The following is a 144,179-nucleotide window of genomic DNA, read 5'->3' as shown; positions in this document are numbered from 1 at the left end:
AGCAAAACAGACCCCCTTCTCTCACGGAGGTTAGTGTCTAACGGGTACCATTGCCAGTTTTGTACCATAACCTTTTCTTTTTCTTTCTTTTTTTTTGTGCATTTTTATTGGAGTATAATTGCTTTACAATGGTGTGTTCATTTCCGCTCTATAACAAAGTGAATCAGCTATACATACACATATGTTCCCATATCTCTTCCCTCTTGCATCTCCCTGCCTCCCACCCTCCCTATACCACCCTCTAGGTGGTCACAAAGCACCCAGTTGATCTCCCTGTGCTATGCGACTGCTTCCCACTAGCTATCTATTTTACATTTGGTAGTGTATATATGTCCATGCCACTCTCTCACTTTGTCACAGCTTACCCTTCCCCCTCCCCATATCCACAAGTCCATTCTCTAGTAGGTCTGTGTCTTTATTTCTGTCTTACCCTTAGGTTCTTCATGACATATTTTTTTCTTAGATTCCACATACATGTGTTAGCATATGGTATTTGTCTTTCTCTTTCTGACTTACTTCACTCTGTATGACAGACGCTAGGTCCATCCACCTCACTACAAATAACTCAATTTCGTTTCCTTTTATGGCTGAGTAATATTCCATTGTATACATGTGCCACATCTTCTTTATCCATTCATTCGATGATGGACATTTATTTTGTTTCCATCTCTGGGCTATTGTAAATAGGGCTGCAATGAACATTTTGGTACATGACTCTTTGAATTATGGTTTTCTCAGGGTATATGCCCAGTAGTGGGATTGCTGGGTCATATGGTAGTTCTATTTATAGTTTTTTAAGGAACCTCCATACTGTTCTCCATAGTGGCTGTACCAATTCACATTCCCACCAGCAGTGCAAGAGTGTTCCCTTTTCTCCACACCCTCTCCAGCATTTATTGTTTCTAGATTTTTTGATGATGGCCATTCTGACTGGTGTGAGATGATATCTCATTGTAGTTTTGATTTGCATTTCTCTAATGATTAATGATGTTGAGCATTCTTTCATGTGTTTGTTGGCAATCTGTATATCTTCTTTGGAGAAATGTCTATTTAGGTCTTCTGCCCATTTTTGGATTGGGTTTTTGTTTTTTTGTTATTGAGCTGCATGAGCTGCTTGTAAATTTTGGAGATTAATCCTTTGCCAGTTGCTTCATTTGCAAATATTTTCTCCCATTCTGAGGGTTGTCTTTTGGTCTTGTTTATGGTTTCCTTTGCTGTACAAAAGCTTTGAAGTTTCATTAGGTCTCATTTGTTTATTTTTGTTTTTATTTCCATTTCTCCAGGAGGTGGGTCAAAAAGGATCTTGCTGTGATTTATGTCATAGAGTGTTCTGCCTATGTTTTCCTCTAAGAGTTTGATAGTTTCTGGCCTTACATTTAGGTCTTTAATCCATTTTGAGCTTATTTTTGTGTATGGTGTTAGGGAGTGTTCTAATCTCATACTTCTACATGTACCTGTCCAGTTTTCCCAGCACCACTTATTGAAGAGGCTGTCCTTTCTCCACTGTACATTCCTGCCTCCTTTATAAAAGATAAGGTGACCATATGTGCGTGGGTTTATCTCTGGGCTTTCTATACTGCTCCATTGATCTATATTTCTGTTTCTGTGCCAGTACCATACTGTCTTGATTACTGTAGCTTTGTAGTATAGTCTGAAGTCAGGGAGCCTGATTCCTCCAGCTCCGCTTTTCATTCTCAAGATTGCTTTAGCTATTCTGGGTCTTTTGTGTTTCCATACAAATTGTGAACTTTTTTGTTCTAGTTCTGTGAAAAATGTGAAAAAAAACCCTTTTCTCATTTGATTCTTGAAAAAGCCCTGGGACCAGTCAGGGTAGGATTAGTTTGGTTTTATCACCTTTTATAGTTGAGAAAACTGGCACTCAGAGAAGCCAATCAAGCTGTTTAAGGCGGCAGCGACAAAGCCTGGACTGAATCCCTCAGGGGCTGTTTCCAGATGCCTAGTTCTTTCCCTAATGCCACCAGGCCTCCCAGTGATGGCCATAGGGGCCGTCCAGACAGCTAAGGAGCAGCTGTAGTCTGCGCAGGCTGCTGTCTGAGGCTTCTGGCTTTGGGACTGACTCTGGGGCTGAGCCCGATGACACCCTGCACACGCGAGAGGGCTTGTCCAGCAGCGGCGAGGTGGCTGCGTGCCCGCCGCGCTGCTCCGCGCGCTCTCTGAGCTTCCGATGCTATTTGGAACCAATCAGCCATTTATTTCAGCCAATTCATTATGTTCTCTTTGAACCACATTTCCTTTTCCCGGAGAAAAGCTGCCTTGAACTTTGAATGTTGCGGGCAAAATGTGCTCGCGGGCTTTCATTCCGGAGCCAGCTCCGCACGTCTCCACGCTGTTGCTGCGCCCTCGGCCGGGATGGATGGGCTCAGCCCCGGCTCCGTCCCCCGATGCACCGGTCCTGCCGCTCCGGTTTTCCAAGGCGCTAAATCACCCCTGCGCCCCCGCCCCCGGGGCCGCGGCCGGCTATCTCCTGCATCGAAGTGTCCCCCGTGCTCCATCAGGCTCTGCAGCAAATCCTTCGTCTCTGGCTTCAATCCCTCCCGAGCCGCTCTCAGCGCCCGGCGTAGCGCTGCTCTAGCCCTCCCCGTGGGCTCTTTCACCCGCCCTCACCCTGCCCTGATCATGCCATCTGCTCCACCAGCCCCCCCTCTCCCACCGCAGCCATCCCAGGGGAACATCGACTGCCTGCTGTCACTCCCGCTGGTCTCTTTCCCCACCCGCCCGCTCTCACATCAGATTTTGCCACCCAGCGTGATTGGCTGGCCCATCCTAGCCACTTTCTGACTCTGGGTGAGGACAGGACGTCAGGGTTGTGGGAAGGTGGGAGGGATGGGCGGGGGGGCTTTCTTCCTTTCAGCTCCAGACTCTCCTCAGGTGCTGGTCACGGTGAGGTCAACTCAGCAAAGCAAGCTGGGAAAATCCCCAGGAGCCTTGGGTCACCGTGGCCTGCCGCTCCTCCCAGCTTCTCCCCAGCCTCAAACAGTCAAAACCCCAAAGAGTATGGTTTCACTCTAGGACACTGTCTCCTGGTGAATGCGATAGTCTCACCTTGGGGCTGTGCCACCTGGCCTTGGGAGAAACAGAGCCATCTTGAGAACGTATGTCGTCAGCAGCTCCCCAAGATCACCGCTGGGGGCCCCCATGTGCCCTGCCAGGGAATCTGGTTGCTATGGCAACAGGAAGGCAGCCCCCACAGGTGCAGAGGGTAGGGGCCTGCAGAGTGCAGGGGGACATAACACTTGACCACTGTGGCTGTCTGTGCTGTGCTTTCCTCCCCCATCTCAAGGGAAGTGGCCCTCCAGGAGCACAAGTGGGCAAGTGTCCTGCGGGGGCTGGGAGTGGGGGGCGAAGGATGCTGCCTTGTGGCAGAACTGGCAAGGGAGCAGTAGAGGGGTGCCACTGCAAATTCAGCCTGTCGTCCTGGTGGATACGGGGGACCCATGGGATGTGGAGCACAGAAATAGAAGAATTATCCTCTAAGTCCAAACCCGTGATACATCTGTCTGGCCAGAGCTCGCCTGTGACAGTTTTTCCCAGACCACTTCACGGGAAAGGCTTTATCCTAGAAGCTATCAACATCAGAGTCATGTCCCAACACCTGCCACTTCCCTAACAGCCCGTTGAGAGCTAGCGTTCATGAGTGTCCTAAACCCTTCCCTAACCTATTTGTATTTTCATACTGTGACACTTCTTAGGGAACTGAGCTCCCTGAATTTATTCCCAGCTGGTCTGAGGAGCGTTCCCCTCTGATCTGCCCTGTAACCATCTGACGTAGGCGTCAAAGGGATCTCCCAGGTTCAGGATTTGGAGATTTGGTGAATTACTCTTCATCCCACCCTTCCAACCCTCATGATATTATATACTTTAATTTCAAAGATGAATATTTCGGAGTGCCTGCCGTGTTCCAGGTGACTTTAAAATATTACCTCATTTATCCCTCAAGACCTTATGAGGTAGGAATTATAATCCTCATTTCAAAGATGAGAAAACCAACGCAGAGACAAGAGTCGACTTGTCCACCAGTTAGCACAAGGCAGAGGTGGATTGGAACAGGTCTGACGACGCGCTCAGCGTTTTTCCCATGAGGACCCAGCTACTTTTGAGCCCATTGGTCCCGGAAGGGTGAATATAAATTAAACTAAGAGATTTAATCCTCTTAAGGGAATTAAGGGAGGAGAGAGACATCCTTCCCCCTCCTTTTAATTTCAGAATTTTTTTCTCTGTCCTTTTCAAATGTACATAAACCTTTATAGTGGTTAAGTAAGTTTCTAACCAGTCTCACAATGCAGGTATTTCCCCAAGGACCCAAGACCATCTTTTTGAAATGCAAACAACCAGAGAGATAGCGCCCGCTGTCCCAGTTCCCATGGGAGGGTAGGCACCTAACTTTGGTGGGAGCCTTTCTCCCATTGGCAAAGCTTCCTCCTGTCATAGTTATGAGTTTGTTTTTCCTCTAGATAAAGCCAGTAAGCTAAAGCAGATGTCACCCCAGTTGCCAGGTAAAGGCAGGATGAACTATGTGTGACAAATGGTGCTGACAAGATCTCTCAGGCAGGGACTAGTTCTTGCTTATCTTGATGTACAAACAATGGCTATGCCTGTAATGGATTATATCCGCTTGGCTATCAAGGGCGGGGTCAGAATATGTCACCCCAAAATATGCCTTTTTGGCATACGGATCATTTTTGAGCTGAAAGCCTTCGAGGAACAACAGATGCAGGAAAAGCTCTAAAAACAGGGCATAGGTTTCCCTTTTGTCAAGGCAATCTCCATTTGTAAAAGTGTCTCCCTCCAGTAGCAAGGGAGACTCTTGACAGCTCTTATCAAAGGAGAAGGCGCTGCCTTAAATCTGCATAACAAATCTTACTAAACAACCCTAGTTTACCCTACTTTCTTGTCACCTTCCCATAACTTTCACCTCCACGCCCCCAACCCCAAACCCCTTTTCCTTTTTCTGGCCTCAGATAATATATAAGCCCCTAAATTCTGGCTGCCTCTTTAAGCCACACTTTCTTGGTGAGTTTCTGTGCGTGTGTATGTCATTAAAGCTTTTTTCTCTTGTTAATCTGTCTCTTATCAGTTTGATTCTCAGGCCCCAGCCATTGAATCTAGGAGGGTAGAGGGAAGGAGGGTTATCTCCCGTCCTCTGTGTAAGGGGGTGAGATTTCATTCTGTCTGTGCCATCTCTTAGCGGATTGCCTATGATGCTCGTCGCATTCTGGTTTAATGCTCATCCAATGAGAAAACTGTTTTCTGTCTCCACTACCTTTGTGGAGAGGTTTTCTGGGTTGGGAGAAGATCCCTTTCTCTAATTCTATTTTCTCAACAGTCCCCTTGCCTTGCCTGGTCTTTCTAATCATAGATTTCTGCCTTTTGACTCCATTCTTCTCACCCCTGACTTCTCCAAGACTCCAGACTCCCGCTGACCCCCACTTTCCCATTCTGTGCGGTATGAACTCTGATTTGCATAAAGCCTTGCTGGTGTGTTAATAGATGTCAGACCACAGCTAAAGGTGATCCCACTGGGCCTTCTTAGGGAACCGTTAGGCCAGTCCACATTTAAGGGAGGTTTCAGCAGCTATAGCTTTAGCCCCCAGAGCTGCCCCCACTGATGGTACTTAAAAACATTTGAGGTCTAGGAGGTAAAGTCACAGCTTAGTTATGTAGGGACCCCAGAGGCCGACTCAAGCCTACCTTTCCTGCCATACCTTCTGCTGCTCTTCCAGTTTTATCTCTCGGATCCTCTGCCCCGCAACCCCCATAGTCCACTCAACAATGCGTTCACTAAACTGACCTCGTTCCCTCTGGCCTGAAATGTTTCCTCTCTACTTTCCACCCAGGCAAAGTCTCTCTATTCTTCAAGGACCTCTACTGCACACCTCCCACTGCACCAAGCCCAGGGCCATACCTGGCTGCATGAATGAACTTCCAGGCCTCCCCAGCCTTGGTGGGTCCTACAATCTCAGGCCTTGGGCTGCACGTTGCAGGGTTTCCAAAGGGGAGTTGTTAAGGGAGTTACACTTGTTCCTCTGCAGTCTGAGGGTCACTGACTCTTTCTCAGCTAATCAGCGGGTGGCAATGTAGCCATCCCACCTGGGCCACCCAGCGCACAAGACCTTCTTGCTCCCCTTCTCTCTCCAGAGTAATAAACAGAGTCGTTACCAGGTGCCTCTTGCAGCCTCCTGTGTTGGCAGGTTATTTATATGTAAATTTGCCTGTCTGTGGTTGTGACGGTTCAGAAACACGATAACAGAAGCCTCTGTAGGAGCTGGGATGTGAGGGAGCGGGGGGAGAGGCCCTGTAGCTTCTTCAGGGAGAGTTAATATGAGATTAGCTACAACCAATTAGATGGTATCAAACCCAAAAGGATATAGCTGTTTAGCTAAACTGAAGATCCGCTGAAGGAGGGGGCTGTGGCTCTCAGGAAGGCACCCGGCATTGGCAGAGCCATCCCCCAGGAAGCCAGGCTTTGGGGCAGAGCCCAGGCCTCTTGGGAAGGGGCTAGGGGCGGAAGGGCATCACCTTGACCTTACACTGGTCCTGGCATCCACAGGTTGGGGGCGGGGTGTGGGAGGGGAAGCATCCCTGCCCAGGAGGTGCAAAGGCATTCATTCAGCCCATTCAGGCTGCATGCTGTCACGCTCAGGTACCTTCATACCCACTGACCCCTACTCTGCCTGGTAGACTGCAACTCATCCTCTGGGACCCCCTGGGATGTCACTTCTCCTGGAAAGCCTTGCTCAGCCTGTCCCTGCTCTGAGGTCCTGTGAGACTTTGTACATGACTGGAGTACCACTCATCTCACTGTTCAGTTTATGTGTCTGTCTCCTGTCCATCCTGCAGGTGCTTGAAGTGCACACATAGCTTCATTGTCTTTGACTCCCCAGGGACAGAACAGTGTTTGGCACAAAGTAGATGGTCAATAAATAGATTTTGAGAGACTGGAAGGGAAATACAAAGAAAGCCAAGGATATTTGGGCTTAAATGCTGACTTGTGGTTGAATATACCACCTCCTAATATGCCTCTTTGGCATAGGGTTTATTAAAGAGTTAAGATCCATTAAGAATCAGCAGACGCAGGAAAAACTCTAGAAACAGGGAACAAGTTTTCCTTTTGGAAAGGAAATTTCCACTTGTGAAAATGTCTCCCTCTCCTATAGCAGGAAGAGGAGACTTAACAGCTCTTATTATTCAGCGGAGAAGGCACTGACTTACTGCATCACTAACGTCACTAAACAACTCTGCTTACCATATTGTTGCTGGCCACCTTCCCATAACTTGCCTCCTCCCACTTCCCCTGAAGCCCCCTTTTCCTTTGTGTAACCTAAGATGGTACAGAAGCCCAAGTTCTAATCACCCCTGAGGGTTACTCATCATTGGATGCTCCCATGTATGCATGCATATCGTACATATTAATTCACTTGTTTGTTTTTCTCTTGTCAATCTGTCTTTGACCAGTCTAATTACGGGGACCCAGCAGCTGGAGAACTAATGGGTAGAGAAAAGTATTTTTTTTCTTTCCTACGTACTGCTTTTGTGATCTTGGGCAAGTTATTTCACTCTTTGAGACTCAGTTTCCTCATCTGTAAAATGGGGATAACAGTCCCTCATATGCTATCCTATGTATGGAGATTGTAAAGCCTGGCCCTTGAGAGTTTGCTCAAAAGTTAGTTACATTTCTCTTGCCATTAACTTCTTCCCTTCCCATCCCTCCAGGGCGTCAGACCACAGGTCAAATAGTCTCTTTTCTCTCAGGGGAGTTCAGTCCCTGGGGAAGGTAATCAGAAAAGAATTCAGCAATCAGGAAAGCAAAGACTTGTGGATAATAGAGCAGGGAGGGAGAGGAGAATTGGTTGGGAAAGGGAACGGAAAATGAGCCACAGCCTCTGAAAGTGTCTTTTTATTGTAAGGGTATCCCTGAGAAGTGGCGGGAAGCATGGAAGAAGCTGTGGGCTCAGAGTAAGGGGTATTAACACTGGTCTGCTTTCTGGGCCAGTCAGCGAGCAGGAACTAGAGCTTGCCCCATGACAGGCAGCCCTCCTACACCCAGCAGAGGAGATGAAGGAGGCAGTGGAGAGAACGGAGGCTGCCCTCAATTTACTTACAATCCAGGGACCCATGGCCAGGCTTCAAGCTCGCTCTCTAAGAATCCTTCTCTGCTGACCCTGGGAGCCGGGGGTGGGGGTGGGGGGTGTCTGGCCACGTCCCCAGGCAGCTCCGTGCATTCTGCTCCGTGACGATGCATTCTGCTCCATCTGGCACTGGAGCATCCACACAGCCTCACAGAATGTGCTGGCCAGAAGGAGTTGCGTGGAACATCAGGTCCAAAGCACTTGTCTTACCAACGAGGAGAAGGAGGCCTGAGAGTCCATGGGATGCGCTCCATCTCACACTGTACCTGAGTCCCAGGTCAGAGCTCTCTCGGCTGTTTCCCATTGGTGCAAGGAGGGGTCAGCTCCCTTCAGCACTGGCCTTGGAGATCCTCTTACTGGTCAATGCCCTGCCCAGGCAGGAGAAAACAACAGGGCCGTGGAAGCAGGGCAGCCACGAGATTTCCTCCCTCCCCAGGGTTGTCAGCTCCCAGTTGAAGTGGGAGTCTAGGCTCTGTGCTTGTCACCAAACGCAAGTTCATGGGTCCAATGCACAGTGCGGCCAAACAAAATGAAATGTTGGAGTTTGGAGCAGAGAAAGGTTGATTGCAGGGCCAAGCAAGGAGAATGGGTGGCTTGTGCTCCAAAAATGCGAACTCCCTGATGGTTTTCAGGGAAAAGTTTTTACAGGCAAAATTTGGGATGAGGGCTGCAGAGTGTGTTACTTTCTTCTGATTGGTTGGTAGTGAGGTCACAGGGTGGTGCCCCAGGAATCTTGTGCTTAGCCTAAAGTTACCATCCTCCACCTGGGGGGGACCTAAGTTCCTGTAGAAGAACTCAAAGATATAGTTACGTATATCCCTTGATGAGGTACCAAGATCCTGCTTTTATTCCCTGCACTGTAGTTTATGGATTGCTCCTTCTTTGTTTCTGCATTCCCTTATTTCCCTGAGTAGCAACTGTTTGAATCTGCTCTTTGGGACTCAGAGAGGTCTAGGAAGCTGAAGATTTTATCCTGCAAATAAGAACCAGGGGACACAGAAAGGCTTTTGTTCCCAGGAGGGCCCCACAGGGTCCTGCTTGGTTACATGCTTATAGCTGTTTGCTGCCCAGATCTTTGGGGATACCTTCCTCTCCACTCAGTGACTAGTCCCACCATCCATCTTCCTATTAGTCCTGCTGGAATCCTGGGAGACTGTCGTGGTTCCATCCTCTCCTAGCCCCCATACCCAAGGGCTAGAGACCTGGGCTTCTCTGGAAGACCCCACACATCCCATAACTTCTCTGAATCTAGTCATTTCCCTCCTTAACTCTCAGCACAACCTCGACATTCCCTGGCTTGACCAAAGCCTTCTAAAACAAACAGGCAGATTGGCCTGGCAACCTGGTTTTTTTGCCATAAAACACACAGATATTGTCAGTTCTCCCTGTGCGTATGAAAAGCCCAGGCCTCAGAGGTACGATGGCTTGGCTTCCCTGCTGGGGTGGGAGTGAGGAGGAAGAGGGGTGGAAATACCTTTCATTCTTTACCAAGGAGCCTACAATGGAGAAAACAAGACACAGCTAGTCTCTCAATAGGCTATTCTGCCACATTACATTCTTAACAAACCACCCTGCTACATTTCCAAGACAAATCTGATCATGTCTCCTCTCTGCTTAAAATCTTTCAGTGGCTCCCCACTGCCCTCTGGATAAAACCCAAGCCTCCCCCACCACAGAAGAACATCACGATCTTGGCTAGATCTTACTTCTCCAGCTGGTACTACCGCTCTCCTCCCCACTCCGCTGTGGCCAGACTAATCTAAAATTTGACTGCGTGTTTAACCCTGCTGGCCTGGCCTAGAATGCTCTCTCTCACTTGGTTCCTTGGACCTGCTGCTCCTTCAGCCTGGAACACCTTCCCCATCTTCCTTTATTCCTCTTCATCCTCCAAGATTCAGCGGGTGGGCCTGGTGCAGAGTGGAGGCTCACTAAGGGTTAAGTGAATCCCACCCTCTGAGATGCCCCCAAAATTCAGGATAGGCCACACAAGTGTATCCAAGGCATCATATGGCTAGTTTATACTTGGTGATTTGGCTTAAATATCAGGACCTGCTCAACTCCTTTTTATGAGATTCATAGTTTCCTATTTTATCTTTAAAATGATTTGATGGCAGATGTGTCAATTCAGAGGCAGCTGGGTCTGTAGCCTTTGTTCCTGGTGAGGAGGTGGGTGGATGCCCCCGTTACTGTCTCTAGTGAGAAACATCATGGAAGCCCAGGGGCTCTCTTAACCCCCAAGGGAGGCCTCCCCAGCATCCAGAGTCCACTGCAGTCCCTGGCTCTGGAGAGCACCGGGTCCAGCCTGAGGCCAGGCCCAGATTTGCTGGGAACATGGTGTTCCTGCCTCCTGGCGCCCAGATTCATCCAGGTCCGAGGGAACAGTTTCCCAAATTCTTTTCATCATCTTTGTCTTGCAATCCAACCCCATCCAACCCATGAGGACCCTGAGAGAGAAGCAGACATGGAGCATCTGCAGGGAGGGCGCTGAGGGGCAGTCCTGTTTCACATAGGCAATAAGCCAAGTGGACCAGAATCCTGCAGGGAGGCCCTTGGGGGTAGGGCACAGTGGAGGGTCATTATTTAGTTACACTGTTGCCGTTGAGATCAGCATCCTCCTTCTTCAAGTGCTTAAAGAAATCCACTACATTCTCTTTCTTTGTCACATTTCTTGATGCTGGGAGGTGGGCAAGAGATGAAGGCCATGTCCGTGGCTGAGTATGGTTCCAGCAAATGCTGACTGTCAGCCGTGTGTGGTTGCCTTGGAGATGAGCTGCACTGTGGCCCTGCTGTGTCCTGCTTCAATGCCAGTTGATAGAACCTTTGCTGCTGGCCACATCACAGAGCTGACCCTGCATGGGAAGGAGCAGTTCATTTTGCCCTCAGCGACAACCTCATAGCCCCCGTGCACCAGATTAAAGTTGGTTTGGCTGGTCCGAGGGTCTTTAGGACACCATCCATCCAGTCATGAACACATCCTTGGCACTGCGGGGAAGGGGGGTGTGGCACTATGAACTTGAGAGCTCATATGCCTAGGTGTGTGGGAGGAGCCTGGGATAGAAGACCAGGCACTTTGGGATTGCTATTCTCACAGCACCTTCTCCAGAAAGCATTCCTGAACAACCCCACCAGACACACTTTACCCATCAGAACCTCACCAAACAGTGGTCTTAATAGCACTTCCCTTCTCCCAGCTTCCAGGGCCCAAAACCTTGGAGTCAGTTTTCTCTTCTTTTCCATGTCTCCATATTGAGTTGGTCACTAGGTCATTTCCATTTCTCCTAAGCAATGTGTTTGAGGCCATTCTTACTCTGGTCAACCTGGTCTGGGTTTACATCCTAGCAGGCCTTCAGACTTCAGGCTCTGGTCCCTCTAATCCACTTTACATACAAATGTCCAAACGAATCTTCTTTGCATTCAGCTGTCATCCGTGCCTCCCCTCTTATTAATCTTTCATGGCTCCCTCTTTTCTAGTACATAGAAGCCAGTGTATTATCTAATTTTCTTCTCTCTCAGCTGATTACCAATGACCTTCCCATATACAAATCAATGGTTCCTTTTCAGTCCTTACATTTGCTGAAACTCTCTTCACCCCAGACTTCCTTAAGACTACTCTATCCCATTTCTCCTCCTACCTCCCCTCAATTCCTGCCCAGTTTCTCAGATCGTTCCTGCTTATTTCTTTCCGTCCAACTCTTAAATATTGATGTTTCCCAATTTTCCATCCTTGGCGCTTTCTTCTCTCTCCACGTCCATACTCTCCTCATGTGATTTTATCCAACTGCAGAGCTTCAGCCACTACCTATTTGCTGTTGATTTATAAACCTAGACCTTTAGTCTAGACTGGTGGCCTGCAAGAAGCTATGTGCTACATGATCTCTTGAGGTATAAGAAGAAAATATTGTTTTAATTTTTATCTAAAAAGTAAGAAAGAGGGCTTCCCTGGTGGCGCAATGGTTGAGAGTCCGCCTGCCGATGCAGGGGACATGGGTTCGTGCCCCGGTCCGGGAGGATCCCACATGCCACGGAGCGGCTGGGCCCGTGAGCCATGGCTGCTGAGCCTGTGCGTCCGGAACCTGTGCTCCACAATGGGAGAGGTCACATCAGTGAGAGGTCCACGTACCGCAAAAAAAATAATAAATAAAAAAATAAAAAGTAAGAAAGAAAATAAGCTTTATAAGTATATAATATACATATTGACATACATGCTAATTATATATGTTACTACATAATTTTCAAAAAAAATTATGTACAAATACACATATATTGGGGGGTATGTGCTCAAAAATGTTTTACTAATGGGGTATGTGGCAGAGATTCCTAGCCATCCAAGAATATATGTTTTTCCCTTCTTCCGTAGTAACAATAAACTGTGCACACGGCTGCCTGGAAGAATATGTTGCCCAGCCTCCCTTTAACCCTGACGTGGGACCAGTTTCTGGGATGTGAGCAGAGTCGTGTGTGCATCTCTCAGGGTTATGTCCCTAGAAGGAAGGGGCTTGCCCTCCCCTTGCCCAGTGCCCCTTTTCCGCTGGCTGGAATGCAGATGGTAGTGAGTCGTCTTGGACCATGCACATACAACAAGACAGGGGGAGCCGGGTCCCTGACCCCTTCGAGCTCCACATCAGCCCTGGATTGCTTATGCTTATGAGAGAGAGTGAAACCTCATCCTCTTTAAGCCACTTTTATCTTGGGTTTTGTAACAGTAGTTGAATCTGTATCCTATCAAATATAAGATATATGGTCTAGATTTCTCTTCTGAGCTCCAAACCTGTACATGCACCTGGTATCTAGGGCATGGTGAGCTCAAGAAGTCTGAGCCAGAACACATTAGATCCCCCTCTTACCACCATCTACTCCTCCCCTTCCCTGTTTGGGTCCATGCACCTCTGTGACCTGGAGCAGGGCTCCCAGGCCACTCCAGGCTAGGTGCAGAGCTCAGCTACTTAGATGTTTGGAGGACTGGGGCCCCTGGCGATATTAATTCTCCCTAAGCTTTTTGCTTTTATGCTAATAGAGGATGAGAGAAGTTCTTTTTAAAAATGAGTCTTCAGGGAGGTTGAGGGGACAAGTGGAAGGAGGTGATTGGGACAATTGTGGGGAGGATGGGTTAGTGGGAGTGGGAACTGGGATGGCGAGAGGGTTGAGGCCTGAGGCTGAGGGAGCTGCTTCCATAAGCACAATGGTTTTTGAAGGAGCAAACCCTGCTCCGGTGTCTCAAAGGTGGACGGTGGGGAGCATCAGGAGATTGATTGACTGATGATGGGGACCACTGGTAGGGCCAACTAGGAAGGGGCCTATGGCAGAAACGATGCTATAAGGGCACCCAGTGGGACTACATGTCCCAGCCCCCTAACAGGTGATACCATTTTTCTAAGAATGTGGACAGAGTGATGTGCTCCACTCCTAGGCCTCGCCTCCCTCTCATTAAATTTAGTTTCTACACTCTCTTTCCTCTGCTGACTGGACGATGCTGGGGTGACTGTGAAGCCACAGAATGGTGGCAGCATACGGCCACAGCACCACTAAGAGGAGAACCTCCCAGGAGAGCTGCCCAGTCGGGAACGTCCCAAATGCGTGTGGTGACCAGAAAGTAATTTTTATTATGTAAAGACACTGGGATTTGGAAGTTGTTTTGTTCTAGCAGCAACCATTAATTATCCTAGCTAACAGAGTTCTCTAGTGGCTTTGTGAGTGAAGGACACTGACAAAGGGCAAGTGAAGACCAAGAGAGGAAACAGGGACATTGTATAGGACTGGAGGTGGCAGACAGATGTCCAAGTGTGCGCGTGATGCCCTTTACAGGGACATCAGGGAGGTGAGAGTTTATTAACCCCTAAGTCCAGACAATCTTTCCCATAATCCTTTTCTACTTTCCGTCACTTTGGAACTTGCAGAAACCCATGCATACTTCTGTCTTTGTGTATGCGTGTGTGTGTGTGTATAACTATAGACATTATATATATATATATATATATATACACACACACATATACAGATAATTTACAGTTTTTAAAAAGCCCATATAATCTTTGGAGTTTGCACTATGAAATTATAAACAGCATGGGATTTAAAAAATTAAATTTTTTATTCTGAGATAATTGTACATTCACATGCAGTAATAAGAAATAACACAGAGAGATCCTATGTACACTTGTCCCTTTTACCTGGGTTCCCCTGATGGTAACATCTTATGAAACTGTAGTACAGTGTCATACCCAGAACGCTGGTACTGATTCCATCACCACAAATATCCCTCATGTTGTCACTCAGCATAATTCTCCAGGTTGTCACGTGAACCCAGCTTGTTCTGTTTAGTGTTGAGTAGAGTTCCATGGTGTGGATATGACATAGCTTATTTAACCTTTCACTGGTTGAAGGACATTTGCAGTGTCCAGTTTTGGACTATGGTGAATAAAGCTGCTATAACATCCATATACAAGGTTTTGTGTGGGCTTAAATCTTTATTCTCTAAGATAAATGCCCAGGAATGCAACTGTTGGGTCATGTGGTAATTAATTGCACATTTAATTTTTTTGTTTTTTTTACAAAACTGACAAACTGTTTTGCAGAATGGCAATACCATTTTCAATCCCACCAGAAATATATAAGTGATCCAGTTTCCCTGTATTCTTGTAAACATCTGGTATTGTCACTATTTTTTATTTTAGCCATTCTGATAAGTGTGTAGTAAGTCGTATCTTATTGTACCGGCTCTAATTTGCATTGTCCTAAGGGCTAATGATGTTGAGCATCTTTTCATGTGCTTATGTGTCAGGTGCTTACATGTCAACTGTAGATCTTCTTTGGTGAAATGTCTCTTCATGTCTTTGTCCATGTTCTAGCTGGATTGTTTGCTTTTTCACTGTTGAGTTTTGAGAGTTCTTTATGTAGCCTAGAAACCAGTCCTCCGTCAGATATGTGGTATATCTAATAGTAAATATTTGCAAATATTTTCTCCCACTCTGTAGCTTGTCTTTTCATCCTCTTAACAGTATCTTTCATGGAACAAAATTTCCTAATTTTTTTTTTTTTTTTTTTTTTTTTTGCAGTACACGGGCCTCTCACCGCTGTGGCCTCTCCCATTGCGGAGCACAGGCTCCGGACGCGCAGGCTCAGCGGCCATGGCTCACGGGCCTAGCCGCTCCGCGGCATGTGGGATCTTCCCGGACCAGGGCACGAACCCGTGTCCCCTGCATCGGCAGGCGGACTCTCAACCACTACGTCACCAGGGAAGCCCCCAAAATTCCTAATTTTGATGAAGATCAGTTTATCAATTTTTTTTAATGGGTTGTACTTCTGGTATCAAGTCTTCAACCTCTCCTTAGGCATAGATCCTAAAGATTTCTGTCTATGATATTTTCTAAAAGGTTTATATTTTTACATTTTATATTTCGGTCCATGATACATTTTGAGTTGATTTTTGTATAAGGTGTGAGACTTAGGTCAATGTTCGGTTTTTTGCCTATGGATGTCATTTGCTCTAGTACCACTTGTTGAAAGGTTATTCTTTCTCCATTTATTTGCTCTCACATTTTTGTCAAAATCAGTTGGAGATAATTGTGTAGGTCTAATTCTGGCTTCTCTATTCTGTTCCATTGATCTATGTGTCTATCCCTTTGCTAGTATCGCAAAGTCTTAATTATTATAGCTATATAGTAAGTCTTGATATTGGGTACATTGATTCTTTCCACTTTATTTTTTCTGAAAATTGTTTTTGGGGAGAACTGACATCTTTATTATGTTGAGTCTTCCAACTCATGTATATAGTACATCTTTCCATTTAGTTGGATCTTTGATTTCTTTCATCAGTGTTGTGTAGTTTTCAGCATACAAGTCCTGTACATGTTTTGTTAGCTTTACAGGTAAGTAATTTTTTTTGAGTTATTGTAAGTAGTATCGTATTTAAAATTTTGATGTCTACATGTGCATTGCTAGTATACAGAAATACAGTTGATTTTTTGGTATGTTTTTCTTGTATCCTGCAATATTTCTAAATTCATTTATTAGTTCTAGGAGGTGTTGTTGGTAGATTCCTTGGGACTTTCTACATAGACAGGTCACCTGCCAATGGGGATAGTTTTATTTCTTTCTTTCTGATCTTATTCTTTTCATTTACTCATCTCATTGCACTGGCTAGCTCATCCAGCGCTGTGTTGAGCAAGAGTGGTGAGAAACCACAAGCTTGCCTTGTTCCCAATTCTAGGGAGAAAGCATTCAGTCTGCTATGGTTAACTATAATGTCTGCTGTAGGTTTTTTTTTTTTTTTTTGGCTGTGTGGGTCTTTGTTGCTGCTCGCGGGCTTTCTCTAGTTGTGGTGAGCGGGGGCTATTCTTCATTGCAGTGCGCAGGCTTCTCATTGCGGTGGCTTCTCTTGTTGCGGAGCACAGGCTCTAGGTGTGTGGGCTTCAGTAGTTGCAGCACGTGGGCTCAGTAGTTGCGGCACACGGGCTTAGTTGCTCTGCAGCATGTGGGATCTTCCTGGACAAGGGATCGAACCCATGTCCCATGCATTGACAGACAGATTCTTAACCACTGCACCACCAGGGAAGTCCCAGCTGTAGGTTTTTTGTAGATGCTCTTTATCAAGTTGATTAATATATCACCTGATTTTTCTTCTTTATTCTGTTAATATGGTCGATCATATTAATTTTCAAACATTGAACCAGCTTTGCTCCCTCTAAAATATCCCCAATTAGATCAGCTCGGTGCTTTGTGACCACCTAGAGGGGTGGGATAGGGAGGGTGGGAGGGAGACGCAAGAGGGAGGAGATATGGGGATATATGGATATGTATGGCTGATTCACTTTGTTATAAAGCAGAAACTAACACACCATTGTAGAGCAATTATACTCCAATAAAGATGTTAAAATAAATAAATAAAATATCCCCAATTTATGGCAATTCCTTTTATTTATTGCTGAATTCTATTTGCTAATATTTTGTTAAGGATTTTTATGTCTGCACTCATGATTGATATTGGTCTATAGTTTTCTTTCTTTCTTTCTTTCTTTCTTTCTTTCTTTCTTTCTTTTTTTTGGTATGGTTTTTGCCTGATATCAGGATAATACTAGCTTCAAAAAATAAATTGGAAAGTATTTTCTCCTCATCTATTTTCTGGAAGAGATTCTATAAAATTCATATTAATTCTTCTTTAAGTATTTGGTAGAATTCTCCCACGAAGCCATCTAGACCTAGAGATTTCTTTTTTTGGAGTTTTAAAATTATGAATTCAGTTTTCTTAGTAGTTACAGGGCTATTCAGTGAAATTCTACTTCATATTGGGTAAATAGTGGTAGTTTGTCCTTTTCAGAGAATTGGTCCATTCTGCTTAAGTTGTCAAATTTATGTGTGTAGAGTTGTTCATAATATTCCCTTATTATCTTTTTGAGGTCTGTAGGATCTTCAATGATATTGCCTGTTGCATTCCTGATGTTGGTAATTTGTGATTTCTCTCTCTCTCTCTCTCTCTCTCTCTCTCTCTTTTTTAATATGACAGTCTTACTAGAGGTCTGTCAATTTTATTGATCTTTCCAAAATACTTTTTGTTTCATTGACTTTGTCTATTATTTTTCTCTTTTCAGTGTTATTGACTTCTGCTCTTATCTGCGTTATTTCCTCTCTTCTTGTTTACAGTTTATTTTGCTTTCCTTTTTCTAGATTCATGAGGTGGGGGCTTAGACTGATTGAGCTTTTTCCTCTTTTCTAATGTATGCATTTTAGTGGTATAAATTTCCCTCTCATCTTTAGCTGCATCTCATAATTTTTTCTATGTTGTATTTACAGTTTTCATACAGCTCAATATACTTTTAAAATTAGCTTTGAGACTTCCTTTATTGCTTAGAAGTGTGTTGTTTAGTTTCCATCTGTTTGGTGATGTTCCTGCTCTCTTTCTGTTGTTGATTTCTATTTTGATTCCAGTGTTGTTGGAGAACACATTGTATGATTTCAATTCTCTTAAATTATGTTTAAGAGAATTGAAATCATATTCTGTTAACTTTGTCTTATGGCTTAAGATATGGTCTATCTTGGTATATGTTCTATGGGCACTTGAAAAAAATATGTTTTCTGCTGTTGTTGGGTGGAATGCTCTATAAATGTAGATTTACATCACTTTACCCTCTCCCATTTATAGTATCATTGTCTTAAATATTTTATTTACAGACATGCAGAACCACATCAGTGTTATAATTTTTGCTTCAACCATAAAACAATTTAGAAAACTCAAGAAAAAAAGGAAAACCTACCCATGTCTACCCATGCTTATCATGTTCTTTCTTCTTTCCTGATCTTCCAAGGTTCCTTCTTTTATCATTTCCTTTCTGTTTAGAGAACTTCCTTTAGCCATTCTCTTAAGTGGCTGCTGCTGACAAATTCTCTTAGTTTTCTCTCATGTGAGAATGTCTTGATCTCCTTGTTATTCCTGAAGCATAGCTTTCCCTGCTGTAGGATTCTGGGTCGCACTTCTTTTCTTTCAGCACTTCAAAAATATTCTGCCACTTCCTTCTGGCCTCCATGGTTTCTGATGAGAAATTTGCTGTTATTCAAATGATTTTACCCTATAGATAAAGTGTCATTTATTTTTTCTGGCTGCTTTCAAGAATTTTTGTCTTTAGTTTTCAAAAATTTAATTATGATGTGTTTGCATCATAATTGCTTTGAGTTTACCCTGTTTGGGATTCACTCAGCTTCTTGAATTTTTAGGTTGATATCTTTTGTTAAATTTGGAAAGTTTTTAGTCGTTATTTCTCCTAGTACTTTTCAGCCCTGTCCTCTTTCTCCTTTCCTTCTGGCACTCCAATGACATGAATGTTAGATCTTTTGTTATAGGCCCACAGGTCCCTGAAGCTCCATTCATTTTTAGTTTAAATCATTTTCTCTGTTGTCTGTAATGGGTAATTTCTATTTTCTATCTCCCAGTTCACTGATTCTTTCCTCTGTCCCCTCCATTCTTCACTGAGCCCATCACTGAGCCTTTTATTTGGATTATTATATTTTTCTGTTCAAAAGTTTCCATTTGGTTATTCTTTATATCTTTGATTTCTTTACTGAGACTACTAATTTTTTATTTGTTTCAAGTGTGTTTTTAATCGCTCATTGAAGCATTTTTATCATGGCTACTTTAAAATATTGGTCAGATAAGTCTAACATCTCTGTCATCTTAATTTTGACATTTATTAGTCCCCTTTTTTCATTCAGTATGAGATCATCCTGGCTCTTAGTGTAACAAGTGGTTTTCAACTGAAACCTGGATGTTTTCACATTATGAGTTTCTGGATCTTATTTAAACCTTCTGTTTCTCTGTCTGCTACTGCCACATGGAAGTGGAAGTCCAGGTTCCCCACTCAGCCTTTGTCGACACCTGATATGGGTGGGGGGAGGGGGGAGGAGCTCCTTGTTTCTGATGGTTGGGGTTGAGATTTACACATCCCCACACAGTCTTCATCAACACCATGGTGGGTATGGCCTTGTTACCAGCAGGCAATGGTGAATGTGCTGACTCTCCAGTAGATCTCTTCTAGCAGGGGAGGGGAAGGGCACCTCATTACTCCTGGGTGGGGGTGGACGTGCAGGCTCCCATGTCATCTCCACTGACATTGCATGTGCTGGTGGTTGGGGGATGGGGTGTTTGTTACCAGCTGGTGGGATGAAAGTCCCAGCTTCCTACTCGGTCTTCTCTGGCTCAACCCCAGCAGGTGTGTTGGGACACCTTGTTACAGTCTTGCAAAGGTGGAAGTCTAGGTTCCCCACTCAGCCACTCGGCCACTGCTGGCATGAGTGGGTGTGGGCCCACAGGGGTTTTTTTTTGTGTGTATGTGTGGTATTTGGAGTAGAGCAGTTATTATTATTATTTTTTAATAAATCTATTTATTTTATTTATTTATTTTTGGCTGCATTGGGTCTTCATTGTTGCGTGCAGGCTTTCTCTAGTAGCGGCGAGCGGGGGCTATTCTTCATTGTGGTGCACGGGCTTTTCATCGTGGTGGCGTCTCTTGTTGCGGAGCACGGGCTCTAGGCACATGGGCTTCAGTAGTTTTGGCACGCGGGCTCTAGAGTGCAGGCTCGGTAGTTGTGGTGCACAGGCTTAGTTGCTCTGCAGCATCTGAGGGATTCTGTGGGATCTTCCAGAACCAGGGTTCGAACCCATGTCCCCTGCATTGGCAGGTGGATTCTTAACCACTGCGCCACCAGGGAAGCCCGTGGAGTAGAGCAGTTATTGTCTAAAAGTTTTCTTTTAGAAAGAGCAGGCTTCTGTTGTTGTTTTTGTTATTATTATTGCTGTTGTTGTTTTGGTCTGTGGGCATTGGTGTTTCCAGTTTGTCAGCCTCTTCATCTCCAAGAATATATAAGATAACCCAGAGAACTCACCATTGTGTCATTCCTTGGGTCCTGAGGTCCCTAGCAAGTCTGTCTTCTCTCCACCTTTTGGAGTCTGCTTATGTTTGTTTTATATATAATGCCCAGGGTTTTCAGTTGTACTTAATGTGAAGAATAGAGAGAAGCTCATTTATATTTACTCTATCTTCCCAGAAGCAAAAATCCCCCACTATACTTTTTAGCAACTTGACATTTAATTCACATGCCATACAACTCAGCCATTTCAAGTATACAATTCAGTGGTTTAAAATACATATAGTTGTGCAATCATTAGTATGACAAATTTTAGAATATTTTTGTTACCTCTAAAAGACACCATGTACCCTTAGTCATTAACTCCCGTTCCCTTCCCCACGCCCCACTCTTCTAGCTCTGGTAACCACTAATCTGCTTTATGTCTCTGTAGATTTGCCTAGGCTGGGCATTTCGTTTAAATGAAACCATACAATATATAGCTCTGTGTGACTTGCTTCTTTTGCTTAGCATAATACTCTCATGGTTTATGTCATAGCACGTACCAATACTTATTACTTTTTCTTTATACCAGTATGTTACAAGGGAATTAGAAGAGTAGAAAATGATAGACCAATCTGTCTCACAGATATAGATGCAAAACTCATTACATAAATATTAACAAATGGAATCTAGTAAATATATAATCACCAGTGGAATTTATTACCAAAACACAGGCTAGATAGAATCAATGTATTTCATGTGATTAACAGATTAAAAAAAAAGAGAAAATCTTTTTATGTTCCCTGAAAGATGAAGGGAAAAAAGACTTATTTTTTATTGCTGAGTAATATTCCATTGTATGGATATATCACATTTTATATATCCATTCATCAGTTGATGGACGTTTGGGTTGTTTATACATTTTGATTTGTGTGAATAATGCCACTATAAACATTTCTGTGGGAGTTTTTTTGCTGTTGTTTTGGATATATGCTTTCATTTCTCTTGCATATTTACCTAGGAGTGGAACAGTTGGATCATACAGTTAATCACTGAATGAATTGTCAGATTGTTTTCCAAAGTGGATGCACCTTTTTACATTCCCACCAGCAATGCATGAAGGTTGCAATTTCTCCACATCCTTGCTAATACTTATTATTACCTGTTTTTTGTTGTTGTTGTTTGTTTGTTTTTTTATTATAGCCCTCCTAATGGATGTAAAGTTGTATCACATAGTGGTTTTGATTTGCATTTCCCTGATGACTAATGATGTTGAGTATCCTTCTGGCGTTTATTGGCCATTTGTATATCTTCTTTTTTGGGGGGGGTCGGATAATTGCTTCACAATGTTGTGTTAGTTTCTGCTGTACAGCGAAGTGGAGTTCCCTGTGCTATACAGCAGGTTCTTATTAGTTATCTCTTTTATACATATTAGTGTATATATGTCAATCTCAGTCTCCCAATTCATCCCAACCCCCATCCCCCCTTGGTGTCCATATCTTTGCTCTCTACGTCTGTGTCTCTATTTCTGCCTTGCAAACATGTTCATCTGTACCATTTTTCTAGATTCCACATATGTGTTAATATACAATGTTTGTTTTTCTCTTTCTGACTTACTTCTCTCTGTATGACAGTCTCTAGGTTCATCCACATCTCTACAAATGACCCAATATCATTCCTTTTTATGGCTGAGTAATATTCCATTGTATATATGTACCAAATCTTTTTTATCCGTTCATCTGTTGATGGGCATTTAGGCTGCTTCCATGACCTGGATATTGTAAATAGTGCTGCAATGAACATTGGGGTGCATGTGTCTTTTTGAATTATGGTTTTCTCTGGGTTTATGCCCAGTAGTGGGATTGCTGGGTCATATGGTAATTCTATTTTCAGTTTTTTAAGGAACCTCTATACTGTTATCCATAGTGGCTGTTTCAATTTACATTCCCACCAACAGTGCAAGAGGACTCCCTTTCCTCCACACCCTCTCCAATATTTATTGTTTGTAGATTTTTTGATGATGGCCTTTCTGACTGGTATGAGGAGATACCTCATTGTAGTTTTGATTTGCATTTCTCTAATAATTAGTGATGTTGAGCATCTTTTCATGTGGCTCTTGTATATCTTCTTTGGGGAACTATCCACATTCTTTACCGATTTTTAAATTGGATTGTGTTTTTGTTATTGAGTTGTAATAACTCTTTATATATTCTAGATACAAGTCCCTTATTAGATATATGATTTGCAAAGATTTTCTTCTGCGGGCATCTTTGTACTTTCTTGATGGTGTCCTTTGAAGCACAAAAGTTTTAAATTTTGATAATGTCCAATTTATCTATTTTGCTGTTTTTAAAATAAATTTATTTATTTTTGGCCGCATTAGGTCTTCATTGCTGCGTGCGGGCTTTCTCTAGTTGCTGTGAGTGGGGGCTACTCTTCGTTGCAGTGTGTGGACCTCTCATTGTGGTGGCCTCTCCTGGAGCACAGGCTCCAGGCGCACAGGCTTCAGCAGTTGTGGCACATGGGATCTAGAGTGCAGGCTAAGTAGTTGTGGCACATGGGCTCAGCTGCTCCATGGCATGTGGGATCTCCTGGACCAGGGCTCAAACCCTTGTCCCCTGCACCGGCAGCTGGACTCTCAACCACTGTGCTACCAGGGAAGCTCTCTCTTTTTTTTTTTTTTTTTTTTTTGTGCTATATAAGAAACCATTGTCTAAGCCAAGGTCATGAAGATTTACGCCTGTATTTTCTTCTAAGAGTTTTATAGTTCCAGCTCTTTCATTTAGGTATTTGATTTATTTTGAGTTAACATGGTATGAGGTAGTAATCTGACTTCATTCATTATAGATATCCAGTTGTTTCTGTACCATTTGTTGAAAAGAATGCTCTTTCTCATTGAATTGTCACCCTTGTTGAAACTCAATTGACTATAAATGTGAGGGTCTGTCTCTGGACTGCCAATTTTATTCCACTAATCTGTATGTTCCTTACTATATTTTGAGCTCCTTTAAAAGATGCCTATTCATTTTCATATTCCTGGCATATGTTAGGGTCTGTAGGTAAACCTAAGTACTATCTGTTGAACTGAATAGAAAGCAGGAGTATTTGCCTGGCATCTGGTGACAGATGAGAGGCAGAAGGATGAGGCTGCCCCAGCTGAGCATCAGCTGCTCAAAATGCAGCAGCATCATGCCTGGCAAGTATGGGTCAGTCTGAGAAGTTAGCCAGACTTCCTCTAAGTGAGGGCCTGGCAAGGGACAAGAGGGCAGTGTGGGCTGTTCTCTTCCTGTGTAAGTGATGTTTGCGAGAGACAGAAACAGACATGAGGGTTAACCTGTGAGAGGATGGAGAGACGTGTGTATGGATATCATTGAATGGAGAGCGTGTGCAGGGATATTACTCCCTATCCCCAGAGAGAGCCAAGAGGCATGATAACTGTTTCTCCTACAGTGATTTCTGCTTGTTGTTGCTAAACAGTTATTGTGAACATTTGTGGGACAGGTACAACAGCTAAGCCTTGGCTGGACACACACACACAGAGCGCCTCCCTACACAGGTGCAGGCCCCTTTGCTGGGAAGCGCTTATAGTATAAGGGTACTTGGCATCTTTCTCTGTGGCATCCCTGGGTTTCTCTTAGGCTTTCACACGTTGTCCATTCTCTGCTCTGCTGTGGGGGTAGAGCAGTGGGGTCTTGTGAAAGCGCCTCCCTGAGATGCAGCTTCATCATCTTTTTCATAGAGATGTGAAATGCTTGCCCCCAACTTTTTAACCCATGGGCTTTTAGAAAACTTTGACATCCAGTGTCAATGGGAGAACAAGAAGGACAGATGAGGGGGATTGCTAGGGAAGGAGGGCTGAGACCAAGCAGAAGGAGAAGAATGGGAGCAATCATGTGTAAGGAGCTTCCAGTGTCTCCCAAATTGGGCCCAAGGTGTTGTTATTATTTCTGGTGGAGGCCCAGACAGCATTCTTGCAATGCAATAATATCAAAAGGCTCATGAGTAAGCAATTGTAATGGTTTTCATTGATCAGGCCTTTAAGCTCACTCATTGCCTTTCAGGAAGTTCAAGTCAGGGTTGGGAACAGGTTCAGGCAGAAGGAGAGAAGGCTGGGAAGTGAGCTCAGAAGTCAGTGCATTCCGAGTGGAAAGTGGGCATGACCTGGGCATGGGGGGCTGTGTGGACATGAAGCCAGTCTTCCTTCTGCATAATTCAGATGTGCTAGTTAATTTCATCCCCTCTGGGCTGTAGAGATGGGCTTCAGGCCTGGAGTCTCAGAGTGCCAGAGGCTGGAATGGATCAGAGGAACGTGAATTTACCATCTCCTGCCTCCTTGGGGAGGTTGGGAGGTTTTCAGCCCAGTTTCTTCCACCCTCCCAGGCTGCGACGCTGAGGCTTTTACAACTTTCTTCCAATTAACAACCCTCAGCTGTAAAGATATTTAAACCCCAGGTTCCTTCTCCACCTCCCTGTTTTCCTGTGGGCACGTGGTTTCTGGGCCACAGGGCCTAGTGATGCCATCTTGCATGTCTCCAGGGCTCTCTGCCTTTCACTGCCCCTGCATGGAGCATGTCCTTCCAGGCCTCATGGCAAACTTGCATGCCTAGGCACAGAGAAGCAGGTCACTGTTCTACAGAGCAAACCGGTAAGGCCATTAGGACCAGAACTCAGGGGTCTGGATGCCCAGTTTCTACTTTTTCCAGTACATCTCATTTCCTAAACAGAATAAGTGCTCAAGTAACCCCTGCCCATTTTATCTCACTATTCTCCTTCACCTCCCTCCTCAACCATGGGGTCTAGAGGAGATCTCTAAGAATGGTGGGTGGACTGCTGGAGAGAGCCCCATTTGTAAACATTTCCTTAGGACTTGGAATTCTGCTGGGAAGGGCTCCCGCTGGCAAAATCTGGGACAATCTGAACATTGAAAAGAATAATGAGTACTACTGATTGTAAAACATTGAACAAATAGATATCCACCAGACCATGGTAGATAGATAAGCAAGTAAATAACTAAATAAATAACTGTCTGAGTTGAGAAATAGAGAGAAACTCATTTACCACCATTGAAGGTGACTACTGAACCAATTCTTTATTCAGGAAATTCATAATTAAAAAGAAGGAACTAAGCATTTACCTGACTTTTTAGGAGGAATTGTTCTTAATTCCTGCTGATGAGGGAAAACCCTTCTTTGTGAATAACATGAACCAGTGAATGTGAAAAGAATGATATAATTTTTAAAAATCATCATTTTTCAATATTTAAAGGAATAATTGACTCAGGCCAAGAGCATCAGGAAAGGTTAAATGCATCAGGTGACCGAGTTGAAGAACGAGGTATTCCAGGGGGTCAAGGTATCGTCCTGCAGATTACTTGCTGATTGTAAAAAGGGAAAATAAACCTTTTCAATGGATTTGCAGGGGCCACCTTAACCAAATGATGAAAATTAGTGGGACAGCTTGGTGGTATATGCCTTCTGATGTGATGAAACATGACGTTGATAGCATCCCCTATGAAGCTGTATTGATTATCTATTGATTTATATATTAGTCTGCTCAGAGTGCCGTAATAAAATCCCATAGACCAGGTGGCTTAAGCAACAGATATTTATTTCTCACAGTTTTGGATACTGAAGTCCAAGATCAAGGTGCCGGCTGATTCAGTTTCTGGTGAGAGCTCTCTTCCTGACTTGGAGACGGTCACCTTCTTGCTGTGTCCTCACATGGTGTGGAGAGAAAGATCTCTCCTGTTCCTCTTCTTACAAGGCCACAGTCCTATTGGATTGGGGCCCTGCTTATGAACTTATTTAATCTAAATTACTCCCTAAAGATCCTATTTCCAGATACAGTCACATTAGGGGTTAGAGCTTCAACATATGAATTTGGGGCGGAGGGACACAATCTAGTCCATGGCAGTGCATAACAAAATATCCCCAGACCTAGTAGCCTAAAACGACAAATGTTTATCATCTCACCGTTTCTGTGGGTCAGGAATGCAGGCATAGCTTAGCTGGTTCAAGGCCTCTCATGAGGTTGCAGTCAAGCTGTCACCTGGGGCTGTGGTCTCACCTGAAGGCTTAATGGGGTGGGGGGAGACCTGCTTCCAAGCTCACTCACACGGTTGTTGGCAGGCCTCAGATCATAGCCACATGGACCCGTCCACAGGGTGCCCCATGCCATGGCACCTGGCTTCCCCCAGGATGGGGGATCTGAGAGAGAGAGAGAGAGAGAGAGCAGCCATGACAGAAGCCACAATTTTTCATAATCTAATCTCAGAAGTGACATCTCATTATTTCTGCCATATTCTATTTATTAGAAGCGAATCACAAAGCCCAGCCCATGCTCAAGGAGAGGGGACTACACAGGGTGTGAATGCCAGCAGGCAGGAATCAATGGCGGCCATCTCAGAAGCTTCGACCACTGATGGTTTCTTACCTGAAATCTTTAACTTGAATCTAATCAAGCTGAGGATCTAATGTGCAGTTTACAGGAAATACAGGGAATCAAGTGACAAGTTGAATAGCACCATGAGGAAATAACCAGGCAAGCTCAAAGAGTGGGACATTTTGCGAGATCATCAGCTCAATCACTTCAAAACGTTGATGTTGTGGCAAAATGAGGGTTGGTGTAGTGGCGAGGGGACTGCTATTTTAGATAGAAGAAGACTCAATAGACATAACAACTAAATGCCGTGTTTGACCTTTGGAGTCTGCTGTGAAAATACAGCTATAAAAGACATTTCTGGGACAACTGGAAATTTGAATATGGGCTGGATATTAAATAATATTAGGAAGTTATTAATCGTTCTTAGGTGTGATAATGACATCTTGGTTACGTAGGAGAACATCCTTTTTAAGAGATACAGGCTGAAGCATTTAGGAGTGTGCTGTCTTGACGTCTGCAGCTTACACTCAAACCATCGAGAAAAACACATAGATAAAGCGAAACTAACTGTTCATTGGAAAATGTAGATTTTGGTATATGGGCTATTATTATCTTATTCTTTGAGATTTCCTATACGGATGAAATCTTTTTGTAGTAAGAAGTTGAGAGGAACAATATTCAGTCTTCTGAACGCACGTATTCAACTCACAGAGATGAGCCCCATTACATTCCTCAGGCCTTGTGATAAATGTCTCCGTTTTTCTCATCTAGACATTTAGAGTTTGCCTGGTTCGTGTCCTATCTTGTTACGGAAGAAATTTAAGGTAACTTCTCGCCCCACCTCGCCTGGCTTCCTGGAGGAAGGAAGCAGAGGAGCTGGGCCAGAGCTGGCTCTACCTGGGTCTCTGGTCATTCGGGGGCAGATGGCCGGGTACAAACTGAGGCAGACCCGGACTGGATTCCTGGGCAAGCTTTTTTTTTTTTTTTTTTTGTGGTACGCAGCCCTTCCACTGCTGTGGCCTCTCCCGTTGCGGAGCACAGGGTCCGGACGTGCAGGCTCAGCGGCCATGGCTCACGGGCCCAGCCGCTCCACAGCATGTGGGATCTTCCCGGACCGGGGCACGAACCCGCGTCCCCTGCATCGGCAGGCAGATTCTCAACCACTGCGCCACCAGGGAAGCCCTGGGCAAGCTTCTTAACTGCTCTGAGCCTCCCTCGCCTGAGTTGTCTGAGAGGAGAATAACCTGTCCCAGGGTTGAGGGAGGGGTTAGAAGCAGGACATAGCAGGGAGCTCAGGGAAGGCTGGTTGAGAAGAAGATGAAAAAGATCCAGGAGCGTGAGGCTTCCAGGTCCCGGCATCCCGAATGCTCTCGATGGGACTCTCTTAGGCCCCTGAAGAGCAGAGGAGAGAGGGGGCCAGAGAGCGTGTTTTAGGGATACTGCGAGTGTGGGGAATGAGGGGTATTCGATAAGCAGGTGCCCTAGGGCTCTGGGCCCTGTGGCCTTATGTATGTATGACCCACAAGGCAGACCCTGGGCCCAGGAAATAGCTCTTCTTTTCCCCTTGCTCACCAGCACCTTTCCTTGGGATCAATCACTTGGAAAACATTTCCACGGCCTTGTCCACCCAGCATAGCTTGGGGTCACAGTGGACACCCCTCTCCCGTTCATCATGCATCTCTCCCCTCTTTCTCACCAGTCCAGCTCCTGTAGGGATGGGGCTTGGCTGGGTTACCGACATCACCTGCCTGCCCACCACTGTCTCAGGAACAAAGTCTCTCTTTTGTCCCAGGAAGCTCGATGGCCAGGGAGATTATCTGCAGAAGGAGGGAGCAGGTGAGATGCACCAATACAGTCATCAGTTCAAAACCCCCAGAAGTGAATTTGCTCCCCTCCATCCCAGAAGTCTCCTGGAGACCCCAGCCAGGGGCGGCCACTGGTCTGACGAAGACCTCAGAGAGGCTGCTGAATGAGGCTGTCAGGTTCCCTAGCTTTGCCCATGATCTAGAAATCTGTAAGTTGCAGAGTCACAGACAATGGAGTCTGGGCTTGTGTGCAGCTGACAGGCGGGGGAGAGGAGGGGAGGGAGGCAAGCGGCTCCATGGTTAGGGGAAGCACCGGATCCACAAGGAAGCAGTGAGGAGGCTGGCGAGCCCTCAGAAGGAGTAAGCGGTCTCAGGGCCCCTCTGAATGGTGTGGTCAGGACGGGAAGGCCAGGAGCCCCTCCTGAGCAGGCGGGGCCCTGACCGCTGGTGACCTGAGCAGGCGGGGCCCTGACCGCTGGTGACCTGAGAAGGCTCAAAACCCCACCCTTTACCCGTTATTCCTCTGGGTTAAGCAGCCTTCAAAACAGAAAATATCCTTAAAAGAGTAAGGAAGGAAGTCACCGAAGCAACCCCTCGATAGACTATATGCACAGACACAGTCAGCCCTCGGCATCCACAGGTTTCCCATCAGGCTGTGGTAGGAATTGGGAGCCAGTGTTTGTTTTGTTCTGTGACTGCCTGAGGCTGAGACCAGGTGGGGAGAGGGTGCCCGATGGGGAGAGGGGAAGGGAGCAGGCAGCAGAGGGCTGGGGTGCCCAGGGGCCACCTGTGTCATTTTACCTCTGTGCTGAGGGCTGACAGGGCCAAGCTGGTGTGGAGAAGACAACCTTCGCCATGGACAGGCTAAGGAAGCACCGGGCTAGAAGTCAGAGGACTGGTCTCTAGGCCGGCCTCCTTCACCAGGGGTCTGGGGCGGTCACTTCTCCTCCGATTTGGGTTCTCATCTGTCCAATGGTGGTTTTCTAGGACCCACCATCACAGAGGTTCTCAACCTTTGGGATGCCTGGCCAACCCCAGACTCACCCAACCCCATCTATAGGGGCGGAGCCTGAGCATCTCCTTACCCAAACGTCTCCTAGGTGATTCTGCCCACAGACAGGGCAGCTGAGGTTCAGGAAGGCAGCAGGGGATGGCGAGCGAGGAGGGAATCCAGGGAGACAGAAGCTTCTTCAAACCTCTGAAATCCCAGGACTTCTTTAGTGAAAGCTTTTGAGTTCAGAAGGTGACCTGAGGACATTCAGACCTCCTGCTGATGGGTTAGATGGGTAGATGATGTTGCCAGGCCCACAGCATTTAGTCTGAGCTCAGTCAATGTGCATCTTCCCTGCTCTCACTTCAGTGCATCCCTACTTGAGTGGCTGGGGCAGAAGAAATCATCTGAGAACTGAGAAATATGGCAAAACATTGTGAAATATCTTCCAGGAAGGAAATGCGGGGGGTGTGGTGGGGGGGGGAGGAATTCACAAAAATCCCCATGAGGTCTCTAGGCTTCTTTTCTTTGAGGCCAGTGACAGAACTGGTTTGCCGGATCTGGAGTAAAGAGGCCTTTGATGGGGTGACCCCCGACCCCACCCCCAGCATCAGAGAAGACTTCAGAATGACACTGGAGGTCTCAAGGGCTACCTTGGTTTCAAGGCTCCACCTCTCACTGGAGGAGCAAGGGCCACCCAGAGGAGGACAGGACTTCCAGCTTCCCCTGAACTTGAAAGGACAAAGCAAGGAGGCAGTTCCCCAGCGGGGTTCCCGGCCAGGGCCGTCCCACTGCTGTCTGGAGGACAGCCCATCCATCCGAGGCCTTGCTCCACGCGCTTTAGGGTGTGGTGTCCCGATGATTCTTTTTTGTCAGCTTTGGGCCCTAATTTCCTACTCTGGGGTCGCAGCGAGAGTCCCACTCAGTGCCCTTTAGACTTGAGCCCAAATATCTGAGACCGCTGGCTCCGCACAGCACAGGGATGGCCCGGCTCAGGCTCTGCCCGGACTCAGCTCTCCCGCCCCTACCGAGCAACAGAGGGGTCCCTGATTTCCCACCCTCCTCGGATGAGCAGTGAGGCCTGGGTAGGTCAGAGATGTCTGAAAAGCCAGATGCTGCCAGTGTAGCCAGTGCGTCCATCAGCCCTGCTGCCCTGGCCTGGGCTCGTCCTCCTGCCCCAGCCTTCCGTGATTTTTCTGCCAGGGCCACCCTCTGTTCTTGGCCTCCAAGACTTTCCTCCCATCCTTAATCACACACCCATTACTTTCCAGAGCTCCCCGCTGCCGTCCTTCTCCCTCAGCGGCTCCTCTTCCCCCCCAGACCTGAGCTCCCTCTGGCAAGCTGTCCCATCCAGCTGAACCCAGGCTTGGTCAAGCCATTTCCCTGAGGGACCAAGGCGCGGGTGTGGAGAGGTTGCTCTGTACGGCTGAGGCTCCTCGCCGTGGAGCACGTACCCAGCCCGTCTGGGTGACGGTCCTTCGTCTGATGTACCAGAGGCTCGTGACCAGCCTGGCTACGCCGGCACCAAGCTCAGCACGCTGTCTCTCTCACACAAACACAGCCGTACACAGAGGAGGCAATACGTGGGGATGGTGTAGACGGGGGGAGGTTTGTTTAGAAAGCAGTAAAGAGGGGATCTCTTTTTCTAAATTAATTTATTTATTTTTGGCTGCGTTGGGTTCTCGTTGCTGGGCGCAGGCTTTCTGTAGTTGCGGCGAGAGGGGCCTACTCTTCGTTGCGGTGCATGGGCTTCTCTTTGCAGTGGCTTCTCTTGTTGAGGAGCACAGGCTCTAGGCGTGTGGGCTTCAGTAGTTGTGGCACATGGGCTCAGTAGTTGTGGCTTGCGGGCTCTAGAGAGCAGGCTCAGTAGTTGTGGCACAGGGGCTTAGTTGCTCCGCGGCATGTGGGATCTTCCCGGACCAGGGCTCGAACCCATGTCCCCTGCATTGGCAAGCGGATTCTTAACACTGTGTCACCAGGGAAGTCCAAGAGGGGATTTCAATTTCCTTTGACAATCGCAGCACAATGGTCCCATGGTGGCTTTTGCAGGAGCCATGAGATTCTGCTCTCGGAGCCAGAGACTCAGGACATCAGGAGTCAGGGGAGGTTGTCAAGAGGGTCGTGTGAGGAGCTTCAGGCATTCGTGAGGCTGCCTAGAGGGTGCAGGTGGTTGGAGGGAGGGCTGGAAGGCTCTGTGTGGGAGGGGTCAGGAAAAGTTACAGTGGGGGCAGCGGGGGAGGACTTGAGGGATGGCAAGATGACGGGGACATGCTCGTACACTGTCCCACAGGCCTGGACAAGGTGAGGCCAGCGAGGCACCTCGGGTATAGAATGTAAGAAGCATCACTCTCAGGTTTGTGCAAGTGGATCCTGATTTGCACAAGGTGTTGGCTGGGATTCGTACCAAGGGGACACTATGGACTTAGGGCCTCACAGTCCCCCAATGGACAGGTGATGCAGATGACAGATGGAGGGACGATGGGCAGAGAACAGGCAGCAGAGCACAGCAAGTGTGTTTAGTAACAGAGTGGTGTCCTGTCCAGGAAGGTAAGGTTCAGGAGCAGATAACTCTCCTCTATTTCTCTGGGAAGACTTCCTGGAGGAGGAGGTAGGGATGGTTTGGGGAACTATTTGATTTTTGGCAGAGCGGAGGGGTGTTGCTTCTGTGTGTGTGTGTGTGTGTGTGTGTGTGTGTGAGAGATACTCTGCCTGTGGACCCCGGCATGCACCTGCTGCTGGAACGCATGGATATACAAGCCTGCAAGGTCAAGCTCAGCTGATGGGGCGTCTGTGCTCCTGGGAGCTGGTTTTGGGAGATTCATGGCAGCATTTGAGGAGCTTTCCCCACTCCCTTTTGCTTCAGGCTCCTGCCTCAACAAATACCTGTTTGCTGGCTGATGAAATGGAACATTAAGTGTGGAGAACCCTGAGAGGGTTAACTGAGTGTGCAAGCAGGGGCCTGGCCCTGCTGCCAGTGAGATGTGTGGCCTTGGCAAATCTTGACCTTCTTTCTCTTGTGACGATAGCTTACATTTTTATAGCTCTTTAGGTGACAGGTAGTCTTTTATTTACTGCTCACCAACTCCTGAGGGGTAGCCGTGGATAAGCCCATTTTACAGATAGAGACACTGAGGTACAGAGGAATGGTCAATATTACAGTTTACTCCTGTATAAAATGAGAAAGTGGGGCTGAGTGATCTCTAATGATTCCTTTCACTGCCCAGATTTTGTGATCCTGGGGAAATCTGCCACCAGAGTAGACTCCTAAACGGGCAATGTTCTTGTTTTACCTCTTGTGTTAATTTCCTCTTGTTGCTGTAACGAATGATCACAAGCTGAGTGGCTTAGAACAACACAGATTTATTCTCTTAGAGTTCCTGAGGTCAGAAGTCCCAAACCAGTGTCACTGGGCTCACGTCAAGGTGTCAGCTGAGCTGCACTCCTTCTGCAGAGGCTCTGACGGGAAAATCCACTTCCCTGCCTTTTCTAGAGGAGAGGCTGCCATCGTTCCCTGGCTCATTTTCTCCATCTTCAAAGCCAGCAACGGAGCATCTTCAGATCTCTCTCTGACCTCTGCTTTCATCGTCACACTCCTGCTTTCCTCTTCTAAGGACCCTTGTTAACCCTGATAATAACCCTTTACTGGGTCCCCCCAAATAATCCAAGATAGTCTTCCCATCTCGAGCCTTATTTTAACCACATTGGCCAAGTCCCCTTTACCATGTAGGGTAACAGCTCACAGGGTCTGAGAGTGAGGATGTGGATTCCCTTGGGGGGGCATTATTCTGTCTACCACATAATCCTCTCCCCTTCCTTCTTCCCCCACGTGTGCTAAAACCAACATTGAAAGTGTATCTGGAAAAGGCAGTGGGCTGAGCAAACATCTGTCCACTAGTGAATGAAGCTTATTGTAAAGGTGGACTCTGAGAGAGAAGAAGTGGGTTTAAGTTACAAATCAAGGGCATGAATATAGATGTCAGAAAGCACTTATACAGAGTACTGTCTAACAGAATTGGGGCAGCCTCAGCTGAAAGGCAAAGATTACAGCTTGGTGGTTAACGGCACTGACGGTCAAGCCAGACAGACTGGAGTTTGAAACCCAGCCCCTGCTACCTTTTAGCTATGCGACCTTGGACTTCTGTGGGCCTCCTCTCTAAGATACGAATAAAACTATGAATTGCATCAGTTTTTTTGTGAGAATTATGAGGTAACATTAGGAAGTGCTGAGATTCTCATGACATCAGAAGGTATGGTCCTGCCCAGAGGGAGGGGTTGGAAGAGATGACCTTGGAGTAACTTGGGGGCTCCTTGAAGGTGGGGCTGAGTCTATATGTGTTGAGGTCCTGAGTATATATGCAACCAACTTTTGGCCCTCCTGTCTCTGGCTTCTGCAGACCAGCAGAGCAAATCTGTGGCCTGTGGAAGGGCCCTACAGGGATGCAGATAAATCACCTGCTTACCCTGTGGGTCTAAGGAGCTGGGTGGGGTCGCTGGCCTTGGGCCCCTGGAGGGGCCGGGACTCCTGAAGATGGAGAGCAGGGCAGGGCCCTTCCGCTCTCGGCAGTGGAAAAACACCTGCCCCTTTGCCAGTGCACGTGCTGGCCTCACTCTGTGTCAATATGCTTAATGATTTGTGATGTGACTGATACAGAGAGCGAACTTGCTATAATCCATCTGTTGAGGACGAAGCTGTAGCAGAGCCAGACATTCAGGGGAAATCAGGACGTTGTGCCCTGCTTGTCGCTCGGGCCCTGGGCGAACAGGAGGGCCATTTCCGGCAAGTCACACTGTCTCCAGCCTGGAGCTGTCTGGGGAAGATGGAACCAAGGGAAGACCACACACCAGGAAGGGACTGAGGTGGCAGAGCTGGAGGCAAACATCTCGAAGTGAGGAACCTGGGAGCTGGAAGCCCTCACTTCCTCGGTGCCTGCACCCGATCTGTGCTTTTGCACCTTTAGTGGACACAGGCGGTGCCCTGCCCCGGTCCCTTCGTGTCCCTCTCATGATCTATGCGTGTGCTTCCCTGCTCAGGGATTGATCAGACGGCCTTCAGAGGATTGCTCCAGGGCTCCTGGAGCCACCTGACCAGCACGTGCCGGTCACCTCCACCCACCATTTCTGGGGGTACAAGAGCCCAGTACCTTTGCCTCAAATGGGGAATGTCAATGACACTGCAGAGCCTTCCATGGGATCAGGCTGAGGCTGAGACTTCACTTGAAATCGCACCCTCCCTTTGTTTCTTCCCCTTCTCTGCTCCAACGGGCCTGCTACCTGATCAGTTTCTCCAGGTAGCGCTCCCCTCATAAATAAATAAATACCCTGCCCGGGCTTCTTTTTCTCAGGATCTGCTTCTAGGGAACCCCACCTCAGACAGCCCCTGAGCAAAGCCGGAAGAGGTCAATAGGAAGCTGCAGGCGGTCCACACATTGTTTAGTTTTATATCAGGTGCTAAAGTGGGATCACCCCGCCAGGACTGTCAGGTCCCGAGTATCCACACCAGCGGCTGGAGGTGGCAAGGCGGATCATCCCAAAGCACGTATGAGGTGTGTCCTCACGTGCATGGAGGTGTACATCCAGCTTCTTAGGTCTGGCGCTGGAGGATCTGTGTGATCTCCCACCCCAGCCCCACTGCCTGCCTGCTCCTGCCAAAAGCGGGTTTGCTTTCCTATGTCTGCCGTGCTTGGACGGATGTGAAAGTGAACTCACGTGCCCTGAGTACACGTGGTGTGATGCCTGGAATATGGGAGTCTGAGTCAACTCGGGCTTCCCTAACTAAATTTCATGGAGGGGGTGGCTTACGTAACAGACATGTATTTCTCACAGCTCTGCAGTCTGGGAAGTCCAAGATCAAGGTGCTGGCAGGGTTCAGTTCCTGGTAACAGAGGTCTTCCTGGCTGGTCTTCCTTGCCTTCTTGTTATGTGCTCGCATGGCCTTTCCTTGGTGTATGTGTGGAGACAACAAGCTCTGGTCTCTCTTCCTCTTCTTATAAGGACGCTAATCCTATTACATCAGGGCACTACCCTTCTAATTCCATGTAACCTTAATTACATCCATAAAGGTCTTACCTGTACATACAGTCACATTAGGGTCTAAGGCTCCAACATGTGAATTTTAGGAGGACACAATACCGTCTATAACAATGGGATAAAGCCTTTTTGTTTGAAGGGAACTTGAAAGTAATTTAGTTTGGCCTCTGAGTTCTGCTTGGAACCCTGCAGCGCCAGGGCCTCTGGCCTAAGGTTAAACCTGTGACCTGGATAATCCAGAAAGAATCTGCCACATATTGATAACTGGGAATTCACTGTTAACATAGACAGATTCTCAGAACACACTCTTTTTTTTGCTGGCTTAGACTTCCTTGAGTGAGGAAGAAAACACCTGTGTGCTTTCTTTCCAGAATACTTTCCCACTCCTGTTCAGAGGGTCAGTCCCTCATTTGTTCATTCACAGGGTAAATACTTACCGAGCATCTGTCGTATGGACTTCTGTTGTTTTGGTCTCCCATGCGTGCGATCAGGCCTGGCCAATCAGAGCGCTGCATCTCCAGGGAGATGTAATTAGTTCAAGGATGGACAGATGACCAATCTGGTCCAGCGAGAGTGAACTCAGGGTTTTTGTTTGACTGTTGGAGAAGAAATAGTCTAACTTTAACCTGCTGGACATAAATCGGTGAGGATATAGGTCTGGAACTGTAGGCAAGCATGTTGCTAACCACAGGGAACTTGAGACAAAACTAACGTGGGTGAGAACAGACCTAAGAAACAGAGACCGGGTCCCGATGATGTTGTTTTAGGCCCCGAAGCCTGTTGTGCCTGGAGCCAGACCCTGGACTTTCAGACCTACGAGTCGACACATTCCTTTTCACTGAAGATAGTTGTGTTTCTTTTGTTACTTTTAAAAACTGATGCTAGTTCCAGTAGTGGGGATGTGCAAGTGACAGGCCACACTGAGTGGAGGGAGCGTGTGGGGCAGTGAGGACGCGTGTACCCTGGGCTGAAACGTCAGAGTCCTCCTTACACGGAAGGGATGTGCTGCAATTTCCTATTAGAAAGTGACAAGCTTGGGTTGAAACTGGCTTGCTTGAAAGCAGAGGGCTAAAAGCCCTAAAAAGCCCCTCGAGCTTGACGAAGAGAGCTACTTCCTGCCCATGACCTGAAATCCGAAACGGCCGAGAATCCAGAAATCCGGAGGCCTGCAGGACTGGAACGCTAAAGTATCCTTTCCAAGTAAAACTAGTGTGAATAAAGACAGGAAAGTGGGAAACTGCAGAAATCAGATAAGGACCTGGGAAAATTCTGGTCTCCTAGGCCCTTCGCCATCACCTCCAGTGATGAGCTCCTGCTCAATGAAAGCGATGCAGCCGGGGCAGAGGAGCCAAATAATCCCCTCCCACCCCCAGGCCATTGTTTCAAACGTCCTTAGGGATGCAGGGTCCGGGATGGAGGTCAGGAAGCTCTTGGCCTGGGGGATGGGCAGAGGACTGGCCAGGCTATGCCTTCAAGGACTATGCCTTAGAAAGATGTCTGGCTTCAGGTACTAAGCCCTGGAGCAGACCAGAAGCAAACACCAAGAGCCTACTAAACACCGAGGAGAATGGCTGTACCATAGAAACACCCAATCTAGCCAATGACCTGCGTAAGATGCCATCATCTAAGGCCGTCCTCAGGTCCCCAATTCCTCACTGAGTAGAAGAGCTCCTTTTTGGGTGTTGCATCTTCCCCAGGATCTATCTCAAACGTGGCTACGGAAGGCAGTGGGCTAGGGGGACCTCTCAGAAAACACACTGAAGGACAGAGGACCCCGCTCTCCACAGGCATGGAGAGAGGGCTGAGCTATGGTCTGGTATCCTCTGTGCACGCTGTTTTCCGGTCTCTTCTTCACTGCACACATTCTGGTCTCTCCCCACCATTATCCACTGTGGACGTCATAGGGGTCAGCAGGCGATGTTACTGTATCATTTAGGCCAAGACCGTAAGAGGCCACGTCGGGACTGAACAAGAAAAAGGCACTTCTCAAGGGGGCAGAATGATGTAGTGTCTAATGCCCGGACTCTGGAGACAGACTGCTTCCTTTGTTTCCTTACTCCTTCAGTTCACAGCTATGTGATCAGCGTAAGTTACTTAGCACCTTTGTATCTAGGTTTCCTCATCCGTATGAGGGGATAATGATGGTACACACATCTTGGATCACCTCTCTGTGGCCACCGTCTTGCTACCACATGGATGTTGAGATGGAGGCCACTGTGCAGAGGGCCGTAGAGCTGGGGGGTGGCATGAGATTGGGTGTGGATGACATTGGGTGAACCCCTGACCCAGTCATGCCTGAATCCAGCCTTATGCCTTCCTGGGTTACTTATGTGGAGAATACACTTCCTTTACACTAAGCTAAGCTGATGGATTTTTGTCATTTGCAATCAGAAGGGGCTAGCAGATATACCTCTGTGTGTGTTAATCCCTGGGCATACAACCCCTGCCAGCACCCCACTCTCAGGAGTTCTCAGCTAAGTAATGCAGCGTGGAAGGTATTGGGATAGGGAAGCATACATGAGGAGCAGCCCACCTAAGTATGAGGGATCAGGGGAAGCTTCCTGGGGTAGGTAACATCTTGGCTGGGGCCTGAGGGAATGGTCGGAGCCAGCTGCAGGGGGTAGAGGAGAGAATGCACCATCCCGTAATGCAATGGTCAATCTCTCACTCACTGCAGGTTCTAAGGATGGGCTGGAGAGCAACTTTCCAGAAATAGAGGATTTGTGCCTTGACTGGGAGGTTGAATCCAATCTTTCTAGCAGGGAATACAGCCCTTGGACACCACATGGGAGCCTCTAGAGCAGTATCTCAACTGCGTGTTCAGTGCTTTGGCCTGAGCATGTGTTTTGTCTGGCCCATACCATGTTGAAAATTTTAAAAATTTGTTGCCGGTATTTAAAATTGAGACAGGTCACATAAAAGTTTGGATTTGGAGCTTCTGTTGAAAGATCAGAAGGCCTGACAGCACTGGTCCTGCATTCCCACTTGCTAACAGTGGGCTGGCTCTGAAAAATGATGCTCCATTCACGTAGGACTCATGTGTTCCTGGGCCCACCGCAGTCCCCACCACTCCATCTTGTCCATTTCTTTACCTTACAGGGAGGTCCCTGTAGGAATTTGAATTTGTGAACCCTGTTACAGAGTAAGGATGTACTGAACATGCATTAGGCTGCATGTGCTAGTGGGTGATGCCCTAGGAAATGAAACAGACCTGAGTAGGTGTCTGAGTAGGTGCCCCTTTTTGGGTCCTTTCCTCTGGGTGCTGGTGGGGGTGACTTACAGGGGCAGAGCAGATTTGGAGACTCCGGATTTGAGCACTGGGGGGTAGGAGCACGAAGTTGGAGGAGGGGACTTATTTGGTTTTATACCACTCAAGGCCGCCTGGGCCAGCAAATGGAACCTTCCACACGCTCCAGTCTAGCCTCCGAGGCTTCTGCAGTGGGGACCGGGGACAAAGCCATGGCTGATAAAAAACTTATTTATTTGTCTTGCTTTCCTTCTCTGTATACATTCCATCTCTTTAAGGGGTCTCCTTAGGGGAAGCTTTCAGATATTCCTGGGTCCCCAGGTCAGAGCCCATCATAATAGCATCTTTGTGTTTGTGTGTGTGTGTGTGTGTGTATACACATAAGCCTATCTGTGTGTATGTTCTTTGAATGTTTATTTGACATTTATTCTTTTTATTCTAAGTTTGCATTATATTTCAATGTTATTAACTTAAAGGTGTCATTTAAACCTAAAGTTAAGGTTGTTCATAATAATCTTGTATGTAGCCTTTCCCCCAATTTTATTGAGGTATAATTTATGGTCCTATTTGGAGGGTACAGAGCTCCGTGAGTTTTGACAGATGTTTAGCCGCATGTAACCACCACCACAATCAAGATACAGACATTCCCCAAACCCCAAGGTTCCCTGTGCTCCTTCCTCGTCAGTCTCCACACCCCTCCCGGCCCCAATCACTGATTGGCCTTCATGTCATTTTAGATTAAATTTGTTTTTTTTTCTAGAGTTACATATAAATAGAATTAATACTATATACTCTTTTGTATCTGTCTTATTTCACTCAGCATAATGTTTTGAGATGCACCCATTTTGCTGCACTTATGAGGAGTTCATTCTTTTTCTTTTTCCTGAGTAATATTCCATCGATTGTATAGTGACACTGTCATTTGCTGTTCTAGTCACCTGTTGATGGACATTTGGATTGTTTCCAGCTTGCGGTATTACAAATAAATCTGCTATGAACGTATATGTATGGGTCTTTGTGTAGACACATGTTTTCATTTCTTTTGGGCAATACCTAGAAATGGAATTGTTGGGTCTATGCTTAACTTCTTAAGAAACTTCCTGTTTTTCCAAAGTGGTTGTTGTACCCTTTTATCCTCCCACCGGTAATGGATGAGAGTCCAATTCGTGGGGCCATACAGAGTGTACGTGTACTGTTCCACATCCTTCCAACACTTGGAGTTTCATTCTTTTAGAGTTTAGCCATTCTAAGGGGTGTGCGGTGGTATTTCATTGTGGTTTTAATTTGCATTTCCCTGATGACTAAAGATGCTGAACGTCTTTTCATGTACTTATTGGCCATTGGTACGTCTTTTTGTACATAATAACATCTTAATACCAACTCAACCTCTAGTAGAGGCAATAGGAGATTATACATAAAATTAGTTCACAGTATAGCAAATCAGTTCTATGAAAAGAACTGATACAAGAATGTAGGTGTGAGAGGGAGGCGAGGTAACATCTGATCTCTGAGCTGGAACTGGGATGCTGGGATTTTGACTTTTTCCCAGAACTGAGCAGCTGGGACGAGAGACAGGCAGGGATCTCAGACCCGTTTCTGTGATGGGGATGGTTCAGTGCATGGTTAGTGGCTACCTCTCTGTTGCGCTCCCCTGCTGGGCAAATAACTGTGGGGTGGAGTGCTGATAGATAGAGTAGCAGACCCATGGCCTTGCCTCCTTTTGATAGGTTTGCTTGTTCCTGGATATGCGTTTTGAGCCTGCCTGGACTCTCCAATCCATTGAAGCCACCTCTGCCCTTGGCTGCAGGGTCAACCTGAACAAGTCCTGGCCCTTGGTCTCCCCCTAGTGGCAGGGGCAGGGCCGAGCTCTGCCTGCTGGTCAAGGTCCCAGGCAGCTGGGCTGTAGGTGAGTTGGTCCATGCTCACAGGTGGCTGGACCCTGTTCTGTGAGATTTCTACTGCGGGGCGAGCAGATCTAATCCCGACATCACCCAAAGCTTGAACTCAGCCTGGATGAATTGTAGGACCTCAACTCATCAGGTCCATCCACTGACCAGTGTGTTCAGTGAGAAAACTGCTTTGATTTGAGTTTTTTCAGTGACGAAGCCTGCTGTCTGACTGCACGAATCAAAATGAAATTTGACTCAGCGTAAGGATGGAATGTCTTGTTCTTTGTCAGTTTGGCTTATCTTCTCTTCCAAGAGCTCATGGGTTAGTCATCTGCATCAAAGTGCCCACGTCTTCTGCCACTGATTGGCTGTGTTATCAACAGGACACAGCGAAAAAGTCAATGGTTTTGGAATGTACTGGAACCCAGGTGTAGTCTCAGCTCTGTCACTTATAAGCAGTGTCACCTTGGGCAAGTCTAAGACCACAGTTTCCTCTGTAATATGGGGATAGTAAAATTTACCTCACTCACTGTATCGTTTTGTTAATTAAATTTGACAACGGACATGGTGCTGAGTTATTTTGTAGCTTGTACTGGCTCTGGGTTTCAAGCTTTTGCCTCTGCAGAACAACTTAGCGGGACCAGGTAATCTCCCAGGGCCATCCTACTCTGACATATGATTCTCCTATTTACAGAAATCCCAATTTCTGTAAATAGGAGGAAATTTTAACCTTAATGGCAGCCAGTTTAATGCTTACACAGTACTACCCCCCGGGCTAAACTACATTCTTCTTCCTGCCCCCTCTCCAGGCAGCAGCACCATCCAGGCCCCTACATTTGGGTAAATAGTCTACAAAGTCAAAACCAAGTCTCAGATCCAGTGGTCACCTCTGTCACAGACTTGGAGGGAGTACCTTGTGATACCTCAGTTTCTCTTTCATCCCAGGAGTTCTGCAGGGCTTACTCGTTCCCTCCTGGTGTCAAAGCTGTGATTTATTCTCTCGAATGCCCTCCGGGTCCTCCAATAGGAGTTGGCAGGTTGAGTAGCAAGAATTATTATTAATTAGTGAAAATATGTATAATCACATAATTGGAGTGTATAATTGGTGCTTCACTGTTACAGGCAGAAATGGTGGGGATGCGTAGATGAAAGCCAGGGAGAAGGAGGTCGCCCTAGATCCCACCTGCTGTCAGGAATGAGAAATATGGAGGGTTTAGTGCTCCTGGCACCTGCAAAAGGTGGACTGACCAAAGGTCATGTGCTGGGGGCTTAACGATCATAGAGGCAGTGCACAAACGAGCCCCTAGTGTTAGCAGCTGATGTAAATAGAGCTGCTTCCCCCAGGAGGTCGTTTTAAGCCCACATTTGAGCCAGCAGGTCTGTGTTTGTTTTACAGCAGTGTCAGATTTCTAATGAAGAGCTCAGCCGATATCTGCAGTAGCCCAGGAAGAGATGATAGCACCTCACCTGTGGCTGGCTTCCGGACTGTCCCCTGATTTCTCGTAGTTTTGAGCCTTTGTTGCTCTGTCAACACCCAAGCAGAATTTCCAGCCCTTCCCTGGTCCCAAGGGCTTATTATAAATGAGTCGTGACGTCTGGGGTCTACTTGTTTCAGGGCTCATTGGTTGGAAGAGGGGGAGTAAGGCAGCCACTGAAGAGTCTCTTCTCGAAAATACGCACTCGTATTTTCCTCTGCCCCCTGAGGATGTGGAAGGAGGTGTGTGTGTGGAGGTATGTGGGGATGGGGAGCTGGGCCAGGAAGCAGGTGTGGGTCATTCTTGGAAGGAGGAAATAATAACAGCAGGCACCGTGTGTTGAGTGCTTCCAGCGTGTCAGGCACTGTGCCGGACGTGTGCTGTCTGCTTTAGTTCATGTCATCGTCATGCACTTCTGTGATGTGGGTGCTGTAATTAGCCCCAGTCATTGGAAGGGAAACAGAAGCCAAGGGAAGAGAAATCACTCGCCCAAGGTCACCCAGCTGATAAGGGATGGAGCCAGGACTCCAATCCAGGTCCTGCCCCGAGCCCACACCTGCATCCCCCACCTCTGCTCCTCCGGGCACACACAGCACTGTCAGCTCTGCTGCTGCCGCCGCCTCCACCTGTGTCTCACCCCCAGCAAGCCCCCATCAACCCCACAGGCTCGTCGTCGGGATCAAATGAGCGCATGCTTATTAACTACTGAGAACAATGTTTGGTCCTTATTATTATTATTTTTCTAAATGCTGTTTTTTCTCTGTGCCAGACACTCTGCCGGGTGCTACAGGGCTACAGAGGTAGATCAAACATGCTTCCCATCCTCCGGAGAGCTCCCATTAGAGCTGGGAGGTAGGACAGACACACGCCGGTAATAGAAGGCAATGTCTGAGACAGGCCAAACATGGCTCATGGAGAAAAGGCAATAGAAATCCAGGGTGAGGACGGACGCTGCTTGGGGCGAAGAGGGATGGCTTCGTGGGGGAGCCGAGGTAGGACCTACAGCTGAAGGAAGGGCTGGATTTTTCAAGTTTAAGTTGGAGTGGGTGAGGCCAAAGCCTTCAGGTAGAAATAATGACACCAGAATGTCAGCTTCTCCCCCCAAGAATGAGGGTGGGGATTTTTTTAATTTAAAAAAATTGTCATACAATTTTAAAGGTTGCTTTTTCTTGACAGTTATTACAAAATATTGGCTCTATTCCCCGTGTGGTACAGTACATCCTTGAGCCTGTCTTACACCCAGTAGTTTGTACCTCCCACCGCTCCACCCCCGTCCCCCACTGGCAAGCACTAGTTTGTTCTCTATCTGTGAGTCTGCTGCTTTTTGCTGTTGTTGCTATATTCATTAGTTTGTTGTATGTTTTAGATTCCACATATAAGTGATATCATGCAGTATTTGTCTTTCTCTGTCTGACTTATTTCACTTAGCATCATAGGGTAGGGATTTTTGTCTGTTTTGTCTGCTGTGTCCTCAGTGCCCAGAAGAGTGCCTGGCACCGAGTAGCTTCTCAAAAGATATAGGTTGAAAGAATGGATGAGACAAAGGAACGCTCGTGGGAAGCTGTAAGGTGTGTTTGGGTAAGACCGGCAGACTGGTCTGGCCAGAATAGAGAGTGGGCGGTGGTGGGTGGAGGAGAGAGGCTGGAGACAGCATGTAAGTGGATCTTGAAGAATGAGTTCGATTTTGATAGATGGAGAGAAATGAAGGCGCTACAATAAGGCCTGGCGTGCCCTCAGACGAACGCCCGGGAGAACGAGTGAAAAGGTTCACCACGCACAAACCTGGAGTTCTTCCCCACCCTGGGCACCTGGAACAGAGGAGGTAGAAATAAGAGCAGGGAACAGAGCAGAACGCAGACCCCGGGCTGGGCTGCAGCACAGAAATAGCAAACGCAGCACACAGATGCCTGGTCCCATTACCCTGCCCCCCATTAGCATGAATGTCCCCATCACAGTTTGCAGCCCACAATCATCATCTGCTCCAGTTTATGGCAGTGCCTTCACTTGCCAAAGGCTGGTCTCAGCTGCCTCCTTAAACCGACTGCTTGGCATCTTTAATCTAAGCAATTGCTCAGTGGACTTGGTGTTCTTACTTTCCAACAGCCTGCCCAGGGGTGGTACAAGGATGGACTGAGCATTTCTTAGTAAGTGCTGGAACAGCTCACACGTATATCCAGCTCCCAGCTTAGGCCTTTTGCTCTTGGAGGAGGAGGATGTGTTTTCTATTTTCTTTGCTCCCAGGTGCCTGACGTTGGCCTGAAATGAGTGATACTAAGAAGTTGAACATTTGAAAAAAAGTTCCTGTGGTCTCAGTGGACCCAAGTTAATGCTTTCAAATTGAGAATGCGTAAACTTGGAGAGTAAGAAGTTAGACTTGGAGCAGGGTAATCCACTGGTTGATCCCAGTGACACATGTAAAGGATTAAATGTTGGGGTAGGGAATGATAAAAGCAGAAAAAACCATAATGACAGTCTCATTATTTTCCCATAAAGGGGCAATAGAAAGAAAATTCTTTTAAGTTGACAGATCTGAGTTTAGCCTCTGTTATTTAGGAGTGGAGGGACTCTGGAAAAGTCCCCTAACCCAGTGGTGATTTTTGTCCCCCAGAAGACGGTTGTTGGCTTGGAGTGAGGGTGGGGGGTTAGTCCCTGGCACGTTGTAGGTCCTCACTTTGGTTCCTGCTGTTTCGCTCTCAAGTGTCTTCTTCATTCTGGGTGTGGAGAAGTTGGAGAGAATTCGCAAGCATTGCCAAGGTAATTACAGGGCAGGGAGTAACATTCTAAAGGAACATGAAAAGAACTGGGATTTGTTTTTTAGCTTGAAGAGGAAAGGTGGCTCAAAGGTGATTTAGTACTAGTCTTAAAGACTAAGAAGTGCTGTTATTTAGGAGAAGATAATCCACTGCTTTCCATCTCCACTGGGGAATGAAAATGGACCACAAGCAGGGTGGAATCAGGCTAGAGAGAAGGCAGGACTTCCCGTCTACAAAGGTCAGCTGAAGAAAGAGCCTTCTGCAGCATCGTAAACCCAAGGACTATCCCACATTGGAATTCATTCAACTGAGATTAATTAACAACTTCCTGTGTGTTGGGAGAGCGGTGGGAATGGTTGGGGTCAGGTGGGTGCAGGGGAGGTGCAACAATGGGATGGAATCGTCTCTGCCCTCCCATCTGGGGCCAGACCATGGATGCCCTGGAATGCCAGACCGAGGGGCGCGTCCTCAACTCCACAGGGACAGGGCTATGGGCTGGGAGAGTCGCTGGCTCAAGCTATGCTTGGGAAGGTTAATAGGTGAAGGTCTGTAGTTTGGGCTGGAGGCATCCTGGGGGCAGGGCGGTCAGTTGAGGACCCAAACCTGAGGACTAAGGTCAGGCGGGAGGTAATGAGGGTAGTGGCAGCTGGGAGGGGCTGGAAGAGCCTCTCTTGAGCCCTATTTCCTGGGTGGGCCTCTGGTCTCTCCATTAGGGTGGACTGGTTGGCTCCAAGCTGGGCCACCTGCTGACCTCAGCACTCTAGAATCCATCCTGAGAGCTGGATCCTTTCTCTTCCACTCTGGAAACTTGGAGCGTGGCTGGATGCCCTGCCAGCCATGGGCTCAGCCACTGCTTGTGGGGATGCATGAGGCCCACTCAGGCTGGCCTGGATACCTGCTTCCCCTCGGTGGTTTCCTCTGTGTGTCCTGTTATTCCCTGCCTGGTCTCACTTCTGGGTGGTGCTGCTGGGTGGAAAGGGAGTGCAGAGGAATGGCAAGCGCTGGAGGGGTCGGGCGCGGGAAGCAGAACCATCCAGGCCTAGGAGGAGGGCTGCCGACGGAGACCTCCATCCTGCCTGCTGCTTGGCTTGCCTCTGAGTCTGTGCAGAGTCCCCGTACTGCCAGGCCCATCCCAGGGCCATCCTTGCAGCCTGTGGCAACAGGAAAAACAGCTGCTCCCCCTGGGGTCCCACCCAAGCAGCAGCACAACTTAATAGTCTGTACAGCCCCCGGCAGGAAGCTCCTGCAGGGGGTCTCCACGGGTAAGGGGGTGGGAGGGTTGCATTACAAGGCCTGAAGATTAGGGCTGACCCAAGGGAGGACTTCCTGACCCGAGGTCGTGAGGTGCTGCCAGGCGCAGTGAAGGGAGCTTCAGAAAATGCAGGGGCCTCCCCTCCAGGTCGTGCATGGGAATCACCAGGGGAGACTGGGAAACAGAGAGCTCCCCAGGCTCCAGCCAGACCTACCGAGTCAGGATTCGGGGGCACTGACCAGAGCCACCCCTGCCCTCTTCCCAGTGGTGAGGCCTCTCTCCCTTCAGTGTTCGCAGGGGCCTCTGCAGCCCTAGAGAGCTGCCCTGCAGAGCTGCCCTGACCTGACCTGACCTGGGACTGCAGACACACACGGTTGACAGAGGCAGTGCCGTGTAGCACAAAGAGCTAGGACTTCAGCATTAGGAGGACCTGGGCTTTGAGTTCCGCCCCTGTGATATTAGTTCTGGGGCCATCCACAGGTACAAAGCTCAATTTCTTCATGTTTAATAGGAGGGTGTCGGTACCTGTTTTTAGGGCTGCTTTGAGGAATAAATGAAATAATATATTGCCTCTATATGGTTGGTTCTCAACAATTAATATGCTTTCCTTTTCTGTGCCTCATGGCCAAGGGCAGAATGAGCCCAGCCAGGCAGCTTGAGGCCTTCTCTGGAGGTGTTCATTCTCAGACGCTGGCCTGGGCTTGCAAGAGCCCTAGGGTGGGCACCTCCTTCAATGTTGCACCCTGGGGGCCTCACTTGCTCACCCTAGTCCCAGCCCTGCCCTGCTTGTTAGCAAGTTGTCATCTCAGGTGCAGGCTCACTCAGGTTAACAAATCCTGGAGAGGACCCTCAAGGTCCTCAGAATCTCCTGGGTGAGGTGGAGCAGTAAACACAGAAAGTGCACTGTGATAATCAGAGATGGAGATAAACCCGGGGTGATGAGGGTGCAAAGGCGACGTCCAACCCAGACTGGTGGGGTGGGGGAGGGGCGCCAAGGAGGGGGTGGGGGAGGGGCACCGAGGAGGGGACAGCAGAGCGGAGGCAGGAGGGTTAACCAGCATCATGGACTCTCCTGCAACGGGATCCCAGCCCAGTTAATCTTGTTCTACTATCAGGAGGACAATTTGGCCCTTGCCCGCTCTGAGATCTTACAGTTGTGCCCACAGGACACCAGCAACCTGTACAGAAAGTGTAAAGCCCACCAGATGCTTCTGGAGCTCAGAGGGTTGGCATCACAGAGGACTGGCCCCCATCAGCCAGCACAAGGCAGCCGCAGAGGGGTCTGGGAATATCCCCACCGGGAGGCAGATCTCCCCGCCACTCTACAGCAAGGCCACTCGCTTGAGGAGTGAAGGCACTGCAGTCATGAATCTCACCATTCCCCAATTATTTTGAAAGGAAGCTTCCGCGCTGAAGAAGGAGAATTACAGAGAGCAGTGCCAGTGTTGGGGAAACATGCCCAACTTCCATCGGCAGCCGTCACTTCCTTTCTCTTTGCTCGAGGTGCGTGTGACAGGAGCTTCCAAACAGCTTAAGTGCAGGGAACTCTGAGTGTGTGTGTTTGTCTCTGAGTGACTTTCATCCCTCCAGAGGTTCAATCTGTCTGCAAAAGCCCTCCCTTGTCAGCGGCTGTTGAGGCAGCTCAACAATGGAACGAACTAAACTTGTTTCACCGTCTCCAACTGAGAGAAACTCCCCCAGCTCTCTCTCCCTCTAGCACAGAGACTACATCTGTACACGGTAATTGACCCACTGGCTGAAGGTGGGGCACTCGGTATTGTTTCCCCAGCTTGAGTCCCGCCCCGGGAGAGCTCTTCTCTCCACCTGCCACCACAGAGCCATCCTCCACCTCTGGCTGCAGCCCTGTAGAAATTCCAGCTAGCTCCAGTGAAAATCCCTGTGTGGGTGATAAACTCTCTGCCGGACAGGGCCGCCCAGGGACAGGGAAGTTGTAGAAAATGACCTCTGGAATTTGCTCCAGACTTTATGATGCTGTGATTAGGAGAAGTGTTCCTGGGGGCCTTTGAAGTCCCTTGCTGTTTCAAGCCATTGTCCTCTATGGTAATGACCAGATTCTCCATGACTGGAAAGACTTTAAAAGTCATCTGGTTCCCTCTCCTCTCCCTCCCCCTCCCTGCCTCCCTCTCCCCACTTTCCATGCTTAAATCTCCTCTGCAAGTTGGGCATCAACCCACTTGCATGCTTCTAGCAACAGGGAACTCAGTATGTCTTAAGGCCCGGGGCCACCTGCATGGTTCCCTGGTTCTTCTTCCACTGAGCTGAAGTCTGTCTGCATTGAGTGGACAGCCACCCCACGGAGCACAGAGATGGAATCTAATCTCTCAGCTCCATCACCCTGGAAGGTGGCTCTCATGTAAACCTGAGGCTTCTCTCCTCCGGGAGAACAGCCCTACTTCCTTAAGCTGCTCCTCTCTTTCATGTCCCTCTGATTGGAAATGAAATCCATTCTGATACAGACTTTTTCCTTCCTGGATATTTAGTGGGCAAACACGGCCAGCTCTGAGCCCAGTACGTTGGTTTATCAAACTGACATCATATCTGCTACTCCCAGAGTAACTAAGCCCTGCAAACTTTGTCTGCCTGGTGACTCCTAGAGCCCGGGGAGTCTCATTCTGTCCAGAACCCGGGCTTAGAGAGGAGTTCCGAGGAAGGAGGAGACTCGAGCCGGCTCTATGGGGCTCTCAGAGGAAGGCTGGCTCGAAGAAACAGGAGAAAGAGACTTAATGACTTTCGCAAAGGACCCCAGAGAAGTACAGTGAAGAAAGTGCAAATGGTGGAGGAAACGCCCAGGTGTCCCGGTGCCAAAGCTTTTTGGGGAAGCAGGGTCACCATGCAGGAGGGAGCTGAGAGCAAGAGGAAGAGGAAGGCCCTTCCTGGCCAGAGATTCAGTCACATGTGGGGGCTGGAAAGCCTGAGGGAGTTGAAAGGCTGTGCCAGGGGTAATGAGAGCTTAGAGGGCTGCGTTAGAGACGGAGACTGTACAGGCAACTCCAGCAACCTGCGCAGAGGGCTTCGCGAGAGGAGCCCTGCACCTGTGAAAACAGTCCTTTAGCAAGGATGCTCCTTTTCTGTTTCCAGTTGCTGAAGCCCCAGGGGACTCTCAAAGGACAGCGGACCCTTTAGATGTGGAACTCAGTGGAGCCCACACCTGCACGCTGGCTTCTTTGCACACGTGTACAGATGTGTCTGAACTCCAGCACTTTCACTGAAGTCAAGATAAATATTTTCAAGGGTACCCAGGCAGCCCTTCACCTTACCAGGAAATCCTTATATAAGAGAGAGGTGACTGCGTCTGCTAAGTTGATGTTCTCATAGAACAGGAAGAATTCCTGGACAGGAGATGCCTCTGATGCCTCCACTTGGGCCACCTCTTTGCTGGAGCAAAAGCAGTACAGTGGGTTCCCCTTCACTCCAAGGAAATGCTATTCAGACCTGCTGGATCTCAGGTCCTCTGCAGAAAGACTAGCCCTTTGGGGAGCTGCCTCCCTGCTTGAGAGTGTTCCAATTCCTTCTACCGCCTCTGTGTCTGATTTCTAATTCGTTGGTGTTTTCCATTTCATTTCCCCCTTTTGCTCACGTTTCCTCCCTGTGGAATCGGCTTTGATTTTCCTTTGTCGGAATGAGCATTTCCTTCATATCACAACTGTTCCTCCCTCCTCCCACCCCCATGACACTGTTTAATTCGGCTGCTTCCTGCACCTGGCTTTGCCTCACACCAACCACGGGGGAAGAATCACAGCCCGCAGCCCCTGCTTTTCCTCCCTCCATGTGAGACCTGGGCCTCTCCAGTTACACTTGCTTCTGCTGGTGTCAGGAAAGAGTGAACTTTAATTACTGACACTGCTGTGCCTGGAATGGGGGCTTGGCGAAGGCTCCACTCCATCCCTGGTGGTCTGCCCAGTATCGTGGCAACAGGATGCTAGGATATTCCCATAATCCTCTGGCTGGTGATTAACAGTCTCTTTCCCTGTGCTTCCAGATAGGACTGTCCCACAGCCACTCTGCCAGGTTTGGGGGGTGGGGGTGAGGTGTGGGAGAAGATGTAGCCTCTTATAAGAACTTCAGAAAAGGAAATTCTATTATCTGTCTCCCATGCTCTCCCACTTCTGGGGTCTTCCTGTGGGAATGAATTGCTCTAACCTAAATCCTACCCACTGTCGTTTTAGATTTTTGCCTTTATTAGTGACCAATCTGGCTGTGTTATCTCTCACTCCCCTGATCTCCGAGGCTGGTCTGGTGGGCGAGGTGTTGGGGTCAGGGTGTCCCTGTCTCTTTCATGGCTTTACTCATCTCTCTCCATCTCACCTCCATCTTTGGTTCAGGCTCCACAAATGGCTATTTTCCTGTTAGCATCTCCTTTGCATCCTGCACAATTCCCAGTGGTGATGGAATTGAGACAGAGAAGGCATAGCTCTGTGGGGCAATTGTTTACTGGATGTTGAGACCATCACACCAATTTCACTAGGCCAAGATTTTGATTAACGTACTCCAACCTGTAATCCATGACCATGGGGATTTCGAAGTCAGGAAAGGCCCTGGTCTGCTGAAGTAGTCCATGCATCCATTCATGGAATTCTTCATTTAACAACTACTTTCTGACTGTCTTATCCCCAGCCAGTCACTGGGCAGAGCACAAGGAGAATGAGCTAAGAAAACATGGTTCTTCTTTCCAAGGGGAAAGACGTATGTACCCATGTACATGTTACAGTGTACATGTCTTTCTTGGGGAAGACATATGTACCCATGTACATGTTACAGTGCCATGTGATGAGCGCTTTACACGTACCAAGTGGCATGGGAAGAGAGCGGCTGTGCCTGGGGACTCAGGAAAGGTGTCGAGCAAGAGGAGACTCTTGAACCGTGCCTTCGAAGGAAACACAGAAGCTCTATGGACAGTCGAGAAAGTGGAGGGAAGACTTGATGTTACATTGTTCAGGCAAGGAAGGCACTTTCAACTGCATTCCATGGTGTTTGCCTCAAACTTACAGAGACTGTGAAATTATGAACTATATCGTCGATTCTTTTAATCTGGGACGGTATCTGTTCTCTGGAGCACCTTGCATGTGGCCTTAGCTGCTATTCATAAAGCCAAGGGATACCAGGCCACACAGAGAGCCCAGGCAGTAGGGCCTGGAACCAGGTCAAGCCTTCCACGCCTCACGGAGGCTAATGCAGATACCTTCCAGGAAAAGCGTAGAGGGCTCTGCTTATAGCCTGAGTCCTGAGTTCCTAGGGGTGCCGAGTGTGCACTAGCTCAAGATTTAGAGGCAGGGAGAGCGTAAATCTGTCCAGCCCCAGGGCCAGGGGAGTTCTGATTTCGGTATCTGCTCTTTAATCAATAGCATTAGGTTTTCCGATTAAAAGGTCTTAACTTGATAGGCTCCCAGAAGAGTCATTGGTTCTGATGTGGACGTATTACGTGGCTTCCTGACTACCAGGGAGATGCGGCCGGCTTCCCAAAGGAGCAGGGATGCTGCTCTCTTTATGTTCTCTTTGGATCAAGAACCAGAAATGAGCTTGGTTTTCATCACAACTTCAAAGATGAATGTTGGAGCAGACCCTGCTTAGTTTAACGCTTCTGCCCCTGAAAAGACCACAAAGGTCCTTGGGGGACCGCATTAACCAGGTGAAAATAGATCCTACTGCCAAAGAGAATCCATGATTTCCCTGCCAGAGGACTCTGAAAGAAAGCCCTTAGTTACGTTTAAATAATTCAAGCTGCAGTTTAGATGTTTCCCCATTTGTTCTTCCAGTTTCCTCCACATTTCAGACCTGACAAGCTTATCACTGAGGAGTTAGAGGAAGCTCTCAGTGGAAGGTATTCTGGGTGGGTTGGTGGCCGTTGGCATCAGTGCTGGGAAGCAAGGGAGTTAATGTGCTCGAGCTGCAGCTGGAAGGAGGAATGGCCTGTGGAATTCATTCAGCTCAGTGCCCATGACCTCTCCCCAGAGAGGCCTCCCTGGTCACTGTACACAAAACACCCCATCCTACTGGCCTGTTTTATTTTCTTCATAGTCCTGCTAGCTACAATCAGCTTGGTTATTATCCATTTCCCCCTGGAACGTAAGCTCCACAACGTACAGCATCGTCTTGTTTACTGCTGTATCTCCTGGTGTATTATAGGTGCCCAATGAATATTTGATCAAATAGCTGATTAAAGAATATGAAAAGAAAGAAAAGAATATGAAAAGGTTTTGTGTAGACTCTGAAATACAAGCTAGATACATGTTTTTCTGGACTCACAGTTAAAAGACCAAGTAAATGTAACCCTATGTCACAGGGTCACTGTGAAGACTACATGAGATAATATATGTGGAACTCCTTTCTAAACTTTAAAACATTATATAGACAGGGAGTTCCCTGGTGGTCCAGTGGTAAAGACTCTGCGCTCCCATTGCAGAGGCCACGGGTTCCATCCCTGGTCAGGGAGCTAAGATCCCGCATGCTGCACGGCTTGGCCAAAAGATAAAAATAAAAAACATTGTATAGACAAAAAATGTAGTAGATACGTAATGTTTATCTATTCGTCCTCTCTTCCTTTGGGGCCCCCATGGTTCCAATTGGCCTGTTAATCACAACAACAGGTTACAGGGATAGGCACATGATCCAGGCCTGGACAGTCCCACTCCCTTGGGACAGTGATTGGCCCAAGAATTGAGTACATGATCCAAATAGAACCAATTAGAGTTCTTCCCTGAAATTTATATATTTGTACTAAGAGGATAAAGACAAACAAACAAACTATAAATCAGGGCATCTGAAGGCTAATCTTCCTTGTCAAAAGGGAATAAAATTCTTTCTCCGCTTGAAACAGACAAACAGAAATGAGATGTGAAGGGTGAGATGCAGGTGTCTGATGACCTGATTCCTAACTCTGGCTCCTGACTGTTGGATCCCCCGAGCTCTTCATTCTTTGAAATCTCTTAGTTATTTTCCACTTCACAAGCCAACATTTTGCCCAATTAGTTTGAGATGGTTTTCATTTGTATGCAGCTGAAACGAGTTATTCCTGGTCATTCATTTATTGGTGTTTTCATTTATGAATTTAGTCATTAATATATTTAACAAAGATTTATTGACTATAAAACACCATCGTTGTATAACAAAGAATTTGACTGATCTTTGTTTTTAGTTCCTGGGAGGGAGCTTCTAAACCCTTGGAAGGTGTGCCTTTGTTATTCATGGTGGGCCCTGGGACCACACCTGAGTTTGTACTAAGGAGTTGACTCTGGATGGGCGTTGGTCCTGCAGTATAGACAAACCTTGTGATTCTAGGGTTGGGCTTTAAGCTATGTGATTTTGGCCTGACCTCCTCCAGAGAAGGGAAGGGGTTGGGAGATTGAGTTCAGTCACACGGCCAAGATGGAATCAATCATGTCTACATAATGAAACCCCAGTAAAAATTCTGGACACCAACTCCTGGCTGGTGAACACATTGCTGTGTCAGGAGAGCCACATGTCCTGGTTCCAGGAAAAGAGCGCATGGGGTCTCTGCATTTGGGGTCCCCCAGACCTTGCCTATGTGTCTCTTCATCTGGCTGATCCTGATTTGTTTCTTTTATCATAAATTGTAAGTTTCGTATTTTCTAGAGTTCTGTGCATTGGTCTAGTGAATTATAAAACCCAAGGAAGTTGTAGGAACCTCTGAATTTGCTGCCAGTTGTTCAGAAGTGCAGGTGGCTTGGGGATCCCCAAACTTGTGGCTGGCATCTGAAGTGAAGGGAGTCTTACCCTTAATCTCTGGAGTCTGCATTAATTCAGATGCTTTGTGCAGAATTATACTGCAGTATTGTAACCATATATATGACCCAGTCGTTCCATTCTAGGTATTTATTCAAGAAAAATGAAATAAATAATTTTTCACCAAATGAAAGCTTTGTACACAAATGTTTATAGCAGCCTTCTTTGTAATAGTCCCAAACTGGAAGCAACCCAAGTGTCCATCAATAAGTGAATGGATAAACTGTAGTACATCTGATCAATGGAATACTACTCAATGATCAAAAGGAACAGATTATGTACCACATCTTCTTTATCCATTCATCCATTGATGGACATTTAGGTTGTTTCCATGTCCTGGTTATGTATACAATGAAATACTACTCAGCCATAAAAAGGAACAAAAGAATGCCATTTGCAACGACATGGATGGACCTAGAGATTGTCGTACTGAGGGAAATAAGTCAGACAGAGAAAGACAAATATCATATGGTATTGCTTATATGTGGAATCTAGAAAAATGGTACAAATGAAGTTATTTACAAAGTAGAAATAGAGTCATAGATGTAGTGAAAACAGACTTATGGTTACCAAGGGGGAACGGGGTGGGGGGAGAGATAAATATCTATACACATGTAAAGATATACATATCTATAAAATAGATAACTAGTAAGGACCTACTGTACAGCACAGGGAACTCTACTCAATACTCTGTAATGACCTATATGGGAAAAGAATTTTCTAAAAAAGAGTGGATGTATGTACACGTATAGCTGCTTCACTTTGCTGTACCCCTGAAACTAACACAACATTGTAAATTAACTATACTCCAATAAAAATTAATTTTTTAAAAAAGAACGAATTAGTGAAACAGGCAACAACATGGAGAGTCTCAAAATAGTGATACCAAATGAAAGAAGCCACCCAAAAAAGTATACACTGTGCGCTTTCATCTACATAAACCTCTAGAGAACACCAGCTAATCTGTAGTGACAGGTCAGTGGTGGCCTGAGAGAGGAGGTGGGGACAGGTGGGAAGGAAAGATTGTGATGGGCAGGAGGATACTTTTGGGCTGTGGGTGTGTTCACTATTTTGATTGTGGTAGTAATTTCTCAGGTATAGATCTATGTCAGAACTCATCAAACTGTACATTTTAAATATAAGTAGTTTATCGTACATCAATTAAACCTTAATAAAGCTGTTACAAATACCATTGTGGTAGGTGCTATGAAAGGCTGGAATTTTCCTTCCAACATCTCCCGTACCTCCGACTCAGTACACCCCAGTGGGACTCCTCTTCTGACCTACCTCCAATTTGCTCTTGCTCTTGACATATGCTCTCCTGGTTAAGGACACTACCCTCTAGTCAGAACCCAGAAACCTAAGAGCCTTTCTGGACTTCTTCCTTTTCTTCCACCAACAGCCAACTGGAAATTAAGTCCTGGTGATTCTCTTTCCATTTTAACATCTCTTAAATTCGACCCCTCCTCTCCAGCCGAGTTTAGGCCATTATTACCCCACATGTGAAGTGTTACGATCGCCTCCTAACTGGGTTTCTAGTTTCCAGTCTTACTGTCCTGCACACAGTCCCAACCCCCCCTTTATAAGGCTCCCATAGTATCCATCCTCTACACTGCTTCCAGTGGGAGCTTTCTAGAACCTATGTGTGATCTCTACAGGGCCTTAATACATGCAGTTTCTTCCAGATAAAAAGTAGAAACTAGGGACTTCCCTGGTGGCGCCGTGGTTAAGAATCCACCTGTCAATGCAGGGGACACGGGTTCGAGTCCTGGTCCGGGAAGATCCCACATGCTGCAGAGCAGCAAAGCCCGTGCGCCACGACTACTGAGCCTGCGCTCTAGAGCCTGTGAGCCACAACTACTGAGCCCACGTGCCACAGCTACTGAGCCCGCATGCCTAGAGCCCGTGCTCCGCAACAAGAAAAGCCACCCCAATGAGAAACCCGTGCACCACAACGAAGAGTAGCCCCCGCTCGCCGCAACAAAAAGAAAGCCAGCACAGAGCAATGAGGACCCAACACAGCCAAAAATAAATAAATACATAAATTTATTAAAAAAAAATAAAAGTAGAAACTAAATATTTTTCTCCTCTCTTTGCTTAGATAATACTTACTTTAAACCACTGCTTCTTCATAGAGATCTTCTCCACCCCCAGTCTAGTTACGTCTCTGTTAGCACCTGGAACTCCTCTTCAGTAAGAGTCTGTGCTACTCACAAATGCTACATTCATGGTTAATTTACTGTCTGTCATCAGACTGTACTCTTCATGAAAGAATTATGTCCATTCCGCAGTGTCTTGCTCAGTGTTTGGTCCAGACAGGAGTTCCATAAATATCGTTTTACCAACTCAAGGAGAGTTCAGTCTACTAGGAACCTAGTATGACAGGGACACCAATATATATATTAGGCAAATGTTACGTGCCTTAAAGCATGGCCCAAATAAAACACTGCAGTGGATCAGAAAAGGGAGAGAGGTCTGGCTGTGGAATAAGGAAGGGCTTGAAGAAGGAAGGGGCAAAGGGATCTGGGTCAGGCATTTCATAGGGAATGAACTGGACAAAGAGAAGATGCAAGAAAGTCTACAGTGAACGTGGAGACTAGAACAGTCCACTTTATTCAGATTATACATTTACAGAGTGAAAACAGTAGGAAGAAGGAAGACTGGAAACGCCTTGAGGCCAGAGCTTGGAGGGTGTTAAATACCCAATTATTTGGTGGCCTAGGGGGACCACTAAGGGTTTTTAAACAGGAGAATGACTTAGCTGTGCTGCTACCAATTTTCTTCTTCTCTCCTCCCCTCCCGTTCCCCCTTCTCTTCCCCTCCCCGCCCTCCTTTTTGGTGGGAGGAATCATAGTAGCGAGGAATCACAACGCAGATTAGAAGGAGAGAGAAACCAGAGTTGGACACCTGCTACTTGGACTATGGTCCAAGCACTTGGGTGTTAGCCTTGAAAATAAAGGAGCAGTATCAGATGTGAAAGAAGTGGTAGAAATAGACTTCGTAGGCCTTGGCACTTGATTACTCAGGAGGATGAAAGAAAGAGAACCTTCAAAGATGAATCAGTGGTTTCAACCCCCCTTCGCCTGGAGGATGATGGTGTCTTTACTAACTATCACCAAAGAGTTGGTCTGGTGGGGAATCTGACTGGGGTAGAGAGTGGGAAAGTATTGAGAATGCATTTGGCCTGCATAGCCAGATGAATGCAGTTCCTGGCAGTCTTTGATCAAGAAATTCCACAGGCTTCTTCCCTGTTGTGCTCAGTTCGCTGGGAACCTCTGCCAGTCAAGTGGACGGGAGATCCGTCTTCACGAAGAGATTTTTTTCCCCTTAATAAATAACAATGCTAAACTGCAAGTGTGTGGGGGAGTATCAGGACATCGCTCCTCTATCCTGCTGTTGTGTCCAAGCTCTGGATAATTAGTGTCTGATAGTTTTAAATAGATGGGTCTCTCTGGCAGCAGGGATTACAGCTTGAAGTCAATCCTGAACAAATATTATATTAATTTCCCAACTCCCTCTCTCTGTGGACAAGACCTGTTCTTTTCCTCTGAGCGCTGTAATGACGAGAACATTAATCTTAGATCATTTAGAGATGAAACGGGAGTGGTAGAGGAGAAAGAAGGAACTGAACTTAGGAGCCAAGGAGGAGGTGGATGCTGAAAGTTTCACGTGGCTAGATGCAGACTGGAAGCAGGAAAGGACGTTCTGAGAGTACACGGGGCGGGGCTGGGGGTCTGTTCTGCGTTCCGGCATTCCCCCAATGTTCAGCTTGAGCCTGACATTGGCACCTGCTCTGACAACAGCCTGGGTAGTCTCTGATGTTTATTCAGTCTCTGAGAGGAGACCGGTTCTACATAAATAGGTCTGCAGGGGGCCTGGCTAGACTTCTGACTTTCCAATCAAACCGGGCAATCTACAATTCAAAAACAAACCGGGCTGCCTGGAGTGAGCCTGGGAAGCACAGCCTCTTCTCCTGGACGGTTAAAAGGGAAAAACCCACCACCTACAACCACATCCTTGTGTAATGGCAGGTGATGAGGCCCATGCTCCTGTTCCCAGCCTTGGGTAAAAGCTAGGCCTGGAAATGTTTAAACCTCCAGGCAGTCAGCCCTTGATTATTAACGCTAATGTAATTCCCGAACAATTTCTCTTTGGCTTTGCAGGTTTTTCGTTTGTTTGTTTTTTGTACTTCCATCTGGCCTTACCTACCTAATCATGCTTGGCCCAGGTTGACATTGAAACATGAAACTGAGCAGCAACTGGGGTGTTGTGAAGAGAGCAGCGATTGGGAGCTGGTCCGTTCCTGCTCGTGGTGAGTCTTGAGGTCAGAGCATCTCAGTTTCCCAAGTCCGTAGAATGGGGACTAAATCAGCCCTCCCCCACAGTGTTGTTGGGAAGGTCAAATACAATGACAAGTGGACCTAAGCATCTGTGAAAGCCCAACCCCAAGTAGGATTATGAAAATATCATCGCTGCCCAAGCCCTGGATTCCTGGGGATGGGAGGCTTCGAGAAAAAACCCACCTGCAGATGAATGGGAAGGGTAGATGCAGAAAACACTGCTGCAAAGTCCTGGAGAGGAGTCTGTGCCCAGTGGATATTCCAGAATGTGAATTGGAGGCGGGGCTGGTACAGTTTTATGTAGCGGGGGAGGGGAGGAAAGCCGCTAGGAGAAGCCACTGAAGGAGGCAGGGGTGCAATAGGATGGGAGAGTGTTGAGGATTGTGAAGGGTCTGGTATTTTTCCCTACTTGCAAGCTAACAAGTTAGCCTGCCACAGTTTCCGGGATGCTGGCAGAATACATGAGACTTCAGAGTCAGAGACAAAGGTCATCACAGCAATAGCGGTAGCCGGAGTGCTAGCATTTGCACAGTTCCCAGATCCCCAGTTCGTACAGGGTGACTGGAAGAGGGCCGGGTGACACCTGCACACTCAAAGGGTTGCTCTTCCGAGAGCAGTCCTGAGCTTAGGGAACCTGAATCTTTTTTAGTGAGAAGTAGGCCGTCCTGACCTTTGCCCCAGAAGGAGACATTATTGTACTGGACTCTAAGCCAACTTTTCCTTTGCTCCCAAGAGACCTTGTCTCTATCATCCAAGGCTGTTTGCTTTACTAACATTCTTAAAAAGATAATTCAGAACAAAGTCAGTTAACAGCAAGACGTGCAGAAATGCAAGAGGCCTAGGGAACATCGTCATCCTGCAGACTTCTCTCTCTCTAACAAGAGCAGAACTCTTTCCGAGCTGAGTCTACCCCTGATTGCAATGGGAAGCGACCGGAGATGCTGGGGTCCCAGCAGCTCCCAACAGGCACCCACTAACTCCACCACAGTCACCCTTTGCTCTGCAGCCAGGTGAGACCTCTGAGGGGCACATCTGACTGCTTCTCAGCTGAAAATGCTTCATTGCTCCCCTTTCTCTTAGAGCCTTCTCCACTTAACATGGCTTGGAACAGAGCAGTGCTGGGACCAGCCAATCAGCATCACCCAGGAGTTTGTGAGAAATGCAGACTCTCAGGCCCCACCCCAGACCCAGTGAATCAGACACTCTGGGAGGGGGCCCAGAGCGGAACAAGCCTTCTCGGTGACCCTGATGTGTGCTCAAACTGGAGAACCACTGGATTGGAAGATCTTTCAGTATCTGGCTCTCGCTTGGTCATGTTTCAAAAGTTCTAGACAATTCGTCAGATCTTCTAAGGCACAGGGTTCTCTCTCACCTACGAGCTTCAACGTTTATGTTTGTTCTTCCCCTTTCCTAGAATGTCATTCAGTCTCTGGGGAGTTTTTCTAGATAATTCCTACTTATCCTTCAGTTCTCAGCTCATGGTCACCTCCTCCAGGAAGTCATCCTGATCTCCCCCAAGTCTGAGTGAAGTATCCTCATTAGCGTTCCCAAAGCTCCCTCTCTTTCCCCCACCAGAGCACAAACACCCTGAACTGACATTACTTGTCTAATGTCTGTCTTGTCACCTTTTATCTCTGATCCAAAGTAAGTACTCAGTTGGTACTTGTTGAAAAATTAGTTAATTATTTCACCTAATTCCAGGCCAGTGGCCATGAGGGATGCCACACGTGGGGCTAGAGGGGCCAGGTGGGAACTCTGAACCTTCTGCTCAGAGGCTTGACCTTGCGGGAACGTTCCTAACGAAACTTGAAGGAGCTTGACCCACCCTTTCTACTATAACCCAGGGGATTCTCTTGGGGAAAGAGCAAGGTCCTTAATCTCCCATCCTAGAGATGCTTGGGGACACACATCTTACACTGGCCCAGGTCAGCACAGCTTCTAAGAGCCAAGAGCAGTGACCCTGCCTGCAGGAAGCATCATCTCAATTCTAGGAAAGAAATAGGAGAAGGGGAGGGAGGGGTGGAAAGTAACTTTTGCTAAACTCCTAGTATGGTTCAGGTATCTTAGATACATTAGCTCGCTTAACCATTACCTAACAGCCTTGTTTGACTGTTACTCAAAGACATCTTTAAAGACAAGTGGAATACAAGCTCAGAGAGGCTGAGAGGGTCTTCAAGGTCACAGAGCATCTATATGGCACGGCCAAGATTCAAGAACAGGTCTGTTCACCTGGGTGCTACCACGACTCCTCCTCTCCTCTCTGTCTTGGTCAATGTACTCAGGAAGAGGTTTCCAGAAGCCAAAAGGTTTTGCTGTCCTAGGCCCCCATGTTTCAGTGGCAGAGCTGGAAGTCCTACAGAACGAGAAGCCCCAAGAAAGGCATTTTTATATAAAGGATAAGGCCCAGAACTCAGACAAGTGCTCAGTGACACTAGTTAGATCACACCCTGATCTCCTTTGGGTCCTCACCTGTAAAACTGGAGATGGTTGACCTGTATGACTTCCAATATCCCTCCCGTATCTGACATGATCCCAGATGCCAGTGGGCTGTTTCCATACCCTGCAAATCCCGATGTAGACCATCCCGAGATCAGGCTCACCACGCCTGGGGGAAAGAAACAGTGGCATTCTTAACTTGACCTTCATTGCTGGCCATCCCTTCAGCACCTTCAGGTCTAAATTGAGGGGTGGAGGCGAAGGCAGCAGTGGCAAGGGTCTTGAGAAATATGGGCACCCTTGACCCAACCCCCCAGCCTCCACATGTCCATTGGTAGGTCTAGCCAATTAGAACAGTGGTTTTGCACTTTGGTTCTGCAGTGAAATCGCCTGGGGAGCTTTGAAAACTGTTGATACCTGAGATTCTGATTTCATTGGTCTGGGGTGTGGCCTGGACATTGGGATTTTTAAATGCTTCCTGGGTAATTCTAATGTGTAGGCTGAGAACCACTGAGTTAGAATAAGATTAGCATCATCCTTCCTCCCTCTCATGGTGATATTTTGAGAAAGTGATAGCCTATACTTTTGATGGAAACAGCTACGCTTTCATTACTCACCCCAAAGACAGGCTTCAGGATGGCTGTGTGCCCCTGGTCACTCCAGGTTGCGCTGTATCCTTGGTGTTGGGTCAAAGCCCTCCCCAAATTTTCATTTTGGCTTTTCCATCTTCCTAGGTTCCAAGTTTGCTGGCTGCAGGGTCACAACCAAGGAAGACAGAGGTATGTGAGGAGGTGATGTCCAGGCAGGCAACACCTCTTGTTGGTTAAACCTGCACCATCTCCAGCCCGGCTTAGGGAAACTGGGCCTTGGGCTGCAGGAGCGACAGGTGCAGACCTGACCAGTTCACCCTAAAGAAATGCCGCTGACCTGGACCTGGGTAATCAGTGGGGCAGCTGTTGGGCTGGGCCAGAGCTGGGACTCATCCATTCCAGCGCTGGGGTATTGAGCCCTGCACTTTGCCTTCCAAGCAGGGCTGCGGGAAGTAGTGGTGGAGAGGCCAGTGGTGGAGAGCGGTGGAGAGCGGATGCCGGGGGCTGTCTTAGCTCCGAGGCTCCACTGCAGCTCATCGGCCACTCGAATCCGTGCAACAGAACACAAAAGATTTAAAATCTCAGCCCTCAGCGGCCCAAAGTGTGTTGGTGGGAGAGGACAAACTAAATCCCTATTTTCATTCCATCTGCCAAATGGAGCTCACATAAAGCCTTTAAACTATCAGCTTTTATTTGTTTTTAGTGTCCAATTTAGGGCTTTGCACGGGACTCCCTCCAGGGCTTTCTCAGTGGATTTATATCACAGTCAGATAACATCTCTGAAAGTTTGTCTGAGCTGGAAAGTAGAGAAACATCCTTCTCCTTTGTCAGGTGACAAGTGACGGCGCCCAGGCAGCCGGCTAGGGTGCATGGGGAACCCATTCTGTATTCCGGGGCTGGGCTGGGTCCTGTCTGGAGAGGGGGCTCCGAATTGCCTTTCCTCTTCTGGGTGCAGAGACTCCAACTCTGAAAGCCTTTCAACAAAGCACTGGCTGTCCTCTGGGCCTGTCACCTGCGGGCACGAAGATGTCAGCTCCCTGGCCAACCACCCTGTGCCATTTGCAGAGATGTGTACGTTGGGGTTAGAGGGGAGAGCGTGGAAGCCTGCTCTGGCTGGCCCAGTAGGAAACAACAGCTCTCTTCTCCACGGCTAAGCCGCCTCTTCCAGCTTCCACCAGGAGCTGCATTAACCCCCTTCTCTCTGCCTACCTTCCCTCTCCTAGCTGGGCACTCATCGTTCTTTCTTCCCATACACGTTTATTGAACATCTACTATATGCCAGGCAGTATTAGGTATGGGGGTTCCCGTGCCTAAGTTGCTCATGGCAAGTGTGAGAGGCAGAGAGGCAAGTAGGTGCTGACAGGGCAGAGATAACTGTGAAGAGAGACGGAAACATGAGGATTTGAGATGGTTAGAGGAGGAGCAGAGAGCCGGCCGGAGGGCTCAGGAGACGGTCCTGGAGCAGAGACCCGTGGAGTGGTGAGCATCCCGGGCAAGGGTGTGGGGCAGGAGGCTTCTTTACCCTAAGAGACCGTGGCCCCGATGAGCGTTCATAGGAATCCAGGGCATTCCTGGTTTATACCTGTTGTCCTGGCAACACTTTCATCTAAAAATGTCACTGGATGACAAACCGTCATAAATGAGAGCTGTTCCTGAAAATTCTATGAATACCACATTCACAGGGCAGACGTAACCCGGGATTGAAATCCTATTTTGTGACAGAGTTGGCGTGCCTGGCGTGTTCTGTGTGTGTGTGTGTGTGTGTGTGTGTGTGTGTGTGTGTGTGGCAAAGGTCTGTCAGGCAGAGTGTGTGTGTTGCCTCCATCGAGTCACTAGAAATTTCAAAAAACGGCCGGGGGGTTGGAGAAGGTGGTCATGAGATACAACAGGAACCATTTTAATTCACTTCTACCTTGACAGTTTAGGAGACTGAAGTCCAGAGAGGCGATGGGAGGAGCGAAGAGGAGAGGAGAGCCGTGGTTGTGTGCCTGCTGTGAGCCACACACCTTGCTGCACAGCCTCCCTGTGAATCAGAGGTAGGTACGTGCCCATTTTCCAGATGAGCGTGGAGGCTTGGAGAGATTGTATAACTTGCAGCTACAAGGTTGTTCAGCTCCAGGTAGCACATGACGTTTCCCAACTCGAGGCCAGTGCCCCCTCCGTGACATCTCAACGCATGGGAGAATGGCCTGGATGGCCCTGGCCAGGGCTGTGCTAGCTCCAGCTGGCCTCTTTTCTAGTCTTGCCACTGTCTCCAGTCCCCAAGGGCCTCTCCCACTCCTTGAGAGGCATGTCTTCTGGGAAGCATTGGATGGAGTCTTCCTTAGCCCCTGACCACTCAGCCCTTGCACGTCACATCCTAGGACCCTGAGGGACAGGCAGGAAGAGGGGCCTCCAGCAGGGAGGAGCTGGAGACAGGCTGGGCTCCCGGTGGGATCGGGAACTGTTTATTCCAGTTGTGTGCCCTTGGGCACCCCTGCCCCTCTGGTCTACGAGGGATGTGCAGTGAATGGCTGGAAAGATCCTCCCAGCTGTGACGTGGCTGTGATTCCAGGGCTGCCGGCCTCACTTGTGCCACAGAAGCATCCTGATTCTGTGGTTAAACAGTGGGAAAACTGCATCTTCAAAAACCTTTCCACCTTCTCATTGCTGATTGGAAAAGCAGATTCGCTGGCGGTGGTGACGGCTGAGGGAGGGCCCCAGAAGCTCAGAGATGAGGCCGAAGGTGGCCACTGTGGGGAAATCTGACATGAGTGTGCTGTACGGAGCGACGTCTGCCTGGTCATTGCTTGGTCCTGAGCCCCAGGTCCCTACAAGGGATGTGGGGCTTGGCTGAGAACCTAAGGGAGCTCCTTCCTGGGGCAGAGGTGGGGAGGAGGCTGGGGCTGCTTTTCCAGGCAGTTGAGCAAACAGCCCTGCCCAGACTTGCCTCCAGTAAGTCCCATTGGCATGAACCCCCTTGTCTGGCGTCCTTTCCTACGTCAGACTTCTGCCCTGCCCCCTCTGAGAACAGCTCGCTGGCTCCAGGCCTTAGAACACCTGCCGCCTTCCCTCCCCCGACATGGGGGCCGTGGTTCCCGCTTATTGGCAAGGGGCTCAGGAGCAGCTGGAAAGGGGAGAAAGCAGTGAAGGATGGAGATCATTTGCACACCCAGACTTGTTCTGCAGAGCAGTTGTCAGGGTGCCCAGAGCGCTGAGCTCCCACCTCGCCTCTCCCAGGTGTGAGAGCCAGCGGCGGCCTGCGAAGCCCAGGTGAGGGCTCCACCTCGGTGCTCCGGGCTGGGGGGCGGGATATCCACAGACCATAAGAAAGTCAGCCCCTACTGTCTGAGGGCCGCACAAGGGATGGAGGGACCCTGTCCTCCAACTAGTGCAGGACCACTTCCACCCAGCCTGTCTTCTCCCTACCCCCGACCAATGGGGCCAAGGTCGCTGAGCTTACCTTCAGCCCCCCCTGGCTGGGTCACCAATCTCCTACCAAAGTCCAGGGTCCCAATTGGGACCGTGAGACTCTCCCCACTTCAGGGACTGGGGGAGCCACAGAACCCTTTGGTGCATTTCTGTGTATGTCTGTGATGTTTCCTCCTATGACTCCAGTCTGACCCTGCCCTGCTCCTTACCCTGGCCCATGAATGCCCGCAGGGTCAGAGGGTGCCTCTCCCAGAGCATCCAGGGTCATCCCAGCCCCTAGGAAGGAGCTCCTATGTAGGGGGATGGAGGAAGGAGCCGTGCCAAGCGTGTACACATGACTTTAATAACTGCATCTATCTAGCATCTCATGTGGTATTTTCCCATCTGTTTGCTAACTCAAGGGTTCTGTTGAGTCCTGTGAGGTGGCAGGGCAAGTGTTAGCACCCTTCACCTTGTAAGTGTGGAGTCCCAGGACCTGGGAGGAGCAGGGACTTGCCTGAAGTTAAGAACAGGCCCAGGGTGCAGGCCTGGCCTCCCTGAGCAGCCACGACTGGCTCCCTCCGCGTGTGGGTCTAGCCTGGGGCCCAGCTGTGCCCTGAGCCCACAGGGAGAGCTGGGGTGCTGAGCACCCTGTGCTGTACCAGCCTCTGCCTCCTAGGAGCCTGGAGCTGCGGGAGGCCCTGGAACCCGATGGTTCGCAGCCAGAGGGCCTGGTGGGAGGAGGCTGGTTCAGCAGACAGGCTGCCACCAGGTGTAAAACGGGAACAGGGAGACTTGGTGAGTGAGCACCAGGGTGGAGGGAGCAGGGTGACGGGAACACGGTGCTGGCAAAACGAGCCGGTTGGTGCAGATGCAACTATTGACTAAGTCCTGCTCTGGTCCTGCCTGCAGGTGCGGGACTTGGACAGTGAGAGAAAGCATGGGCCGCGCGTGGAGTGAAGTGAGCAGGCTCTGGCAGGGGTGCGTGAGACAGGCCCACATGGTGGGTCAGTCTGCGTGGCTCCCCGTTCCCAGCTCCTCTACCCCCAGAGACCCCAACGCGCCCTCTGCTGGGATCCATCCCTTCAGGCTTCTCACTGGCGTCACGGCTCATCAGCTTGGAGTCTCTCTCTCTCTCTCTCTCTCTGTTTCTCTTGCAGGCAGGCATCTTACCCATCCTGTCCCTGGGCTGTTACATGCCAGCGTCCTCCTCTAATTCTTGCTGCCTACCAGGCCCCCTCCATCTTCCTCCCTTCCGCCCCCTCTCCATCCCCAGCACAGCTTAACTGTGCTGCTCTGCCTGAGGTTCTCCCTTCTAGCATCTCCTTGCCTTCTCAGGGTGTCACGCTCATCCCGGATCCTAACCCAGTCCTGGCCTGCAAGGCCCCTGGGGGCCTGCTGCCCTCTCAGTTCACCTGAAGGGCTCAGTCAACAAAGGTGCTCGCTGAGCCCTCCCTGCTCCACCCCCAGCAGGTGGGCAAGCAGTCACCTGGTCACCAGGTCCCTCCCAGATCTCCACATCACAACCCAGGTTTTCTCCTAATGGTATTGATTTCCTCGGCCACACTACTGGGATCAAAGGCTGCCTCAGCAACTCGGCAGTTCATTAGGTCCTGGAGGTCCCAGGGGACTGGCTGCGGATAAATATGTGAGCGGGGGGCTCAGGCCAGGGCTGAGGGGCAGGTGTGGCGCAGAGTGCAGGACAGAGCAAGGCATCGGGCTTGGTGTGGATAAAACAGGCAGGAAGGGAGGCCCCAGACAGACCTTGCCGTGGCTGCAGTGGGAGCTAAGGCTTCAGGCCTCTCCTGGGACCAGCAGCGACCCTGTCCCACCTGATGCAGCCCCTGGCTCACGCCCATCCTCCCTGCTATCTTTCTGACTGTCCTTCCAGCAAATACCTAGCAGGCCTTGTTCTGGGCACCTGAGATGAGAGCTTCCCAAGATTATCCCTGCCCTCAAGGAGCTAGAGGAGACAGACTCAGACAGAGCAGGTTGGCTGTGTTCATTTCCGAGTGACCCCTGAGCCAGGGACGCAGACAGACCTGGGGCTGGGGCTGAGCTGGGGCAGCTGCTGGATGAGGGCGTTTTGGGAAGTTTCCACAGTGCACCAGAAGAGTCACTTCCCTTGTTCCAAAGCTGTGTCACTGGCGGTCGGAGTCTACACTCATGCGGACACTCTCCCTCCTCCTCTTCTGGAATCACCCAGTCGTCCCATCAGCAGGTGTTTACTGAGCACCTACTGTGTACCGGCACTGTGCTTGGCCCTGTTGCTACAGTGGCAAGGATACAGACACGTCCCCTTCCCTCTCGAGGACTCTGAGTCTGGAAGTGAACTTTCGTTTGTCAGCCTGGAACCACACCGGAGCTCTGGGATAGGGCACGCTGGCCCAGAGAAGAAACGGAAGTTTGAGTTAGGACTGTCAGGGGGCCCAAACTGAACCTCTCCTCCTCCATTGGGCAAAGGTCGACCATGCCCCTCAAATACCCTTCCCCACGGGGGACTCCAGGGAAGGGGTCTCGGGATAGAGGACAAACACTTGTTCGGTTCCTGGGTGTGTCTCAGTCCTTTCCGGTTGCTCTATCAAAAACACCATAGGCGGGCTTCCCTGGTGGCGCAGTGGTTGGGAGTCCGCCTGCCGATGCAGGGGACATGGGTTCGTGCCCCGGTCCGGGAAGATCCCACATGCCGCGGAGCGGCTGGGCCCGTGAGCCGTGGCCGCTGAGCCTGCGCGTCCGGAGCCTGTGCTCCGCAGCGGGAGAGGCCACAACAGTGAGAGGCCCGCGTACAGCAAAAAACAAACAAACAAACAAAAAAACACCATAGGCTGGGTGGCTTACAAAACAATTTATTTCTCACAGTTCTGGAAGCTTGGAAGTCTAAGGTAAATATGCTGGCAGATTTGGCGTCTGGTGAGAGCCTGCTTCCTGGTTCACAGACAGCTGTTTTCTTGCCGTGTCCTCACATGGCAGAGAGGGCAAGGGAGCTCTCCGGGGTCTCTTTTATAAAAACATGTATCTCAGTCCCGAGGGCTCCACCCTCAAGTCCTCCCAAAGGCCCCACTTCCTAATACCATCATCTTGGGTGTTGAGTGTCAGGCTTTCAAGATATGAATTGAGGGGCAGGGGAAGGGGGAACATAAACATTCTGTCTACGGCACAGTGCTTCACATTTCATATCTTAAGCCTCATCAAAACCCTAAGAGATGGGCTTCCCTGGTAGCGCAGTGGTTGAGAGTCCGCCTGCCGATGCAGGGGACGCGGATTCGTGCCCCGGTCCGGGAAGATCCCACATGCCGCGGAGCGGCTGGGCCCGTGAGCCATGGCCGCTGAGCCTGCGCGTCCGGAGCCTCTGCTCCGCAACGGGAGAGGCCACAACAGTGAGAGGCCCGCGTACCGCAAAAAAACTAAAAAAACCTAAGAGATACATATCACAATCCCAATTTACAGACCAGGAAGCTGAGGCTCAAGGGAGCAAATGATCTCATCCAAAGTTTTCATGGGCAGCACAAAACCAGGTCTGGCTCCAGAGCTCATGCTTTTCCTCAGCACCATGTTGTCTCTGAAACACACAAAACCTCCATCCTCCGCTCCCGTCTGAGCACTGCAGACACACCAACACCCTGACCTCTGGGAGGACTGCTCCTACTCACGGCTTTGAAGAAAATTATAGGGAAAGTGTCAGAGTGAACACTCGCTTCCCTTCCTTAACTTCTACATCCCTGCGTGTTCCTAGTCCTGGCAATTCCAGTCTCCCTTGTCTACACTGCTCTTGCCCCAGAAAATCCCAAGAAGGCTTCACGTGGCTCTATTTAAATCCCCTTTCAGCACTCAGAAGCGGCTCTGCTTCCCTGGTGCGCTCTAGGTCTCCATCTGGTTCGGAGGCTATTTTAATTCACCGGATGTAGATTAGCTGTGATCTGGGGCTGAGCTGCTGGAGAGATGCCTTTGTCTACAGAAGGACAATTTAAAAACTAACTCAAAGCATAGAGAACAAATAAATAAATTCCTCTTTCTGTCTCCAGCACTCTCCATCTCATTTTCACAGGTAATTGCTGAAGGATTTTGCTTCCCACAGGCTCTTGCTTGTATGGGGTGTGCAGTGCTGCAGCGTGGACCAAGGACAAGCAGCTTCTGGCCAGAAATGCCAGGTGAGGGAGAAGGCGGCTCTAGTGGGGTCAGGAGAGGGCATGTCCCAGCCCGTGGGCATGGAGCAGGGGGTGTGCCCTTCCACGGCGTGCGCTAATGTAAATGTTCCTGGGGCAGGAATCACTTCCCCCTTCTCTAATCATTGAGAAAGGGGCCTTCAGGTCTGCCCCGGCCAGAGCCCAGAGAAGGGCTGATTAATTACATCAACAATGTCCTAATGTTTCGGGGGTTCGTGACCCCTGACATCTGCTTCTGCATCACCCAGGGTGGTGGGGTGAGCGTGTCCTGGCTTGGGAGGCAAAGAGGGGCCCAGAGGCGGGAGGGGAAATCTTGCAGCTCCTGAAAAGCTGTGGATTCAAAGAAGAGGAAGAGAAGAAGAAGTCTGTACCTCTGCCAGTTTCTCGTCTACTCTTCCCAGTGAGCCTTGGAGGAGAGCTGCACCATCGCCCTTCATAGATGAGAAAACTCTGAGGAGGGACGTCCAGCTTCATGCAGCAAGTGCAGAAGCTTTTCAAACACGCGTCTTCTACGAGAAGTTCCGGGTCTCTCCTCTGCACCACTGCTGCCTCTTGAAGAGTTTCAAAGAGCTGGTGAGGGTTTAAATGAGCAGGGAGGGGATCTTTTCCTCTCTCCTCCTCCTTTCCTCTCCTTCCCTCCGCCCCCCGCCCTGATCTCACCTGGGGCAGCTGCCCCCTCCTCTCTGGACTGTACAGGCCCCTTGTCATGGTCAACAGCAGTGTTGTCCACAGTAGGTGACCAGCCTTGATCCAGATCCATGGAGGACGGGTCTGTCCTTTCAGTGACATGGGGCTCGGGACGACATTGAGAGTGACCATCAGAAAGCAAACACACCTCAGGAGGGCAACTCTGGGCTGAGTGTGGGGCAGTGTAGATGGGGAAGGGGGCTTACAGGTGAACCTTGAACTTGCCCTGTCCAGACCTGCCCTGTACCAGCTGGGTGCGTGGCCTCCCCTCAGCCCAAGGTGGTGGTTCAAGGCATTCAAGACCTTGCTTTGATATCCTGGCCTGAGAGGCCACTATTATCTCCCCTCCTTACGGATGCGAAGGTGAGGCTCAGAGATCATATGCGTAGCAAGCTGTAGATCCGGCATTTGAACCAGGCCTGCCGCATTCCAAAACTAGAATTTCTACCAGAAAAAACAATAATAGCTCCAAGTAGTGTTTCTGGAGGGCTAACTCTTTCATCCTCTGTGCTGATAGCTATGCAGACAGCATCTCACGTAATCCTTAGAGGGTCCCTATCCTTCAGATAAGGAAACTGAATCTGAGAAAGGTCAATACTTTGCCATGAGTGACACACACCTTAAGTTGAGGCCCCAAAGCCTGTGCTCTTCACCTCTAGGAAGCTGCCACTCACACCGAATAGACAAGATGGACAGCTCACACCTTATGCAGGGCATGTATAGGCACTGTTCAAGTTGAAGGGGGAGAGGAGGGAGTTTGCGGAGGGAAACCATGCCGAGTCTTCCCCTTCCTGCCCTGGGACCACCCACTGGAGTTGGCACTCAGCACTGTGCAGTGTGCGCCTTTATCATGTATCTGCCCCATGGCTGGAAGGGAGCTCCAAGAGGGTAAGGTGGGGTCATAGCCCTTTTAGTGTCTAGCTGAGGTTTACCAAGTGTTTACAGGCGAGGAAACGGAGCCCAAATGGTTTAGGTGGGCCTGAAACCCAGAACTCTTAAGTTGCCAATGGTGACAGATCAGGTGTCTCACACAAGTTTGGAGGGGTTGCTATTTTGTAGTCCAAGGACTTTCTTTCTGAAGTCCCTCCAATCACCACACAACCATCCTTCTTTGCTTCCTCCCCATAAGTCAGTTCTGCTCCTGCCCCTGTGTTGATAAGAGCTGGGGAGAGAGGAGAAAGCAAGCTCATACCACCAAGAAGCCCAAGTTGTGACTTTTGTCTCATGATACCCATTTTGCAGGTGTCAAAACTGAGGTTCAGAGAAGGACAATGCTGCAGACTTAGTCCCCCTGAAAGGACAAGCCTCCTAAACAATGAGTGAAAAGACAAGTTCCATCCTTCAAGACTTAGACCCTCCCTGGGTTCTTTCCTGTAGGAGTGAGTGGTGTGGGTCTGCAGTTTGACCGGAGGCTGTTAGGTGTCAGGATCACGCTTAAGGAAAGGAGGAGCTGCCTGGGAGAGAAGACTGGAGCTGGTGTGGTCTGTACACTGCTGATGACGCAGGAGATGAATTTAGATGGTAAAATTTTTATTGTTGCCTTCGATTTGTGGCAGGGGCTATGGCTTTCCATATATAGTAATGATGTAAGATTTAGTTTCTAAAAACATTTAAGTAAATAAAGAGAGTCAATTTAAAGGCAAGTACGAAACAATGTGGTTTGACTTTTGAGAAACTGACAAGGGGTCCTGAAAAGGTACTCCTGGCCCTGAATTTCCTCCCAGACAAGCTTGTGGCAATTCATGGACCTGGGACCAGGAATTGCCCATTTTGGGAAACCTCTGTTCAAGCCTCAGGCGGCCGGAGCTAGAAGACATTTGAAGGACCGCCTGATCCAACATTTCCTATCAGAGATGAGGAAATGGAAGCCAGGGCTGAGGTTGTAGAAGGTGTGTCAGCACACACTTTCTCAGAAGGAGCCTTGTTCTGATTCGCTTCCCGTCTGAGACCCCTGGGGTGCAGGGCTGAGCCAATGGCCCAGGTTCACACCCCCAAGAGCAAGGTGGAGAAGCACAGGGTGAGGTTTTGAGCACAGTGGGCTTCAAAATTACCAAAGCAGCTTTGAAAACATACAGATGCCTGGGCCCCATTCCCAGAGATTCTGATTTGGTGCTTTGATTTGGGGGCAGCATTCAGGGAAACTGTTCTTTAAAAATCTCCCCAGCTGCCCACCCTAAACTGGACACCGAGGACCCGACATGACATTCTTAGGGAGGACAATCCTTGAGTTACCCTTTCTTCTGCATTTTCTAGGCTCCCCCAATACCTAATGCAGAGCGGGGTAGGAGAAAGGAGAGAGACAGGGAAAAAGAGAGAGAGAAAAAGGAAGGGAGGGGAAAAGAGAGAGAGCGTAAGTGAGCAAGTAATCATGGGCTTTGGACCTAGAGAGGTCTGGCTAACAGTACTGGCTGCACCACTAATATTTACAAGATGTGTTACCCAGGGCATATTTCTCAACTCTGAGACTCAGTGACTTCATAGGTAAAATGACGATAATATTCATCAGTGCCTCAATAAACTGCAGTGAGTTTTCCATGAGATGCATCATTTAAAGGGCTTAGCACAGTGCTGGGCACATGTCGTGAGCCCTCGATGAATGCTAATTCTTAGCCTCATCATCTTCATCATTACAGCCAGAGGCCAGGATGATCTTGTTGTTTAGAGGAGCCAGGGACTCAGGTGGAACATTCTTCAGGGCAGAGAAGAGTTCATTAAGTTGCTCAGAATTAAGATGGGCAGGAGCTAAGGAAGAGCGGGACTTAATTCCCTGGCATACCCAGGGGAAGGGGCTTTTGGAAGAGATTTGCATTGGCTTTAGTTGATTGCAATTACGCTGTCCTTCGCTGTGCTGAAAATAAGATGAAACCCTAACAAAATTCCAGGTTTAATTGAAATTTCCTGGGATCTGTTATTACATCGCCGTGATTGTTCTGTGCCACTAATGAGCTGTGCTAGCTGATTATCCAAGTGTCTCTCCAGTCACTATTCCATTATTGCATTATTAAAGATTAGATATGATTGTCATAGCCGACAGTGTGAACATCAAACAGCAGAGACAAATCAGAGAGCCTAACAGATGGACAGATGGACAGGGTTGGGTGGAGTGGGGCCAGCGGGCTGGGTGTGCTGGCCAACAACTTGGTACCCAGAGTAGGACGGGGAAGGGTTATGGATGCTAGTGTGGTGAGGAACCAAACTGAGGGATAGGGGCCATGCTGGAGGGGGTGGTGGGCTGGGCATGGTGACCACGCAGAGGTCAGTATCTAGGAGCTGACGAGGGGAACCGTTGCCTATAAGTTGGTCAGTGGCTCCTAATTCTCCACTTACCTGGAGTAATAGCCAATGACTCATGATAAACATAAAGAAACAAAAACCATTTCCAGATGAACAAACTCTTGGGGGACTGGGAAATGGGAAAAGACCAGTGTAAAGGGCAGGGGTGGGGAGAAGGCTGAAAGGGTCATTCTACCTACACAAGCCTGGGTGTTCATTTCAAGGAGCTAATGAGCACCTTTCTCCCCAGAGCAAGGCTTACCTTGCAGTGAGAGGGTTGGTGGACCCTGGAGGGGGCAGTCATTTGTCCTGGACCCTGCAGGGGAGACCTGTCTGGAGACTGGGGCTAGGCAGGATGACCTCAACAGAACCCTCCCAGCCCAGTTTTTAACCAGTCACCTCCTGGTACCCCGGAAGTTAGAAGGGAACCTGCATGCTGGTGCTATGAGAGAAAGTTTGAAGGGTTTTCTAGGAACTGCCAGATGCTAATAGGCTTCCCCAGAGATGGTAAAGAGCTGGGCTCCAGAGGTCTCCGTGAGCCCCAGGCCCCACCCTGCACGCCCCTCATGCGTGGGTGGTGGCCCATTTACATCTGGAGAGCCCACAAGGCCCACAGCTGGTTTTCCTGGCCTCTGACCCTGTGCACACCTCCCCCGTCCCCAACTCCCTGCCTTTCAGGAGGCGTCTTTCCCGAAAACACCAGACAGGATGAGGTCACACTAGGCACTCGGTTGTTGCCAAATTTCATTCTTCAAAGATCAGTGTTGCGCGAACATGAAATGCGAGCCAGGAGCGGGGGAGAGGAGGGGGATAGACTGACGACACGGAGGGAGAGAAACCCACGCGCAGGAGAGAAGGAATTGACATTTGAACATGGTTGTGTAATCGGAAAATTGATCCCAAGGCCGCCCCCTCCCCCAGTAACAGGCATGGGGGCCGCTGTTTCCCCGAAGCTCGTGGTGGGGCCCCCTGTTCTGTTACCCTCGCTGCCTTCATCTCGCTGTCTCCATGGCAAAGAGGCGAACGGCTGGGGGCTCCAGCAGCCATGGTTTCCCTGGCAACCCTCAGGCGGCAGCCCACCCTAGGTTGCACAGACTCGTTTGTCCCCGTCACTGCTGTGCTGTCGAGTTATTTCCGAGCAACAGAGGCCCTCTGCCCACGTAGCCACCCATCGTCCCACCAGCACGCACGCGGTGCCTTCCGCGTGCTCCTGCCCCCGCGGGAGGGCTCCTGGCCGCCTGTCCACCCACCACACACATTCTGAACCTGTCCAGCTTGTAGGGGGCTGGGCTGACCGGCCAATCACAGAGATACGCGCTTGGGGTGTGCGTGTGGAAGGCAGGGACCCCTGGGGTAGGCAGAGCCTGAACACCTCCTTCTCAATCCTCAGGGAGGACTAAACAGTAGAGGCAAGACCTCTAACTAGGAGGATGCCCTGCCCCTTCACTTCTCCCTCCAGGACCGTGCGCCAGTCAGTCATAAGGATGATGTTGAACACGATCATAATAATCCCACCTTGCAGATCTTTCGTCCTCCTTAAGGAAGCAAAACAGTTACTATTATCATCTTCAACTTACAGAAGTGGAGGCTGAGCCCCAGAGAGGAGATGGGCCTGGGGCTTCCCCAGCACCTACTGGACAGGTGATGGAAGAGGGGTAATCGGCCCGGGGCGCAGCCTCTGGCAGTGAATGTGCCGACCCCATAAACACACTGGAGCCCAGCACTGGCTCCAGAGCAGTGACTGTGCAGCCCAATTGGGGGTTCCCAGAGACCAAACCTCCGGCCCCCTCCCCCGCACCAGAGGAGGACCCCCCGGGACCCCCCACACCTTTCCTTAGAAAGGAGCATCTGTCTTGTTCTTAACCTTCTCCCAGGAACGAAATTTCACTCGACACCTGCTTTCCACATCGCCCGGTCTTTGTCAGGAAATTTAGATTTTCCAGAGTCTGTTCTTTGCCAGGTAAAGCAATTTACATATACATTGTCTCGGGTGAGCCTCACCACGGACCTGCAGGGCTGGGAGGGCAGGACTAGACCCATTTCACCAGGAAACGGAGGCTCGGGCGCTTGGGCTGAGTCAGTTCCCCACAGGGACCAGCTCCCAAGGGTCAGAGCCAGGATGTGAACCCTTGATTTTAAGTCCTGCCTCCTGTCTCCCCGACAACTGGCCACAGTCCCAACAGCGGTGCAGCCGCTCTCCTGTAAGGGTGAAGTAAACAGCTCTGCAGCCCCTGGAAAACTCTGCAGCCGGCCTCTTAGGCCAGGGACCGGCCAGAAGTTCGATGGAGGAGGCCTGGCGTCGCTCCACTCGTGCCCCGCCAGCCCACTCACAGGGCCACCCCTTAGTCAGCTGCTCAGCTCACAATAAAAGATACGGAAGATTCCTCAGTCCTTGTCATCTGCCTGTCCCCACCCCTTCTGCTCTGGTCTGAAAATGTTGAGTTGATTATATTCTGTGCTCAATCACCAGAAATAATCAATCTGTAATTACGAGCATCCTCCAGCCCTTTCCGAGCCCCCACCACTGCCACCGCAACCACCACGGCCACCCCTTCACCTCCCCCTCCCACCTGCCTTTTCAGCATGGAATCGTTTTAATGAGATTTCTCTGTTACAAAAGACCAGTTTGTAATAATTATATCTTGTGCGGCAATTGTGGTTTAAAAATGATTTAAAGCAGGGAAGTCTCCAATTTATTAGGCATCAAATTCTCTGTGGTGAACTTTTTAACTGGAAGCAGTCGCTCAGACACGGAGGGGCCCATCTCTGCTACCCTGGGCTGAGCAATAGTCCCGAAATATGAATGGCTTCAGGATGGAAATGTAGCCGAGGAGATGTAACTTGGATTAAAATAAATGAATCTCGCAACAACAGCTGGGCTGTCCTGGGTGTCCCAGCCCCTCCTGGGTGGCAGAGGGAACGGGGAGCGGGCAGAGGAGAGTAAGAGGGGCTACCACCCAAAAAAGAGGAGGGATGAGGAACGCGAGCTTCTGGACTCACTGCCTGAAGCATTCCCATGCCGGACGTCTCCAAGGAGAGTCATCATGGTGTGTTTTTTTTTGTTTGTTTTATTTTGTTTTGTTTTTTGTGGTACGCGGGCCTCACACTGTTGTGGCCTCTCCCGCTGCGGAGCACAGGCTCCGGACGCGCAGGCGCAGCGGCCATGGCTCACGGGCTCAGCCGCTCCGCGGCATGTGGGATCCTCCCGGACCAGGGCACGAACCCGTGTCCCCTGCATCGGCAGGCGGACTCTCAACCACTGCGCCACCAGGGAAGCCGCACGGTGTGTTTTTTAAATTCTATAAAGAGCTTTGGTGGCAGCCAGAGCTGGGGAGTGTGTGGGCTTCTGACTTTAGAATGAACCTGGGTTCAAATATGAGGTTTGCTACGTTCTGCCTGTGTTGCTAGTGCTTTGCATTTATTAACTTACGAGGGCCTCACAACCCTGCGTGTCACCTATGGTAGGTATCATCATCCCCATGGGGAAATGAAGGGGTCTGGACAGGTCAAGTGCTGCCCCAGGGCTGCACTTTAGGTGGTGGAGCTGGGTCAGAGCCCCCAGGCCCCTTTCCAGCCCCCAGCCCCGGCACCCTTTCCTTGGTATACATCCGTAAGTAGAAGTTCCCTGGAGGAAGCAGGACTGCCATGGTGATCGAAAATAGCAGTGTATTATTTCAAAATATAGCTAGAAAGGTTCAGGTCTGATATCAGGAAAACCACCTTGGTGCAAAAGGTATTGGAAGAAAGGAGATGGCTGAGGAAGGCTAAACAGACCCTTCGCCTTTCAGAATGTGGAAGTTTCCGTGTGTCGTGGGCACGGCCTCTTTGGGCCCAGGCTGGTGTCCAGGTTATATACCCGCCAGAGCCATCCTGGTATGGTGTTGCGTGTGCGCTCTGTCCTCCGTTGGAGCATGAGTTCCCCAGGGCAGGGGTCCTATCTCACTGCCCGCCTCCAAGATAGTAGGTGTGCGAAAACCTGAACTGCACACTTCCTAAGGGCAGGTCCCGTGCCTGTTTGGTTCATTCCTGGAGGCTAACCTGGCACATAGTAGGTGCTAAATAATCATTTATTAAAGGAGTGAATGGGGCTTCCCTGGTGGCGCAGTGGTTGAGAGTCCACCTGCCGATGCAGGGGACACGGGTTCGTGCCCCGGTCCGGGAGGATCCCACATGCCGCGGAGCGGCTGGGCCCGTGAGCCATGGCCGCTGCGCCTGCACGTCCGGAGCCTGTGCTCCGCAACGGGAGAGGCCACAGTGATGAGAGGTCCGTGTACAGCCAAAAAAAAAAAAGAGTGAATGAATGAACAGACACTTTTTGTTGCATTAGATGGAATGGTCTCTCCCCTTCTGACCCCGCTCTCTGGAGGGCGCAGTAGTGTCCATCCTTTCTGACAGAGGGGCAGTGACCCCATGATGAAGGTCTACAAGGAAGAGAGTTCACCCTCCCTGGCCTAGTGGGACTCCATCGTGGACTCTGGGACTCTGGCTCCTACACCAGGAACGTGAAGACTTACAAAGCTCCTTATCCATCGAGTTCTGTCTCAGGGATGAATCGTGGGACTGGGTTGGGGGTCAATGGCCCGGTGGGAGTGGGGAGAAGGAAGGAGCAGAAGGCAGAGGTGAGGGCGCCCCCTTCTGTCCATCTCTGAGTACACCCGGCTCGGGTCTGTGCGGCGTCTCATCCTCGCGCTCACTACCCTCATTCTCTGACCAGCTGCCGGGTGTAAGGGATCTGGGCTTCCTTTTGCTCTCAGGCCCTTGTCTGGGCCTGGGAGGATGGAGAGAGCACTTGCTGGTCCACCCCAGTTGCGTGAAAAGGACGCTTGCCACCAGGCTGAAGCCTGCGAGATTTCCCTCCAGGTGGCACACGCGGAGTGGCAGTGGTACCTTGATTCTCTCACTGCTCTCTCCCGGGAACGGGTTTCAAACTGTTCTGGGGACCATTATGGAGACAATCAGGGATCTCTTGAAGGGCAGGGCAGCACCAGAGAGCTGTATGGAGGCCGGAGTCCTCAAGCAGGAGACTTGAAGATGAAATACAGTGTTGCGCCGTCAAACTTTTGAATTTGAATTCATAGGAGTCCTTGTCCCCAGAAGGTGATGGCCTCCTTATAGGCGCGCCGTGGCCCCCGACATCCCACATCAGGCTTCTCCATCCACATCTTGGCGCTCTGTCATTGGATATCTCACCATTTGGTGACCTCAGGAAGGGTTTTGCCAGCACAAATCTGCTCTTCGGGGGCCTCCTCCAGAGGGGCGGAATGATGTACTGAAAGCCTTGGCATCTTTATCAGCAAGAGGTGCAGCTTTGCCCCAAGCTATCTCTCAACTAGTCACAAGGTCCTGGGACTCAGTCTTATCCTCTGTAACACGGGGCGATGACTATAATTCTTGCTCTATTGGCATTCCTGGCCTGGGAGAGCCTGGTGAACAGGGGCCAAGGCCATTCCACTTTGCTTCCCCAGTGGGTCCCTGCACAGTGCCCGGCCCAGGGTGAGTGCCGACTGGAGGAAGGATCATCGGGAGAGGTGCAGAAGCCGACCCCTGGGGGAGTTTGTCAGGGCTCCAGTACCCTACAGACACGAGGAATCCGTTCCTGCCCTGGCCTGCGGTTCTCTTGGAGTCCTTCTTCTATTCTGGGCGTCCCCGAGTCGAACAGATCTGCCTTTCCCACGTGCCTGCTCCCTCCCCTTCCCCGGGCACCTGCTTTCTGTCCTCCATCAAGCTGGTGATGTTCCGTGTCTCCATAATGGAGTTTTAGCCCTGTCTGGTCCCATCCCATCAGTTACACCACACTCTCCCCCTAGGCCCATGGCTGGGGGGATGGCAGCACCCTGCCTGCCGTGCCCCTGCACCCACCCCATCAGCTCCCTCCTGGACACAGAGTGGGCCTCCAGGGCAGGTCCCCTCCTAGCCAGCCCCTCCCCCTGCCTCTGTCTGAATTGACAACCGACCCCACAATGCCCTAGCTTACAATCCTTCAGAGGCATGGCATTATCTTTTCTCTGATGACAGTAAATATTTATTTGGTACCTACTGTGCACCGGGCACTCTGGGTACAGTCCTGACTCCCGGGCCTACATACCAGGTCCTTGGGGATCGGGCCCTGCCTTGTGCATCCGCCCCTCCTCAGGCTCCAGGCACGAGAACTGCTTGCAGGTCCCCGAGGGTGCCACACGCTCTCACACCCCCGTGCCTGTGCATTCGTTCTCCACCCCTTTCCTGTGACACTCTGCTTCTCCCCCTTGCTCCACCAGCCCTCTTGGCTTCATTAACTCACCTTCTACGATCAGTTCTGCTGTCACCTCCCGCAAGAACTCTTCCCCACATCTCCAGGCTAGGGTCCCATGCCGCCTAACGGTACCACTTACCACCCTGTGTTCTAAGCGTGTGGCCCGGCCATCCCCCTGCCCCTCTGTGAGCACAGTAGGCATGGCCACATCTCATGCCTCGTCATCTCTCTAATGTCCTGCACACAGTAGAGTCTCAGAATAGGTGTTTTGAATATCAGCTATATTCTTTAGCTTTTATAAGCTGAAAGCTTTATAAGCTTTTGCTTCTGTGTTTAAGTTTCTTTTTAACTTGTATGTTCTGCAGCAGGGATGGGCCTAGTGAATAATAATGACAGCCACAGTTTCTTAAGTGCTTACTATTTGTCAAGCATCTGCTAAACTCTTATCATCCATTATCTCATTAAATCCTCATTACTAGAGGTAGATGCTATCAAGCATTATTATCTCCATTTAACAGATAGAGAAACTGAGGCTCAGAGAAGTTAACTGCTAATGCCTACACTTGAACCCTTGTGTCTAATTCCAATGCTTGGACACTGATCACTGGGAAACCCTGTCACCACCGACCCCTGGGATTAACCTGCCTGACCTAACCCCTGGGGAGGAGGCTCGGGTGCCCCAGTCTCCTAGTCGAGGCTTGGCCTTTGTGGTGCTCTGTGGTTGCTGTCCCTCTGTGCCAGATATCTCCTGCACCGAACAGCAGAGGGAAGGCGTGCCACCCCAGTCCAAGGCTGGAAGCAGCCCATTCGCTGCCCTGGAGCGAGGTAAGTTGGGGGGGGGCGGGGAAGGGAGGGCCAGCCAAGGCCCGCTTCCCACTGCCTATCTGCCGAAGGACAGAGAGCCAGAGAGTTTGGGTGGGTGCGGAGCTTTGAGGGCCCATAGGAGACTCTGTTAATTTTGGCTCTGAGTCCGTGGTGGAGCTAAATAACTGGAAGACTCCCTCGAGGGGGGCGCGTGAGGCCAAGGCAGCTGCAGCGCCGACAGCCCAGCCACATGCCAGCGCCGAGATCAAGTCACTTACTGGAGCACCCTGGCAGGAGTGGTTTCTAAACCTGTACTAGAGGGCCACACAGCCAATCACTGCCCTGCGGGGGGCCGGAGGCAATAAATGGGGAGGAAAAACACTTCAGAGTCTGCCCGGGCCCTGGAACTCACACATCCTTCCCAGCTAGAAACTCATTTGTGGAAGTAAGTTCCAGAACTAACAAGGCAGGCTTTCTTCTGCCTCACTTCCAGGAAGGAGAATCGGCCCAGGCACAGGATGGACCAGTAGATGGCTGTCCAGACCACCCTAGCATGTCCTTCAAGGCAGCCCAGTTGGGCCTGTGGCTTCTGACGTCCTGAGAAATTGCCATGGAGTGTAGGATTTGATCCCAAGAAACAGGAACCAGAGTTTCTCAGAAACCTCTCCTGGAGGGAGAGTTTACCCCAGAGGTTATTATACTATTCACAACATCCTGTACTGGGGCTCGCGTTTGAATACTTGAAAATCAGCGTGGTGTAGAACAGGTAACTGGGATCTTGGTAAAATGCAGACTCTGATTCAGAGGTCTGCCATGGTGCCTGAGATTCTGCATTTCTTACAAGGTCCCAGGTGGCGCTGTTGCCGCAGGTCCAGGACAGTGTGGCCCCACGATTTACTGGCTGTGAGACCTGGAGCACCTTACTTAATCTCTCCAAGGCTCGTCCCCTCATCTGTAAAATGGGGATAAGAACAGCTACCCAGAGAGCCACCGAAGGGATTAATGAGATCAGGGGCGTAATGCGCTCAGTAAGTGGGGGAAGGAGCAGAGGAAAGCACCTGGTATGCAGCAGGTGTTCAATGTGTTATGTCTTCTCTTTCTTCATTCAAAGTGATTTTGCACTTTTTCATCTGAGCCCACAAAGCAAGAGCAGCAGATACTGATCGTCCCATTTCACAGATGAGGAATGGCTAACACAGCAAGTTAGTGGCTGAGGTGGACCATAACCAGGGATTCCTGCCCCCAATTCAGTGTTCTTCCCACCATCGCACATTTCTTCGCAGTCCGGTTAGAGATGTATGTGTCCACCAGATGAGGAGCACGTTGATACTGATGGTGAAAATCCTAACAATACGGCAGAAATCTGTGCGGGGCTCTTGCTGGGCAGGCAGCCATGCTGGCCTTCTGGAGTCCTGGGAGAGAGCTTGGAACTTGGAAGACGATGTTCCCATTACATGACTCCCCTTTGGGTCTGCCAGCACATTGATCTCAACAAGCATTTCAAGAAAGAACAAATGCTTGGACCATCTTCCCCCATGGGCAAGATAGCAGCGAGTGGATCAGAGATAAAAGGGAGCCGTCCTGCCGTCTCCTTGGTGACGCAGGGATCATCTCCTCTGGGTGACCCTGGTTAGCAGAGGCATCTGTGTAGGCAGGGCTCGGAGCAGAGAGTAGGAGGGCAGGCCAGGCCCCTCATTTGGCTGCCACAGCTCTGCAGAGGGGTGGGAGAACAGTTCAGCACATTCTTCCCTTCCCCCCCGGCCCACTCCTCCACGTATCGCCCCCGCCTTTCCCTGCCCTGCTCCCCTGTGCTGGACGAGACCCAGGAAAAGCTGGCCGGGACTCCTGTAGTCCCCTTTACATCATTTCCTTCACCTTCCCAGAGCAGTCCCGTTGCGAGGTTGTTAGTCTCATGAGTCAGGAAAGCCAGGGGAGGCCCAGAAGCCGGCAGAGGGCACATTTGGTTCCTAGTCCGTGGATATGGTCTCTTGAACTGCAGGATGTGTGGGGGTCGAGCCCTATTTGAGGAAAGTCTTCTGATCCCCATTTGGGTTACTTGTCCAAAGGGAATTCCAGATGGCATTCCTGGACTTAACATTTCCATTCCAGCCATTTGTGAGTGTCGCCAGAGGCCCTCCACATGTAGCCCTTTGTCATTTTGCTGAGGCAGGAGTGAATCCCGTGTACAGCGAGGCTGCTGAGTGGCAGCGAGCTCCCCGGTCAGTGGAGAGCCGGGCTCAGACCCTGCTCTGCCTCCCATTCTGGGGTGGCCTTTCTGGGTGAATTTTCACAGCTTCCCTGAGAGGTTGATGCCGTCCTTACTTTACAGACGAGGACATAGAAGCACTGCATGGCACTGTGCAACTGGAAATTTGGAGATGCAAGAGGATCTAGTGTTTGTACTCCTCAAGAAAGTCCAAGTCTCCTGGACCTTATTGGTAGGGAATCCAGAGACTTGTGGGAAAGGAAGGAGTAACGAAGACTGGATCTGTTGTCAAGTCGGTGGGATCGGTGGGATTTCTAAAAGCAATATCCAGCTTTGCCCCTTCTGGTCATGAAGTCCAGGGAAGGAATATCACAACGCCACTGAGCCTCTTCCAGCAGGTCAGGGGCTAGTTGCCACTGGAATTCTCGAATATCCCACTAGAAAGGCACGGGTCCCGCTGGGCAGCAGGCACCCCTGTAATCCTAGATTACCAGCACCCCAGCCATTGTCCCGTTTTCTAGTTCGTTCCAGCACCACCTGGAAGAAGGCCGGTTCTCCCGGTCCCATCATCAACAGAGCAATCCAGCCAGGCGTGCACTTTACAGTTATAAAACACTTTTACATGCCTGGTCTCGCTGGATCTGCATGACACCAAGGTAGAGTAGGGTGGGTGTCAAGAAAACCGAGGAGCAGAGGTTAGGCATTCTGCCTAAGTCCCAAGAAAGTGGGGACTCAACCAAGGTCTTCCAATTTTGCATGACAACCTAAAGTTCTCTTAACAGTCTACCTGTATGTTCCATGTTCATGGACACGATCTCTTTTTAATTTCATAACAACCCTCTGAGGCAAACAAAAGTAGGTAATATTGTCCCCATTTTACTGATAGAGAATCTGACATGCTTAACTTGTGCCCAGATGGTTCTCTTAGGGGAGGCAGGGAGGGCAGGTTAGAAGTCAGGAAATGCAGACACGACTTCAGAAGCTGTGCATTCAGCCAGACTTAGATACCTCATTTACAAACATCCTTCCTATAGTAATCTTACCACTTTTAGAAAAGGTTGTTTATTTAAGTAATTATGCTTATTAATAGGCGTTTTTTTTTTCTGGCCACGCGGCATGCGGGATCTTAGTTCCCTGACCAGGGATCGAACATGTGCTCCCTGCAGTGGAAGCACAGAGTCTTAACCACTGGACCACCAGGGAAGTACCCCCCTGCTTTTCTTTTTTCCTTTTTAATAGACTTTGGAGGGTTTCCTAGGGCACCACAAAGATCTAGGCAAGAGGCCGGAGGGAGCAGTTAACATCTGGAAAATTGTAATGCCCCCATCTCCCCTCACCAACAATTGAGGTGCCTACTCACAGCTTAGGCATCTTCTCTGGCCTCCCTGGAAATAGCTCCATAGCCAATGAATGTAGTTTGCCGTTGTCCTTGACCTGTCGGGGCAGGGTCTCATGTGGAGCATGTGGAACGTGGATTGGGCATCCTATGGGCTTTATGTGTGCCTGTGCCTAAGAAAGAGCGTGGCCAACACATTCCCTACACATATAGACATTTCCGTGTGTGTGCGTGGTACTGCATGGGTGGTCACACGTGAACCTGTGACCAGTGGACATGGCCCCCCACCCCGGCCCCTTCTCAGAGAGCATACAGCTGTCTCCTTCAGTCCCGGTCTGTCTTATCCCCGCAGCCCGCTGTTTTGGTGAGTTGTCAAATGCAAACATCCACTCCACAGCACCTCCTTTATGGGGAGGCCAGGACAGACAGGTAATTTATCAAACATTATTTAAAATAGTCCTTCAGCCTCTCGCTCCCTCTCTCTTGTTGCTGTCTGATTCTTGACTGTTTCTTCTCCTTTCTGTCTCTTGTTTTTCTGCCTGGAGATCGACAGCCCCCTGCTAATACAGCCTTGGAGATGCCAGGTGCTGGTGGAACCGACAGCTCGCTCTTCCGCAACCTCCATTCCAGAACTAACCGCTCCGCGGCTGACTCAGGCGGTGCTGCGCTGGCTCCTGTCTGCGCACCAGCGTGGCAGGCTGATGGATGAGGCCACATCCCCTGCACTGCAGAATGTTCAGGAACCGGGGGCACATGGCCTGTGCTCTACTGAGTTATGGACTAGCAGAGGAGACTCCTTCTGACACCAGCAAGCCCTCGACTGCCCTAATTTTGCCCTGTTCCTAATTCTCTAGCCTTTTAAGCAGATCCATGGCTTGTGACCTTATGTACCAGTCTGCTGTCCTCTTAAGAGATTTCAAGAGAATGAGATGAATTACATTCTCTGTCATCCTCACTTCCAAGATGAAGCAACCAAGGCCAACCAAGGGAAAGAGAGTTCTATTACTGGGAAATAACATTAAGCATCTGCTGTTGGCCAAGTACTATGCTGGGTGCTTGACATGTTATTGTCTTCGAGTCCATGTAATAGATATTATCCCTATTTAGAGGTGACTGAGAACAAGAGAAAACAGACTCAGAGAAGGTAAGTAGCCTGTCCTAGGTCAGTTTTTCAGTCAGAGATCATGACTGCAAGCAACAAAAACTGACTAGCCAACCCAAACAGAAAAGGAAATTTGGGGCAAGTTATGGAGAGCTCACAGAATACATGTGAAGCTTAGAACACGGGCATGAATCGAGATGGCAGAGTGAGGGTCAAGGCCACACCAGGAGGAGTCTTTTAGTCCAGTGACCATGCTGGACACTGGATGGGGGCAGTTTGGCCAAAATGCGCTTCAAACTCTGCCTGTGCCTTCACATCCCCATCTGAAATCCAAATTCCCACGCGGTATCATCTGAGGGTTAGTAGGCCATGTGCTCCTGACTCCTACCAAGAATCACTTGATTCAGGGGGTTCCCACATTGGTGGCCGACAACCAATGAACTGGCAAACCAGACCAATGTTCCCAACCATCACACAGCTGGCTAGAGTGCAAGCAAGTACAAAGGCAGGTCTTCCTGGCTCTGAATCGTGTGCTCTTTCTGTCACCACCAGGGGTGAAATCCAAAATATTAACAACTGGCGGGCCACTGCTTCTGGCCAATCGGAATAGATGCCTCTACACACAAACAAAGCAAAATTAGAACCCAGGGCACCCAGCTGCCCAGGCCTAAGGGCCTTACTCTTAGGACCGTGCTTCCCAAACTTTTCCATAGAAAATGATAATACTTGCTGGCATGCTGGGGTAAGCTTGAGAGAGGGAGAGGGATGGATATAGACATATAAGAAGATATATCGTTTGGAGGAGAAAAGCCCATTACATTTTCTTTACATAATACTATTAGGAGAAAAATAAAATAAAATCCCCCTGAATGCCCGGCTTTTATTTTATTTAGTTATTTAAAAAATTTATTTTATTGTTTTGGCTGCGTTGTGTCTTTGTTGCTGCGCCCGGGCTTTCTCTAGTTGCAGTGAGCGGGGGCTACTTTTTTTTTTTTGCGATACGCGGGCCTTTCACTGTTGTGACCTCTCCCGTTGCAGAGCACAGGCTCCGGACGCGCAGGCTCAGCGGCCATGGCTCACGGGTCCAGCCGCTCCGCGGCATGTGGGATCTTCCCGGACCGGGGCATGAACCTGTGTCCCCTGCATCGGCAGGAGGACTCTCAACCACTGAGCCACCAGGGAAGCCCGGGGGCTACTTTTTGTTGCCGTGTGCGGGCTTCTCATTGCGGTGGCTTCCCTTGTTGCGGAGCACAGGCTCTAGGCGCGTGGGCTTCAGTAGTTGTGGCACACGGGCTAAGTAGTTAAGGCTCGCAGGCTCTAGAGCATCAGGCTGAGTAGTTGTGGCGCACGGGCTTCGTTGCTCTGCAGCATGTGGCATCTTCCCGGACCAGGGCTCGAACCCGTGTCCCCTGTGCCACTAGGGAGGTCCTCACCAGGCTTTTATATCCAACGACCTTCTTAACATTTCCAATTAGGTGCATAATAGATACCTCAAAAATAACATATCTATATTTGAACACCTGGTCTCCCCACCGTCACCACCAACTTGCTCTACCAACAGTCTCTCCCAACTCAGTTAACGTCTGGTTTATCCTTCTAATTACTCAGGTCAAAATCTTTGAAGTCATCTGTGGATCTTTCGTTTATATTCCGCATCATCTACATATTCTACATGTGTGTTATGTGATATGCATGTACATATGCTACATCAGGAAACCCTCTGATCTCTAACTTTAGAATATACTCCGTAAGTCACCCTCCTTTGGACTCGCAAGATCGTGTCCTAACTAATCCCCCTACTAGTTTTCTCAATACAATGGCTGGAGTAATCCTTAAAAGGCATGTCAGGTAACATTACTCTTTTGCTGCAAACCCTATATGGTCTCCCCAATTCACTCAGAGTCAAGAGCACTGTTCTTAAAATGTCCTGCAAGCCCCCTCCTAATGTGGTCTCTGTCACCTCCCTGACCTCCACTACTCTCTTCCATGCTTACTACTCTCCCGCCCAAAAGGCCTCCTTGCTCTTCTTTGAATGAGCCAAGCTTGCTCTGCCTCCGTGCCTTTGCACTTACTCTACTCTGTCTGAATACTTTTCCCCAGATGTCTTTATATCTTAGTTTCTCACCTCCTCCAAATCTTTGCACAGATGTCACTTTCTCAGTAAGGCCTGTCCTGACCATCTTATTTTCCCAACCTATTTTATCCTCCTCAATTTTTTCTATAGTACTCATTACCTAACATGCTATAATATTATTTATTCCTTGTCTCTCTCTGCTAGCATGTCAACTCCATAAGGACAGAGGTCTTTGTCTGTTCAGGGGTATATTCCCCAGAGCTAGAATATTATCTGGCTCTCAAATTACTGTTGAAGGAGTGAATAAAAATACAAAATATTAGAGTTAATATTAAAAAAATTAAATTTGCATAGAATTTACATTTTGGACATTGGAAGACGTCTCTAATTTTTAGATGATAATTTAATGTTATTTCCATGAACATAACGTTTAATATCCGGTTTTATCTTTGAAATGGCTCCATGTAATCCTGATTCCAGGCTTTCAATACTGATCTCTTCAAATTCTTAATAATCTCCATTGACAAGAAACTTTATGTGCAAAAGTCAGCAGCACGTTCAAAGTTTTATAGCTGAAATTACATTTAAATAGTTGAAATTATATTTAAAGACCCTCGGAGCTCTTCCTTTTCTTTCATTGACAAATGTAATGTTAAAATATCTTGTGATAATGCTAATGGATTTGAATGCTATCAGCTTTTTCATATCAAGTATTTTAAAATAACGCTGAGGCTCTAATTTGTAGCAGGTACGTGCATTTTTAGAACAGTCACCCTGCAGCTAGCTTGGAGGCCACTAAAAGGGCACAGGAGCTGTAAATGTTTAGCAGCATTTGATACTTGTGAGGATAGAGAGCTGGGCCACCTCCTGGAGGTGAATCTACCAGCAAACCCACCCAGCCTCCCTGCTCCCACCCCAGCACCATGCACGTGGGCACTCAGAGCCAAAAGTCCTCCTGCAACTAAAGGGCAGTGGCCTGTTCTGAGCTGGTAAATTCAAGCAGACATCCAGGCGCAGGAGCATCTCCTGTGCCATGCTTAGCACATCACCGGGCAGCAGAGTGTAATGGAGTTGCTCAGGGTCACTGCCAAGGGGGACCAGAGGACACACCATCATACCCTGCTCCACTCCTGCTGTTCTCCAAGGCACCGTGCCAAGGGTACTCAACAGCCCCTGTCCCCACCTGTCAGTTTGCAGAGCTTTGAGACCCCCTAGCAGCCCATCAATATGCCATGACCCACCATTTGGGAAGCTCTACTGTGGAACCCTTGGGCAGGATTCCCACTTGTATACTAACCAGCTATGTGTCCTTGGGTGGGTCACCTCACCTCTCTGAACTTAGTTTTCCCCATCTATAAATGGGGGATTTGAATGAAATTAATGCTTGTCAAGGAGCCCTAAGATTCTGGGGAAGTGCCTCAAGGGATACTTTGGGATGGAGTAGGAATAGAAAGGGTCCACAGGGGAAAGACTTTTCTTATCTCCCTCTTCAACCAGAACACCTCCACTTTTATCAATTTTAGATCTTGGTATCCCATAGAAGATTTTTATAGAAAGAGAGGCTTCCACTGCTGACATAATAGTTTGAAAACCAGCGTATCTGCCAGGGGTCTCACCTCTAGCCCCTCTTCCCCCCGTTGTCCCTTTGTTCAAGTAGAAAATCATTCTGAATGGACTTTTATTATATTTTATTACAATAAAGAAAAACCATCTTTATTTAAGGGAAGTATGATGAAGAACCTCCAAAGTGGCTATGGGAAGGGATTTTCTTGATACATTTGGTGGATGGCCCACGTGTCCTGTCTCTGTGTCTAAGAGTCATCCTCCCTTTGGGATCTTCCTCTATGACTGCTGCTAACACTAGCCTGCTTTCTCTTAATACTCAGCCTCAAGGGAGGAATAGAATTCCCTTCTTTCTTCCCCATGGCATAGGGATGACAAAGTTGAAACTTGGTTCACATAAGACTTTACAAGAAGCTAAGGAATAGCAAAGGGGAAAAACACAGAGAAAGTGATGCAGCTGGGCCATCTGGTTTACCAGCTGTGACTGGCCTGCCAGGGCTTGGAAGCTCTATCCCATCCTCATTGGTCCCAAGAGTTCCATATCTCTGGACTTGCCTCCAAGGGGTAGACACCATCTAAAGATCATCACCCAGTAGAGCCCAGGTAAGACAGTTACGATTCTCAATATACAGACCCATCTCGGGCACCTACGTCTCCCTCACAATTGCAGGTTTCTTGTAAGAAGACCCCCTTTTTCTTTGATAGCAGCACTATCCACCCTCTCCTGGTAAGATTCCACCTTCTTACAGGCATCCCCCACAGCTTAACTCTATGACAACAGTACAAATAGTTCCAACAAAAGATGCATGCAGTCATTGACGAGGGATTGCTTTTTGTATAGATGCTGAAGCACAGAGGGGTACAGTAATTTTTTTAGTGATCCACAGCTTGATAGGGGGATAGAAGGGATTCAAATGTGGGGCATTGGACAGGACACCGGGGCTTTGGGTCTATATAAGTGCCTTTCCCAATGTGCCTGTGGGGAAGGGAAAGAGAACAGATGGGGCCCGGAGCTCTCACCTACCGCTGGAGACATTCAGAGCAGGGAGTCAGGCAGAGGTGGGGTTGAGCACCCCACCAACACTCCCAATACTTCTGTTCAGAATTCAGACCCCACAGGGATGGCTTTGTCTTGGACAAAGGCAATCTGGCCCTCAACGGACAATTATAGCTTCCAAAATCTTAGGGACAAAAATGCAGAGAATGTCAGTGCCCAAGGCTTCCCCTTCCCTAAGACTCTGAGATCTGCATGAACCCTTTTGTTTGCTTATTTATCCTGTTGCCTCAAATTAGAAGTGAAACCAGAACAAAGAAACAAGAGACATTCCCCAGGATGGAATTACCCATGTAGCCTTGGGGTTTGATCTTGACAAGACAACTGGGAGTCTGTTACACTGTTGCAACACATCGAATACCCTAAGGTTTCCCTTTCATCTGCTGGCTTCTATGGCTGTGCGAAGTCCAACGCAGGAGGAGGGGGAGCCAGGCCTTCCTGGGTTTCTGGGGTCCCTGCAAGTCTTCCCAGGCTGCCACAGGAAGATTTTCATACTTAGGAAATCATCCTGAGGGTCCTCATCCCAAGGGGGATGTGGCTGGGAAACAGGAGAAGGAGGCTGCTGGGGGAGGCCGCTGACCTGGGGCTAGGATTCATCTCCTATCATCCTTTTATCCCAGCTTGAGGCCCCTGGCTGTAAGTCCTGCCTGCTCAGATGTTGGCTGGAGGGGAGCAAAGAAAACTCATGGCATCCTGTCAGGCGACTGCTTATTAACTGTCTACTCTTGGGCAGGGTGTTTCCATTCTCTGAGCCTCTGTTCCCTTCTATGTGCAATGGGGATAATAGTATCCCATTTAATCTCCTCCCATGGTGATGGGGTGGGGATCAAATGAGATACTACCTATTAAAAACCTTGTGAAAAGTGTTTTTCAAAAAGTTTCCCCGGTGTGTGTGTGTGTGTGTGTGTGTGTGTGTGTGTGTGTGTGTGACATATGATCCATTGGGGCAGAGAGAGGAGTGGCCCCTCCCCCCAGGGTGTCACTCCAAGGTTCCCTGGGGACTGGAGACAACAGAAGGGCTCAAATACCTTCTGGCGAAAATTTATCAGGGTAGGAAGAGGATCAGAAGGAAGGGCAGCCTTTGAAGGAACTTTGTTCTCACTCTATCTACCCTGACATCAGAAAGAAAATTGAGACACCAGAGGTGTCGCCTGTTCTTGACACCTGGGGGAAGGAGGTTGAGGGCAGAGCCTGTGCCTAGAAGGTGCACCTGGAAAGGAGCTCCTCCAACTCACTGCCTTGCTTTGGCCAAGCTTCCTCTAACCTCTCATCACTGTTCTAAGGTGCCCAAGAGGAGCAGACAGCGCCCACCTGCACCCCATCTTTCTCGCCCCTCCCCCACCCCCATTCTCATCTAGGTTCCTGAGAAGGAGAGAATTTGATTCAGTTCCACAAGGATTTCTCCAGCCTCTCCTACAAGTGCTTCCCATTTTTTATGGCGTTCTCTGGTTGACAAAACTCTTTCATATCAATTACGTCCTTTTCACTCTCACCGTAATGCTGAAAGTCAGGGAGCAGATAAATTAGTATCCTTAACTTCCCAGAAAAAGAAAATGAGACTCAAGAGTTAAGTGATTGCCCAAAAGGCACTCAGCTCATAAGAGCAGAGCTAGAACCCACATGGGAGCTTCTGACCACTGCTGGGAGACCTCAACATCTCAACTCCTTACCAGGGTTACAAAGCTTGTAATGATCTGCACTCACCTCCCTCTACTATGAAGCCTTCCCTAAGGGGGAAGGGGTTATGCCCACTGCCTCCTTGCCCTTTTCACATGCTCTCCTTTGATTGCTATTATCTGTTTACCCCCTGAGGGCTCCGTTCATCCTTGCATCTCCAGCATCTAGCATAGAGCCTGACACATAATCTATGTTTATTAAATAATGAAAACATAAAAGAATGGGCATTTTAAGTAGGGAAATGATGGAAACAGCCTAAGTGGCCAACAGAAGTAGAAAAATGGTTAAATAAAATCATGATCCATCCCCTAGATGAAATATTATGCAGCTATAAAAAACTATACTGATAAAAAATTAATATTGACTTGAAAAATTCTTCAGATATAATGTTATGTGAAAACCCAAAATAAAACACTGCACATATATTATGGTCATAGCTATATAGAAGTATATAAAAGCAAGCTCTTAAAAATCATGCAGGGAAATAAAAAGTTGAGACAGTGGGTGTTTTTCTTCCTTCCATCTTTCCAGAATCTCCAGGTTTCCTATAATAGACAAGCATTATTTTTATAATGAGTACAACGGCAACAAAAATGGTAAACAATAGCTATGGAGCTATTAAGGGAATTCTTAATTGCTTTCACAGTTCACAGCTCCAGGTTCAAGTGACTTACTTCTCTGGCGCTGAAAACTTTCTAATAGGATGTCAGAGACATTGTCTAAAAATCTGGAGACCTGGAGGCTGGGAAAACATCCAGGAGACAGGCAATCTATCGTGTTGCACCCAATTTTAGGAAAAAAGTGGTGGTCATTAGGAACTCTGCCTCAGGTTCACCAATAATGAAGCATTCCAAATTCACCATTTTCCCCTTGGATGGGATTATTAGACTGGTAGATAAGGAGAATGTTACCAACATCATGTGTATCGATTCTGCAGTATATAGGACAAAGCTTCTCCCATCCTTAAGCACAAGGTGGAGAAATGTGGACTGGAAGACAGCACTGCAAGGTGGACTTCAAGGAGACGGAGCAACAAATGCAAGTAATGCAGGTTAATGGATCCGAGGCTATTCTGGGGAAGGGACGGCAATTCGTGACACCTCTACCACCACTGTCCTCGTCCCAGCCCTCGGGCTGGCATTGCTAATTAACTGCATCCCTCTTTTTCTCAGAATCCAGATGGAACTTCAGAATCCTTCTCAGCATAGGGCTCCAAGCGGCCTTTAGCCAAGGGCAGAGCAGACATGCCCTTGGAAACCTATTAGCCAAACTTGACTTTTAAGGAAGTCTCAGGCACACGCCTCAGGACGATTTTTAACTCAATCCTGTTCAGCATGTTTATCGGTGATTTAGAATGAAAATCTAGAAAACATGTGTGTACGATTGACAGTGACTTAACGTTGGGAGGGAAAGATGATAGAGTCAAAATTTTAAACTATCCGACCAGATTATAATATGGAACAGAACCCAAGGAGAAATTTTTACAGTAGCGCATATAATCCTATACTTAAGTTTAAAAGGGAATTGCAAGAACAGAACAGTTGATAATATGACTTGATAGCAGCTCATGAAATGGAGGAATGAGGAGGACACACCCGAGATGTTAACTGACCACAAGCTCAACTTGAACCATAGAATGATAGTTGGGCTTTTGATAATCAGTACAATCTTAGGCTTCGTTAATGGAACTACAGGCTAGAATACAAGAGATAAAGAGGACTGTTTAGAGCCAGAGTGGAACTGAAACTTCAGAGACCCTAAGCACCAAAAGTACAACGATGCACCACCACCCCACCCAACTTTCCTTCGTAACTCAAATCAATCCTACTTTTCCCCATGATAACTGTTCTGATTCTATTTGAAGTGTAAAAGCTTGTATTAGAAAAAGGTAGAGGCTTTGTTTTGCTTTGCCATAAGGTTTTGGTCAGTTTGTACATTGGATACACTGGGTGCATTCAGTCAGCCCTGGGAGTCCCATTTCAAGATGGACTTGGCTGTACCAGGGTCTAGATCTGATTAGTCCCTCCTGTCTTCCAAAACTTCCCATGGCTCTCCTGTGCATACAGAATAGAACACAATCAATTTAGTCTGGAAGCGTTCGAAGCCTGCCAAGGCCTGAAAAAGGAGGCTACTTTTAAAAATCAAAATAGGACAAATGATTTAAAAGCCAAAAGTACCAAAAGGCTTATAAAAGAAATACAGCAGTCTTTGGTTCTACCCCTCTCAACAATTTCAGTCCTGCTCCTAAGGGCCCACCATTTTTATCTTTTCAATTGATTTATTCTGGTAATTACTTTTGTAGCGCTAAATAATATGTTTTTTCTGATATATCTGGTTTTATGTACTTTACACGTTATCTACTGATTACCTGCGATGGTGGTTGGGTGTTTATTTTATTACATGACACCCATCTCCCCTTCCCTCATCCTTCTACTATTACTATTTTGGGGGGAAAAATCAATAAATAATGTTTATTGCTTTCTTATGGAAAGTTTGTTTATTGCCTCATCAAATTAGTTGCACATCTTTTTGTATAGCTTTTTATTTTCCCTAGAGTTTCTAACTCCTTTCTTTTTTTCTTGCTTTATTTGCCTTTGTAGAATTCCTCATGTTTTTTATTTTCCAATGTTTCATCACGTCAGGCATTCTGTAAGTCTCTCTTGTTTTTCCTGAAAACCTCTTTCTGAAGACCTCAGTCCTCCTGTTCCGGTCTGGACTGGTTGCTCTTTGGATGACCAAGACAGTGATCAGTCCTGGGATTGTTCTTTACTGCCTTCTTGGGCTAAATTCAGTGCCTTCCTCTGCCTATATCTTCCTATCTCTTGATTTATTCCATTTTTCAGGAGCACACCATCAAGTAAATGCCTAAGAAACAGTGAGTGAGAGTTAAATTATCTCAGTCCTGTGTTCCTGAAAATATGTTTGTTTTGCTGTTGTACCCAATTAGATATAGGATTCTAGATTTCCAGGTTGAAAATTATTCTCCTTAAGATCTTTGAAGGTTTGCTCCAATGTCTTCTTTCTCATATCCAATGTTACAGATGAAAAAAGTGATGCTAGTCTGGTTCTAGATCTTTGTAGATGACCTGTCACTGTCTCCTCCCACCTGTATCACCGTTCTCACTACCCCATCTTTCTTTAGCGTTCTCTATTTTCCTTCATTTTCTTGAACACTACATAGAACCATTCAATCTGAATATTCTATTCAATTCTGGGAAATTCGTTGGTAGTGTTTTGGACATTTTTCTTCCCTCTATTTTCTCTATTTTCTTTCTGGGATTCTCTTAACCAGGTGATGGACCACCTGAATTGATCCACTATGTCTCTTATTTTTTCTTTCATATTTTCTGTTTCTTTTCATTCTGTTTCAGGAATATTTCCTTGACCTTATCTTAACTATAAAATTTTTTTAATTTAGGGAAAAAATATATGTATATATAAAATTTCAAGAACAGGACACTATGAAAAAAGTAGCAGTCAAAGCACACAATGTCTCTTAATTTCCCTGAGGATCTGATTTGAATCTTTTTAGTGTTTGTTTTAAATTATCTTCTGTTGTCTGAATTATCTTCTTCAGGGATCATTTTTTCTGTTGTTGTTGCTTTTTAAAAATCTCAAGTATTTGGGATTCTTGGGTATCTTTACATACATAAGAATGAGAGGATAAAAATCCACTTAGGAGATTTGTGTTCGTGGGTAGGACTGGCTGACTGATGGACTTCGTCTTGGGAGGATTGGGTGGTGAGCCAGCCATTTTACTGGGAGTCAGCTAGGTGTCAGAATAAAGCAGGATCTTTGTTTTAGGGTTAATTGATTTCTTTTTAGAAGAAACTTACTTTTTTCATTTTCTTTTTTTGGTCTGGCGGTAGACATGTGGCTGTCAGGAATTCTACACAATGTGGAGACTGCGGTTACTGTTTGGTACATGGATTTTCCATCAGCTTCCGTAATTGAATTCCAACTATCCCCTCTACTCTCTGATGTCCCGTACATCTGAGATCAAATCCTGCTTCCCTGGGCAGGTTAGCTGCATTCTCTGTAGCAGCCCCCTCTTTTCTAGCTTCATTAGTGACCGTTTCACCATCTGCTGTCTTCAAGACATTTAAAGATCTCTCTCATTTGCTGATATGCCCTCTCTCATTCCTTTTGTTATAAGCCTTCTTTCTCCTCCCCCTCTTCCTCCGCCTGCTTCTTCTTTTTCTTCTTCTTCATTATTACAACATACAGGAAAGTAAGGGGGATAATGTCAAAATATTCCTATTCCTATCTCCTCAGTTTTGTTAAATCATTCATTCATAACATTTGGCTATATTTGCTTCCTACCTTAAAAAAAAAGTGATAGATTCAGTTGACATTTACCCCTACCTCATCCTATTTCCCTACCTCCCCAGTTGTAACCACTGTTTTGACTTTGGTGTTTTTCACTCCTTTGCAAGTTTTTATACTTTTGCTACCTATTTGTGATATACAATATATGCTATTGCATTCAGTGTTTTATATTTTTATATAAAGGTATCAGTGTATATCTATTAACCTTCCAATTACTTCTTTCAATATTTTTTGAAGTCTATCAATGTTGTACCTGTAGCTTTACTGCTGTATAGTGTTTAGTCAATCATTCTCTTGTTAATGAAAAGTTAGATCGTTAACAATTTCTCACTGTTACATACAGTGCTAATCGGAACATTCTTGTAACTTTTTTCCTTGAACACATGTGCAAAAGTTTCTCTAGTCATGTACGCTGTGTCATAGTATATATGCTTCTTCAACTTTAATGCATATTGGCAAATTGCTTTCCAAAGTAGACGTATCAATTTATCCTCCCACCCATCAGCAGCATTAGAGGGTTTTCTTGCTGCATATATTTGCTGGTAGTCCGTATTGTCAGCAAGCCAGATTGGCTAAACTGGTCAGTGCAAAACAATATCTTACTTTTAGTTTGCTTTTGATTATAACAATCAAGTTGCGCATCTTTTTATTGGCATTCAAGCTTCCTCTTTTGTGGACTCAATGTACAGAAATTTTGTCCAATTTTCTGTTGGGTTATCTTTACCTTAGTGATTTATAGAAGTCTTTATATCTGGCATGATGTGGGAGCTTGTTAGAAATGTGGAATCTCAAGCCCCACCTTTGACCAACTGGATCGAAATCTTCACCTGAACAAGATTCAGGTGATTTGATTGCACATTCAAGTTTGAGAAGCACTGATGGAGAACATTTTCTCTGTCTCTTGCATATTTGGTAGAAGTTCCCTGTAAAACCACCCAAGGATGATGTTTTGTGAGTCATAGCTATTGTTGCTGATGTAGGTAATTTTTTACTTATTCAATTTCTTTAATGATTATAGGCTCCTTGTGATTTTTAATTTTCTTCTGGGTAAGTTTTAGTAAGTTCTTTTTTTTCCCTAGAAAACTGCATTTTACCTATGGTTCTTAGTGTATTTATAAAAAGATGCTCATATTGATCTCATGATTTTAAAATTCTCTGTTGTATCGGGTTATAACTTTTTCCATCTTAAAACTTTTTATTTGTGTGCCCTTCCCCATCTTGCTCTCACATCAACCCTGCCAGAGGTTTGTGTGTTTTATTGGTCTTTTCAATGGACCATATTCTGGTTTTATTGAATTCTTCTCATAACATTTTCTATTTCATTATTTTCTGTCTTTATCTTTATTATCTTCTTCTTTCTACCTTTTTTGGGTTTACCCTGTCTCCCTTTTTCAACTTGTTGAGTTGAACTCTTAACTCATTAACTTTTTAATCTTTCTTTTTCATGATTCAAGCATTTGAGGCTATGTATTTCCCACTAATTACCACTGTAGTTGTATCTTACATGTTTTGATATGTCATATTTTTATTATCTTTTAGATCTAAATGTTTTCTAATTTTCATTATTACTTCTTTGATCCATGAGTTATTTCAAAGTGTGTTTTAAAATTTATGCCTGGAATATTCTAAAAAGATCCTTTTTTTATATATATAAATTTATTTATTTTTGACTGCATTGGGCCTTTGTTGCTGTGCGGGCTTTCTCTAGTTGCGGCAAGCAGGGCTTACTCTTCGTTGCGGTACGTGGGCTTCTCATTGCGGGGACTTCTCTTTGTTGCCGAGCACGGGCTCTAGGTGTGCGGGCTTCAGTAGTTGTTGCATGCGGGCTCAGTAGTTGTGGCTCGTGGTCTCTAGAGCGCAGGCTCAGTATTTGGGTCACACAGGCTTAGTTGCTCCGCGGCATGTGGGATCTTCCCCGACCAGGGGTCAAACCGGTGTCGCCTGCATTGGCAGGTGGATTCTTAACCACTGCACCACCAGGAAAGTCCCTAAAAAGGTCTTTAAAATGTATTTCTAACTTAATTACACTGTGGATTGAGTACATGATCTTTATGATATTAGTTCCTTGGTGTTTGTTGTGACTTGTTCTTGGATGTCATACATGGTCTATTTTTGTAGATGTACAATGTGTATTTGAAAAGAAGTGCATTCTCCTCTAATTGTTAGGTGCATCTCAATCTTGTTGGTTATATTTTTCAAACCTTTTGTCCTTACCCATTTTTGTTTGCTTATGCTATCAGTTGCTGAGAACTACGTTACAATAGTCATTATGATTTTAGATATGTAAATTGCTCCTTGGAATTTTGTCAATTTTGACTTTATACATTTTAAGGATATTTTATCAGCTTCATGCAAATTTAGAATTTCTATATATTCCTGGCAAATTGTTCCTTTTAATATTATATGGTGTCCATCTCTATTCTTAATATTAAAAGCTATCCTGATATACAACAAAATACTCCTACACCAACGTTCTTTGGATTGGTATGTGACTGGTGTATCTTTTTCCAATTTTTAATGTTCAACTTTTCTGTGCCCTTTCTTTTAAGATATATCTCTTATAAGCAACACAAATATATATTTTTTAAATCCAATCTGTCAATCTTTATTTTAACAAGTGAGTTTAGTCAGTTTACATGCGTATGATTATTTATATATTAGATTTTATGCTACCATTTTATTTTGTGCTTCTTTCACTTAAATTGTATTCAGTTACTATGTCTGTATAACAAATTTTTCCAAAATTTAGTGATATAAAGCAGACATTTATCATGCTCACAGATTCTGTGGGTCAGGAACTGAACGGGGCACAGCTCCTCCATGTATGGGGACTCATCTATAAGACTTAAAGGTGGGACTCATCTCAAGACTTGCCCACTCGCATGTCTGGGTATTGATGCTGGCTGTCTGCTGAGACCTTAGCTGGGACTACTGGTCCAGACAAACTATCCATAGCCACTCTGTATGCCTGGGGGTTCCTCACAATATGGTGGCTAAGTTCCAAGGGCAAGAATCTTGAAAGAGAGAGTGCCAGGTGGAAACCATATTGCCTTATGGGATCTAGCTTCAGAAACCACACAGCATTACTTCCACCATATTTTATTTGTCAAGATAATATTAATAACAAGGTCCTTCCCAGGTTCAAGGGGAGGAAAAGTAGACTTTACCTCTTGGTGGGGAGTTTAGCAAGGTTCTGGAAGAGCTTGTGGGATTAGAAATATTGCTGTGGACATTTTCAGAAAATACAGTCTACCATACTCTGCTTTTTATTTGCTTCATTTTCTTCTTCCCTGCCTCCTATTGAAACAATCAAGGCTTATAAAAAATTATGCTCTGGGCTTCCCTGGTGGCGCAGTGGTTGGGAGTCCACCTGCCGATGCAGGGGGCATGGGTTCGTGCCCCGGTCCAGGAAGATCCCGCATGCCGCGGAGCGGCTGGGCCCATGAGCCGTGGCCGCTGAGCCTGCGCGTCCGGAGCCTGTGCTCCACAACGGGAGAGGCCACAGCAGCGAGAGGCCCGTGTACCACAGAAAAATAAAATAAAAATAAAATAAAAATAAAATAAAAATAAAATTAAATTAAATAAATAAAAATTATGCTCTTATTCTGCTGACAGTTTTGGAAGTCATACATTCTATTTCAACTTTTTAGAGTAGCCTTAAACTTTTTTGTATCTATATGTAACGTAAAATCTGAATTTAATCAGTGTCTCTGTTTACCTCTCAAATAAAACAGGGATCTCAGAATGCCTCATTTTAACTCCTATCACCCCTTTTCCAAATTATATATTCTGTGGTTCATATTTTAATTTCACTTTTATTTATACCCTCAATTAGTCATTATTATTTTACGTATGGTCTTTTTTCTTTAAATAACAGCTAAGTCATGTTTCAATTTACTGATATGTACCATGTTTTTTACTATGTTTTTGTTATGTTTTCTTGCATTTATTCCATAGTAGTACTTTCCACAAAGCTCTATAGTTAAAAACTCTCAATCATTCTATATCTGAAAATATCTTTATTTCACTGTCTCGAAAAACTTATTTAGCTATGAGTAAACGTCAAGGTTGACAGGTATTTTCTCTCAGAACGTTAGATATAGTCTAATACTATTTTCTGTAGTCAGCACACATGTTCTTTTAGATAATCTGTGTCTTTTATCTCTGCTTTGGTGCTCTGGCTTTGGTGCTCTGAAGTTTCACAGCAGTGTTCCTTGGCGTACATTTAGTTTTAGCTGTGCTACTTGAGGTTCTTCACAAATATGAGGATTTCCAATTCTGGCAAATTCTCAATCATTGTCACTTGGAATATCGTCTCTTCCTGGTCTCCCTATTCTGTCCTCCTTTAACTACTATGAGACATATTATGAACATTCTCATTCTAGTCTGCATGTCTCTTAATCCCTAATATTTTCCATTTCTTTATATTCTGTGTTGGTTTATGAGTAATTTCTTAAGATTTCCTTTTTGTTCACTAATTCTTCAATTATGTCTAATATATTATTTAAACTTTCCATTAAATTTTTAACTTCAATAACCACATATTTCATTTCTAGATCTTTTCTTGGGCCAAATCTACCTTTTCACATTTTCATACTGACTTTTTATGTTTTCAATTCCTTCTTTTATGTCTTCAATTGTTTCAAGAAATAGACTATTTCCAGCACCCAGAAGTCCTTTTTATGCCTTTCTTAGTCACAACCACTCCCCTTCCAAAGAAAATCATTGTTCTGACTTTGGTGGTAATCATCTTTCCTCTTCTTCCTTCTTTTACAACCTAAGTTTGAGACAAACTTCTTTGTCATCCTTCCGGACTAGCTGAGGACTTTTTTCTATCCCTTTCTTTGGTGGCAGTGTAACTGTTTGAGCCTCAAGGCTCTATGCAAAGATCTCAGTTCCAACACTTCTCCTCAGAAGGCCCAGAGCCTAGGCCTCGGGCCCCACACGAGCACTAATCCCCATGTACTTGGGTTGCCAAAGCTGACAAAATAGTGCAGCAGCTACTGCGCCACTCGCAGTGCTTCCTGCGACAGAGTCTTTGCGTCTGGCTCCAGCGTGAATGTTCTTACTTTCTTAAAGGTCACTTAGGCACCTAAAGAATATTTGCCTTTCTAGGTCTTTGTCCTGGGCACGCATCCTGGTCATCTTGGCCACCACACTGCCAAGCTGGGCGTCCCGCCCTTTCTTCCTCAGCCTTGAACCTCACCATGACCCACCTGCTACATCCTTCTCTCCAGCACATGAAGCCTCTGGTCTGCGGTTGAGTCCTTCCTGGCCTATTCCTGAGCCTGAATGCCCTCTAGTTCCAGTGCCTTTGGGGCTCCATGGTGAACCCCCAGCCTTCCTGCCAGTCCTCCTGCAGACCCTGACTTTTGGCTTCTTCTACCTGTCACTCCTCGTCCATCTGCCCTCTGTCTTATGGAAATCTGTCAATGTCCTTTATGTGCTGCTGTCTCCTCTCCTGTTCTTTGGGTTCTTGTGAGCTCTTTATGCCTTTCTTTTATTCTTTATTTTCATTTTAGTGGGGATTCAGAAGGGAAAGGAAAGAAACACATGTTCCACCCTCCACATTTAGTAGGAAGTCCAAGCAGTACCTCACCTAATCTTCGTGTTTCTTTAATTACAAGCGAGGTTGCACTTTCTAACAAGTCCATTTTTAAAAACCTTGTTGTTGTGTCATTACTGTGCACATCCTTTACCTGTTCTGTGTTTGTTGTCCTCACCCACCTCCATCCCATCTTGACTCTTAGAATGTTCCCTTCAATTCATGTATCAATTATTTATATTAAAACATTAACAGTTGGCCTGGAAGTTTGGAAGCAAATATTTTTCTTCAGTCTCTGGTTGTTTTTTTTTTTGTTGTTGTTGTTCTTTTTGTAGTACGCAGCCCTCTCACTGTTGTGGCCTCTCCCGTTGTGGAGCACAGGCTCCGGACGCTCAGGCTCAGCTGCCATGGCTCACGGGCGCAGCCACTCTGCGGCATGTGGGATCCTCCCAGACCGGGGCTCGAACCCGTGTCCCCTGCATCGGCAGGCGGACTCTCAACCACTGCGCCACCAGGGAAGCCCCCTAGTCTTTGTTTTTTTATAAAAGTGTTTTATTCGTTTGTTATTCACATAAATTCTTAATTTTATGTAGTTTGATCTGCCAGGTTTTGCCTTTTGTGATTTCTTCTATTGCTCCTGCATTGAATGGGAAAGTGGAAATGCTCTCCAAAGACTCACCTGCTACTACTATTGTTTGGTTCTATGGGGAGAGAAGGCCTTGATGGGAAGCAGAGAGAGAGAAATAGGAGAGTTTCATTACAGTTTTCATCCGACCCCAGTTGTCTGTCAGTACATGGATAACTGAGAACTGACTCCAAGTTAAATTGATAAACTGACCTTCTTAATTACATGCCAATATACCCTATCATTCACTGTGGGCAGGAAAGCAATCTCCAGGCTCGCCCTCATGCCATGTACTCACCCACCCTCTTCCTTGAGATTTTGCACTTTGTGAACTGCCCTTCCAGTGAGTTCCCTTTAAGACCCACTTGCCTCCTGATGCCAAAAGAGCTGAAAGATAACAACATCCAGTCTTTATTGCTGCCTGAATTCCAGTGCCCCCAGCTAGTGTGTAAAGAGGAAGCAGCATATATCTCAAGTGCCTCTGATGGTAGCTGGCATGATGCTTGATAACAGAATTTCTCAGATAACAGGCCCAGGCTGGGGAATTTTAATATTGTCTTTCCCTACAAGTAATTTCCAATGTTTATGCTCTGTGGAGCCCCTTTCGAGTTTCAGAGCAGAACAAATCCCAGTTTTAATGGACTTGCTAAATCATAAAAACTGCTTGCAAAATTGTGTCTGATTAAAACAGGAAAATGTTCCATTATTCAGAAAAATCTCCCTGCAGAGGCTCACGGAGGCAGTTGGAGGTGTGGAAATGCAGGGAGTTCCCAGATCCCGTGGAGTTCTTTCTCCATGGAAAAGAGTTGGCTCCTTTTATGGTCCTTTTCTCTCCCCCAAGTCCCCTGTTCTTCTGCCTTCCCTGATGAAAAGGAAATTGACATGAGTCATTTCATAATTAATTTATGCGACATGTTATTAGCAGGGGCAGAGCATGAATGACAAGGTACAGACAGTTAGGAGATGGTGGGGTGAGGGGGACCCATTCTGAAACCTCTGAGTTACCTATGATGGCTTCCACGGAGCAAAGACCAGTACAGCAAAAGCCAAAAGCCTGCTCCCTTCAGCTGGACCAAGCTCTCCCGGCTAATAACTAAATATAAAATGAAATTGAATTATCCCACCGATATAAGTCACCCCCTAGAGAGCCACTTCCAGTGGATTATCAGTGGAATTTGACTGGGCATTTAACCTATAGCCAGTGAGACAGGTAGACTGATGGACCAACATCATGACCAAGTACCCTTTGTTTGTAGAGAATTGTCCCTAAGTCTGGAGATAAAGCAAAGCGAAGTACTGCCCTGTCCTCGAGGTAGGCAACAGGACATAGAGGAGGATGGGGCAGGGCAGGCACAGTCCTAGATTTAGAGAAGTGTCTCTCCAGATAGACCAGAAGATGATGAGTGACAGCCAAGTCGCTATAGATCCATCCTGGTTGGTGTCATTCAGTTATCAGTGCCAGGAAGGCGGCCTGGGCAAGTCCTTCCAATATCAGGACCCCCAGGGACGCTGGAACTAACTGAGTGTCTCAGTTATGCAGCCCGGTGCAGGAAACAACCATGACGTTATTTTCAGCAATTTCTGGGATAGCTGGGCTCCGCTGGGCAGCTCTTCTGCTCCCTGCAGTGTCAGGTTGGCTCATTCATGAGGCTGTAATTAGCTGGGGCTGGAACATCCAAAATGGCTTCACTGCCACATCTGGCACCTGCCATGGCTGGAGGGCTGCCCGGCTTCTCCCTGTCCACGTACCACACTGAGCTGCGTGATCTGTCGGCAGCCAATGGGCCAGCACGTCTCTGCATGGCTACTGGATCCTAGAAGGCATCAATGCATTCCATTGGCAAAAGCAAGTCTCAGGGCCAGCCCAGGTCCAGGGGAGGGGAAATAAACTTCACCTCTTGATGGAGAGGGGCGGATGTATTCACGGATGGGAGACATTTTGGTGGCCATCTTTGCAGACAATCTACCACACTGAGGCTGCCTGAGAAAAGGGTTGGGTTTGAAGTCAGATGACTGGAGTTTGAGTCCCGTTTTCCCCCTTCCTTTTGAGAGACCTGGGCAAGTGAGGAGACCTCTGAGTTGTGGCTCCCTCTCCTGTAACTTTCCCTCCACCAGCTGTCATGAATGTGGATTTAGTGAGACCATGCATGGCAAAGCACTTGGCCAGTGACAGTCTGCTCCCAGAGGGGCAAGGGATTACTCTGGCCTGCCCCATCTCCCGCCCCATGACCCACTGTGGCCTTGGCTAATCAGTAGACTTCTCTGCTTCTGGATCTTAAAATATACTTTTTTTTTTCCATTTAAAATGCTTTCATTCCTCTTGGGCTGCGTGGCTTCCAGTTTAGCTCTCAGGCTCTGCTTCCCAGGGCTTCCCCAGCATGCATCTCCATCTCGCCCCTGTGGTACGGCACCAGCACACCTGGCCAGAGGGCATCTGGGGGCTAAGATTCAACTGTGCCTTGCATCCAGGGCAGAGCTGCATCTGCCCAGAGGGCTCTGCTTGCCCTAATGCTTGCAGAGCTCTGTATGAACTAGGGGTGACTATACCTGGTGCCGGCCCTGGTACGACTTGAGAGGCCAGAAGTGGGGACCTGCCAGCCATCAGCCTGCTGAGCGCCTCCTCGCTCCGGGCTTCTTAGCCACACTCAGCTGCATGTGATGGAGCCTTCTCTGCTTAACGTCGGGGTTAAGGACTCTGCCCTGTTTATCCACCAGCAATGGTCTGCAACCTCCCCAGCTCCCTTCCTGGTCCTCTCAACCCCACGCCCAGCCGCTGCCTGTCACCCACTGTCCTCCCTGACACAGAAATGAGTTTTATAAACTCCTCCTTGACTGAAGAGCCACTTTAGAGGATTTTAAACACCACCGCTCTCTCCTAATGAGAGGGGAGAAGAGACGCAAAGGCACTAAATTCTCTAGAGCTTTCTTGTTGCGTTCTGATGTCACTCCCTCTGGAAATATTTCTCTCCCCGCAACACACAAAATATTGGTTGGGGAGCATCACTACCTACTTTAGAATCATCCCCTTGAGCACTTCTAGGATTTCCCAACTCTACACAGTGTCAGTACCATCGGCTTCACAAGTTGGGGCTGGGGATGTGAACTGGAGCTGGTGCTGGACTTCACGTGTGCCAGACACTCAGCATGTCCCCACCTCTGAGCTGGGCCCTGGCAAAGGAAGTGAAACAACTCAGGACAAGGACGCTGGCCATGTCAGCCCACCCAGATGGAGTCACTGGTGCCCTGGTCATCAAAAAAGATGTCAGCTGGCCCAGATGCATCATGAGGCCAGTTTGCCTTTCCCCGTGGAGCATCCCAGGCACCCCTGAAAGCCCAAAGTTGCAACGCTCAACACTCCCTACCCTGCCTGCCTATGGTGATGCAGTTAGTCTTTGTTTTCTGGACCTACCCCTCTGGCTCCCTACTATTTGGAAACCAGCCTGCCTGGTAGCACCTTATGTCCACCTGACCAAGGAGCAGAGCTTCACCTGCAGAACCTCCAGGCCATTGCCACTGCTCTCTAAGCATCACCCACCATCCAAACAAACACCCACCATGTCCCTCGCTGCCAGAGCCCCTCCTGCCTCTCCTGCACCCTGCCCATCGTCCGGAGCCAGCCTCTATAACTGGGTCCCTTCCCTGCCCCACCCTGCCTGTCCCAGCTCCCTTCTCCTCCTCACCAGCCTGCGGGGCTGGGGTCCCATCTAGTCTCCCTCCCAAAATGTTCTCTCATCTTTCACATCTCAGTGTACGTGAGGCCTGAATTCAGGCAGCCTGCACCTCTTGCTTAGATTGAGAAAACAGCCTCTGACACATCTCCCGACTTCCAGCTATGCCCATGGAATACATCTTTTGTAATGAAGCCAGAGGAATCTTTCTGAAACCACAGGCTGGCATGTCCTTCCCCACCTGGACCACTTAGATGCCTGTCTTTCCATGGCCTTCATGCCACCCCTGACCGGCCCACTCACCTCACTGCTCTCACCCCTTCCTGCACATGCTGGGCCAGACTGAGCCATCCCCCCTCTGCCCCTGACTTTCTCTCACCTCTGGAGTGTTAAGTACTGGGTTCAAATCCCATTACTAGCAGTGTGACCTTGTCATTTGGTGAGGTTAATCAGAAACCTAATTGACCAAGCAGATGCAAGCTATTTTATATATAATGGATAAACAACAAGGTCCTACTGTATAGCACAGGGAAATATATTCAATAGCCCGTAATAAACCATAATGGAAAAGAATATGAAAAAGAATATATATATACATATGTGTGTGTGTGTGTGTGTGTGTGTATATATATATATATATATATATCTGAATCACTTTGCTGTACAGCAGAAATTAACACAACATTGTAAATCAACTATACTTCAGTAAAATAATTTTTAAAAAATAAACCTAATTGACCAGAAGAGGTGAATTTAGCCTTGGAGGTTGAAGATAATAATAGTGATGATTATGATAGTAATAATGACAGCTAATGCTTAGATTGTGCAAATTAATTAAGCGAAATATTTAACCTCTCAAAGCCTCAGCTTCTTCATCTGTAGAATGGGGATGGTAGGGTTGATGTGAGGCTTAAAAGAAATAATGTCTGCACAACCTCTATTTCGTGCCTGGAAGTGGCAAATATTCAATAAAAGTGAGCTATTGTTATCATCTTGCCAAATCGACTACCTGGAACTCTAGTCAGGCTCCCACTATTGCCTTGGCTGGACCTTCCCCTCCTCCACCTGCCTGGATACTTCCTGCTCATCCTTCAAGTCTTATTTTAGATGTCACTTCCTCCAGGAAGTCTTCTGGGACCCCTTTGGTTATGTACTGCTGCTCTGAGCCTGTTGTGGGATGGACCTCTTATACTAAGTCCTGATGGTAGCTTACTTGTCTGCTCCCCCTGCTAGCCTGTGAGCCCCTTGAGAGCAGGGTCTGCGTCTTCCTGGCATGGTCATCTCATACCTGGTACAATACCTGTAGCAGGTGAACAGGAAACATTGACCTAGCATGCTTCATGTCCACGCATGCTGGTCCTCAGGGCAGGACCAGCCCTGTCCTTGAGATCTTCTTCTTTTAGATGGGAAAGCAAGAATAATAAGCATAAACACTGGTGAATGGTATAAGATGGTGCACACGTGCGTTACAGAGCGAGCAGGACGGACAATCAGCCGGCCGAGTGCTCAGAGAAGGGAGCGACCATCACTGTCGGCATATTGAATATTGTTTGGAATAAGCGGGCCATCGACTGGGACATGGAAATTGCTTTTGTCACACAGGAAGTTTCATTGCCCTGGTACTTGCCGTAACAGGATATGACTTACTATATGAAGCACTTATAGGACCTTTGTGATTCCCAAGCACTTACCGTACATTTATGAAATGCATAGTGTAAAAAAAAAAAAATCCCAATTGTTTGGAGATTGGCAGCTCCAATTTTCTGCAGCAAGTCTTCAATTGTTCCCTGATCAACCTTCCAGTGAGGGCCTGGGATTTCAGCTTCACAGGCCCATCCAAAGTGGGTTCGGGCCTCTGGTCAGAAGGAAAGAGTGCCTGCTGGGACACAGGTGGGCCCACCTGCCTGGAATGATGCCTCTGGTTTTTCTGAGGACAGGAGAGGCTGGTACATCTCAGCACTGACTCTGGGTAAAAGTAGATTCCCATCCACCAGTTCCTCCCCCACTTGCTGAGGGATACACCATGCTCCAGAAAGAGGCTGCTACTCTTCTGTCCCCTGCAGGAAATGACCCCCATGGGCCATTTCAGCACACCTCTGCTGGGGACTTCGGGGGCACCAAAATGCAGGCAGTTCATACTCCAGATCAGCTGCCCCTGTACCAGCGGGCACTCAGTACCCAACCTTACCGTTCTGTTTGGTGTGACTTGTCACATGCTGCTGGCCCAGCAACCAGGCTTTCTTGTTACCTAGCTTGGTCTCAACGTGCTGTCACCCACAGTCCATATTCTGCCCCCTTATAGATCAGTGCCAGGCACACAGCAAGCACCGCCTAGGTGTGAGCTGCCACGAGCACCGTTATCATCACCATCTTCTACAAAATCCAGATCTCAACCATCTCTTCTGAACAGGTTTGTGAGTGACTTCCCCTAATGATAACGGTTTATTCTTATTTGGAATTTTTAGTTTGCAAAGCACTTTCACATATATTATCTTAGGTAGAGAGCTGGGACAGGGAGTGTCATTCACATTTTCCTAATGGTGACAAGAGTTTCTGAAAAGTCAAGTGCCTTTGCTCGAGTCACATGGGCCAAAGTCAGTGACTGTGCTGATCTCAGACACAGAGCTCTGACTCTTGAGATGCACACTCTTTTTAGACCACGGTTCACAGTAGGAAAGAAATTTTATCAAGGCCCAGTACAAACACACACACACACACCAAAAAACTGAAACAAAATTTCATAAAATGATACTTCTCTTACTACATGCAAAGTACCCTCCTCCCTTCCCCCCCACCCCCTCCTCTCCTCTCCCCTCCCTTCCCCTCCCATCCTTCTCTGTCTATTCTCTCCCCACTAGTAGGGCAAACCTCTTCTTTTACTCCATATCTAGGGCTCTTCCCACCCCTTTCTCCCACCCCCAGGTCTGCTTCTCACCTGAATTTTTTTCTCTTCACCCACTTCCTCAACCCTGATTCACTACTTTGCACTTGTCTGTATGTTGCTTTGCAAGTATTTTAAAGCCTGGTCGTGTCACTCCCAATATAGATTATAGAGGAGATGAGGTCAGGGACTGTTTTATACTGTCTCTGCACCCCTCTCGATGGCAGCTCGGGCCTGAGCCCACAGAGAGGGCTCCACGCTGTCTGGTGGGCTGCAGCCCCTCCTCATTCCTCAGCACGACGGTCCGTGGAGAGCCCGCCCGGCCAGTCCAGCTCTCCTCCAGGGCTCTTTGAAGGACCTTGGCTAGACTCTGACAGGTGTGTATCTCACTGATTAATTTAGGCCCCTTTCAAACCTTGACACTTACTGGCACCAAATGTTTATCGAGCAGAAGATATTGGAAATGCAGCATCTAGCGATAGCAGGACTCTGACCGGATGGAGAAGGAGAGAAAGGACGAGGGAGGGGTGGGGGAAGGGAGGCGCCAGGCTGAGTTTCAGCTTCAGGACGACTCTCAGGGTGAGATACAGGCGGTTCCGCGTGGGACATTCACCAAGGTGATCCTCCTGTGGCCTCCTCAGCAGAGCAAACTTGGGTGCGCCCAGCGCTCAGCTTTGCCCCCATGGAAACACTCACACGCCCCCGCCTCTTCCCCAGCCAGCCTCCGCTAGGAGGGTCCCAGGACCAAAGCTGCTCATCTGGGCAGGGCTTCCCAAAGGCTCCCGCGAAGACTTGTGCCCCTTCACCGCAGCCTGGTGAGGGAGGTGTTAGTACCCTCTTTGCTCAGACAGGCAAACTGAGGCTGTTCAGTGATATCAAAAAAGCAGTGAAGAGACGAGGTCAGGTGCCCTTCGCTCTCAGAGCTACGTCTGCTTAGAGCTCTGGGTCTCAACTTGGGGCAAAGACAATAATTCTACTGCCTGGGTCCGACCCCCAGATTTTCTGACTTCACCCATGTGCGTGTGGCCTGGGAATCCGCCATGTGCAGGAACCACGAATATGCAACAAGGTTAGGAGTGATGATTTAGATGCTATTAGAAGGTGTGTGTGTGTGTGTGTGTGTGTGTGTGTGTGTAAGCATCTTCCCAGGCTGATACCAGCACAGGTGTAGCCAATGGATTCAGTGACCTTGGGCCCTCGGGGCACCAGGTGAATTGAGATGGCTCTGGGGTCTTGCCCCTGGAAGGGAAGAAGCTGCACCACCATATCCCACACTGCCTCTGGAATGCCATCCTGTTTCTGTGACTGCTCTTATGTCCCCGGTGAGTCACAGTCACAGTCACAACCTGTGCAGGAGAACTACAGATCCGATGGCAAGCGTCCTTCTTAACACCTTAGCTTCTTCCTCCAGGAAACACATAAAGACGGTAAGCTCAGTGAGGGCAGAGAACCGGTCCCAGTCATCATTACCTGTGTCGTGGCACCAAGGAGGGGCTCCGCAGATCTTGGTGGAATGTTGAGTGGAGGAAACCCAGCGGCCAAAAAACCTGCTTAGCCCTGTTTTACAAACAGGGAGATGGATCTGGAGAGGGAAGGGTAATGATGATAATAATTTGTGGAATAATTGATGGGCCAGCCACAAAGTGAGATGCTCTTCCTACATCAGCTCCCCTAACCTTCCAACTGCACTGTGCATAGGCATCATTAGCTCCCATTTTACAGATGAGGAAACTGAGGCTCAGAGAGGTCAAAATTTCGCCAGAGGTTACACAGCAAGTGAGGGGTCAGATACACTGTGCCAGCCTGCCCCAGGGCTTTTATTTTGTTATTTATTTATTTATTTTGGCTGCACCAGGTCATAGTTGCGGCACGTAGGATCTTCATTGCGGCATGCAGGATCTTTTAGTTGTGGCACGTGAACTCTTAGTTGCAGCATGCATGCGGGATCTAGTTCCCTGACCGGGGATCGAACCCGGGCCCCCTGCATTGGGAGCACAGAGTCTTACCCATTGGACCACCAAGGAAGCCCCTACGAGTGACTTTAAATTCTTGGTTTTCCCCTTTTCACCAGCTTCTGAATGATTAACAAATTTCAAAGCAAATCATGCAGGGATCAGCGTAGACCTCTTATTTCGATAAACAATGTCTTCTCTGGAAACAGCGGAGAGTGGTCTTCAGGGAGCAGTCGCCTGGGCTGCAGGAATAAGGGGGAGTCTATTACCGAGAAGAGCCCACACGCAGCCCCTGGGGACCGGCTGCCTCTGACCTCAGCGTCCTTTTTCATCTCTAATTTCTGTGATTCTGGAATTCCGCTTAAGCCTCATTCCTCATGCAGTACCCTGAATCACTCCTGAGCTGAACTTTCGCTAAAGAATGTCAAGGTGTTCAATCACGCCTGGTGGTGATTAGGAAGAAGGCGCGGAACAGCCTGTTTCTGAGTCCCTGCTCTCCTGGGTGCAGGGCTGGAAAAGGATGTGAGGACATAGTCGGGTCTTGTCCAGGACCTGCGCTTGCACAGCCAGAATCCCAGCACTCTCTTGACCTCTCGGAGCCCCCGTTGACCTGGCCCAGGATGAGCTGACCAGCAAGCAGGTGGCCCCTGCCCTGGAAAAGTGTTATTTTTCACTCCCTGCTTGTTCTCTCGTTGCCTGCTTTCTCTTAGGCTCTGACTTATCTCTTGTAGGTCAAAGGCTAATGAATTCAGATTCAGACTGAGATTAAAATGTATTTTAGAAACCAGACAGGGATGGATTTAAGTTGAATTCAGGACTGTGTGGAGGGAGTAGCAATGGCATTTTCTACAATCTGGGATCCCCTCGGGCTCGCTATCCAAGCTTTGAAGGTAGGCAGTGGCCAGGCCTGCCGACTCTGCAGGAAGATTCCTGGAGTTGAGGTTAGCCTTGAGTTCAAAGCTGGTCGTTACTTGGGTAACCTTGGGAAAATGACTTTGCATCTCTAAATCTCAGCTTAATTATCTATAAAGTGGACTTAATAATAAATACTGCTTCAACTAATTAACATGGGAACCACTCAACACTACCTATGTGACAGCACTTTGACAAGTGAAATATACTATCCAAATGTTAGTTAGGCTTTGTACTTTCAAAATGCCTCCCTTATTTAAAAAAAGAATCCCTTCTCCTGGAGTGGGGTGAGGACGTTCCCCCATGTTGGATTCCTTCTCCCACTTTTACCAGGACCCTTGTCCGCCGTAAGTGTTCAGGCAGGAATGAGGGCGTGGTAGGGACAGGGGCCGGGGGAACCCTCAGGTCATTCAGGCCTCCTTGCAACCTTAAATCGCAATCTTCCTCTTGGTGGAAGAGACTCAAATCACGTGAGAGGCCCTGGAAGAGAGGGGGCGTCCAGAGCAAGGAGGTGTGGGGTCCCAGTGCCCGCTTAGCCCCCATCCCAGTCCAGCAGAGGCCCTGGCCAGAGCCTTCGGAAGCTGCCGCAGCTCCGGGAGGGAGGCCCTCCCAGCACTGCGTAGCTGGGCCCTGAGCCTCTCTCCTGAATAAATGCCCCCCATGAGGTTACACCTGCACCCTTGACCTTTGGAGGGTCCCAACAAGTCTGAATGGATTCCTGAGGGGCCAGTAGCCAAGGGCACCTGCGTGTACATGGGTGGGTGTACTCGGCTAATTCCAGACGCTCGTGATCTCTTGTAGTTCATGCACGGGTGCCAGCTCCACACCAGGTACCAGGTGTGCTCCCGGGGCAGAGGGGTGCATGGGCTAGAGGCCCATCCCAGAATGGGTTTCCACCTACAAGTGGCCTCCTTTGTGGCTGCTGGGGAGGAACGCAGAGAGAGCAGGTATAATGCGGAAACGCCGAGTTATGAATGACTCCAGAGGCTGTAATTAACTGGTTCTCAGCTGCTGTATTTTAAGACACAAATATTGTCACCAGACATTTCACAGCCACCCCAGAAGCTTGCTCCTCTCAGGAGCCCGCTCTTCCTTGAAGGTGGGACTTCCCTGCTCAGGTAGAGCTAGGCGTCCAGGACGACCTGGGTCTTACAGCTCCCTCTTCGTTGCTGAAAACTGGCTGAAGAGGTATCATGGGGCTGGGAGCCTGGATCCCCACCCTTCACAGACCTGCTGGGTGACTGGAGGCACCTGGCATCCACGGGCCCCTTCTAAAGCCCAGAAACAGCCAGGATGGGCTCCTTCCTGCTGCAGAGCAAGAAAGGGCGCACCTCGGTGGTGGTGAGTTCTTTTCTCAGGCAGAGTGTGAATTCATGAGTCAGAGAAGTGGAAGAGTCTTTAATGCTCCTGACTCTGCTACCTCATTGTGTAGGTGAGAAAAATAAGGCATAGAGAGAGCACTGACCTGCCTAAAGCCAGAGGGCTGGTGTGGACGAACCAGGAAGCAAACTCAGGGCCTTTGGCTGAGGGCTGGCTCTCAGGAAGCTGGGGGTCATTCCCACCTGAGGAATGTGGGGCAGCCATGTAGACACACCGGGCCCAGGATAGCCTTGAACTTTGAGATTCTGGACATCACGAGAGATGTCCAGATTCATGGAGATATATGGCGTGTTTATCACCCCAACAACAAGTTGCTGGCTTAAAACAATTTTCTATTATCTTCCATAGTTGTGTGTGTTGACCAGGCTCAGTTGATTGGATTTTGTTTTAGGATTTTTCATCTGGTTTCTGTTGGGGCCTCTCACACAGTGACTGGCAGATGGAGGCTTGATGGGTTTGGCCATCCCAGACGGTTTCTTCACTCACGTCTGGTGCCTCAGTCAGGATGGCTGGAACAGCTGGAACAGCTGGGGAGTGGCTGGGCTTCTCCACACAGCCGGCTTGGGCTTCCCCACAGCATGGCCGTCTCAGGTTACTCAGACTACTTACATGGTGGTTGGCTTCCCCCAGAGTGAGCACTCTAAGAGGCCCAGAGGAATCAGCAAGACTGCTAGGACTCAGCTTCAGAAGTCACATGGCATCACGTCCACCACAATTCACTGGTCAACAGCAAATTACGGGGCTAGCTCACATCCACGGGAAGGGGCCACACAAGGGCGTGAACGCTGGCAGGCATCACTGGAAACCAGCTCTTGCAATAAGAAACACACAGGCTAGAATAAATAAAAAGAGAGCGGCCTTTTGTCTCACCAGGGAAAAGGTTTTCTACATAACTTGGTTCCCTAATTGATATCTTGCTCAGGGCCTCCCTCTTTCTACTCCTAACTTCCCCTCCCCCAGCCTCCTGTCTCCTTCTGCTGTCCCCAGTGCCACCTCATTTGGCTTAGTGGAAAGGAAATGGACTTTGAAATAAGACAGCTATGCTTTTGAATCTCAGTGCCATTACTTATTAGCTGTGTGACCTTGAACAGTTCAAACCTCAGTTTATCCATCCTGAAAATGGGGAAAAAATAATTGCAGCGACCATCTTCTCTCCTTAGAAAGTGGTTGAGATAGTGAAGGGCACTCACACATGGGCACAGTCCCAGCACAGGTAAATCCCTCTGTGAGGGTCCCCTTCCTCACTGACTCATCTCAGAGGACCCAGAACCTGGAGGCAGCAGATTCACAGAGGTCCCTCACCAATGTACCCACAGCTCTTTCTTGACGGATATCAAACAGAACCTCCTCCTCCATCGGCTGCCCCCCATCCTTGCCACCAAAAGCAGCCTGAGGAAAAAGGGAAAATTCAGCCTCTTCACAGGTTGTTTGTTTCCCTCCATGTCAAACAACCCGGTTTGACAGACTTCTCCCTGTCTGAAGTATCAGGCTATCTGAGAGCTGCATTAGACCCAGCTTGAGTAAACGTCATTTATTTTGGAACTACTTCCTGCTTTCTTTTCATTCAGAGGAATCTAGTCTCGGTGTCAGAAAACCTGGTTTGAGTCCAAGCTCTGCTAGCAACTTGCGCTGTGGTCCTGGCCAAATCTTAAAGCTCAGTTTCCTTATCTGAAAGGTGTGGATGCTAATAATTACTTCTTTCAGAAAAAAATGAGATAGTGTATTTGAGAGGGACTTGGGGACTACAGAGTGCTATATGAACACATGGGATTTTTTACTATCAAAACCACTGTTTGGGCCCAAGCTGACAAGAAAGAGAGGAAGGAGAGAGGGAGGGAGGGAGAAATCATCACAATAACCTTAGAAAATAAGTTACTGTGGGAATTCCCTGGTGGCGCAGTGAATACGAATCCACCTGCCAATGCAGGGGACATGGGTTCAATCCCTGGTCCGGGAGGACCCCACATGCCGTGCAGCCACTAAGCCCGTGTGCCACAACTACTGAGCCTGCACTTTACAGCCCGCGAACCACAACTACTGAGCCCACACGCCACAACTACTGAAGCTCATGGGCCTAGAGCCCATGCTCCGCAACAAGAGAAGCCACCGCAATGAGAAGCCCGCGCACCACAATGAATAGTAGCCCCCGCTCACGGCAATTAGAGAAATCCTGTGCAGAGCAAAGAAGACCCAACACAGCCAAAAGTAAAAAAAAAGAAAAAAAATAAGTTACTGAGATTATTCCCATTTTACAGATGAGAAAACTGAGCCACGAAGGCATGCAATAGCTTCCCCAAGTTCACACAGCATGTGGTAGAGTTCCAGAGCTAGAATACCCAATGCTGTCCCTGTGGGTCCCACCTGTGCTGGGCCCTCAAAATAGAAGACGAGAAAGACCCTGTTCTTGTTCCCAGGCAGCTTACCTCCTGGGAGAAGAGGATTCAAGCTGGAATGCTTGTCTTGGACTTGCTATTATAGACAATTCTGGCCTCCAGGAGAGCTTTTCTTGGCAGTGACCCACTGAAAGGAGAAGTTATCAACAGAGAGAAATAGCCATTACGGATTTGACCAGAGCAGAACATTTTTAAATGTATCCATCCACAAAATTACATTTTTGGGAAGATAGTCTGTGTTTGCTAAACAGCTGAGAATCTGAAAAAAAAATACTACCCATGGCACAGAAGAAAAATATTATGAATGTGTTTGCAGTGCTCTATGATTTAAAAAATGACTCCATCAATTCTCATCATGTTTCACATGAAATGGGAGGAGAAGGGAAGCTGTCTTTGCAGGACCCTCTTTGTGTAAGGAGCACAGGGGTGCTGGGTGCTTCCGCTTTACTGTTCACTGCCCCTCCTTCAGAGCCGGAGCCCCATCCTGGACCTTGAGCGTCACCCTCCTCCTACAGCCCCTCTCTGCACCCCGAGCTTCAGGTTTCTTCCCCTTCGCTTCTTATCACCGTCGTGCACACTGGCTTTAGCCAACAGAGAACAAATCACTTTTTGCACGTTTCAGCCTTCCTGCTCAGACCATCCACAGGAGTGGTGGGAACAAGGGACAACCTCCCACGGGAACTGAGTCCTCCTGTGTGTCAAGCACGGTGTGATGTGCTGTGTATTCATGATTTCATCTCATCCACAGTTAGTGCTATTATTATTTCCATTTTCAGATGTGGAATGGAGGCTTGTAGACCTTAAATAATTTGCCCAAACCTACACAGCCAATCAATGGTGGCACCAGGATTCAAACCCGGGTCTGTCTGACTCCACGGCTCATGTCCTTAACCATCATGCTACACTGTCCCTACTCAGAAGAAGGCAGACTCCAATTATTTTTAAATGTTTTATTGACGTGTAATCCACTTAACAATATTACATTGGTTTCAGGTGTCAGAATAAAACTATTTTAGAAGGCATCAGTACATTTGCCTGGTGACACAAGGCATAGAGTAACTTCATTCACTCAATCATTCTTTTCATTTATTGGTTCATGAATCCATGTATTGATTCCTATGACATATAATAGCTATACATCTAGGAGTATATTTCTGCCTAGTGCCTGAAAGTGTGGGCTCTGGGGTCAGACCACAAGAGTTCAAATCCCAGCTTCACCATTTACTAGCTCTGGGACTTTGGGCAAGTTCCTTAATCATTTTATGCCTTAGGTTTACTCGTTTGTAAAATGGAATAATACTAGCTTCCTCCCAGAGCTGCTGAATAGATTAAACAATACATACACAACACTTAACTTACTGTGTGCCAAACACTTAACACAGTGTTCGACACACAGTAAATATACTAAAATGCTAGCCTTCATTTTTATTCCCCATAATAGGTACTGTGCTAGGCACTGCCAAAAACCAAAAGACTGTGGCGCAAGAGTGAAAAGCGACTTTATTCCCTGAGTCTTAGGGTAGCACTAAAACTTTGGAATGATGGGGTGCTGACTGGATTTTGTTTTAGGATTTTTCATCTGGTTGCGCATAAGTTGGATCAAAGGACAGGGAGACTGGCTAAGAGACTGCAGTAATAGTGCCAGTGACAGCTCATTCCAATATGGTAGCATAGACAGAAGACAGGACAGGACGTGGTGACTTATTGGACTAGGGCTGTCATATGGTGGGGAGCAGTGTCCTAGAAGAGTGAGGCTTCCAGCCCAGAGAAGTGGGAGAACTCAGAGGCCACCAACAGAAACAGGGAACAGAGGAGGAGAGGCCACTGGGAGGAAAGATATTGATGAAGTCTCTACCTTTGCAGAACCAGGACGGGGAGGCTGCCCTTGCCTGTTCAAGGCTCTGGACTGTTGTCTGGACTCTTTACCTCTTGGGTATTGGTCAAAAGACGACCCCGCTCAGAGGTTGGGCCATGACCAGAGTCCCCCTGGAGCCCCCCAGGGTAGACCCAATTTGGAACTTGGCTTTCGCGCCACTAACCCTGTGTTTCATCCAGGTAGCCCAGCTGTCATTTTCTTGCTCCTTGCTGCCCTGTCTGCCTTTCATATTTTTGGATCAGAAGTCAATAAAGGGAAAGCATTATTGAGACCTCAACCTGCCCTACTAGAGTGAGAAGCCCCTTTCAGGCCCAAGGAGGTACAGGGGCCAGCCCTAGGAAGCCCAGTAGGGAGTGACCTGCAGCTCCACCCCCTTTGCCCCCCAAAGAGAAAGGGCTCACACCCTGCTGGGAGAGGTCCGGGGTGTCACAGACAGTGGGTAGTCAGGTGTAGGGTTGGGGCTGAAGTTGGAGCCGCCGAAGGGCTAAGGGCTGAAACTTCAGGTCCAGTGCAGGGGATGGTAGACTGAGGACACCGGGGAGAAGCAGCTCTAGGTTATTGGATCCCCAGGCATGGTGAGCGAGGGAGCTAGCATCTCAAGATGCCCCCTCCACTTTCTTTATATCCCCAATCCCTAGGGCAGCCCCTGGCACTTAGTAAATGCTCGATCAATCTATCGACTGAATGAAGAAATGAATGAACAAATGCCAGATTCCCAAGCCTTTTCCACTTGTGGTGGGAGCAGGACTGACTGCCTACTTGGCCCTGAGTAGGGAGGGAGGCGTGAGAAGCAGCCTCTGACTGTTGATGAGCTAGAAGCAGAGCCTCCATTCTGAGGGGCCCGTAACAGCGGAAGGATGCTGCAGCAGTGTCCATGGCAGGGACGGCCGGGGTGGGGACGCGCCAGGCTGCCTGCCAAAGAAAGTCAGCTGCTGGCCAGCTTGACTCCCCAGCCAGAGGTTGCAGACCCTGGGATAGATGGCAGCATTGGATATGCAAATCTATGCAAATGGTGTCACAGAAATGCTCTCAGGTTCCCAGAGAAAGGCTGTTAATATCCACCACTGGGCAGCTGGCCTCTGGCAGCAAGTCATTATATCACCATCCTGTGGCAAACATCCCCAAACCTCCCTAAAATCCTGCTGGATGTGGGTCTCACTTCAGGCCACTGGAGACAGAAGGATGGAGCAGCAATTGAATTTCAAATGTGCTGTATTGTTTGATCTACGCTGATGTTGTCTGAGATGAGCCAGTGACCTCAGATCAGGGTCTGAAGAGCTAGCCGTGGGCAGTGTGAGCTCTGGGCTTTTCTCTGAGGATGAATGAAGCTTGGGGCTTCGGGGTTCCGGACTCCTGAGGGAGGATGAGACAAGAAAAGGCGAGGGAGGCTGGGGTTCAGAGCTATTTCACCCCAAAGCCAAAGAGGAGGTGGGCTTGAGGTCAGAGCCAGGACCTTGCACTTGCAGAGGCCAGAGAGGACGAGGTGAGATGGCTGAGCTGAGGGAGTCTTAGCAGAGGAGGAGCTAGAGGCTAGAGACGGCAGAGGCCGGGAGAGGTGGGTGTGCAATGAGCCCCACCATGCAGATAATGGGGGGCCCGGGACTCCCTCATGTGCACTCACTCTCTCATTCATTCTTTCCATGGCTGTCACTGTGCTCACTGCTGGGGAAAGTGCAGCGAACATGTCGTGGACCTGTGGGCTGGTGGGAGAATGGATGTTAAGCAAATTGCTAAGAGTACTGGGTCAAAGGGGAGGTGGGATGCCATAGAGAACAGGCATGTCCAATCTAGTCTCAAGCGGTGAGGAGGGCTTCCTGGGGGACCTGAGGCCCAAGCTGGGACCTGGCAGATAAATCAGAGTTGACTAAATGGGAGGCTGAGATGAGGGTCGGGTGGGTAAGCATTCCAGGCAGAGGGACATAAGTGCAAAGGACCTGGGGTGGGAAGAGGCAGGAGGCTCCCTGGAAGCTGAAAGAGGACCCAGGTGGCTGAGCGAGGGGGAGGGGTACAGGATGAGGGTCAAGGGTAGGCAGAGGCCAGGATACACTATAGGCGACGCTCAGGACATTGGGCTTGATCCTAAGGCAGTGGGAAGCCATTCAAGGGTTTTTTTAAATCAAGGGTGTGCTGTGATCAGATTGATGACTTCAAGATGTCCCTGTACCTGCTGGAGAATGAATAGGGGGCAGGAAAAGCTATAAAAATCGTGCCCTTGAATGACCTATGCAATGTTGCCGTGGTCATTGTAGGATGAAGTGCTGCTGGATGTGAGACATAAGAACTTGGATCTTAGGAACAAGGTCCTGAGAAAAACCTCTTCTTCCATGTCCCCTGGTGGTGGCATAAAAAATTAACCACGGTCCCTAATCAGAAGACAAAATCCGCTGTCCTCTTCTCGTCTTCTTTGTCCCTGCTCAGGGTAGGAGGGGAGGGGAGACTTGCCTGCCTGTCTGGCCCCCTGCCCTGCCTCCTGCCTGTTCTCTTCCCGCAGGGCACCTCCCTGGAATTACCCCTCTGACACTCACCTGTGGTGGAAATCACCCCTCCAAGTACCCGTCCCAGTGTCACACGCAGCCGTGCCAAGACGGACCTGGGAGGTGGGAGGTGGGGGGAAGAAGAACCAGCCCAGATTGACCTCCATTGCCTGTGCTCCTTCTTTTGTGATTTGGGTGTTTATCCTTCCCAGGGTCAGCCCTGCTGCCCCAGGTACTTTCCACGCTCCTGCCAACAAACAGTGACTGAAGGAGGGCAAGACAGACTTTCAAGGAAGTGCTCCCTGGCCAGCAATATCTTATTCTGTCGTTACAGACAACACAGACAGGGGTGTCTATGGGCCATATAAAGCAAGAGGCAACATGTGACACTTAATTCAAGATTAAAAGGAACCGTCAACTGGAGCTGACTGTGCTCATCCAGGTGTCACCAGAAACAGCTGTACGCCGTCTGCCAGTGGGTACCACCAGCTGCAGCAGCTCTCCCCAAGACCCTGGCTCTGCTTTTCTCCATGGCGGGAAGGCAGCACTGAGGTTGGAGGCCAACCCGTGTGACAGGGATGATGGAGGCCGAGGTGGCAGCTGAGGGGAGCAGGCGGTGTCACCTCCCCCTCCCCACCCCCCAGGCCTTGTTTATGCTAACAAAGGCGAGGAATGAATTACTGATAAGTGGCCTCTTTTAAAGGGAAATTATTCAAGAGAGCAGGTGAGATTCTGCAGACATTCATCTTCCCAGGTCTGTGAAGCTGGCTCGGAGATGGGGAAACGTAAGGGAGATGATTCACGACCATGGCCCTCCATCCATCACTCGGGGTGTCCTCAGTAATGGGGAAGCAGGATTGATGGCCCCGGGTCCCAGGTTGGCAGTGTGCTGGGAATCCACCGGCTCCATCTCATCAGCTGGGGCAACAAGGCCACGAATCACTGGGACCTGAGAACCTGGCACCCAACTTGATGCCAAGGGACAGTCACCGGGAGTGGCAGGAGGAGATGGGTTCACTTTGCCAGAAAATGCCCTCAGCCCTGTGCAGGTTGATCCTGGAGAGGGGGATGCCTGCTGAGGGATCGTGCAGGAGACCACGAATGCTCACTGGTCTGGGAGTCAGGAGGCGAGGCCTGGCTCTGCCTCTTTCCCCTCCTGGCCCCAGTTTCATAAAATGAACAGATTAGAAATCACAAACCACTGGGCCCCATGGGCTATATTCAGGCTTGTTTTCTTGAACCTGCATGACGTAGGACCATATCGTGTTTGAAATCCCATTTGGGGGGATTCCCTAGCGGTCCAGTGGTTAGGACGCCGCGTTTCTGCTGCAGGGGGCACGGGTTCGATCCCTGGATGGGGAACTGAGATCCTGCACGTGCGGCGCGGCAAAAAAAAACCCAACAAATCTGAATTTGTTGTCAACTTTAAAAGAAAACTCAGACAACTGGCTTTTTGGGGGAAAATATCCGATCTAGCAATTAGCTGGGGCTGAGTACAGCTGCCCCCCTGATGAGGGAGGCACCCCTCCCCCCACCTTTGCCATCCAGCCCCCATTCCCTCATCTCTGATTTTGTACCACGGTCCATTCTCTCAGCCTCATCTGTCTCCAGTTTCTAAAGCCTTTGCTGCTCCCAGCCCCGGGGGTGGCCTCCGCCAGACGTCACTCAGGTAAAGCCAGACAGTGCGTTGCTTGATGCCTGCCCTGTGTGCCGTGGGCCCCACGTCCCTGGGCTTCCCCCTTGATGTTGAGGTGCGGACCCCTAAAAGGGCTGGGGAGTTAATGCTCAGAGAGCCGAAACTTGGATCAGTGGAAAGTGGAGGCTAGTGGAAGATTCTTCCGTCCGTCTCCCTCCCAGGAGAGGCTCCTGAGACATATAACTTCTTGAAATGGTCTTGCAGGATTGAGCAGTGAGTTGCATGTGGCAGACGCCAGCTCAGCCGTGTGTCCCCATAGTGGCTCTCCCCTTCCCTGCCTCCCTCTCCCCCCTCCCCCAGGGATTGCACTCCCTAATAAAGGGGACCACACGGGCCTCTCCCTCAGGCCCTGCCTGCTGGGAAGCCCAGGTGAAGACACTGGTATCAGGTGGGACCCTGGACAGCAGCCCCTCTAGGTGGGATTTTAGAAGTGGATTACTGGCTGGGGTTCTGGCATTAGGAAGCCCATCGCTAGGGATCGGTAGGATGGTAATAACCTTGGCATCACAATGATGAAAGCTCTCACCTGTGGAACCCCGGGCAGAGGTGCAGGTGGGAGGTGAGACCTCGGGGTACGCAGTGGCCATGGTGTCTGGACAGCATGGCGATCATAATGGTGGTGAAGCATGAGGCTTTTGGTCAGCTGCATTTCGAAAGTCTTGAAAAGAAAGAAAAGTTAGGCTCTTGTTAACTCGAGAATGGGCCCCGGAAACCTGGGATGGGACTGAATGTGTGGGTGAGACTGAGAATCTCAAATCTCCAGGGCCCTGGACCCTTCAGGCTGGCAGATGCAGTCATCTTCCCCTTGACAGAGAGAGAAAACTGCTCTGGCTTGGAAAACGTGCAGTGGCTCCCTGAGGCAGATGCCTCCCAAGATGATTCTTGTTCCTCAAAATCTGCCCCCCCCCCACCACCATTTGTTGCCTCCAGGGCAACGACCTAGATCAAGTCTCAGTACTCAGAAAGGACAGCCCTGTTTCAGAAGGAAATAGCTTATATGGGGAAGTAATTGTAGGCTGTGACACCTGGGAGCCGCCAGAACTGGGGAAGCACAGGACACGTGGACTCGAGGGTGTAGGGCAGAGGAAGTGGGAGGGGAGAGAAGGCTCCACGGGAGAATTTACTGATATGGGAACACTCACCTTGGACTCAGGATCAAGTGTTAGGACCCAGAGCTGGTCATAACAGTATGATGGGATGGCTTCTTAGAACCTGGCCATGGCAATGGGCTATGAAAAATGTGTAGAAATGCCAGAACTTCCTCGGCATAGCATTGAAGAGGGGTCGGAAGGGTTCAGGAAGGTGAGGTTTTTAGAATGGGCTTTCTATGTACGACCTGGGAATTTACCAGTTGACAATTGTTATAGGTTGAATTGTGTCCCCCAAAAGGTATGTTGAAACCCTAATTCCCAGCACCTGTGGATGTGATCTTGTGTGGAAATAGGATCTTTGCAGATGTAACCAAGTTAAAATGAAGTCATTAGGGTGACCCCTCATACGACTTGTGTCCCTATAAGTAAAGGAGAGGACACACAGAGAAGCAAAGGCAGAGACTGGAGTTATGTGGCCACAATCCAAGGAACTGGGAGAGGTAAAGAAGGATCCTCACCTAGGGCTTTGGAGGGAGCTTGGCCCTGCCAACGCCTTGAGTTCAGACATCTGGTCTCCAGGACTCTGAGAGAATAAATCTCTCTTGTTTAAAGCTGCCCAGTTGTGGTACTTGGCCATGGCAGCCCTAGGCAACTACTACCGCTGTTTTCTCCAGGGGTCCCGAGAGGAACCTCCCTCACAAAGGCAATAATAAGGGATGCCCTGGTGGGGCAGGGGTGAGGGGGCACCAGCACTTAGAGAAAGTCCATGGTGGCTGCCCTCAACAGGCTGGGACTGATGGTGGAACCCGGCTCCCTGTTCCCAATGGGCCTGATAGGATTCTGCACCAGCAGAGGCCAGGTGGTGACACTTCAGCATGACAGGCACATGGGCAGCAAGGTGACAGTAGCAACCAGGGTACCTTGACGTGCAGGGGTTCTTGGCAATGGCCAATCAGCCATGGTGTGAGAAAGATGGACAACCAGTGAGGGTGTTGCTTAACTTGTTTCATTTTTCAAAATATAAAGAAATGGTGAACAGAAGGATGACATCGAACCCTCACATGGTTTCCAGATGTAAGTTAGTTCACAGACCCAGTGTCCATTGATAGAAAGGGAAGAGGGTCCTCTTGAGGAAGGACCACACAAGGCCATCACAGCTGAGATGATAAATATTCCCCCAATCCTTTCCCAGAGGACCTACAGCCATTTGCTAAGGTAACTACATATGGAAGGAAGGATAGTACCTACATTTCCAAGGACTGTTAGTTGCAGGTGCTGACCTAACACTGACAGCAAGGGATCCGACCCGCCATCATGGGCTTCCAGCTAGCAAGGAGGCATCTTGGAGCAAAGGTGGCAAAGGTACATTGGTCCAAGTCAGTCTTCTGGAGGATCCATGGGCCAACCCTGGGGTTATTTCCCTGTCCCTGAGTGCATAACTGGAACGGCTATACCAAGGAGCTGGCAGAAACCTCACACTTGGCTTCACAAATGTGAATGAGGGCCATTATTGTAGGATGGGCCAAGTGGGAGGCCCTGAAACTTCCGTCCAGCTCAGTGACAGCCAAGATAGTAAATCAGAAGAATTATTGCCACATTCTGGGAGAAATTGCAAAGATTAATGCCACCATTAAAAACTTAGAGGATGTCGAGTTTGTGCTCCCCGTCATAGACTCATTCAGTTCACCATTCTGGCCCTGCTCAAACCAAATTGATCACAGGGAAGGACCGTGGCCAAGCATACACTTAACCAGGTGGCGACCCTGATTGTAGCTTCTGTGCCACACGTGGTCATTTTACTAGAGCAGGTCAAATAGCTTCTGACATTTGTATGAGGCTACTGATCGAGCAAATGCCTTCTTCTCCATCCACAGGGAGGCCAAAAGCCATTCATTTTCACAGGGTGGGGACAGATTTGTTGTCTTCCCTGAGGGCTGTGCTAACTCTCTTATTCTCTGTCATAGTGTAGTCCAAAGGGACTCCAATCACCTTGAATTCTGTAGAACATCACACTGGTTCACGACGTTGATAGCTTCATGCAGATCATACCTGGTGAGCACAAAATGGAAAACGCTGAATGCCCTGGAAAGATACTTGTGAACTGGAGGTGGAAGATAACCACATGGAAATCTAGGGACCTGCCATGCCACGCTGGTGACATTTTTAGGGATCCAGCGGTCTGGAGCATTCCAGGATGTCCCCTCTAACATAAAAGACACATTGTTGCATCGCATACCTCCTGCCACTAAGAAAGGGACACAGTGCTTCGGCGGAGCCTCTTTGGACTTTTGAGGTAGATTACAGCACATTTGGGAATACGTCTCTGACCCATTTGTTGAGTGACTTGAAAAGCTACAAGGTTTGAGTGGGGCCCAAAGCAGAAAAGGGTTCTGCATGGGGTTCTGCCTCTGGTGCAAGCAGCCTGGCCCTGGGACTGTATATCCCTACAGACCAGAGAGTGCTGCAGGTACATGGTTGATAAGGATGCTGTGAGGAGCCTTGGCAAAGCACCAGTAGGAAAGCTGCAGGGCACACGCCCTGCAGCCCTGGAGTACAGCTGTGCCTTCTGAAGCTCTTTTTGGTATGACCTCAGGCCCTGGTAGAGACCAAGGCCACACGGTACCAGGCGCCTGTGAGACATGAGCTTCTCGTGAGGGGCCAGCTTCGTATCAGATCATGGAGTCGTGGAGTCAAGTGGGCAGAGTCCATTGTGTGGTGGAAACGGTATATTTACGGAGGGGCCCACATAGGATCAAAGGGCACAAATAAATTAAATGAACAGTTGAACAGATCCCCATGTCATTGACCTGTAATATACCAACACACCCTGCCCAACTCACACTCAGGAACTCATGGTGGGTTTCCTATGACTGACCAACAGAGGGGGAAAGAACTGGGGCCTGGATATCGATAGGCCAGCACATAGTGTTTGTGATAGAAAATGGCCCTGAAGACCAGTGATGCTGGGGAGTTCTATCAGTGCAGAGCCATAAGTACTATACTGGCTTGTCCTCTTCTTACAGAGGGAAATGAGGTCTGACGTTTGGATATACATGGACTCCTTGGTGGTGTCAAGTGGCCTGGCTGCTAAGTCCGGGGATTAGAAAGAATAATATTGAAAGATCAGAGATAAGGAAGCCCTGAGAAGAAGTCTGTGAATGGAACTACGGTGGGCACAAAGCACACAGGTCTTTATGTCTCCCATTAATACCACCAGAAGCATCTATGGCAGAGCTGGTTCTCCCCAGTCAGGTGGAAAGGATGATGCAACCACAGGATGTCAGTCAACCTCTCTCATCAGTCACCCTGGTGCAGATGCAGAGTGACGATGGTGGCAGGAATGGAGGCTATGAGTGGCCCACAGCACGGGCTCCCTCTCACCAAGGCTAACCTTGCAGCTGCCAAAGCTGGATATGCAGACCGGCAGCAGCAGAGAGGGACACTGAGCCCTTACTATGGCACTGTTCCGTAAGGAGACTAGTCAGCCTCCTGGTGGAAGGTCAGTTGCGTCAGACCCCTTCAACCTGGAAGTGAATTGATACTACTCTGGTCTGCCCTCCCTGTCCACAGAGCCTCCACTGGTACCAGCGTCTGAGAGTGTACAAAATACCTGATATCTGTATGACATTGTCTCAGACCAAGAAACCCAAGTCACACAAGGAGGTGTATAACCGATTCATGGTCATGGGATCCATGGTCTTCTGTATGCATCACCCTATAGCAGCCAGCCTAAGAAAATGGTGAAATGTCCCGTTAATCTAAGGTCTCAGCTTAGGAACAGTACCCTAAGGCTTGGGGCACTGTCCCCTAGGAGGCAATATATATGCCGTAATAATGATCTACATGTGATGCTGTGTCCCCAACAGCTAGAATGCACAGAACTGGGAATCAAGGGGTAGAAGTAAGATTGCCCCTCACACCATTATTCTTAGTGACTCACTTGAGAAATTTGTGCTTCCTTATCCTGTACGTAGGCTCTTCTGGGTTGGAGGCCCTGGTTCCTGAGTGGCAAATGCTTCTGCCAGAGGACAAAGTAAGGGTGCCATTAAACTTGACATTGTAATCACCTAGACACTCTGGGCTCCTTGTGCCAGTGAACCAGTAAGTAAAGAAAACAGTCACTTTGGGGGCAGGATTACTAACTCTGGCTCCCATGAGGAGCTAGGGGTTCTGCTACACAATGGGAGCAGGGAGAAGGATGTCTGGAACTCAGAAGATTCGTTGGGGTGTCTCTTGGTACTCCTATGGTAAAGACAATCGTTACTCAACAAAGTCAAGGTCATTAGGAGCCCGGACTCCTCAGGGATGAAAGGCCAGGTCCCACAAGGCAAGCAACTCAGACCAGCCGAAGTGATGGCCATGGGTGAGGGAAACCTACAGTGGAGAGGGGAGAGAGAAGATGCTGCGTGTCAGCTGCAGCCTTGGGACCAGAGCCAGCAATGAGGACCGTAGCTTGTTTCACTAATCTTCTTGCCTTACATCTCTTTAAAGTGATGTCTGGCTCCATCTTTAAGGGGACTCTGTGACTGACTGTATTTGTACCTCCCCCTTCAGAACAAAGGTGACGTTCTCTGCTCACAAAAAAGGACGCCTTGTTTTGTGCTTTGAGTGCCCGACACGAGAGTCAGGGTGGGTCAGGCCAGGGATGGACGGTATGGACATCTCTTAGGCACCACTTCGGGTGCCCTTGGCCTGACCCACCTCTTTTCCTGCTGCAATGGTTAGGGTGAGCAGCTCTGCATCGGCTCCAACAGGTACTCCCTGTGGGGGTCTTGTCTCTTGTCTGTGTCGCCTGCTGCCTCCCTCTCACCTCCAGCATCATTGACATCAAGACATGGGATGCTGAGGGGTCTATTTTGGCTCTCATGAATCACTCCAGAAGGGAAGGGAAGTCAGTGCTCAGTGCGGCTAACCTTTGACAAATGGAATATTGAATCTAGTGGCTAAATCTTCCCTCTTCCTCTGGACAGGTAGTTTTTGCAGCTTCTTGGGGGTAGTTCCACAAGACTGAGCAATAAGTTGCCCTTGATAGTGGCCAGCTTGCTGATGCATCCTCGTATTGGATCTGTCTGTCTCACTGCGGTGGCTTCTCTTGTTGCGGAGCACGGGTTCTAGAGCGCAGGCTCAGTAGTTGTGGCACGTGGGCTTAGCTGCTCTGTGGCATGTGGGATCTTCCAGGACCAGGGATCGAACCCGTGTCCCCTGCGTTGGCACGTGGATTCTTAACCACTGCACTACCAGGGAAATGAGACAGAGAAATCTCTGTCCAATGATGCATCTCTCCGTCCTTCCCTGCCTCACTCTTCTTTTTTTTTTTGTGGTACGCGGGCCTCTCACTGTTGTGGCCTCTCCCGCTGTGGAGCACAGGCTCCGGACGCGCAGGCTCAGCAGCCATGGCTCACGGGCCCAGCCGCTCCGTGGCATGTGGGATCTTCCCGGACCGGGGCATGAACCCGTGTCCCCTGCATCGGCAGGCGGACTCTCAATCACTGCGCCACCAGGGAAGCCCGCCTCACTCTTCTTGCCCCTTACCCTTGTACCCCCTGGTAAAATCATGGCATGCAAGCTTTGCCTCAGGCTCTGCTTCCTTGGGAATCTCCAGTATTAAAGTGGGTGTCCGTTGTCATTTACCATCCAAACCCCACATTACTCATTTATATCCTCTTCCTGGTCCTTGTGATATCTGAGTTTGGGCCCCTGAACAAGATGGTCTCTTAGATACGCTGCTCAACCGATTGACGGGCTTATCTTTCCAGGAATCAAGGATACAGATTCTTCCGCAAATTCATTGGCCAAATGCTTCTGTCCCCTCGGGACTATCTCCTGCTTTGAGCTCTAAAGGATGAGAGGTTTCAGTTTGTCTTGAATTGCATCTTTAGGGCTGCCCCTTTAAGGATTCCTCTGCTCTCAGATGGGAAGCTCCTTTGTACCGAGACATCAGCTGAGAAAAGGGGCCAAAAGGAAATAGACGAGAGAGGAGAGATCTGGAGAAGAGTTATGGGAAGGACGATGGGTTAAAAGAAACTGTACCACCAAGAACTTGGATGGACTCTAGGAAATCTGCTTTAAGAAATACAAGCCAGGCCCTAGAATGCTTCTGGAATCTCTGCATGGGGTCTTGGAATCAAGGCTCTGAAAACCACCCTCTACGTTTGGAAGGCCTTCAGAGACAAGGGGAGGCAGGCCTCATGGCACCAATGCCAGCAGCAGTCACCAGCTTTGGCCCCAAATCAAGCATTTGATCAGTACGTGCTTTACTCCTACTATCTACGAGGTACTGACAATATCTTGGGAATGGGGAGAAGAGAGCAGAGACACAGATTTGGATGTGCTTCCCGCCAAACTTGAACTTGCAGTGTACTTCGAGGCAAAAAAACAAGACAAGGCAACGTGAACTGGTCACAGAAAGAGCGACGCGGAATGTGGGTGACACGATCGGGAATGAGTTTCCCGAGGAGGTGCGTTATGCTGCTGAGCAGTCAGTTTTCATCCAAAAAAAATGTTTATTGATTATCTGTGATGTGTAAGACAGTGTTCTAGGGTCTGTATGGGGTGGGGAAATAGAGGGCATTGTTGGTGGGGATGTAAACAAACACATTGACCTACTCTCTAGGGCCTTCTAAGCAGGGGAGTTTGGAATCAACCACGACTGGCTGTAATACCAGTCACAGGGTGTGGGGGGCGTAAATAGCAGATGGATAATAAACATTAATAAATCTAGGCGCACATAGGTTGGAAAGGGTCAGTGCCAACTTAAAGAGAGGACATTCCCACTGGGGTTGAAAAGAGAAATTTCCTTTGGATAGATGAGAACGGGGTGGAAGAGGGACAGGAGAGGAGGACAGTCCAGGCAAAGGCTGGAAAGTGCGCTGTGGGTTTGGAGAGTGGCGAGCTGGTCTTCTGATCCTTCGTCAATCATGCTGTCACATCTCCCAGGCACCAGGAGCTCTGCCAATGCTGGTAATTGGTTTTGGTTAGGATTGTATTCAGTGGTGGATCACAGACACATCACTAGAGAAGCTTAGCCTAGTAGTAGGGACGTGTTCGTTTGTCTCCACATCACTGGAACCCAGAGTTTAGGCTCAGAACCTCCACGATGGCATCAGTTTCCTTTCGCCCCTCTGTTCCTCTGCCTTTAGCACGCGGCTTGCTGTTCATGGTCACAAATGGCCGTGCCATCTCTGGCTTCATATTACGGGAAGGAAAACAGAAGTGGCCGTGGTTATCCTAGGAGAGCAAAACTTTCCCAGGAACCCTCGGCCAGCACCCCACGGTCCAGGACCGTTGGCAGGGCTACCCCTGCCCATAAGAAAGCTGAGGAGAAAGCTGGGACGTTGCACCCTCAACCAAGACTGGGGTCATGTTATAGGAGAGAACAGGGAATGGCTGGTGGGTAGGCAGTACGCAGAGTCTTCCCTGAGATGCCACTGTGAGGGACAGCATCTGCCTCGAGGAGCTCACAGTCCCTGGATGGACGTGCAAGCTGCTTGTTTCTGCGGCAGAGTCAAGCACTGGGTGAGCTGAGCTGTAGGAGGGACCTCTCCCCTCCCCTTGGGAGGGGGTGCAGAGGTCCCTGAGACCTGGAGAAGTAGGAGTAGCCAAGCAGAGGAGGAGAGGGAGGGTTGCTGGGCTCCTTGGCGGGGAGGACAGTGTTCAGAGTCCGGAGGGCAGTGGCAGCGTGGTGAGTTCGCAGAATCCCAGGATCGCGAGAGGGCAGTGGCAGCGCCAGGCTGAGAGCGAGGATGGAAAATAAAGGGAAGATAAAGGGTGTGGGGCAGAGTCTAAAGGAGCTTTTCTGCCCCCATTTAAGGTTGGGGACTTCATCCTCCAGGCAGAAGAGAGTCACTGGAGGGCTTAAGCCAGGGAGCGCCATGTCAAGGATGTGCTCTAGAGGTCAGAGGGGATGTAAATTTGGACTTGTCACTCTATAGATTGCATTTGAAGCCAATTTAAAGCCAGGTATCTGGATGAGATTACCAAGGGGCTGTGTGTAGAGAGAAAAATTGAAGAGGTGCCCGGGCTGAGTCCTGGGGGCCTCCAATGTCAAGCAGTTGGTGAGACGAAGGGGAGCCAGCAAAGGAGACAGTGGAGAAGGACCCATTCCCAGGAGCACGTGGGGTCCCAAACTCTTGGGAGGAAAGTATTTCAATAGGAAGGGAGTGATCAGTGCAGCCCGAAGCTGCTGACAGTCAAACAAGATGGGAGCTGAGAACTCACCACTGACCCTGGCACTCTGGAAGGCAAGGACGACCGGGATAAGAACCCCTGGGTGGAGCAGACCAGCAGATGAGACACAAATGGAGGAAAGGAATGGGATGGAGTGAAGGTAGACAGCTCTTCCCAGGACAGTTGATATAAGCTGCTGGAGGAAGAGGTGGGACACAATGTTTTTTCTTTTCTTTTCCTTTTTTTAAGATGGGAGGAATCACAGCAGGTTTGCCCCCCGAGAGGAGAGGACCAGGGGAGAATGGAAAACTAATGATGTAGGAGAGATCTGGGGTGCAGCTGGGCAATGTCCCTGAGTAGGAGAGGGGTGGGCACTGGCCTTGGCAGGGGTGTGGACCATCTGCTCACAGCACAGGAGAGAAGGAGAGAATCTGAAAACAGACGCGGTGGGAGGGCAGTTGTGGGGATGGTAGTCTGGAGGTTTACTTCAATTCTTCCCACATTTTCAGTGAATAGATAGCAAGGTTTTCAGTGGAGATGAGGATGCAGGGGAGGTGTTGGAGGTTTAAGGAGAGAGAGGATGGTATGAGATACTCATCGGGGAAAGGAGGAGAATGAATGGAGCAGAGAAATGATGGATGACGCCAGCCGGCAGCCAACACCCACTTCAGTTTAGGGGTCACGGATTTAAAGTGAGACCATCAGCGTGCTCTGTGGGATCCTCTCCAGCTCTGCTCTGCTCGCACAGGCGCACACACTGAGTAGGGAAAGTTGGAGGTTTTGCTAAGTGACCCGGAAGGGAGAGAGGGGTGAGGGAGTCGAGAGCACTTGCAGTGGATGATAATGATGTTTGATCAGGAAACTGCAGTTGGCTCAGGGGGTACGCTGGGATACCAGGAAGGGGGCAGAGAGGTAACAGGACCAACAAAGTATAGGTTCGAGTGGGACCGGAAGATGAAAGTTGAGGGGCTGGAGAATAGACGGCTTGAGATGGAGATTGTGGAGAGATGGGACCTGCTGACGGTGACAGGGTTCAGGCTGAGACTACGGGGGGTGGCTGGAGACCAGCTGACCGGAGGAGAGGAAATCAAAATGCCGGCAGGCCAGACCCCCACTAATCACTCTGGGGTGGATCGGAGAGAACCACTGTGATCCAGGAGCCAAAATGTTCAAGAAAGGAGAGGAGGGCCAGCGGTCCATAGATGACTCCAGCAAGGAGGGACAGAGAGAGGTAGAGTCTTGGACTCAGGATCCGAATCTGGGTGTTTTTCAGGAGGACGGATGGATATTGGCAGGAAACTGAGCAGGGAGGAGCCAGGAGGACCCTATTCCTCCTCCAGCCCCGGACACAAGGGAAAGAAAACAGCCTCCGACCTGTGAGTGTAGGGGAGACGTGGGGGGAGAGTGGGTTCAGTTAGAGCAAGGGGGTAAAGAGACCATTCAGAGGAGAGGCAGGAGGGAGGCTGGTGGGGGACTGAGGCAGCTGATGGCGGCATAGAGGCAGGAGCCCTACCTGGCACGCAGGTATTCCAGGGAGGGTGTGGCCCAGGCCCTCGTAGTTGCCCTCTTTTCTCCAGCTCTGTGTGAATCTCCTCAAAACCGCTGCTTAACCAAGTGCTGCCCACGGCTCTGTCTGAGGAACCTCAGAGATAATCATCTTGGAGGCGCTGAGGTGTTCAAACTGCAGCAGGATCAGAGTTTGCTAATATCGCAGTAACACACCCCTGGGGAGGAGCTGTTCATTCACAATGCCACTGAGGCCGCTTATCTTGCAACACATCGCGCTCTACAAGGGACGCCAAATGCCTACAAGATGGAAATGAAAGAGGACAAGAGTTGAGGTGGGGGCAGACATAGCGAAAGAAAAAAGTCAGTATCCGGCCTTAGTTCTAGGTCTACTAAAGGAGAAAATATGTGCTCAGATGATGAAAAGCCAAGCGCGAAGCCAGCCCCACACTCAGGGAAAGGCCGGGGGTCCCTGGCTGCAGAGCCTCCCATTCATTACTTTTGATTTACTGCAGAGCAGACAAGAGGCGCCCACATGATACATAGATTGTATGTTCTTCTATCGATTTCCAAGACTTTGTTTTCTAAACTTCCCATCCGTCAGCAGCATCTGTGCCTGCCCACCCCCAGAGATGCAATAGGGATGAACCACCCCGTCTTGCAAAGAGTGGCAAGTTTTATGAGCTTGGAAGATTGGAAACCGAGCCTAGACTGATGCTCGTTTCTGCCAACAGGTGAGGTCGCCGCCTCCCCATGAAGTTGAAAGGGCAAGGGTGTGGCTGCTGGGAAAGGGCAAAGCACCCCTAAAGCCCAAACAAACAGGGCAGAGGAAGAGCGAGGTAGTATGGTTACGAGGAGGCATGTTCTCAGTGGTGGGCGTCCCCTGTAGAGGCTGTCTTGGACGCTACTACTATAAACACTTCCCGAGCTGAGTAACCAGCGTGAACACTGCCCACATTCACCATCAGCCTCTAACCCGCCACAGAAGGGTGCGAATGGTGCCCCTGCTGTCAGCCTGGGACCCTGAGAACAGACGACCGCTCCCCACTGGCTGCTGAGAGAGGTTACTGTGACCCCACCGGAAGACACACTGTTCTGCGCATATAAGGAAAGCCGGGTACCCACATACCACCTTCTCCTGCCAATATTCTCAGAATGGAAAAGGCAAAGCATCTGTGGTATGACATCCACCCCCAGCCCTCCCCCACCCCATTTACAAAAAAGATTCCTTCGGCTTTCACAGAGCAGATCTCAATACCTGGGGGCGCTGGGAGGCAGGAGAGTGGGAAAGCTCTTCACTGCATCCCCTTGAGGCTGGAGCACAAAGGTGGGGAGGAGCAGGGCCGAGGGCTGCCAGGGCCTTTGGGAGGCAGATGCAGAGGCCTTCACTCTGCCTTCGTGGGGCACTGGGGAGTCTTCCACTGAGCTGAGAATCTCAACCGATCCCGGAGCATCTCATAGCAGGAGGGGGAGACATGACATCAGGAGCTGGGCGGGGAGCAAGTGTCAGCAGGCAGGGGCTGGTTCTGCTCTATGGCCTTTGGCCAACTTCCCGTTCTGTCTGTGCCTCAGTTTCCCTCGGAGAAATAGTCTTCCAGTTCCTCCACCTCTCTAAGGTATTGGAAGGCATCCAAAGAGTCTCAGAAGTGACAATATTACAAATAAAGGAATTACAGATGTGACCAATGGTTTCAACGGAGCTTGGGGGTCCCTGTTATTTAGAGGATGGATCAATAGTAATAACAACAATAAATAGAGAATAACTCAGGAGACAGTCTATAAAGGACCCTGCGGCAACAGGGGAAGATAATGCAGAAGCAGAGGAAGCCCTCCAGTGCTGTCCACGTCGGCTCGGCCACCAGGCTTGCTCTGGGGAGCGGCTGCCCTGCTGCTCGGCCAGCCCGCCCAGGGGCCACTGCTGCTCCAAATGGCATTCCGAAGGAGCCCTGGCTGCGCTAGGAGCTAGGACAGGGAATGAGGAAATAGGGTGAGCTAAAGGCGTTCGCCAGAGATAGTGCATGGTGCCAACCAGCACAAGATGGCACAAGATGGTATTTCCATCCACGGGTCCACTCACCCGGCCATGCGTGTGAGCCCAGGAGGGGTGACAGAGCAACAGGTCACAGCATGCGATGGACCAGCCACAGGCAGAGCCTGTTCCTGGCAGCTTCCAGGAGATGGCAGATGTGCTGGAAAGGGCATGGGGTGTGGAATGTGAGGCCCTGGTTTGAAGTCCTGGCTGTGGAACACCCTACCTGGTGATGGGCTGGTCACATGACCTCCCCAAGCCAATGACAGCTGTCTAACTTGCTGTTATAAGATGTCACCTGAGAGAAGATAGGGGAAGCTTTCTGCAAAATATTGAGAGTTTCTGTCACCCACACGGGAGGATGGGCAGTATCCCAGGAATGCCTCCTTTCCCAAGACAGCTTTGCCACATCCAGGCAGCCACAGAGCCAGCGCTCCTACGTTCATCCTCACTGAGGCCAAAACACAGCTAGGGGCTGGTTCTAGGAGCGATGGGCTTGCCCACGCCCTCCCTATTCCCCACGCCAGCCTCTGCATGGGGACTCACATTTTTTATACTTACTGGGTTGTCTGCCGCGAATTTTCTGCTGAGTTGTAAAGCCCTCGTGTTAGTGGTGGTAGGCAACCGTCCTGACACACACTGGTGCACCGGGGATGAGTGAGTGGGCCCCATGGGTAAATCTGTGCCCCTTTAGGTACTAACTGTCCAGGACTGATTTGTCTGTCAATGGATTGGCTTCTCCTCTAGGAGGGAGGAGCTGATGTAACAAGTTGGCCTCAGGCGGATCAGAAAAAGCCTCTTAAAGGGGACAAAAAGTCTAAAAAGGGAATTAATCAATGGGGCTAAAGCCAAATTCCAGGTACTTAGAGAATGATTTTGGAAAGGCCAGCCCAGGGTGGGGTCCTCAGCACAAGCTGTCAAGTCCCATCCCACAAGCCTGACCCTCAGCAGTTGGAAAGAATCAACTTCCCCTCCAAGTACAAACATCCCAGAATCAACAATGGGTCATGTCTCTGGTGAGTAGATTTGGGCGAGGAGCTGAGATGAACGTGGACCTGGGTCGCGGCAGAATCTACTTCTTATCGTGCCAACAAATGCAGTGTTCTCACACATGATAGCTGGGTGTCTTCTAGAGGGGGGCACGGTTCGATGCCGGCAGAGGCACACACCCATCCCCATGTGTCCAAAGGCACAGATATGCATAGAATCCCGCATATCTGTGGACCAGCACAGGTGTGCACAGGCACCCACGTGATGGATTTGAACAGTAATTCACACGGTGAAACTTCTGGGCCCTTGAGCCAGCGGGGAATTTCAATCCCAGTAATAGATGACTGACTGTCCCTGACCTGACCAGAAGCCTGGGCTCTTTTAATGACTTAACATCAGGGAATTAGAATTCTAAGGGGCCTTAGAAATCAACAATTTCAACCTCCAACCCAGAGCATAAGAATTCCCAGCGTGTTGACATATAGCCTCTGCTTAACGCCACGGTGATGGAGGACCTATTGCCCTGCTTGGAACCCCATCTAATTGTTGTTATTAATAATAAAAAGAACTATAATTTATTAAGTGCAGACTCTGTACCTGCTGCCGTGCTAAGCACTTCCCTGGACCAGCTCAGGTAACCCAGCGAGAGATCTCCATTTAATGGAAGCTTAAACGGAGTCTAAGAAAACCTGACTTGCCCACAGCGATGCATCCAGTGTGTGGCAGGGCTGGGATTTGAACCTGGGACTGACTCCACAGCCCTTAGGTCATATTAACTTGCCCTAAATTCTACTGTATAGAAAATTCTTCCTCGGAATGAACCGAACTCTGCTTTCCTGTAACTTTCATGGACTGATCCCTGATCCGGGCTCTGGAGTGTTGCAGAGGCTTCTTCCTGTCCCCCGGGCCCTTCCCTTCTCCTTCCCATGCTGTCCCTTTCCCTTGATGCCCTCTGGATGCCCTTGTTCAAATACAGGCCCCCCTCCAAAATTCCATTCTCAGTGGGATATCACCTCCATGGTTTGGACCCTGTACGCCAAGTGACCTTGTTTAGATGCCATTGGCCTTTTGGTCAGTGACATTGCATCACTGTTTTTTTTTTTTTTTTTTGTGGTACGCAGGCCTCTCACTGTTGTGGCCTCTCCCATTGCGGAGCACAGGCGCCGGATGCGCAGGCTCAGCGGCCATGGCTCACGAACCCGCGTCCCCTGCATCGGCAGGCGGACTTTCAACCACTGCGCCACCAGGGAAGCCCCTACATCACTGTTTTAAAGAAACTGTGGAGCTTTATTTCATTTCAGTTAGGTAGCTTATGTTTTTCTTACATCAACTACTGTAAGCTGTTTTTGCAGTTGAGATGAAAGAATGTGTTTCCAGCTTATCATTCCAGCTACTTTCAAGATCATTGTGAAGCAGAGTTTGTCAGCCAGGGCTTTAGCTGGCCTTGTAGCTTTGAGGTGTCTGCAGATTGGCTAAGCTGACTTTCTGTGCCAAGTAGTTGATCCAGGCCAGGCCAAGATTCGAAGGCTGAGTTTTGCATCACCCACCAGAGACCACTTGTCCGGTGACACTGACCTACGAAGCATTACTCTGGTTCCAATGTCAAATGCCACCCACAACTGCACATTTGGACTGAAACTAGAGATATGCTAGGGGTCACTTTGGAAAAAGTAGAGGGCAAAGGTCATTTCCAACCCAGGAGATAAGGATAAGGTCAAGGGAGAAATGCCAGTCGGTAAATATCACACCCATCCAGGAGGCAAGGGTACCAGGTGGAGGCATCAGGGCTGGAAACATCAGTATCTTAGCTGGAGTTTGACACTTGCGCCAAGCTTAGGAATACGCAGACACAAATGGGGCATTTCAGGCAATGTCCCAGTGAATCCCAGAAGATTGAATCCTGCTGGCCTGTAGCTCCTTTTAAAAGCCCGGCTATCCAACCTTTCTGAGTGTGCACCTAGCTGCCTTAAAAGTACCACCTGGCTTATACTATCTGGTTTCTGATCAAATTTTGATCCACCGGTAGTGAATCTTCTTGATGATAATTGTTAGCCCTCATTTCTCCATTTTGTCCATAAGGATGAAAACAAATGTGGTCAAATAACTTTCTGAAATGGGAGTGCATAATATGTAAGGCATTCCCTTTGTATCAGTTGGATTATTTTCCCCCTGCAGGTTACAGAAACCCTAAATCAAACTGGTTTAAACAATAAGGAAACTGATGGGCTCATGTAATAAGAAGCTCAGAGACAGATGCACCTGCAGGGTTGGTTGGTTCTGTAGCTCGATGATGTCCTCTGAGGCTTAGATTCTATCTGTCTCATCTACCGTCCATAGCGTTATTAGCTCCTTAAGTCTGGTCCCCCTCATGCTCAGAAGGGCTGCCAGAGTAATTGGGGCAACAAACTTCTTTATTTCCATCCAGAGAGAGACTGGATTCTCTTTTTTCCAAAGCTCCAAGGAAGTCTGACTTCATGTCTCATTGGCTCAGTTCTCTTCAGCCTGCCTCCAACTGAACCAGTCCTCTGGGGGTGGAATGGGTGTTGGGAAATGTTTGTTACATTTCTGGTCCTTTAGTCCAGCCATGCTCTCAATAAAGAAATGTGATCGGGACTTCCCTGGTGGTCCAGCGGATAAGACTCCATGCTCCCAATGCAGGGGACACGGGTTTGATCCCTGGTCAGGGAACTAAGATCCCACATCCCACATGCCACACGGCGCGGGCAAAAAAAAAAAAAAAAAAAAAAAGAAATGGGATAATTTTGGCTCGGCTTATGTTTGGTGAATCCACGTTGGTTCCTGGCATTCACCATCTCCCTAAGTGTCCACAAACCATCTATTTAATAAGCAATGTTAGAGCCTGACCAAGGACCACAGTCTCTGGGATCTTATTTTTTCCCCATTTTTGAAGTTGGAGACACCATTTACCTCTTCCATTCCCTGGGATTCATCAGAGCAGAGTTTACAGATACAAGCATGCAGGGGGCTACCTGTGGAGCTTGTTGAAAGTCTACAAGTGGCTGCATAGCCTAGTGGTTAAGAGCATGGGTTCAGGGCCCATGTTCAAGTTCAGACTCTGCCACCTACCACGTACCCTCACTCAACCTCTCTGGGCCTCAGTTTTCTTATCTCTGAAATAGAGGTAGCAATAGGATCTCCCATGAGGAATTGTAATGAAGATTAAAGGAGGGGTATGGGGCTTCCCTGGTGGCGCAGTGGTTGAGAGTCCGCCTACCGATGCAGGGGACACGGGTTTGTGCCCCGGTCTGGGAAGATCCCACATGCCGCGGAGCGGCTGGGCCCGTGAGCCATGGCCGCTGAGCCTGCGCGTCCGGAGCCTGTGGTCCGCAACGGGAGAGGCCACAGCAGTGAGAGGCCCACGTACCGCAAAAAAGAAAAAAAAAGGAGGGGTATGTGCCAACTGTTCAGAACAGTGCCAGTGAGGGGCATACATGTCTTGGCTAAATAAATATATGTTCTCAGTCCCCACCCTTAGAGACTGATGATTCAAGCTGGATGCGGGAAGGCAGTGGGGGAATCTGCTCTTGACAAGCACGTCCTGGTGGATTCTGATGCAGGTGAATCAACCACCCGGAGATGCCTGGCGACAATGTGCCCACCGTCCTGCTCAAAGCTCTTCCTGAGCGTTGGGATGAAATGCAGTGCGCCCTGGCCTGGGAATAAAAATCCCAAACACGTAACAGTGAGCATGCTTTCACTACTGCCTCATCCTATTTGGGTTTCAGTTCTTTCAGCTATATTTTTCTTTCTCCAGATTTGGGAAAGTTTTCCTTGATAGGAGACAAGCAAAGTGGGAATGATGCTTGGGCCTCTCTCAGCATTATAACATTCTCCGTAAAGAATGGAGCTCACCCTCTTGTTCTTGCTTCAAAATTCTTTAATGTACCCACTGTTCCTGGCGTTCCCAACTCGCCACGGACTGTAACGCCACTGGTACCCTTCATGTGGGCCTGTGTCGTGTTCGTGTTTGCCTGTGATGTGAACCTCCCACCCCAGTTTAGGGATGTGCCCCTTTACAGATCTGAGCTCACCGCAGAGCTCACTCGTGATTCCCTGTCAGATTCATTTGTGCTTATGGCATCAGAACTGAGCGTTCGAGAGCCTCTCAGCCCTCCTGAGCCATCTTCCCTTTCAGAGCCTCTGCCCACGGAATTATAATTGTTTTCTCTGAAGCTGAACAATTCTGCCTTCTGAAATTCTAGTCTACTTGGACTATGCTCAGCTTTCCTCTTTTATCTCTTATAAACTCTGAGATGACTTTTCCCCAAGCTTCCTGTATCATCTATCTACGGCTGCATAAAAAAACCAACCCCAAACTTGGTGGCTTAAAATAGCAACCATCTATCTTCTCATGATGCCGCAATCTGGGCAGGTCTCACCTTCGTGGCTGCCGTTGGAGGGATGCCTGGGGGCCGGCTTCTTCCAGGTGCCTCACTTATAAGCCTGGAAGTGTAGTGGGATGGCTGGGTGGGGTGGGGTCACCTGACCTCTGTCTCCACGTGTCTCTCAGCCTCAAGGGGGCTGGCCTGGACTTCCTTGTATGGTAGCCACAGGGCAGCAAGAGCCAAAGAGTAGAAGCTGCAAGGACTGGGCTTGACGGTCAGGTGGCATCCCTTCTGCTGCATTCTATCGGTCAAAGCAAGTCGCATGGCCAGCTCCACCGGCCAGGGGAAATAGACTCCACCACTTGATGGGAGGAATAGTAAAGAGGCATGGCCGTTTTTCACTTACCACACTTCCTTTCATGAAACCTACTTTGAGGACCTGAACTGAGGAGACAAGGAAAATGATGGTTCTGATCTCTGGAAAGAGCTCACAGTCTGGTGGAAGAAACAGAAAGCTAAAGAGAACATTACAACATAATGTGATAAACAGTAATGATGGCTGCCAGCCCTTGTGCATCTGCCATGTGCCTGGCACCGTGCTGAGTGGTCTATTTGCTTCGTCTCACTGAGTCTTGACTGTAGCCCCGGGGGTGGGGGTGGGGGCGGGGGGGGAAGGTAAAGTTAATAATTATGCCCATTTTTCAGACAGGAAAATCAAGGCACAGAGACGTTAGGTATCAAGAACACGAGGCAGGGTGTGAACTCAGTCAATGCCCAGCTTTACAGCCCCTGCTCTTACCAGGTACTGTGACTCCCCTGCAAGGCCAGCCATCAGCATGGAGAGTATCTTGCCTGCGGTCTTAGCCACAGAAAGAGCTCCATCAATAAGCAAGTAGATGGAGGAGCATGAGAAAGACGAGGGATTGCAGCGGATTTCTTTTCACAGAACACAAGCAAGAAGACCCCCACCCTTCATGCTCATCTCGGGGCCCCTGGCAGGCTGCTGTGACTTTCACTTGACTCCTGACTAAAACGGCACACCAAGACCAAAGCCCACGGTGGCCTGGGGCTGCATGAAAGGTTTGAGAACAAAGGAGTCACCTCCTCTCCATCTGTCCCAGTGACACATGATCGGGGGAGAAACTGTTTCCAAAGCCACACAGGAAACCACGTCTCTGTAAACTCACCCATGACGTCAGCCCCGCATCCAGAAAGGCCCTTGTGCCTGCCTCCCACTCGTCCCCGCATTAACCAATTACTGAAAACAGCTCAAAATAGCACCTGCCCCTTGGCTGGGCCTGCTGTAGGAATACTGTTTATGATTCTGTGCGAGAGAGAGAGAGAGAGCATCTTCTGAAAATCGGTGCAGTGAGAGAATGATCTGGGCTCTTCCTCCAGCACCCGGCTTTGACTCTGACCTGCCTGGAACAGGCTGGGACGCAGAGTTCGTGTTCCCTGCGAGACATTTGTGGTGCAGTGTGGCCTCTTGTACCCAGCTGCAGTCTGGGCCTCAAGGTGGCCCTGGGGAACAGCAAGGGACCCAACCCCCTGAGACACAGGGCATCAGAGGCTCCAGGGTGGGGAGCCACCCCAGAACCCACTGGAAGCAGCTGCTCTAGAAGCTGGCTGAGGCACGGGACTCATTTGGAGGCTGTTTCGTGGCCCGGCTTCGATCACAGCTCAGTTTCTCCACACTGCAGTCTCCCCCAAGGATCCCAAGGGACTCCTGTCTCCATCAGTCCCTCCTAAGCCCATTTTTAAATCTGTCAAAGCCATGAAAAGGATACTTATCATAAGTAATAAGAAAACAACAAAATGAACACCCGTTATAGTCTACAATTAAACTATGTTACCACTTAACCAATGCAACAATCGGATGGAGTGGATCATTCCACACTGGCATGGAAATCACACCAAGAAGTGTTGTCAAGTGGAAAAGGCAAACCATATAAATACCTGTCTATCTAACTGTCTCTCTCTCTCTCTATTTATCTATCATGTATCTATCTATCTATCATCTATCTGTCTAGCTATCTATCATCCATCTATCTATTACCTACCTGTCTACCTACCTACCCACCCATCTATTTAAACACTAAACTGATGATAAATGATTTCCTTCCAGGAGGGGAGAGGGATTGGAGGGGAAGATGGAGCTAGATAACGAGGACTTTTGCTTCACTTGTATTCTTTGAATTTTTACAAGAACGTATTCATGTTTTACTTATAAAATTAAAAATTAAACACATTTCCCAGCAAAGCAAAGCTAGAGAGAGTGATCCACTAACAAACTATAACCCAGTTCATTCCTCAATCCCGTCTTCGTCTGTCTGAATTTTTCTGCTGCCTGGGCACCTGTCCCAGGCGGCAGAAAAACTCAGCAGAAATGGCTGGTGTGGCTCCTTGCCCCTCCCCCAGGGCCCCCTTCTCCTTCCTTGGCTGAAGGCTCTCGACTTCACCTGCATCCCAGCCTCACGCCTAGGCTCTGAAAGCCAGCAAGGAACGTGCAGGTATCTTGGTTGCCAAAGTTCTGACTTGGACCTTAGCCGCACAGCCCGTGCCCCTGGGGTCCACCCCCTGTTGCAGACCTGGAGTCTCTTTACCTGGATCTGCCCAAGTGCCTCTCCTGACGCCCCCTCAGCTTTGGCTGTCTAGTCTGGCCCCACTGATACAACAGCACCGACCAGTGGCCCCGTCCCAGCGGCAGCGGGCAGAGTGTGAGGTCTGCTGTCCGGCAGGCTGGGCCAGGTCTGCAGAACCTCCGTGCTTGGCCTCCTCACCTTGGAGCCTGAATGAACTTTTCAAGGACATGCCTGGGCTCAGGGGCGTCACCGACAGTGGCTTGAGTATTGGCTTTAGTCTCCTCTGAGGGACGTCATGGAAGCTGAGCCAGGGAGCACCCCAGCGGGGAGGGGGAATCAGCCTGAGGCCCCTCACTGGGCATCACCGCCCCCACCTGTCTGCTCAGAGCGCTCTGAGCATCTGGTTCTTCTGGCTAAATCTGTAGCACGAGGCGCTTTGGGGAGGATTTCAGGAGTGGGGCTGCCAGCGTTGTCGTGCATGACTGCATCAGCTCCTCCCGAAAACTCTAGAAGGAGGAGCGCCAACCAGCTCTCCCCGACTAGCTGGTTTCCCTCAACTAGCTTGGCTGAAAAAAGCTAGTTGAGGGAAACTAGCTATTTTATTGGTCGATGGGCCTGGAGGCAGGGGAACGGACTAAATGACTCTGATGATGAAGCCATGCCAGGACCCAGTCAGATGGGGACAGTGTTGTAGCTGTGATAAGCCTGCTGTTCCCTAGAACTTGCCCTTCCTCACCTGGCCAAGAACACCAGCTTCTCAGGACCGTGGACCTGACGCATTCAGGTCTCAGGTGCCACACCCCTCGAGGCTCCTGGGATGTCCACGAACTTAAGGAGCCACCTGCTTCTCCGTGGGGTTGGGAGGGCCCCCCTCCCTGACAGCTTGCTTTAATATTGATGGAGACCACCTCCCTCCAAGACCATGATGGCTTACCTTCTCCACCGTTATCAAGGTGGGGTGTGCCTGGAATTCAAACAGACCCCTCCTCTGACACTCGGCGATGCCCATCTATTCCTCGTCCTCTCTCAAGTCCTCTGGTAGTAATGATGATCCCGTCCAAGGCTCTGAATAATCTATTAATAAATAACCATCCCTGAGATCACACAGTCCAATTAACAGAGTCTTGTATTAAATAGCATGGTGCTGGGTGTGGGAGATGGGACATTCTTTGACATCATCGTGCTCAGGAGGTGAAGGTGCAAGATTGCAGCAGCCAAGGGCCCTTCTGAGGGGACCAGGATCCTCCTTAGAATGGAAAAAGCCTGTGACACACAAAGGCCCAAGGGAAGGATGGTAACAAAGCTGCTCTGAGAGCCAAGACGTTTCTTGGGTTCGTAACAGCCGCCAATATCTTCCGCATAAGCTCTGTTAGGTGGGTGTCTGGTCGAAGCCGAAGTGTGGGTGGTGGAAGAAACAGTCAAACTGACGTGAGTTAAGAACTGAGGGTTATTTTGAATTCTTTCATTTTTAATTTGAGCTTCCTCCTTTTTCTTGGGGGAAAAAAAAAAAAAGGTGTTTTTCCATGGGCAGGCCAGGAAAGTGAAAAGAGGAGAGCTGGTGGGGGAGGACAAACATAGGAATGAACTTCAATTCATTCCTGACCCAGTCATGTCCCTGAAATCCTGCCTAGAGACAGGGGCAAGGTCGAGATGACCTTTTGGCATCCTTTCTCGGGACCGGAAGAATCCTGGCTGGAGGGTTCTAAGAGGCAAGAATGATGCCTATGAGGATTAAGGGAAGACTTGTAGTCATGGTAACCATGCAATCCAGAGTTTCCCCATGTGAGTAGGTGGTCCAAGTTTATGAGAATCGAAATCCGAGTTTCAGGAGACACTCAGATCCGGGTATTAAATGTCCCTGGCAAAACCAACGTGGCAACTCATGTTCTTGGTGGGAGGGTCATCCACCATGACCCTCCTTTGGGAAAGGAAGGACCAGCACGGAGAAGGAGCTACTTAGAGGCTCCAGCATGCCAAGCGTGGGAGAGCCGTGAAGATGGAGGGGAGAAAGCGGACACACCTGGTCAGAGTGGACCTAATGAACATTTCCAGAAACGTCAAGGGTGGACAACACCATCATCGCAGAGAAAATAAATCTAGTTAGCAACAGGACCTATGTAAGCAGGGTGTGAGTGTCTTGGAAGTCAGAACAACCTTGTAAACTGTTCTCAGAACCCCTGAGAATCAGATCCCTTTGTAGTCAGGGCGCATGCACAGTGCCGGCCCTATTCCCCAGCGTCCCAACCCAGGCTCCCCAGCAACAACCCCTCCACACCCTCCTTGCTCCCCAGACTGTGGGAGCATCCTCCAGATGTGGCAAGCCTTGGTGTACCCCTGGTGCCCTGCGGCCCAGCCTCAGTCACTTAGGCACCCACCTAAGCCACCATCTCACCGGGCTCGGAGCAAAGCACTCTACTCCTTCAGAAGGCAGGGAAGGCAGATTTTAAGTCAGACAGTGTTTAAGATGCCCAGCAGCAGAGACAAGCTAATGTTTGCATAAAGGCCCTCTCTCTGAACCTACTGCCTGTCCATCTGCCCCCTGGCTGTCACACAGCCGGGCCGCCTCTGTGGGTAAATAAGGCGGTCCCTGGAGAAACCCGAAGCTGCCCAGCCCGGCCTCTGCCTGCCCCTCCGCACTCGTGCTCCGGCCCCCCCACCCCGTTTCTTATTCCCTTTATCTCCTTCCTCTCCCTTCCCATTTCTGGCCCTGGCTTAGCCCTCTATAATGACTTAATCTTGCCGACAGTGTGACA

This window comes from Lagenorhynchus albirostris, chromosome 9 (assembly GCF_949774975.1).
Source record: "Lagenorhynchus albirostris chromosome 9, mLagAlb1.1, whole genome shotgun sequence".
NCBI lineage: Eukaryota > Metazoa > Chordata > Mammalia > Artiodactyla > Delphinidae > Lagenorhynchus > Lagenorhynchus albirostris.
The sequence above is the reverse complement of the archived record's forward strand: the minus strand, read 5'-3'. Positions refer to the sequence as shown.